The 144,179-nt window shown below is 42.0% G+C and overlaps 2 protein-coding genes and 1 pseudogene across 9 annotated transcripts; 1 reads left to right on the forward strand and 2 right to left on the reverse strand.

The window, feature by feature from the left end:
• Positions 1–12,535: 12,535 nt before the first annotated feature.
• Positions 12,536–14,468, reverse strand: LOC122705867 (annotated as a pseudogene).
• A 23,189-nt stretch (positions 14,469–37,657) lies between these two features.
• On the forward strand, positions 37,658–106,331 carry SIMC1 (SUMO interacting motifs containing 1). Of its 2 annotated transcripts, XM_043920044.1 has the most exons (11): positions 37,658–37,901; positions 40,912–40,950; positions 68,791–70,293; positions 73,255–73,487; positions 74,931–75,000; positions 79,333–79,487; positions 85,006–85,158; positions 87,214–87,342; positions 96,946–97,102; positions 97,243–97,327; positions 105,499–106,331. In XM_043920044.1, the coding sequence occupies exons 1-11, from the start codon at positions 37,773–37,775 to the stop codon at positions 105,741–105,743; spliced, it is 2,898 nt and encodes a 965-aa protein (XP_043775979.1). In that variant the 5' UTR covers positions 37,658–37,772; the 3' UTR covers positions 105,744–106,331. The 2 variants fall into 2 exon arrangements, with proteins under 2 accessions (XP_043775979.1, XP_043775980.1); XM_043920045.1 differs by lacking the exon at positions 40,912–40,950.
• Positions 106,332–106,420: 89 nt separating this feature from the next.
• KIAA1191 (KIAA1191 ortholog) lies at positions 106,421–119,886 on the reverse strand. Of its 7 annotated transcripts, none has more exons than XM_043920050.1 (9): positions 119,680–119,886; positions 118,513–118,623; positions 118,197–118,282; positions 115,074–115,252; positions 112,366–112,489; positions 110,264–110,388; positions 108,253–108,359; positions 107,925–108,067; positions 106,421–107,815 (listed from the first exon to the last, which is right to left on the reverse strand). In XM_043920050.1, exons 3-9 carry the CDS (start codon positions 118,222–118,224, stop codon positions 107,607–107,609), a joined length of 915 nt encoding a protein of 304 aa, XP_043775985.1. In that variant the 5' UTR covers positions 118,225–118,282; positions 118,513–118,623; positions 119,680–119,886; the 3' UTR covers positions 106,421–107,606. The 7 variants fall into 7 exon arrangements, with proteins under 7 accessions (XP_043775985.1, XP_043775983.1, XP_043775987.1 ...); XM_043920048.1 differs by having other exon boundaries at positions 112,366–112,492; XM_043920052.1 differs by having other exon boundaries at positions 112,366–112,492; positions 118,178–118,282.
• Positions 119,887–144,179: the final 24,293 nt, after the last annotated feature.

Consider the following 144,179-nt stretch of genomic DNA (forward strand, 5'->3'; position numbering starts at 1 on the left):
CATATATTTTTGTAGGCTACTCTATCATATTAACAACTCTTTAATCCTCCCTTTTCTTTACAATGTGATTAGCCCAGGGGACAATGAAAACCTCATAAAATAAGAGGTTTCAGTGAAGTGATAGTCACTCAGTCGTGTCCGACTCTTTGCAACCTGATGGACTGTAGCCACCCAGGCTCCGCTGTCCATGGAATTCTCCAGTCAAGAATACTGGAGTGGGTTGCCATTCCGTTCTCCAAGGGGTCTTCCCGATCCAGGAGTTGAACTTAGATCTCCTTCATTGCAGGTGGATTCTTTCCTGTCTGAGCCACCAGAGAGCCTCAAGAGGTTTATATAGCAGCTACACAGAAATAACAGTTGCTATTTATTGAATATCCACAATGTGCCAGGTCCTTTACATGTTTGCCAACTCAGCCATCACAAGTTGCACTATTAATTATGTACTTTTTAAAGATAAGAAAAATAATGATGGTGAAGCAATTTGGCCAAATTCTTCCAGAACCAGGATTTCAACCCAGGGCTATAAGACTGCCCTACTCACCAGGACACTCTGCCAACCAGTCCAAACCGATGTTATCCACCCTCCCTCCCTTTTCTTCCCAAGCCCATCTCACATTCCACCAACCCACCCTACATCCCAGGACCCTCCACCACCTCCAACCCACAGCACCCCATCTCCCACATCCTCTGCCCACACCCTCCATAGTGAAGACTTGCACGGTGACCACCCCCTCCCCACCCAATCCCTTCCAGAAACCTCAGCTAACAGAGCTGTACCCTGCCCTGCTCTTCCCTCACTGTCACACACGCAGTCCTCACTTCTGCTCCACTTGTTCACAGGCACACACATCCATCATGAGCCCCAACGGATGCCGCAGGAGGCAGATCTAACATTTCTCCTCTGGACCTCCCGCCAGGCCCAGGCTGTGATGGATAAGCCTCCTCCCTGCCCAGCACCTACTCCTGGAATGATGAGCTGGCTTGTGCAGCGCCGGCATTTAGAGCCGAGAAAGCTGACAGACTGATGGCCTCTCTCTGCCGGCCAGGTGGCCTGTGTTCTCGTTAGAAGCTGCTCCACCTCACAGGGCAGGGCTGTGTGAAGCACCCCCATGGGCCAGGTGCTGCGCTAGGCGCTTCACAAACCCTCTACCTCCTCTCCTTCTCCTGACAACCCCAGGAGAAGAGGACTGGTGGTCTCCGCTTCACGGATGAGGGGCGTGGCTCAGATCAATCCCTGCTGGAGCCGGGCTTCAAACCTCCTTCTGCTCAGGTGTGAAGTCGCCTGATTTGCAGAGCAGCAGTCGGGGAGGAAAGGAGGTGCTGTGTTACCTACACGCGGGACTTCTGAGGGTGCGCTGCAGCTCCACGGGTACACCCTCCACGCCTTCAGAGACAGGCTTACCTCTTACTTCCATCCGCGTGCTTTTCTCCTTCCAATGAAGGCAGACATCTCATGGTCCATTTTGAGCTTAGAACTCTTTGAGAGTAGAAAACAAACATTTTTGAACAGAAAAGATCTGATGGGCTACCCCATTTAGTCACTCTAAACTGAGCCCTCTCATGCACCACACCTCAAACAGCTCAGCTTATTGCTTGCACACATACGCGCATGCACATATACATACACACGCGCGCGCGTGCACACACACACACACACACACACACACACTCCCATGGAGACTCCAGAATTGGCCAGTCCCTGATTCCTCTTCTGTACTCCTTACTCCAGTCCTCTAATGCAGAGAATCCAACCTGCTTTTGGCCAGTCCTGCTCCTGGGAACTAACTGCTTCTGGCTTGTTGGATGTTCACTGCCTCAGGCCAGGATGCTCTTCTGCAGCCTCCTGTTCACCCACTCGAGGCTCCCTGCCAGGACCTCTGCTGCACACCCTTAATGCCACACAGGTTAGGGTGAGGGAAACAACCCACAAGGCACACACATACATCTCACAATTTAATATTTGGTGTGATAAGCAAGTTCATCCTTCCATAATGTAAAGCTACAAAGATACTCTGGGAATCGGCAAAAGATTAGGAACAAAAACAACAGAAAAAGATCAGGTCGCATGAGACCACTCTGTTCTGTGGATGACACTCTAATCGTAACTACTTCTCAACCCCATCTGCAATGCCAGTCAACACAACTGCACGGCATCAGCAGAGCCAGCCTCAGGTTTTCGAAGCCAACTCCAGTCTGGCCCCTTGCTGATGTCATCATCCTCCCAACTCACTGGTATTTAAAGGAGAAACTAACTGAAGGCTATGCCTGGATTGATCAATGAATAAATGGCCAGACGTGACTGGAAAAACTAGAGAACTAGCCAAACCATAGAATTCTGTGTCTGAGTCACTGGCAGAGCCCCAAGTTCGAAACCCTCTTTCTTAGATGGTCTCTAGGGCTGGACAGCAAGCCCGGGTGTAGCCAAGGAAAGAAGGTGATGGAGAATGACCCTGATAGTCAGACGAAGAGGCCACAGGCTGGGCCTTCTTCTTGGATGTGTGTTTTAATTTTCCCATTGCTACGGTTGCTCTTTTGGTTAAAAGTAATGAATCTCTTGTTTAAGTAGTAAGTGTGAAGTTTGCTACATTTGCTTTTCACACATCTAGAGGAGAAAATAAAAGAATCCAAACTGATAAGAAAGGCATGTTAATAGGATAGATAATACCTGGAACAAACCCTTTGCATTTGGTCACAATTCCAAGGGGATAGACCCAGAAATGGAGCCACAGGCAGCCATTCGCATGATGGATACTTGCGAATACTTCCAAGTCTATTCTCTCCAGCATTTCACAGAAACCTTGAGAACAAAGGCCCTCCAGGCATCTGAGAGCAATATCCCGCCAACACAAAGCGGTAGCAAGCTGGTTTGCAACGTTCTTCAGGGAAGGTGGGAGGAGGCCGTTCCCTGAAAGGCCCAAGTCAGTACTCTGAGACTGAACACCTGATTTCATCTCTTGCTAAACTCTGCCAACAGTCAACTTCTCAGAGGCATCTAATGTGTAAGTCTGTAAAATGAGATGGCAAGGCTTGTGGAGACAGAGTAGCCTGTTGCCACAGAAGGCATATAGACCTTTAGAAAAATCTGGATCTGAACACTGTCATTGAGTAACCTTGAGTTACTCACTCTCCCAGAAGCCATAAAATGATGGTAATAATCCAGTTTGAGAGAAATCTGTTGTGACAACTGGGCAGCAGCTTGTATAAAGTACTTACCAAAGTATCAGGCACAGAAGGCAAGCCTAATAAATGAAAATGATCTATTAACAACCAGTAAGCATTACATTTTGCTTACAATATTGCTAACAACTGTATTGAGTACTTTGCTTATAACATGTCATACTTGCTTTGTCTATCCTTCAAAAGATTTTTATGAAGATTAACTAATATATATTTTATATGTCAATGTGAACACAGAAAAAGTCCTGATATACACCAAAATGTGTCACATGTTTTGGTTTTGTCTTCTTTTTTTATGCCAAAGCACTTTTTAAAATTATATCCATATGTAATAGCCTCCTACATGAGCCATTTCTTTTGGAGGTAAGAGGAAACAAAAGTTTTGCTTTCTCTAAGGAATTGGTATGTGTGTTTTTCTTTTTAGTAATAAAATTGCTTACCCACCTCCTCACTTTGCCGAGGAAGTTCAGAACCAAATGTTTAGTTCAATCATTCAATTAAGCAAACTTACTAAGTCTCTTCCATTGTGTCCGACACTTTGCAACTATAGCCCACCAGGCTCCTCTGTCCATGGGATTTTCCCAGCAAGAATACTGGAGTATTAGAAAAGACCCTGATGCTGGGAAAGACTGAAGGCAGGAGGAGAAGGGGACAACAGAGGATGAGATGGTTAGATGGTATCACCAACTCAATGCACATGAGTTTGAGCAGGCTCCAGGAGATGGGACAGGGAAGCCTAGCATGCTGCAGTCCACGAGGTAGTAAAGAGTGGGACAGGACTAAGCTAATGAGCAGCAATACTGGAGTAGGTTGTCATGCCCTCCTCCAGGGGATCTTCCCAACTCAGCGATCAAGCCCGTGTCTCCTACATTACGGGTAGATTCTTTACCACCGTGCCATCTGGGAAGCACTTACTCTTTGCATATTTCTCTTTAATTTCTCTGCTTGCCCCAATTTTGACTTTCTATTCTAATTCATGTTTGTCTTTTCCTAATAGTGTATTTCTTATTTATATTTTACTACTTTCCTCAATGTTTGTCATAAGCCACCACAAATCCTTTATAGAGTGAGGCCAGGTATATATACAAATACTAATAACTGTACAATAACATAAGAATACTAATACTACATATACAAATACTAATAACATACATACAAATAACACACATACATACACATACTAATAACATACAGATAACTAATGATTTTTCAGGCTAGCTGTAGCCCATGCACTGCGTTGTTGTTGTGCAGTTGCTAAGTCACGTCTGACTCTTTGTGATCCCATGGACTGCATCACATCAGGCTTCCCTGTCCTTCACCATCTCCCAGAGTCTGCTCAAACTCATGTCCATTGGGTCAGTGATGCCTTCCAGCCGTCTGTCCTCCCCTCCTCCTCCTGCCCTCAACTTTTCCCAGCATCAGGGACTTTGCCAATGAGTTGGCTCTCCGCATCAGGTGGCCAAAGTATTGGAGCTTCAGCTTCAGCATCCGTCCTTCCAATGAATATTCAGGGTTGATTTCCTTTAGGATTAACTGGTTTGATCTCCTTGCTGTCCAAGGGACTCTCAAGTCTTCTCCTGTACCACAATTTGAAAGCATCAGTTCTTCAGCACCCAGACTTCTTTATGGTCCAACTCTCACATTCGTACATGACTAATAGACAAACCATAGCTTTGACCAAACGTACCTTCGTTGTGACAGTGACACCTCTGCTTTTTAAAATGCTGTCTAGGTTTATCATAGTTTTCCTTTCACGGAGTGAGCGTCTTTTAATATTGAGGCTGCAGTCACCGTCTGCAGTGATTTTGGAGCCCAAGAAAATAAAAGCTGTCACTCTTTTCACTTTTTCCCCATCTGTTTGCCATGAAGTGATGGGGCCGGATGCCATGATCTTCTTTTTTTGAATGTTGAGCTTTAAGCCAGCTTTTTCACTCTCCTCTTCCACCCTCACATTTCTTATATCTCACAGAGATCTTGGTTACAACATGAAAGACAAAATTATATCCTCTTTAAACTTTATTTCTGAGATTTTTTTTTAAAAATGCAAAACCACAAAACCTCTCTGAGAAACATAATTTTCAAACTCCTAGAATTTAGTCACTTTTATTAAATGCTCTATTCACAAAATGTATATAACATATAAATTTAGACTTTTATGTGCAAACCTTTGTTAATTTTAAAGTTAAAATTCAATTTTAAGAACTCCGCTTTGGTCCCCACCCTTCCCTACCCACGCCACTTAATTCTGATATATTCAAGCAGTAGCAAACCCAAGGAAGTTGCTCCTAAGGAAAGGCCAGAGGCACTAATTAAACCATTCTGCCAAAGACCTAGGACAGAATTTCAAAGAGGTCCTCAATGGGCTAATGTTGCAGCCAGCCAATCAGCCCCCAGTAACTCCAGACCACCATTCTCCAAAGAGAGGCCTCCCTCAGGCTGGGGAAACAGGAAGTCCTTAATTTTCTGCTGCTGAAAAAGATGCTCGGGAAGTTCAAACACTTACCATGCCTATGAGATTCAAGAGAACAAAACAAGCTAAGTATACAAAGTGTTAAGCAGGTAGAACAGGAAAAAGGAGTCCAGAATGGCAGTGGCTAAAAGACAAGGAAAGGAAAAGCCTGGGAAATTTAGAACAAAGGAAGGTCTGAGGACCGGAGTAAGGACCTCAGGTAGAACAAACGGAATTCCTGGCTAGTCCGATTTACATATGGCAGACCCTGGGGGAGGAAAAAAGCATATAAAAAGAGGAGCCAAAGGGCCTGGGTGTCTCTCTCCCTCACTCTCTCTCTCTCTCTCTTCTCTTTGCATCTTTTGGGTCAGCATGCCCTTAGCCTCGAGGATGTATTTTCCTTTATTTTCTAAATAAAACTAAGCTGTAACACTGACCGAGAGCTGTGACCCGCCGCGGAAGGATTTAACATCCGTCGCTTCAAATTTTTGTTGTGAGGAGACAGGACACTCCCCTGATAAAAAGAAGTTGTCTCTCTGCCAGGGCCTTTTCCCTACGCCAGGTTCTCCCACCAGGAATCATCAGGATATCCAAACGACTTCACAGTTCCTACTTTCTGATTGCTATCATATTTGCTATCTTTACCAGCAAAGAGCAATGACATCAGAAGACTGTGGAGTGCCAACCCGCAAGAAGTTCAGGGGGTCCCACTGTGCTTCCCCAGCTTATCTCCTTTAGAAACCAGTGAAGAGAAACCAACAATTCATTAAGTGTTTGTCTATATTAACTTATTTTCTGCTTACCAACCCTTTAGGATAGGTATTAATACAATCACAACCGCATTTTACGGAGAACACTGAGGTGCAGAGAGGTCACAGGCCAGTAGGTGGCAGAGCAGGGTCTCAATACAGGCCAGGTAGCTTATAAGCCTGTGCTGACTCTCCTGGCAAAACAGTAATAGCTGCTACTACTTGATGAGAATCCCTTATGAATCAGATGGATTATACTTTATTGAATGCCAATGACAACCCAGCAAGGCACGGGTTTGTTTGGTTTTTTAATCACAAAAAAGTAAAATTTGTTTTTTCCATGTCCTGTCCTATGAGGTTTTAGACATGCGTGCAGTATTGTAAGCACCACCAGACAGGAAAATAATTCCAACTTGAGAAAGAATTCCCTTTACCCTGTGTGTTCGAATTCCCAACCTAACTCCTGGCAGTCACTGCTCTGATCTCTGTCTCTACATTTTTTTTCCAGACTGTCCTATAAATGGAATATTCTATAACCTTTTGAGACAGGGCTGTTTCAGTTACAATAACACATCTGAACTGCATTCCTGTTGTTGTGTGCATTAATAGTTCATTCCTCAGTTGCTCATTAGCACTCCGCAATTTGTTTATCTATTCACCTACAGACAGACTTTTGAGTGGTTTCCATTCTTTTATGAGTTATACTGCTATAAGCACATATGCATATGTATACAAATCTTTGTATAAACGTAAATTTTTTACTTCTCTGGGATAAAGCCTTAGAAATGGAATTGTTAAGTCATATGGTCAATATATGTTTACTTTGTTTAAGAAACTGCCAATCTGTTTACCAAAGTGGCCTACCAGGATTCTGGTTACTCTGCATGCTCATTAGCACTTGGTATTGTGTTCTGTTAATTTAGCCACTCTAATGGATATGCAATAATATTTCATTATGGTTTTAATTATTACTAATGATGTTTTCAGTTGCTTCTTTGCCATCCTTAGATCCAACCATATTCCTTATGGTGAAGTCTATTCAAATCTTTTGCCCGTTTTTTAAATGTTTGGGTAAATGTTGCTTAATTTTGAGAGTTTCTCCTGTATCTTAAATACAAGTGCTTTTTTCTTCTAATGTGCTCCAAAATGGAACTGGCTTTCTACTCTCTTAACAGAGTCCTTCGTAGAGCAAAAGTTGTTACCTTTGACTAGATTCAACAAAACAACTTTTTCTTTATGCATCATGCTTGTGGTGTCAGATCTAAGAAGTACTTGCCTAAGCCAATAGGAAAATTTTTTCTCTTTTGTTTTATTCTAAAAGCTTTATAGTTTTATGTTTTATACTTAGGTCTACCAACCAGTTGGAGTTTTGGCTGGGGCTGGGGAGGCGGTGGTTATGCAACATGAAGTAGAGATAAACATTTACTTTTTTGCATTTGGGTGTTCCAGCACTATTTGTTAAAAATTGCCATCTCACTTTTGCCAAAAATCAGTTGACACTCTTTATGAGGGTATATTTTCTATATTTTATATTGTGTATATATAATTATGAGGGTATATTTTCTATATTTTATATTGTGTATATATTTCATCTGTCTATATGTATATCCCTTCACCGATCTTATGCTGTCTTACTCACTATAGCTTTAGTGTGTCTTAAAACCAGGTAGTCCTTCAACTCCGTTCTTTTTCAAAATTGTTTTGGCTTACAAGTTCCTTTCCATACAGCATCAGAATACACTATATACAAAGACTCTGTGTTAGTCTGTTCAGGCTGCTGTAACAGAGTACCACAGACTGGTTGGTTTATAAATAAGAGAAATTTATTTCTTACGGTGGTGGAGGAAGGAAGTTCAAAATCAAGGTACCAGCAGATTTGGTGTCTGATGAGAGTCTGCTTCCTAGTTGATAGACAAACTGTCTTCTTGCTGTGCCTTCATACGGTAAATGGGGCAAGGTTTCTCTCCAGAGTCTCTTTTATAAGAACGGTAATCCCATTCTTGACAGCCCTGCCTCATGACCCATTCACCTTCCAAAGGCTCCACCTCCAAATGCCATCACTTTAGGGATCAGGTTTCAGCTTAGGAATTTCGGGGCAGGGGGGAGGAGAACAAAAACATTCAGTCTATCACAGAAGCCTTCTGGGATTTGGATGGGAATTGCATTAAATCTCTAATCTTTAATTGCATTAAATCTCTCTAATTTAGGGAGAATTAACAATACTGAGTCTTCCAATCCATGAATACAATATGTCTCTACATTTATTTAGGTCTTCTTTGATCTCTTCAATTTGTGCCTTGGTAAGGCATAAATATTAATGTCACTACATAAATAGGTTGGTTACTTAACTAAGGTCACACCTTGTAGTAGAGTTAGCATTCTGAAAGAAGTTCTATCTGCCTCCAGAGCCATGATTCTTTCCAATGAACCATACAATCTCACAAATAGACATTTTTTTAACCAAAATTGTACTTCTTTGGCTCATTTTAAAAATATACCATTTTCCCCCAAGATACTATTTCTTTAGCTTTTGATTTTCAATATTTTGATCATGGTTAAGATTAAAGTAGGAAAATACTAATAGTATGCTGTTAAGTAAAAAAAAAAATTCAAAATTGTATCTACTATATGATAAAATACATATATAGAAAGACTATATTAAAATATATTAGAATGTTTAATGATTCTGACTTATGAATCTATAGTTTATTATTAATCTTCTCTTTATATCTATCAGGCTTCCCTCATAGCTCAGTTGGTAAAGAATCCACCAGCAATGCAGGACACCCTGGATCGGAAAGATCTGCTGGAGAAGGGATAGGCTACCCACTCCGGTATTCTTGGCCTTCCCTTGTGACTCTGCTGGTAAAGAACCCTTCTGCAATGTGGAAGACCTGGGTTGGGAAGATGCCCTGGAGAAGGGAAGGGCTACCCACTGCAGTATTCTGGCCTGGAGAATTCTATGGACTGTATAGTCCATGGGGTCACAAACAGTCGAACACAACTGAGCGACTTTCACTTCACTTTTATATCTATCAGCATATCGAAATATTCTACAAAGAGCAAATATTACTTATGTTACCTAAAGCAACACATGAAGACACGCTTATTGCATAAAATTCACACAAGAGTAAGATATTATACTTACCTTTCATCCTCCATTCTACTTCATTCTCCTTATGTATTGTTTGATATATATTCTTCGAGAACTTTTCCTATATACTTAGTTTTAGTATTATTTGGTCTATATTTGAACACATCATATACACTGATTTGCTATTTGCTCTTCTCATTTAGCTGTATGTCTTGCAGACCTTACACTTCAATACATATAACTCTTCCTCATTCTTTTGGTGTACTCACAGGATGTACTATAACTTATTTACATATTACTGTTCTAATGAGAACTTAGACTGTCTCCTATTTATGGTATTCATCAAGGTTGAAATTGATATTCATTTATTCTACTTCTATGAGAATCTTATTTTTGTGTCTTCACCTAGGGAAAAAATAATATACAAAATGGTATTATGCTGAACTATTTAGAAAAAGTAATGCATCCATATTTGATATATTTCTGAAGGGTTGTATGTAAATTAAATTACATTTTACATGTAGTAGGTGAAGTAGATAATTAAAAGAAACTTGCACAAATATGGCATGACCTGGTGCTAAAAGCATACACTGAAATAGACTTTCTACAAGGTGGTTTCTGTAAAGTCAAAGTGTCAGCTGCTCAGTCATGTTTGCTCTTTGTTTGGTACTCTACAAAATGTGACTACCTCTCAGTCTAGGAGTTCAGTGATTTATCCAAAGGATGATAGCATAATGAAAAAAAACTTCATAAAGGATAATCATCACTGTATTCTTGATTGTATGCAAAGATGAACAGGTCAGAGAGCAGCAGGAATGCATCCTTGTGTCACATGAACACAGGGTTATATAATGAATCTAGGTGGCTGGACAGTGCTCACCACAATGGTACTCTTAACAGTAGCTAACATGTCACAAAAAGATTAAAGATCCTGTGTGCTGCAACTAAGACCCAGTGCAAAAAAATAAATATTTTTTATGGAAAAATTTTAATTTACTAAAATGTAAAATATTTTTACAAAGAATTTTCCTTGAGACTTGCCACTTTCTTTTCAAACCTTTTGCTCCCTTGTTACCTGGCAGTGATTGTCATGACATAAATAAACTTGTCTTAAGGAGGTAAATTCATTTATGCTAATAGTGATGAAGTAGCAATGTGCAGAGATTAAAAACATACGATATTCAAGAATTCCTGATGGCTGAAGATGAAAGATATGATTCTCACTATGGAAGTGGGGGTTTTAGTTACCTGTCTCTACTTATGCAGTGTCAATAAAATGATCTTCTAATATTGAAGCTAGCATTTGCCCATGATTGCTAAAACTGAGGGTCCTCACAGACCAATGAGGGTAGAAAGAGAATTTCCCATGTATAAGGAATAAGGGGAGGGCACAATTTCACCCAGGATGAAATAAAATTATCCAAAAAAGAAAGTACTGGCAAAGTAGCTTACCTGGAAAAAGCAATTGCACCAAACTAACTCATCCATACCCCCAATGCTGACCAAAGCACCTGCACTTCAGGAAACAAAGTACTTCTCCATGGGTCAAACCTGATATGGACACAGTTAGAAGGATGAGCACATAGGCTTGAGCTCTGGCTTGACAAGATAGACAGTGATAAGTGGACTGGAATTCTAAGAAGATAATAAGTGAACCTGAAGAAAACCAAAGTAAAACAATACCCAAAACTAATTCAAGAAAGCTTTCCTGAAATAAAAAAGCATTTCAAGCTACATACTGAAAGAATACATCGTATACCGGAAAATCTGAACCCAGAACAACCAATATTAAGGTATGTACTATAGATTACTGGAAAAAGTCTCTGGGCATCTAGGCAAAAAAGCTGGTGTTTCTTGAAGGAAAATAAGTTAAAAATCATCAGTCTTTTTGAAAGCCACACTTTATGCTACATATCTGTAACATAATAAGTAAAACAGATAAAAAAGGGGGAAAACATTTAAGATAAACAAAATAGAAAATTCAAGTGAAGGATTTTTATATCCAGCAAACCTAAATTTCAAGTGTAAAGGATGCAAATAAACTTTATTAGTAATAAGCAAGAAGTCAGAGAATACTATTTGCATGAGCACTTCCTAAGGAATATTATCTGGAGTTTAATTTGTGCTTCAATAAGAACAGTAATTAGAATACAGTGAACCATATCAAATATGTTTAAGGATGTAAAATCACAATAATATTTTTTTTAAAACTAACCACATTTTGAGGTAAAGGATAGAAAATTTCTTATTTTGAGAACTAGTAAACAAAGGAAAAAAATCAAACATTTATCCAACCATTTGAAAAGAAATGAATCACTAAGTAACCATATAAAGGTAAATATTTCTTTACAAAAACATTTCAATAAATAAATTAATAAGAAATAATAGAATTACAATAGCACTATTTTGCAACCACAAATTAATATCCTAGGCAATGAGCACCAACAGCTGCAAGCAACACACACAAAGAAAAAAGGGACAGTCAGACATTACAAGCCTCTGATGAAAGCATACAACATCTACAGTTTGCCAAGGGCATAAAACTAAATCTGATCAAGCCTCTAGATACAACAGCCAACGTGCAGGAAGTATATAAGAGAGAGGAGCATGCCCAGTTGTATCAAAAGTATGGAATCAGCAAATTTCAGACTTGGAAAATCTCTATGACTCATGGGAATATCATTTTCCATGGGTCATGGGTTTTCAAAGGATAACTTGTAAGGGAAATGAAGTGATAGAGAATCTGTTAATTAAAAGAAGCCAACTTAAAGGACTTCCCTGGCAGTTGAGTGGTTAAGACTCCACACTTACACTGCATGAAATGTGAGTTTGATCCCAGGTCAGGGAACTCAGATTCCACATGCCACACTGCACAAGCAAAAATTAAAAAAAAAAAAAAAATTAAAAGGAGTTGATTTTACTATCCTGGGGAAGAGTGCTCTCCTTCAAAGGTTCATTCTAGAGGATCCTGTTCAGTGGAAGGGAACTATCAGTTATGGATCACAATTTTGAGTCCTTCTACCTACAAATTCCCCTTTAGTCCTTACAACAAAAGGACTAAAATACTTTTTTTTTTTTTGAGGAAGCAGAGGCATTTATTCCTTCCTGCCTTCCCTGTGGGAAGCCGGGGTCCACCGGGCCAGCACCCCTGGGTGCTCAGTGTCTGCCAATATCTGCCTGCAGGTCTTGGCAGTAGCTCTGGGGTAGCCTGTAGTAGACTCGGGTCTTCTCCATGGCCCTGCTGCCAGCAGCACTGCCCACATAGACTCATAGTGGCCCTGGCCAGGGTTGTGTTCCACTGTGACCGTGGCCCGGCGGGAGGCTGCCAGCAGCTGGGCCACGATTCCAGCGGGACTCTGACCCAGAGGCCCAACCTGCAGCTGGAAGGACACGGGTTGCCAGAGGCCCTGGCACAGCTCCAGCATATCTGTGAGCAGCTGTTCCCTGTAGCCACTGCCCAGCACTTCCTCGGGCCAGCCTGGTGCCTCTGCCACATGGGGGAACACCTCGGCCACAGTTGCAAGCAGCTCCCTGCCAGTCACGCAGCCAGGGACCATGAAACTCCCATGGGAGACTGTGGCCCCAAGCCTCACAGGCCTAGACAGGTGGCCAAGGGCGCATAGGGTGGCCAGCGTGGCCAGGGATGGCTGCAGGGTGGTGGGCTCTGCTGTGTGCACATGGAGGCCCCAGTGTCCAGGGCGCATGGCCAGCTGCTGCAGGCAGGACTCAAGCATCAGGGCATGGCCATCTGGGGCGTGGACGATGGGCACGGGGTCCCCAGCTGCAGGCTCCTGAAGGCCCACATCCAGCAGGATCACGCCTTCACAGTCTATTGCTGTGCTTCACGCACTGTTGCTGTGCTTCCATTGCCCTGGATGTCAGGAACCAGCCACTGCACGCTCAGACCCTCGTCTCCAGGGTTTTGGAGAGCAGGGATCAGGCTGCCCCTGGTGTAGTACCTTTGCTTCTGTGAGGTATTCACGGCAAGCTGCTTGAATTGAGACAGGAGAGGCTCAAAGAAGTCATAGCAGACTTGGTGGGTGGCAGTGTTGTCCCGGATATAGAGGAGGTCATCCATTGTCGCGGGGTCTGAGGTGGACTGCCGCATTGTCAGGCTGTACCTGTCAGATTGGCCCAGCAGCCAGCTGAAGTGGGGCCAGTCGTCCCTGGCCATGACAAGTCACATGGAGAAGGTGACCTTCTGTGGCACTGCTCCCATCAGCTCCTGCATCTTCTCCACCTGCTCCCATCAGCTCCTGCATCTTCTCCACCATGGTCTGGGTGTATATCCCATTTGGGAACAAGGACAGGGAGATGGTAGTCCAGCCTGGAGACAGGGTTGTCTCAAGATACTTCTCCTGGACTAAGGCCAGGAACTGTGGGGCATTAACCACTATTGGTTAATGCCCTGGACTAAGGCCAGGAACTGTGGGGCATTAACCTCTATTGACCATGGTGGGACCCCTCAGGATGTCAGCATTGATCCACACAGGCCTTCGAACTTTCCCCTCCTCTGTCAGCCGCCGCAGGAGGCCCAGGGTGGAGTCCACAGCCTTGATGCTCTTGAAAACTAGTTTGTTGCCCTTCTTGGAAGAGGCCAGCACAGCCTCCAGCCACTGCTCTTGGGTGTTGTCACTGTAGATGGCTGGGGGTGTGCCATGACGGGGACCCCTGTCTCGCTGACTGTGCTGAGTCCTTCTATTGTGACGTCTGATTCCAGGACCATGACACTGCTGCTGAGGGCAGCCTGCATTTGCTCTTTACTATTGGCAGCGTGGTACGAGGTGACCAGCAGACCGTCCCTTTAGGTGATCTGACCCAAACTTAGAAGGCAGCCTAGCATGTCTGCATCAGAGCGGCAGATCCCATCCTGTTCATAGCCTGGTGGGACGGTGCACTTCTGCAGTGAGAAGCCCACAATCATTGCAGTGGCAAACACTAGAACCGTACTGACACCGCCAACAATGGCCCACTTCCAGCACCCCTTCTTGTTGGCCATGGCGACCCTCTGAGGGGAACACCCTTCATAGGGCAGAGTCTCCTGAGGCTCTGAGAGCTGGGATCCAGAGCAACTAAGATACATTTTAACCCCATTTCACAGATAGAGATATGGAAGATAAGAGAGACTAACCAAAGTGTAAAATCTCTTAAGTAAAAGAGCAAAAATGCATAACGAGGTTTGACCTGAAAACCATTTATCTTATCTTTTGCAACAATATAGGCTTCCCAGGTGGTTCAAGAGGTAAAGAATCTGCCTGCCAATGCAGGAGATGCAGGTTCCATCCCTGGGTCAAGAATATCCCCTGGAGTAGAAAATGGCAACCCACTCCAGTATACCTCCCTGGGAAATTCCGTGGACAGAGGAGACTGGTGGGCTGCAGGTTTGCCATGGGTTGGCAAACAAGTCAGACATGACTTAGCAACTAAACAGCAACAACAGTGCTAATAAAAAAAGAAGAGAAAACAATCACATTCGCAGTAATGTCAAGAAGATTAAATGCTTAGGACTAAATTTAACAAAAAAAGGCATAAGACCCATATACTGTATTTAAGTCAAATCATTATGTTGGACACCTTAAACTTATACAATGCTGTATATCACTTATATCTCAATGAACTGGAAGAAAAAACTATAAAATATTGCCAAGAGAAATTAAAGAAGATTAAAAGGAGAGACATTTCATACTCGTGGATTAGAAGACTCACTCTTCTTAAACGGCAATTCTTCCCCAAGTTGATCAACAGATTCAGTGCAAGCGAACCAAAATCCCAGCTGCCTTTTTTATAGAAATTGACAATCTGATCCTAAAACTCATATAAAAATTAAAAAGACCCAGAACAGAACTGCTTCAAACAATTTTGAAAAAAAACAAAGTTGGACTTACAGTTATCAATTTCAAAATAAATTCTAAACCTACAGAAATCAAGACAGTGTACTGGCATAAATATAGATATATTGGACTTCCCTGGTGGTTCAGTGGCTAACAATCTGCCTGTCAATGCAGGGGACATGGCTTTAATATCTGGTCCAGGAAGATTCCACATATTAAGCCCACAAGCCACAACTTCTGAAGTCCTCACCCTAGAGCCCCATGTTCCACAACAAGAAAAGCCACTGCAATGAGAAGCCCACACCCCACAACTAGAGAGTAGCCCCGCTCGCCACAGCTATAGAAAACTGGTGTGTAGCAAGAAAGACCTGGAACAGCCAAATAAAATTTTTTTACTGGATATATAAATCAATGGAATAGAATTGAGAGTCCAAAACTCTTAACATTTATAGTCAGTTGATTTTCAAAAAAGGTGCCAGAATAATTAATAATAACTAATAATTAATTAATAATAATTCTAATAAGAATATTAGTTTCAACAAATGCTGCTGGAACAATTGAATATTAACAAGCAAAAAAGATGAATTTAGATCCTCACTTCACACCATTTATTAAAAAATAGCTCAAAATGAATTAAAGATCTAAATGTAAGAGCTAAAACTTCTAAAATTTTTAGAAGAAACCAGGAGAAAACCCTCATGATCTTGGGTTAGTCAAAAAGTCCTTAGATATCACACAAAAGCAACAATCCATAAAAGAAAAATTTGATAAACTGCTTAAACTGGAATCCTTGTTCACTGTTGGTGGGGATGTAAAATGATATAGCCATTATGGAAAACACTGTAGCAGTTCCTCAAAAAATAAAAAATAGTGTACTGCATGACACAGCAATTCCACTCTGGGTATACATCCAGAAGAACTGAAAGTAGGGTCCCCAAAAGATATTTGTACACCACGTTCATAGCAGCACAAACTCAGGTGTCCATCAGTGAGTGAACGGATGAGAAAATGTAGTATATACATGCAATGAAATATTATTTCTGAAAGGAAGGACCCCAGGAGCTGCTGAGCTATGGTTCTGGCTCAATCTCCCACGAGACTACAGTAAAGATGTCAGGCAGGCTACGGTCCTCTGAAGAGTTTACAGGACGGGAGGATCCCCTTCCAACAGGGCCCATTCACAGCTGGATTCCACAGAGCAAACAACCCAAGACAGAGCGGTTGAAGCTATACTGTGACCCAGTCTTGGCAGTCATATACCATCATTTCTGGCATATTCTATTCATCAGCAGCAAGTCAGGAAATACAACCTACCCTTAAGGGTAGGGGAATAAGACTCTACATTTTGAAGGAGGAAGATTTGTACCCAGATTTTAAAACCACCGCAGAAGTCAGATTTACTGAGTGAGCACCATTTCTGTAGAGTATGGAGGGGTAATGCAGTAAATGGCAAAGCCTTCTGACCTAGAATAGTCAAAAGTTTAAGCAGTATAGAATAAATATACTGATTTTAAAAATCCAACTGATTTTAAAAGTGGAGAATTATTCAGAAGTGCTGAGGGCTGATATGATGTTGATAATGACATTAATCTACTGGAATGATAAGTAAATCTTTGGAAAATGGAAAGCAAATGGTATCAGATTGAAAGAGAACATTCAGTTCAATTCAGTCACTCAGTCGTGTCTGACTCTTTGTGACCCCATGGACTCCAGGCTTCTCTGTCCATCACCAATTCCTGGAGTTTGCGCAAACTCATGTCCATCGAGTCATTGATGCCACCCAACCATCTCATCCTCTGTCATCCCCTTCTCCTTTTGCCTCCAATCTCTCTCAGCAACAGGTCTTTTCTAATGAGTTGACTCTGCATCAGGTGGTCAAAGTATTGGAGTTTCAGCTTCAGCATCAGTTCTTCCAATGAATATGCAGGACTGATTTCCTTTAGGATGGACTGGTTGGATCTCCTTGCAATCCAACGGACTCTCAAGAGTCTTCTCCAACACCACAGATCAAAAGCATCAATTCTTTGGTGCTCAGCTTCCTTTATAGACCAACTCTCGCATCCATACATGACTATTGGGAAGAGAACATTATAACCTGAAATATTCAGAGGAAAAAACTGAAGCAAATGTGGACTGCAACTTGAAGGTTCTCCCACCTCAAAGATGGAGAATACAGGGCAATAGGAATGAGACTTGGCTGAGGCAACTACTAAAATAATCTTCCCCAGATTTTGTGAAGCAACTAGCAGTAGAGACCTCTGCTTCCTGGTAAGGGCAGTGAGTGCAAGTAACTGAGCCACGAAGCAGGGCACTGCAGTGCCTATGGTAGTAATGTGGTTGTCCCTGGTCCCAGAAGACTGGACGCTAATATAGACCATCCAGGCCGGCTTCCATAGTGTAGAGGTGATCGTATTTGCCTCACTAATACATCCAGCAGCAAATTCAAACTCTCCTGAAATTCCTGGCAACAAGATGAGATACACAGATCTAGCGCTCACCTGTGGACTAACAGGGAACTTCAAAAATCAAGATGAACACCCAGCCCAAGAATTTCAAAATATTTGAGAAAAATTCTAACATCAAAACTGATAAACACTACATCTCACAAAAAACAGACATTAACACTTAAGGAAACAGAACTAATAGAGCAAACAGAACAGGCCATGTCTCTTCTCTCCCCTAAGTGAAGGTAAAGAGACTGGCTCCGGACGTCCTACAGCTATACCTGAGCCTCGGCCAGGAACTTCACTAGCCAAGAATTTGCCTCTTTTTCACTCTGATTCTATTGTGACAATCTCCCTCATGGCAAAGGATGACTAAGGGTTTAGTCATCTAAATGGAAAAACAGTTACATACTGGATAAAAACACACAGCTTTAAATACCAAAATATTTTCCCAGCATACCAAACAAAGACTGTGTTATGTATGTTACAATGTTAATGTAACAAATGGTAGAAGTCAAAATGAAAAGCACTAAAAGGGACAAACAGTACTATTTCATATCAATACAAGAACGATTAACAAAGAACAAAGTAGCATTGAATTTTTATTTATCTCACATTAGACCTTGCAAAAATATGAAACAAAATCTAATAGAAACATTAGACTTCTCAGTTACGATGATAAATTTTCTCTTTCAATACCTAATGAAACAAGCAATAAATGGTACACACATACACACACACACACACACACACCCTTACACACACACTCCATCAACACTGGCCAAATAAGATTGGTGGCCAAGAAAATAACCAGAATTGTCTGCAGCAAATAGAGAAGTCCAACTTAGCTGAACTCCTACTTTCAACCTCATCTCTCAGCAGCCTTCCTGATGAATTAATAAGATCCTGAAAATTCTTGCCATCAAACCTGGAATGATCCAACCTGAGTAAGAATCCTTATCTTTTGCCCCTTTTGACTAAGAAGTAATACATACAGGTCCTAGGGTTATCAATGGGACTGACTCTAAAACAAAAGGGAAAATTTCAGAACTACCCACTAAACTGGGAAAATGTCCCAGAGAAGAAGAAATTCAAATGGACAATACACTTTGCAAAGATTGTTTAAAGACCACTGACCAAAGACCTTCAGGAACATGTGCTGCACTGTGGTTAGTTGCTCAGTCAAGTCCGACACTTTGAGACCCCATGGACTGTAACTCGCCAGGCTCCTCTGTCCATGGGGATTCTCCAGGCAAGAAAACTGGAGTGGGCTGCCACCATGCCCTCCTCCAGGGAATCTTCCCAACCCAGGGATCGAACCCAGGTCTCCCACATTGCAGGTGGATTTTTACCGTCATATCTGTAGTTAAAAAAAAAGAAAAGAAAAGGTTTCTTTACCTTGCTGCCACAAGGGAGAAAATTCTCCAGAGGAATTATAGGGCTCAACAAGAGGATTGGAAGGGGCTTCTCACAGAACTTGCACTTGTGCTGGGTTATTCCAGAAAAGTTAAAGAATTGGAGACCAGTTATGGATTGAAGGTTGTCAAGAAACTGGGGCAATTTAGTAGCTGGATAGGTTCATCATTTTTATCTAGTAAGTAGCATTAAAGCAAGGCTAAAGTTGTCCTTGGTAAAAGAGCAGCTGTCACTCAGGCTAGGCAGAGTGGGGGATGTTTTATTGTTTCTATGGTTGCAAAGTGGTCTTGTCTCTCTGGTTCCAGATATGTCAGAGTGGCCTTGTGTACAGCTTATCTAGATTCTAGAAAGTATTATGTAAGTTCCTTTGGGAACACCACGGCCTAGACGCTAGCTGCCAGTGAGGAAGCTTTACACTCTCTCGAGATGATAAACCTCACAAACAATAAAGTAAATGCAAATGACGGCAACTAACACCTTTTTTTCACACATCAGATTTTCAAAAATAGAAAAAGTAACACTCAGTTTTAAGGGAAATGTATGGAAATAAGTTTTCTCACTAGATATAGTATGACTTGTTAAATTTTTGAAAATTATTATTGTGGAGAATTTCAAACATAAAAAACAAGATCATGATATAATGAACTCCCATTATACCAGCTTCAACAACTATCAAGTCATGACCACTCTTATTTCATTCATCCTTTCATTCACTTCTCTCCCTCCCTCAATTTTCTGAAGTATTTCATCCATAAATATTTCATTTTGTAGCTATACCATTATCACATATAAAAAATAACAAAAATTCCTCAATTTAATGAAATATCTAGTCAGTGTTTGAATTTCCAATTACCTTACAAATGTCATACTTACTTTCATAGTTTGCGTGAATTGAGATCTAAATAAGGTCCACACACAGCTTTTTAAAGTAATATGGCCTTATATATTAAAAACAAAAAGTATACATTTCCTTTGATCTAATAGTTTCAGTTCTAACCATCTAAGGATGAAATTACAAGAATATCTATTGTGGCATTATTTATAATGACAAAAAACTTGAAAACAACTTTAATTTCCACCAATGGAAGAAGAGTAAATGAATGTATCCATGTGGAGTATAGATAACTATGTTGCTACTTTAAAAAATCAAGTTGAATCTACAGCTCCTACTCTGGCAGACTACCCTGATAAATTAGGTAAGAAAGGATATAACTAAGAAATGTATTGGTTTATGATTTTATGATCTCACTTTTGTAAAACCAAATGATAAACTCACAATCTTCCATATATTTTATATATTTATTTGTACATATCTGTATCTATATATATATAGATATATATTAGATGCTTACATGGTTATGGAGAAAACTGTGTGGGCTCATATACCTGGGTAAATGACATAGCTTACATGATGATTGTCAAGAGTGCATAGGCAAAAGAAAATAAGAATAAAATCAGATTAAAATATGGAAAACTATGGTACGTGTTAAATAAAATGTATGAATCAAAATTCTAGTAATAATAACATTACAAATAAGTATGTAAAACTGAATGTAGTGGTAACGAGGACAAAGGAAAACTTAATTGAAACCATAGATTTTCATCTTGGAGTTTTTGTCAAGTAAGTAACACTGGAAAAAAGAAAATCAGATTAATTGTTTTATATGTATGTATGTGTATATATCCTCATAATAATCAAATAAATCCATATTTGATCAATAATGAGAACAAACCAATTTTTGTCCACTTGATTTTGTCTGTCAATAATACAAATGCAGAAAACATCTGTTCAGATATTTATGTTGTATGAAAGGGTGTTAATAACTTCATTCTTTACTAACCCAAGGCAGCCCACCCAAGCAATCTCAGAATACTAGTTTAATGCAGTTAAAATTAAAAATCCCCATAACTCCTATAAAACTGAGGCTGGCACTGTGGTTATTAATACAATTTGGCCTAAATTGGTATTCTAATCCAGTTATTACTCAAATCAGAAATGTAAAGTTTCTTCACTCTATATTTTCTACCACACTTATCATTAATTAACATGTTAGGTACAAAGACAGGATTTAAGTAATTCATCCTCCACCAAATAGTCTCCTGCATTCTTCTAATCTAATGGGTTGCTTTGTGCAGAGTTTCTTTTGAACTCTGCTTCCCCAGGAGTCCACCAGTGCCATAGGTAACTGACTTAATTCTCCCACTACTTCTCTCTATTCAGTTTAAATTCATGAACTACCACAATGCTAAATGTGCCTTCAAACAGTATGTACCAACTCAGACAATTGTAAACAGAAATGTAAAGCCAACATAAAAACTGCATGGCCATAAAATGATTCAGAATGTACGTACAATTTTTTAAACATTATTATTCAATTTAAAATTACAAAGCTATTATAATAGCTATAAAAGCTATAGCTTTTTTCTTTTTTTCTCCATAGAATTTATAGACTCCTGGGAGGTCTGTAAATAGAGAACACAAATAGAGAAGGAGATTTGGGATTTTTCAGAAGCTCACTAATGAAAGCAATGTGATGATAACATCATCAATTAGACTAATAGTTCAGCTCTGATTGAGAGCTGATGAGCCTCACACTTATGAGAGACTATTTCATTCCTCTTCTTTTCTCCACCTGTACCTTTCCCCCATCAAACAATGGTGTTTTGAAAATTTTGACAAATATTTTGGCTGTAAATAAGGAATTTCATTTCTAAAAATCTAACTTAAAGGGATATTTGGTACAGATAAGTATGTCAGTATAAGAATGTTCAAAACTGCAGCATGATGTTGTAAATGCCATAAGTGTTCATTATTAGATAGTTGAATAAATTATAAAATTATGTAATGCTTTGCTTAATAAGCCTTAGGTATTCATACAAATTCTACTGGTAATTTTTTTTTAATTTATTTATTTTAATTGGAGGCTAATTACTTTACAATATTGTAGTGGTTTTTGCCATACATTGACATGAATCAGCCATGGGTGTACATGTGTTCCCCATCCTGAACCCCCTCCCACCTCCCTCCCCATCCCATCCCTCTGCGTCATCCCAGTGCACCAGCCCTGACCACCCTGTCTCATGCATTGAACCTGGACTGGCAATCTGTTTCACATATAATAATATACATGTTTCAATGCTATTCTCTCAAATCATCCCATCCTTACCTTCTCCCACAGAGTCCAAAAGACTATTCTATACATCTGTGTCTCTTTTGCTATCTCGCTTATAAGGTTATCATTACCATCTTTCTAAATTCCACAAGTATGCATTAGTATACTGTATTGGTATTTTTCTTTCTGACTTACTTCACTCTGTATAATAGGCTCCAGTTTCATCCACCTCATTAGAACTGATTCAAATGTATTCTTTTTAATGGCTGAATAATATTCCATTGTGTATATGTACCACAGCTTTCTTATCCATTCGTCTGCTGATGGACATCTAGGTTGCTTTCATGTCCTGGCTATTATAAACAGTGCTATGATGAACATTGGGGTGCACGTGTCTCTTTCAGGTCTGGTTTCCTTAGTGTGTATGCCCAGGAGTGGGATTGCTGGGTCATATAGCAGTTCTATTTCCAGTTTTTTAAGAAATCTCCACACTGTTCTCCATAGTGGCTGTACTAGTTTGCATTCCCAACAGTGTAAGAGGGTTCCCCTTTCTCCACACCCTCTCCAGCATTTATTATTTGTAGACTTTCGGATAGCAGCCATTCTCACTGGTGTGAGATGGTACCTCATTGTGGCTTTGACTTGCATTTCTCTGATAATGAGTGATGTTGAGCATCTTTTCATGTGTTTGTTAGCCATCTGTATGTCTTCTTTGGAGAAATGTCTGTTTAGTTCTTTGGCCCATTTTTTGATTGGGTCATTTATTTTTCTGGAATTGAGCTTCAGGAGTTGCTTGTATATTTTTGAGATTAATCCTTTGTCTGTTTCTTCATTTGCTATTATTTTCTCCCAATCTGAGGGCTGTCTTTTCACCTTGCTTATAGTTTGCTTTGTTGTGCAAAAGCTTTTTAGTTTCATTAGGTCCCATTTGTTTATTTTTGCTTTTATTTCCATTACTCTGGGAGGTGGGTCATAGAGGATCCTGCTGTGATTTATGTCGGAGAGTGTCTTGCCTATGTTTTCCTCTAGGAGTTTTATAGTTTCTGGTCTTATGTTTAGATCTTTAATCCATTTTGAGTTTATTTTTGTGTACGGTGTTAGAAAGTGTTCCATTCATTCTTTCACAAGTAGTTGACCAGTTTTCCCAGCACGACTTGTTAAAGTGATTGTCTTTTCTCCATTGTATATTCTTCCCTCCTTTGTCAAAGATAAGATGTCCATGGGTGCATGGATTTATCTCTGGGCTTTCTATTTTGTTCCATTGATCTCTATTTCTGTCTTTGTGCCAGTACCATACTGTCTTGATGACTGTAGCTTTGTAGTATAGCCTGAAGTCAGGCAGTTTGATTCCTCCAGGTCCATTCTTCTTTCTCAAGATTGCTTTGGCTATTCAAAGTTTTTTGTATTTCCATACAAATTGTGAAATTATTTGTTCTAGTTCTGTGAAAAAATACCATTGGTAGCTTGATAGGGATTGCATTGAATCTATAGATTGCTTTGGGTAGTATACTCATTTTCACTATATTGATTCTTCCAATCCAAGAACATGGTCTATTTCTCCATCTATTTGTGTCCTCTTTGATTTCTTTCATCAGCGTTTTATAGTTTTCTATATATAGGTCTTTTGTTTCTTTAGGTAGATATATTCCTCAGTATTTTATTCTTTTCATTGCAATGGTGAATGGAATTATTTCCTTAATTTCTCTTTCCGTTTTCTCATTGTTAGTGTATAGGAACGTAAGGGATTTCTGTGTGTTAATTTTATATCCTGCAACTTTAATATATTCATTGATTAGCTCTAGCAATTTTCTGGTGGATTCTTTAGGGTTTTCTATGTAGAGGATCATCTCATCTGCAAACAGTGAGAGTTTCACTTCTTCTTTTCCAATCTGGATTCCTTTTATTTCTTTTTCTGCTCTGATTGCTGTGGCTAAAACTTCCAAAACTATGTTGAATAGTAGTGGTGATAGTAGGCACCCTTGTCTTTTTCTGACTTTAGGGGAAATGCATTCAATTTTTCACCATTGAGGATAATGTTTGTTGTGGGTTTCTCATATATAGCTTTTATTATGTTGAGATATGTTCCTTCTATTCCTGCTTTCTGGAGGGTTTATATCATAAATGGATGTTGAATTTTGTCAAAGGCTTTTATCTTTCAATTTGTTAATGTGGTGTATTACATTGATTGATTTGTGGATATTAAAGAATCCTTGCATCCCTGGGATAAAGCCCACTTGGTCATGATGTATGATTTTTTTAATATGTTGTTGGATTCTGTTTGCTAGAATTTTGTTAAGGATTTTTGCACCTATGTTCATCAGTGATATTGGCCTGTAGTTTTTTTTTTTTTTTTTCCTGTGGCTTCGCTGTCTAGTTTTGTATTAGGGTGATGGTGGCCTCATAGAATGAGTTTGGAAGTTTACCTTCCTCTGCAATTTTCTGGAAGAGTTGGAGTAGGATAGATGTTAGCTCTTCTCTAAATTTTTGGTATTCAGCTGTGAATCCATCTGGTCCTGGGCTTTTGTTTGCTGGAAGATTTCTGATTACAGTTTCGATTTCCAGGCTTGTGATGGGTCTGTTAAGATTTTCTATTTCTTCTTGGTTCAGTTTTGGAAAGTTATACTTTTCTAAGAATTTGTCCATTTCTTTCAAGTTGTCCATTTTGTTGGCATACAGTTTCTGATAGTAGTCTCTTATGATCCTTTGTATTTCTGTGTTGTCTGTTGTGATTTCTTCATTTTCATTTCTAATTTTGTTGATTTGATTCTTCTCCCTTTGTTTCTTGATGAGTCTGGCTAATGGTCAATCAATTTTATTTATCTTCTCAAAGAACCAGCTTTTAACTTCGCTGATTTTTGCTATGGTCTCTTTTGTTTCTTTTGCATTTATTTCTGCCCTGATTTTTAAGATTTCTTTCCTTCTACTAACCCTGGGGTTCTTCATTTCCTTTTCTAGTTGCTTTAGGTGTAGAGTTAGGTTATTTATTTGACTTCTCTTGTTTCCTGAGGTAAGTCTGTATTGCTATGAACCTTCCCCTTAGCACTGCTTTTATAGTGTCCCATAGGTTTTGGGTTATTGTCTTTTCATTTTCATTCATTTCTATGCATATTTTGTTTCTTTTTTTATTTATTCTGTGATTTGTTGGTTATTCAGAAGCGTGTTGTTTAGCCTCCATATGTTGGAATTTTTAATAGTTTTTCTCCTGTAATTGACATCTAATCTTACTGCATTGTGGTCAGAAAAGATGCTTGGAATGATTTCAATTTTTTTGAATTTATCAAGGCTAGATTTATGGGCCAGGATGTAATCTATCCTGGAGAAGGTTCTGTGTGCACTTGAGAAAAAGGTGAAATTTATTGTTTTGGGGTGAAATGTCCTATAGTTATCAATTGGGTCTAACTGGTCCATTGTATCATTTAAAGCTTGTGTTTCCTTGTTAATTTTCTGTTTGGTTGATTTATCCATAGGTGTGAGTGTGGTATTAAAGTCTCCCACTATTATTGTGTTATTATTAATTTCCCCTTTTATACTTGTTAGCATTTGCCTTACATATTGCAGTACTCCTATGTTGGGTGCATGAATATTTATAATTGTTACATCTTCTTGGATTGATCCTTTGATCATTATGTACTGTCCATCTTTGTCTCTTTTCACAGCCTGTATTTCAAAGTCTATTTTATCTGATATGAGTATTGTGACTCCTGTTTTCTTTTGGTCTCCATTTGCATGAAATATCTTTTTCCAACCCTTCACTTTCAGTCTGTATGTGTCCCTTGTTTTGAGGTGGGTCTCTTGTAGACAGCATATATAGGGGTCTTGTTTTTGTATCCATTCAGCCAGTCTTTGTCTTTTGGTTGGGGCATTCAACCCTTTACATTTAAGGTAATTATTGATAGGTGTGGTCCCGTTGCCATTTACTTTGTTGTTGGGTTCGCGTTTATACAACCTTTCTGTGTTTTCTGTCTAGAGAAGATCCTTTAGCATTTGTTGAAGAGCTGGTTTGGTGGTGCTGAATTCTCTCAGCTTTTGCTTGTCTGTAAAGCTTTTGATTTATCCTTCATATTTGAATGAGATCCTTGCTGGATACAGTAATCTGGGTTTTAGGTTTTTTTCTTTTCATCACTTTAAGTAAGTCCTGCCATTCCCTTCTGGTCTGAAGAGTTTCTATTGATAGATCAGCTGTTATCCTTATGGGGACCCCTTTGTGTGTTATTTGTTGTTTCTCCCTTGCTGCTTTTAATATTTGTTCTTTGTGTTTGATCTTTGTTAATTTGATTAATATGTATCTTGGGGTATTTTGCCTTGGGTTTATCCTGTTTGGGACTCTCTGGGTTTCTTGGCCTTGGGTGGTTATTTCCTTCCCCATTTTAGGGAAGTTTTCAACTATTATCTCCTCAAGTATTTTCTCATGGCCTTTCTTTTTGTCTTCTTCTTCTGGGACTCTATGATTCAAATGTTGGGGCATTTAACATTGTCCCAGAGGTCTCTGAGGTTGCCCTCATTTCTTTCAATTCTTTTTTCTTTTCTCCTGCTTCATTTATTTTTACCATGCTATCCCTACCTCACTTATCCTATCTTCTGCCTCTGTTATTCTACTGTTGGTTCCCTCCAGAATGTTTTTGATCTCATTTATTGCATTATTCATTATTGATTGGCTCTTTTTAAATTTCTTCTAGGTCCTTGTTAAACATTTCTTGCATCTTCTGAATCCTTGTCTCCAGGCTATTTATCTGTAACTCCATTTTGTTTTCAAGATTTTGGATCATTTTTACTATCATTATTCTGAATTCTTTTTCAGGTAGACTCCCTATCTCCTCCTCTTTTGTTTGGTTTGGTGAGCATTTATCCTGTTTCTTTACCTGCTGAGTATTTCTCTGCCTTTTCATCTTGTTTACATTGCTGTGTTTGGGGTGGCCTTTCTGTATTCTGGCAGTTTGTGGTTCCTCTTTACTGCGGAGGTTCCTCCCTGTGAGTGGGGTTGGATGAGTGGCTTGTCAAGGTTTCCTGGTTAGGGAAGCTTGCGTCAGTGTTCTGGTGGGTGGAGCTGGATTTCTTCTCTCTGGAGTGCAATGAAGTGTCCAGTAGTGAGTTTTGAGAGAGATGTCTATGGATTTGGTGTGGTTTTGGGCAGCCCGTATATTGAAGCTCAGGGATATGTTCCTGCATTGCTGGAGAGTTTGCGTGGTCTATCTTGCTCTGGAACTTGTTGGCTATTGGGTGGTGCTTGGTTTCAGTGTACATATAGAGGCTTTTGCATGAGCTCTTGTCTATTAATATTCCCTGGAGTCAGGAGTTCTCTGGTGTTCTCAGGTTTTGGACTTAAGCCTCCTGCCTCTGGATTTCAGTCTGATCCTTACAGTAGCCTCAAGACTTCTCCATCCATACAGCACTGGTGATAAAACATCTAGGTTAATGGTGAAAAGATTCTCCACAGTGAGGGACACCCAGAGAGGCTCACAGAGCTACATGGAGAAGAGAAGAGGAAGGAGGGAGATAGAGGTGATCAGGAAGAGAAGAGGAGGACTCAAAAGGGGAGAGAATAATCTAGCCAGTAATCAATTCCCTATGTGCTCTTCACAGCCCAGAATAAACAAAGAGATTCACAGAGTTGCAAGAAGAGAAGGGGGAGGGAGGAGATAGAGGTGACCTGGGGGAGAAAAAGGAGAGTCAAAAGGGGGAGAGAGTAAATCAAGCCAGTAATCACACTCCTAAGTAAAGATGGGTACTGAAGATTGGATTCTTAAAGGTACAAAATTGATAACAAATACCAAAAAGCAAAGATTAAAAATCTAGAGTAGAGGTTAGACTCTTAAAAATACAATATTAAAAAAACAAAACAAAATCACAAAAATTATAAAAAATATACATGAAGTTTACTTTAAAAATAGGGTCCTTGTTTTTGCAAGGTAATAGTAGGTTGTAAAAATGAAAATTAAAGGAGTAATAGAGGACTTAAAATTTAAAAAAAAAATTTTTTTTAATTTAAAAAATGATAATAGTAAAAATCTATCTAGGAATTTCTCTGGAGCTGTTGCAGGCAGTGTGGGGTCAGTTCAGTTTCAGATAGTTCCCTGTTCCAGCTTATACTTCTCAAGATCTATAGGCCCCTTCCAATGTAGTTGGTGCTAACTACAGGGTTTTAATCTGTTGCACCTCTAACTTCCAAAGCGGTTCCCTCTGTTTATTTTGGCTTCTTCTGTTTGCAGGTCTCTTCAGTGTCTAATTTCCGCCCTGACACAGGGGGCAAAGGTGGTCACTTATTTAGGCTCGCTTGTTCAGTCATGCTGTGGGGAGGGAGGAACACTGCAGACAAATCTCACTGGCGTGTGTGGGGAGCGCTCACAGTGCCTGGGCCACACTGGGTTTGCCCCCGCTCACAGCGTGTGTGCTGTCCCAGTCTACACTGCTCAGGCTCCAGGTTGCTCTGCAGGGGAACTGTCTAAAGTGGGCCCTGGGTTGCATGCATTTCCCAGGTCTAAGCTGCTCAGGTTCAGGTTCCCGGGTACTCCACAAAGGCACAGACTCGGTTGGGCTTGCATTTTGTGCCCTTCTCAGGTCCGAGCTCAGGTGACCAGGTGCTTGGCCAGCACACACTCCCCGGTGGGTGGTGCATCTTATCACCTCCCCCATCCCAGCCGCTGGGTTTCCTGGGTGTGCAGCAGGTGCACCATCTCAGATGTGCCGTGTGTCTCTTCTGGGGAGCTGCCCTCTGGCTGCGACCCTCCCGGAGGATGTCAACCACCCAGAATCCCGGGAAGTCTTGGTTAGCAACTGGGAGCCTGCTCGCAGTTTGGTAGAGGATGCCTCTCTGGGGCTGAGATTGCCCCTTTCCAGCTCTGGCTGCCTCCCGCCTGCCTCCCTGCCTCTGGTGGGCAATGGGCCGGTCCACAGCCAGCTAGCTCTCCTCTGGTATTCGCTCAGTCCTTTGTTCTGTGAGCCAGCCGGCAGTGCCTTAGGTTAGAGATTTTTGCAGGAAAGTTTTCTCTCTCTCTCTCCTCTTTATTTATTTTTTTTCTTCTCTCTCTCTGGCTATCCCACAGTTTGGGTTGCTATCTCATGTTAGCTCCCTCAGATTGCCCTCAGGGCATTCAGGCTTGGTCCTTACCCTAAGCAATGCAGCCCCCGACTCCCTGTTCAGCCCCCGCTTGCTGGTGATGGATGCAAATGTCTGGGCTACTTCTCTGCTGGGAGTTGCCATTAGGCACATAATCTGTGGGTTTTATTTATTTATTTATTTTTCCTCCCAGTTATGTTGCCCTCTGAGATTCCAAAACTCCCCACAGACCTGCCGATGAGAGGGTTTCCTGGTATTTGGAAACTTCTCCTCTTTTAAGACTCCCTTCCCAGGACAGGTCTCTGTCCCTAACTCTTTTGTTTCTCTTTTTATCTTTTATATTTTGTCCTACCTCCTTTAGAAGACAATGGGCTGACTTTCTGAGTGCCTGATGTCCTCTGCCAGCATTCAGAAGTTGTTTTGTGGAATTTGCTCAGTGTTCAAATGTTCTTTTGATGAATTTGTGGGGGAGAAAGTGGTCTCCCCGTCCTATTCCTCCGCTATCTTCTACTGGTAACTATTGAAAAAGATGAACAACCCAGGAGAAAAACACAGTGAATAAACATTTCAAGGAAAAAACTACAAATGGCCAATGAACATTCTTAAAGTATCTCAACTTCATTCATAATATGGTAAATGCAAATCAGAACAAGATACTAATTTTAATGTATTTGATTGGCAACAACTAAAACTTTTGATAACCAATGCTTGTGGAATTTTAGGAAACAAGCCCTCAGACACTTTTGTTGGTTTTCTGGAAAATAATGTACAAGCTTTCTGGAAAATAATTTGGTAATTTCATTCAAAATGTAAGACACATATATCCTTTAACCCAGCCCTCACTGCTTAGGATTCTCTCTGTGGATATGCTGGCAAGACTTCTTAAGATGAATGTTGAAGAGAAGAAGCAATTCTGACTCCATGTTGTAATCGTTTCTTTGACTTGCTTTTTACTGCGAATGCAAAAAAGTCACATTCTTTGCCTCAACACCTCATCTCCGATTCACTGGCCTGTTGTGTGGCCAGCAAAACAAGCTTGGACTCGGTGACATAAGTACATAGGTATTCTTGTAATGTTATTTGTAACAGTAAAATCAAAACCCACAATAAACAAACAAGGAAAACTCTAGCAACAGTCAAAATTACCATGATAGGAAACTGATTAAATAAATTGTGGCACATTCCAACAAATGACTTTTTTAGCAGCCCAGAAATATATTTATTATATATTATATTATATTATGGGCTTCCCAGGTGGCACAAGTGCAAATATATACCCACCTGCAAATATAGGAGATGTAAGAGATGCAGGTTTGATCCCTGGGTCAGGAAGATCTGGAGAAAGGCATGGCAATCCACTCCAGTATTCTTGCCTGGAGAATTCCATGGACAGAGGAGCCTGGCAGGCTACAGTTCACAGGGTTGCAAAGAGTTGGACACAACTGAAGTGATGTAGCATGCATGCACATTATATTACACTATATTATATTTTATACCTTCCTGATAGGGAATTAACCTTATAATATATTAAACGATAAAAGCAAGGTAAGTAACTGTATACTATGATCTTTTGTGTTAAAAACAGAAAAAAAAAAGAGACAGAAATAAGAATATGTAAACAATTCTGTATATTTTGAAGGATTCACAAGAAACTAAGAAAGGCATTTTAGCCTTGGGTAAATGAACTAAGAAAGGGAGGGTGGCTCTCAACATTCACTTTTTATTGTATAACTTTTTGAAGGTGAAAGTGAAAGTCGCTCAGTAGTGTCCAACTCTTTGCGACCCCATGGACTATCTGGTCCATGGAATTCTCCAGGCCAGAATACTGGAGTGGGTAGCCTTTCCCTTCTGCAGGAGATCTTCCCAACCCAGGGATCAAACCCAGGTCTCCTGTGTTGCAGGTGGACTCTACCAGCTGAATCACAAGGGAAGCCACCCCTCAAAAGGGGGAACTTTTTGTAGCATGAATTTTCTAATCTCATAGATGTGTTTCTTTTAACTTAACTACTCCCTGTAGGCATTCAAGGTTGGGAGAATGTTTGCTTCTTTGTGCTTTTCTATAGAATAAGAGCAAATCCCATTCTATTTTTAAAAGTATTGTTGTAAGTCAAAAATGGGTTTGTATATATATTCACTGACACAGAAAACTATACAGATTTCTTTTTATAATTTAAAAAAGCAAATTGCAATACAATGTGCATAGTATGATCCTACTTATGTAAAATTATGTGTTGGCACCTGTGGGTAATTACACTAAGAAATGTCTGGAAAGGTTATCAAAGTGCATATACATTCTGTTTTGCAACCATTCTAAATTGTCTTAATTTTCTCAGAATGAGGATGCATCATCTTTGAACACAGAAGATAACAATTTTTTCATATAAACTCTGACATATACTTGATATTTCTGCAAACTAGAAGCTATAATAGAAATGGGAAAAGGAAAAGAAAATGATTTAAATAAAGTTATACACACTGAGAGACTGCCTCCAAAAGCAGCCCTGTGCAAAAGAGAGCAGTGACCTGAAACTGGGAGTCTATACCTGGAATCCAGCAAGGAGAACAGAGTGTTCCCTAGGGCAGGAGTGAAACCTGAGCTGGCCAGCTTTAGCATAAACAAAAGTGGGTCTGCAGGCACTAACCCTGCCACAACAAAAAAAAAGAAAACTGGAAAAAAAAAAAAACTTTTAGAGATGTATATCCATCAAAAAAAAAAAAGAACTCTCCATTAATAAGCCAGGTAGCCTTGCTGCTTAGAACACTTTCACTGCAAACCATGGATTCACATCTCCATACTAAAGCAGATATGTTTTTTGGATAAAGCTGAAAATACATGGCATTTTGATAAGTACATATGAATACAGATAAGTATTAAAAAAAAAAAAAAAACTCTAGAGAAGTAACCACAGAAGCACTGAACAGGTTTGACTAGAATCAGGATGAAGGAAGTGGTCAAAGAGGGCTCTAACCGTATCTATAATGTTTCGATTTTCTAGTAAACTGGAAGTATTCATATGTTGTGGTTAAAATACATAAAAAATTCATATTATAGCCTTTTTTAAATGCACAATTCAGTAGTACAGTAAAGTCACAGTATTACACAAACTTTACCACTTTCCATTTCTAGAACTTTTTCATCATCCCAAATAAAAACTCTGCACCCATTAAATAACTCCCCATTTCCCTTCCCCCTACCTCTGATGACCAAAATTTTTCTGTCTCTATGAATTTATCTATTAAAAGTAACTCATATTAGTAGAATCATAAAATATTTGTCCCTTTTGACAGGCTTATTATATTTAGCATAGGTTTGTCAACCTTCATCCACGGTATAGCATATGTCATATTTTCCACCCTTTTTAAGGCTGAGTAAAATTCCATTATGTGGATATACCACATTTTGTTTATCCATTTGTCTGTTGATGAACACTTGATTTCTACCTTTGGCTATTATGAATAATACTGTGAAGATTGGGGGGTAAGTATCTGTTTGAGTCTCTGCTTTCAATGCTTTTGGGAAAATATCTAGGAGTAGAATTGCTGGTACATATGGTAATTCTACCTTTTTGAGGAACTGCCAAACTGTTCTCCACAGCAGCTGCACCATTTTACATTCCCAGGATTGAGGGTTCCAATTTCTCCACGTTCTCGCCAAAACTTGTTTCCCACCGCCACTTCTTTTTTAAAATAATAAGCCACTGTAATGGGTGTGAAATGGTATCTCACTGTGGTTTTGATTTGCATTTTGACATATTATTTTTTCATGTACTATAAACTTTTAATTAAAAATTATTTCAGAAAAAGAAAGTAAGGGATCAGGATTTCTTTTCTTCATCATAGACAAGAGATACTTTCTTAATTGCTAAACTCTGTGGCAATGCTTGCTCCTTGGAATAAAAGCTATGACAACCCTAGACAACGTGTTAAAAAACAGAGACATTACTTTTCCAACAAAGATCTGTTTGGTCAAAGCTATGGTTTTTCCAGTAGTCATGTATGGGTGTGAGAGTTGGACCATAAAGAGGCTGAGCACCAAAGAACTGATGCTTTTGACCTGTGGTGTTGGAGAAGACTCTTAAGAGTCCTTTGGACTGCAAGGAGCTCAAATCAGTCAATCCTAAAGGAAATTAGTTCTAAATATTCATTGGAAGGACTGATGCTGAAGCTGAAGCTCCGATACTTTGGCCACCTGATGTGAAGCTCATTAGAAAAGACCTTGATGCTTGGAAAGATTGAAGGCAGCAGGAAAAGGGGACGACAGAGGATGAGATGGTCGGATGGTATCACCAATGCAATGCACATGAGTTTGAGCAAGCTCTGAGAGATGGTGAAGGACAGGGAAGCCTGGCATGCTGCTGTCCACAGGGTCCCAAAGATCTGGACTCAATTGAGTGACTGAACAACAATAAAACACTGTGGAGATTGAGGCCAGGGCTGTCTTGCTCACTGTTGCATTCCCAAGCCCTAACAAGGTGCCTGGCATTTACTGGGAACTCATTCACGAGGGTGTACACTTGAGGAGTAAATGGCTGCATTGTTCTCCCAATTTATGTATGATTGAGGGGAATAAGTCATGAAGAAGTGTCACCTTGAAAAATAGACACACAAATATTATTCAACCATAAAAAAGAAGAAAATCCTACCATTTGGGACCATATGGATAGACCTTGAGGGCACTATGCTAAGTGAAATAATTGTACAGAGGAAAATAAATACTCTATGATCTCACTTACATGTGGAATCTAAAAACACCAAACTTAAAGAAAATGAGAGTAGAATGGGGGCTGCTGGTGTCTGGGGGCTGGGGAAGATGTTGGTTAAAATTACAACCTTTCAATTATAAGATGAATAATTTCCAGGGATCTAATGCATAGCATGATGACTACAGATAACAATACTGTATAATATACTTGAAAGTTTATTTATTGTTCTCACCATAACAACAAAAACAAAATGTAAAAAATAATAAATGTGACATAAAAGATGTGCTGTGCTGTGTGTTAAAAAAAAAGTCCTTTGTCTCTGACTCTCTGTGACTCAATGGACCATAGACTGCCAGCCTCCTCTCTCCATGGGTTTCTTCAGGCAAGAATACATGCAGTGGGGCATGGAGTAGATTTGCCATGACCTCCTCCAGGGAATCTTCCTGACCCAGAGGTTGAACCCAAATCTCTTAGGTCTCCTGCACTGGCAAGTGGGTTCTTCATCACTAGTGCTACCTGGGAAAAGATGCATTAACTAACCTTATTGTGGCAAACACTTCTCAACATATACATACATAAAAACATCACACATTTAAAACTTACACAATACTATATGTCAACTATATCTCATTAAATCTGGAAAAAATAAGCCACCCAGAAGAAAAAGAAAAACACACATACATACTAATTTCTGAAAAAGACATCATCATAAATTTGGAAGTCTTGAGTAAACAGCATACTTCTAGAACGATCCAGGATGGCCAAGAAGACATAAGTGATGCTACTTATGGTTTTAAGAAAGGCAACTTCAGGGCCAGTATTCATCCATCTAGGTTGCCAGCTAAGGACAAGGAACTTTGCAAGTGTACTCACATTATATAACCAGGGATTCTGTATTTCTTGAGTTTCAGGCAGGATGGATGATGAGAAAGATACATACAATCAGAACACTGCTGTACCCCTAAAGTCTTATCACTATTTATATGCTTAAAAGTCAGCTACTAATATTAATCACTTTATCATATTTTCTGCAACAGAGGTAGATATTTGAATTTTTTCTAATTAGTTCATATATCCATGAATGAAAATCACTTATTGTAGATAGCAACCATCCATTTGCTTTTCCCTAGCTAAAGAAGATGCAAGCCATTCATCTTGTTCTCCAATCCCTTCCCACAAGTTTAAAGTGCAATAAACTACTCTCTCTACTCCCCAAGATGAGCCCTTGTCTCAAAGTCACTGAACTATTGCCTCGACAAGTCCCTGATAACCTTTGTGGTAGAGGAAGGGGGGAGAGAGCGAGTTGATGCTGACAGAAGGGCACCAAGATGGGAGTTGCCTGCATTCCTTTCCTCCTTGAGTTACACATGTAAATTCTCCATGCATGAGTCAACTGGAGAGCATAGAAGATGGCCAAGACTTCAGTCCCTTGCTATCACTCCCCAAGAAGCTCCTCTAGACAAGGATCTCCCAACAACAAAAGGCTGTATGTTAGACTACCCCTAGCAGGGATGGGGATGTCCGGGAGAAAGAGTTGAGACTGACCTCTCCTACCTTAGAGAGTGCACAGGGGAGGCCCTAGAAAGCAAGGATGTTCCCAGTCCAAGTAAGAGAGCTGGCATCTGGGCTCCTGACACATTGGGAGAACCAATGTGTTTGTTACTAAAGTAGCAAAAACCAGAAGAAAAAGAGCAGACAACTCTTCATAGACAGTCTTGCAGAGAACACTCTTTCTCCCTTCTCCTCATCCCTACTTAGCAGGACCAAGAGCTAAGGGGAGAAACCTAAAGATGCAAGTGAATGCAAGAATTATTTAGGGGGTAAAAGAGACAGGATTTGTTGAGAGCATAAAGCTCAGATTTCTGACTTGAGCAATTACTGGCTGGTGGTACCACCAGTCCCTGAAGGAGGGAACACAGAGAAGAAACAGGCTTTATTTTTGGAGAACAGGGTAGGGGGACAGGTATTTTTGAGTTCACTTTTGGACATACTCAACTTGAGATGCCTGTGAGCTTCAACAGACATTTGGATATATACATCAGGAACTTTGAAGACAGGGCTGGGCTGAAGATAAACATATGGGAGTAACCACCATGAAAATTATCATTAAAGCATGGAAATGGTCGAGATTGTGTAGGGAGAGTACGAGAAGGTCATGAGGAACACTATGATTTAAGGAGTAAGTTAGAGGACTTACTACTAAGTCAGCTAAGGAGAATCAAAGGAAGTGGTAACAGAGTTGCAAGTCACAGAAACCCAGAAAAGAAGTTAAACTAAATGTTTAATGGCATTTGGTGAAGATAAAAAATTTAATGAATCCCTTCACAAGGATGATTTCAAACATACCACCAGAACATCTGAAATCTGTTGGCCACTGACCTGTGGGTTTTTGATGCAGTGGTCCCCACAATAGCAGCATTAACATCACCTGGGATCTTGTTAAAAATGAATTTAGGCGGCCCCATCTCATACCTACTAAATCAGAAAATCTGGGGTGAGGTCCAGGAGTCTGTTTTAATAAGCCTCTTGTGCTGCTGCTAAGTCACTTCAGTTGTGTCTGACTCTGTGCAACCCCATAGACAGCAGCCCACCAGGCTCTGCTGTCCCTGGGATTCTCCAGGCAAGAACACTGGAGTGAGTTGCCATTGCCTTCTCCCAACAAGCCTCTTGGGTGATTCTAATCCTCACTAAGGTTTGAGAATCGCTGCTCTAGACGGTGCTTAGATAGCACCTGATAGCCATTCTTTTAGGAACCAATCCCCTTTCTGATAAACTCATTTTCCTTTGGATCTGTTAATAACATGTTGCCAAATTGCTAGAGCCTGAGCAGCAAGATTGGGTCAACACCCCACATTCATTGTAACACAATTCCTATCCTATACCGACTACTGACCACTTCTCCTTCCACTGGGTTATCTTTTTTGCTCTTCATCACATCTAACTATTCACAATGTCTGCTCCTTCACTGCTTCCCTGTGGGCATTTTTTCCGAATCTCTGATCCTGCTATCAACGGAACAAATCTCTAAATCTCAGTTTAAATTCCTGAGTGACACAGATTGTTGGTGAAACTCGCAAATTGGTACAACTTAGTATTCTGCCTCACTTATCGAAACAACAGCAACAGCGCCTTCGACTCAGTAAGTCCACTTCTGGGAAGTGATCCTACAGAGGGGCGTGCACGTATGCACAAAGAAGGGGGCCTTTCTCCGCCTACTCAACCAAAGGCCAGCTCACCCACCCTCAGTCAGCCCCCCCACCAAACCGCACCCCGCCAGTCCAAGCCTGGGTCCCATCCTCAAAGGGCCTCTCCGGGTGAGTCCGTTGAAGCCCTTACGGTGGTCAGAAAGGCCTGTTCACACCTCACTTCACACTGCAGTCAGTTGGAAGCAGCGGGGAAAGCCCTCACAGCCTCAGCTTCCCGCACGACCGGCCCCAACGCCAGCCCAAGCCTGCTGCGACTTGATCTGTCCCCTCTCTCCCTTTTCTCCTCGCGAAGGGAGGACCAGGGCCACTGCCAAGTACCGTGACGGCGGCCCTGACCCTGCCGCCTGCCGCCTGCCGCCCGCCGCCAGGGGGCGGGCCCCGGAGGGCAGGGGGCGGGGCCGGCGGGGCGGGAAGGGGCGGGGCCGGCGGGCCGATCGCTCTGGTCGCCGTCCGCCCCCAACGCAGCAGCAGGAACCGAAGTCGCTGCCGCCTGGGTCGCTGGTCGCCCGCGCGCTGTCTCGGCCGGTCCCGCAGCCATGGAGGACTTCATCGTGATCTCGGACGACAGCGACTCGGAGAGCTCCGGGGGAACCCGCTCGGGCCGGGCGCGGAGGCTCCGCCGGGCCCTGTCCCGGACCCCCGGCGCGCTGCCTCGCCGGACTGTGGTGAGTGAGCGAGCCGCCGCTCGCCGAGCCTCCTGCGGCCGGAGCCAGCCGCCGCTCGCACAGCCCTCGGCCCAGCCCGCTGCTTTCCGCGGCTCCGCCGCCCGCCTCCGGGCGCCTCACGGCTGCAGCCGCTTCCCGCCTTCCCGGTGTGTTCCGCCCCGAGGAGCGCGGCGGGCCCCGGGTCGAAACGCGGGGCCTCCGGGGCTCCGCGCTCAAGCCCGAGAGCGGCTGAGGCTGGAGAGTGGCCGCCGAGCACATGGACGAGGTCCTGGCGCGCCAGGTGCGGGGGCCGCTGGAGCCCACAGCCGGCGGCGGTCCTCAGGCCAGGCCGCGGGCTGCCCAGAACCTTGGGCGGGGGGCGGGGACACACGGGGTCCTCTGGGGAGACCCGGACTTCGAGGCGGGCGTGCGGGAGCGCGTAATTGTTTGGCCTGCGGTGTGTACAGATGTGTGCAGGAGGTAACAGGAGCCCAGGCGGGTAGGGAGGGAAGCTGGGGCCTGGGCCAGACGGTGGCCAAGCTCCAGGGCCTGGCAGTCGAGCGAGAGGGGCCGGGTTTTGGAGTTGTGCGGGAGGGCGGTTTATGGCGCTTCGCAAAAACATTTACCAAGCTCTAAAGGAATAGGGAGGGAAACATCCACGGTTTCTTTACCCCTCGGGCTGGTTAGTCTTTGTCCTTCTGCCTAAAGTGGTGAATAAAACATCTGTGGTCCCTGCCTTTCTAGAATCCTCCACAGATATTTATTGAGCCCCTACTACGGGCCAGGTATACTAAGAGCTGGGGATGCGATGAAGAACTCAACATCCCTGGCTTCTGTCATAGAAGGTGATAAAATCAACAAGTAGCTATAGAATACTCAAGGGATGGGAGGTGGGCGGGGCTTTCTCGGTATCAGGAGACTCTCAGCATCAGACCTCCAACAATTTTCCCAGCCTCCTAAAGCTACACCCCCAAAATAACAGAATTGTCACGCTAATGTTATTTGTAAACGCCTTTCTTCCTATGTAAATATTTCATCAAGACAAGTCCAGCTTCTGCTCCTCCAATCCCCTTCCCAGAGTTTTTAGCCCCTAATTCTCCACTGTGAGCCACTTCTGTCTCAGTTATAGTGTTAAATCTAGGAGGTCACTATAAGAATGAATGGCATGCAAAACCAATTAACTTATACTGCTGTGCTGCCATGGTTCAAGCAAGAGGAATTCTCTATGACTTTCAGTAAAGAATTTAGAAGAGATGGACAGACAAGAGATTTTCAAGGTAAAAGTGACTGGATGTCCCTAGTACAGTGTGGGGGACATACTAGATATATTTGTTGGATGAAAGAATGGTTGACGAAATGGGGGAGAGAGCATTTCAGACAGACGTTTGATGGTGTGAGTGAATGTAACAGAAGCAGGCTTGAGGTGGCAGAAATGCTGCATTCACTTTGGACCTCGGAGGACTTGAACTCTGGAGAACAGTCAGGATTGGAGAGATTTGGTAATCATCTAAATAGAAAGAAGCACTGAAGGCCTAATTATGTTTGAGATAATCAAGGGAAAGAATATAGAAAGAAAAAAGGTGGAAGAAAAAAGTACTGCAGAATAACCCTCAACTGCCTCTCCTAATTCTTCCTCTTCCCTCCTCCTCCTTCTGTCAGTCCCCCTTTAACTTTGTGCTTCCTACCAGCTTTGCTTTTTCCTCCCAAGGAGTGTCCACCTCCCATCATCCTGGGCCGGCTTCCTTCTTCAAGTGCCCAGATGTCATCCTTAGCCAAGTCTGTGGTATGTGCTATAACCGTTCTTGCACATACATAGGAGTGTTCACAAACTTCCCCTCCTCCTCTGTGACCACTCAATCAAACATTTTGAGTTGGAGCCATTTAGAACTGAAGAGACGTGAAAGGCACGTTCCAGAGTAGCACCCAATGTAAATCTCGCTTCTCCAGATATTTCCTCCAGCTTTCTCAGAACTCCTGGCTGGTTCTCCTTTTATCCTTCTTTCAAGTTTATAAGGGTGGTAGGATAACCACACAAAATATCAGAGGCATTAAGAGACTCTCAAGGTTATAAAGCCTAAAGCACCTTTGTCCAGCTTTTCCTCAAGGCCCTGAGGTCAGATAAACCTCTGTTTAAATCCCAACTCTACTTCCCAATCTGCCCAACAGCTCTGGGAGCTTTGGCAAGTTCTGTTGTCTCTTTCAGCTTCTGCATTTGAGAACATTAATACCTACCAGGCAGGACCCTTAGAAGGTTTTTAATGAAACAATGCAAGGACAATGCCCAGCATAAATTGATAGCTTTTGCTACACTTTATGCTGTTTTCTCAATCTTGGCAAGCAATGAAATAAAAGAAACAAGTTTTGTGATTTTTTTTTTCTTTTTTGCAAATATTGACTGAGGGGAAACAACTTGCTTGAATTCAGGAAATCAGGAAATCATTGGAGGTGAATGCTGAAGTTGATGTTTCTGAACTTCTGGCTCTTAACCTGGGCTTTAGACTTCAGTAAATTGATGAAATATGTCTGTGTTTTTTATATTTATTGCTTCCCCCTATCCCCTCCCCCCCCCACACACACTTATAAAAGCAGAACATGTTCAGCTAATTTTGGTTGGCCTAATTACAAAGATTGAGAAATGTATACAAAAGAAAATTTAAATTGCCCTTAATCTCACCTTGCAAAGATAACCAATGCTAACATTTTGAAGTATGCCTGCCTAAACTGTTCTTTGTGAGTGCCAGTGTGTGCTCATATATACCCATGTGTCTCCCACTGTGTTTTTGCAAATATGAAATCTTGCTGTACTTCTTTTTTTTTTGTTTGCCTTTTTGTCTTAATATACTTTTCTATATCAACAAATATACATTTTCACCAATATTTATAATGTATTTCATTGTACAGATTTATAATTACATGTACCTTTTCCTATAAATGAGTATTATGCTGCCATTTCTAAACTTTCTCTGTTATAAGACAAGTCAGAAATTTCCTAATAAGTAATCTTTGTACCTTTGTTCATTTGTTTGTTTAGGATAAGTTCCTCTTAGAAGTGAGATTGCTGAGTCTAAAGGTATGCCCTCTTTGGGGACTTTTGATATATATTGTCAAATTTCCTGCAGAAATTGTACACCAATTATATTCTCACCATACCTCTTTCTCTACTATCAACTCACCCCTAGATATCGTCAACTTACTGAATATGTAAATAATTATGGAACACTTATTATATGCCAGACACTGTTGTTGGCATACAGTTGCTAAGATTACAGCTAAAAATACAAAATCAAGTCCCTGTTTTTGTGGAGATTTCATTTTAGTCAGAGGGAGACAAAGAGTAAACAATCACATAGGTGTCTAACACAGAGTGTTAGAAAGAAGAGTAAGGCATTTTTGGTTTTTCAGTATTTGCTGGTTTGATAGCTAGATTCTGTGAGCTGTCATGGTTTTAATTTTTTCCTTTGGTTGTAGGTAGTGATTCGTTCTCTCATTAAATACTTGTTGAGCACATGCTCTGCCCATGGGTACCAAAGGTGGACAAGGTGACAATGAACCTATGTTCTAGTGGGGAAATAGCAATAAACTAAAAAATAAGTGAACAATATAATAGAGAACAATTTGGGTGGGTTTGGGAACGTTAGATGGTATCTTCAAAGAAGGCCTCTCTGAAGAGTTGATATTTGATCTGAGACCAAAATGACAGATTTGTTATGAGAAGATCTTGGGGAATAAAGTAACAGCAAAGGGTGTAGCAAAAGCAAAGATTGGAAGTAAGAAGGAGCATGACTAATTGAAGGAATCAAAAGGCCTGTGGGGCTAGAATGTAGGTGACAGAGTTGGAAGCGATGAGAAGTAGGTGGACTAGACTATATAAGGCCTGTAGCCCACGGTAAGGAATTTGGATTTTATTCTTATGTAATAAGAAATCTTTGAAGGCTCTTAAGCAGGGGAATAACATGATCTAATTTACATTTTTTAAAAGTGACTTTAGCTACTGTGAGGAGAAAAGACTGTAAAGTAAGGTGACCATATAATTTATCATCCAGATGGGGATCCTTTTGCAAATGAAAGAGGTTGCTAACTGGACAGAGTGTCAAACAACAGGCAAAAACTGAAACTGTCCCATACAAACCAGTTTCACCTTACTGTAAGGGGACAAAAGTGAAATCAAAGAGATTTGTCTTGGAGGTTGCAGCAGTAGTCCAGACCAGAGATCATCATAGCTTTGCAGGTGGTGCGACTGGATAACTGGAGGGATATGGAAGGTGCCAATGAAGTAAAATCAGCTGGTCATAAAACAGCAGGACCCTGTGGTCATTGCCTTGTACGTCCTCTGCCTGCCTTTTGTCTGTGGAAAAACTTTAGCTACATAGTAAGTTTAATCAGAGAAGGGAGAACATGCAGAAACAAAGGAAAGCAGTCAAGGAGACCAATAATAATTTAGTCCGTAAACAAATTCAAGGACCTTTCCTTCCTTCTCAGGCATTATAGATAATATTCTGAGCCAAATCCTGTGAGCTGTCTTCTGGTTACTGAAACCCCCACCAGGTAGAAGTTAACCACATAATGACCAGACTGTAACCATGACTTAAGCTGCCACAATTCCAAGAACTGGCTTCAAGGGAGTGAGAACAAACCAACCCTGGAACTGAAGACTAAGTGTACTTAAAACAATCAAGGTGATGCCGATCAGACCACTGATGACCGATTTCAAGATAACTGTCAGAGCTGACTGTACAGTTTCTGCATGTAGCCCCTTCCCTCAGCCTATAAAAGCTCTTGTCCACTGATTTTCAGGGGGCGGAGTTGGCCTTTGGACAGGTGTCCACCCTCTATACCCCCCATACCCTAGCTGTTGGCATCCAAAATAAAGCAAACTTTCCTTTCCAACAATCTTGCTTCTTTATTGACTTTTTGAATGAAAAGCAGCCAGACCCCACTTTTCGTTACAGTCCTGCTCCTTGGTTGTGGTTAATGAGGGAAAGGGGGGAATCCTGAATGATGCCTTGGTTTGTCCCTAGCAACTGGATGCAAGTTGGTGTCGGTCATTGACATGGGGATGTCTTAGGGAGGAACAGGGTTAGAGGAAAGATTCATGAGTTCTTGAATGTAGTGTGCTATATATGTGTGAGTGTGTGTGTATATAGTTTATGTGAGTTAATTGCCTGTTCTTGTCCTGTTGGACTTTTTGTGGATTTTTTGTGTTTTTGTTTTTACTAACTTGTCAGTTTTACTTGGACTTCTCAGGCGGCGCTAGTGGTAAAGAGACAAAAGAGACGTGGGTTCAATCCCTGGGTTGGGAAGATCGCTGGAGAAGGAAATGGCAACCCACTCCCATATTGTCTGGAGAATCCCATGGACAGAGGAGCCTGGCAGGCTGTAATTGGTAGAGTCAGACACAACTGAAGCGACTTAGCCCAGTTTTACTTACATAATAAAGACTTTCTATAGGTTGGATTGGGTCCTCCAAAAAGATGTGTTGAAGCCCCCGCTGCCACTACAGAATGTGACTTTATTTGAAAATCAAGTCATTGCAGATGTAATCAGTGAAGATGAGATTACAGAAAGTAGGGTAGGCCCTTAGTCTGATATAAGTAGTATCTTTATAAGATGTGAAGACAGAGGAAGAATACTGTGAGACTTTGGGAGTTATTCAACTGCAAATCAATGAACACTAGAAGGTAAGAGAAGGGCATAGAACAGTTTCTCCCTAGAGCATTTAAGAGAACATGGTCCTGCAGACACCTTAATTTTGAACTTCTGAGCATCCAGAACTGTGAAAAACAACAAAAAGACCAGGAACAAGTCAAGGACATCCTCTGTCACCAATGCTTTTCAGCATTGTACTGGAGGTCCTAGCTGATGTTATTAGGCAAGAAAAAGTATACAGATTAGGAAAGAAGAAATAAAATTTTTACTCACAGATGTCATAATTGCCTATGTAGAAAAAATCCAAAAGAATTAGCAACCAAAAAAAAAAAATACTATTAAGTAATAATAGCAACGATGTAAGATGCAAGATCACTTTACAAAAGTCATCACTGTCCCGTATACCAGCAGTAAACAAGGGGAATTTGAAATTTAAAACATACTACCATTTACATCAAAACTGTGAAAATTAAATACTTAAATATAAATCTCATAAAACATCTATGAGAGAAATCTATGTGAGGAGAACTATAAAACTGTTAAAATATATCAAAGAGGAAATAAATGGAGATATATTCCATGTTCTAGAAAAACATCTGCTTTATTGAATACACCAAAGCCTTTGACTGTGTGGATCACAACAAACTGTGGAAAATTCTTCAAGAGATAGGAATACCAGACCACCTGACCTGCCTCCTGAGAAATATGTATGCAGGTCAAGAAGCAACAGTTAGAACCGGACATGGAACAATGGACTAGTTCCAGATTGGGAAAGGAGTATGTCAAGGCTGTATGTTGTCACCCTGCTTATTTAACTTACATGCAGAGTACATCATGCGAAATGCCAGGGTGGATGAAACACAAGCTGGAATCAAGATTGCTGGGAGAAATATCGATAACCTCAGATATGCAGCTGATACCACCCTTATGCAGAAAGCAAAGAGGAACTGAAGAGCCTCTTGATGAAGGTGAAAGAGGAGAGTGATGCTTAAAACTCAACATTCAAAAAACTGAGATCATGGCATCCAGTCCCATCACTTCATAGCAGATAGATGGGGAAACAATGGAAACAGTGACAGACTTTATTTTCTTGGGCTCCAAAATCACTGCAGATGGTGACTACAGATATGAAATTAAAATACACTTGTTCCTTGGAAGAAAAGCTATGATCAACCTAGACAGCATATTAAAAAGCAGAGACATTACTTTGCCCACAAAGGTCTATCTTGTCAAAGCTATGGTTTTTCCAGTAGTCATATATGGATGTGAGTGTTGGATCACAAAGAAAGCTGAGCACTGAAGAATTGATGCTTTTGACCTGTGGTGTTGGAGAAGACTCTTGAAAGTCCCTTGCACTACAAGGAGATCAAACCAGTCAATCCTAAAGAAATCAGTCCTGAATATTCATTGGAAGGACTGATGCTGAAGCTGAAACTCCAATACTTTGGCCACCTGATGAGAAGAACTGACTCACTGGAAAAGACTGATGCTGGGAAAGATTGAAAGCAGGAGGAGAAGGAGACAGCAGAGGGTGAGATGGTTGGATGCATCACCAACTTGATGGCCATGAGTTTGAGCAAGCTCCAGGAGTTGGTGATGGACAAGGAAGCCTAGCGTGCTGCGGTCCATGGGGTTGCAGAGAGTCAGACACGACTAAGTGACTAAACTGAACTGAATCCATGTTCATGGAAAGGAAAACAGTATTGTTAAGATGTCAGTTCTTATGAACCTTATCTATAGATTAAATGCAATCCCGATCAGAATCCCAGCAAGTTATTTTGTAGATATCAGTAAACTGATTCAAGTTTATATGGAGAGGCAATTTGTTGTTGTTCAGTCACTTAGTCATGTCTGACTGTTTGAGACCCAGTGGCCTGCAGCACATCAGCCTTCCCTGTCCTTCATTATCTCCTTGAATTTACTCAAACTCATGTCCATTGAGTTGGTAATGCTCTCCAACCATCTCACCCTCTGCTGCCTTCTGCCCTCAACCATTCTCAGCATCAGAGTCTTTTCCAGTAAGTTGGCTCTCCACATCAGATGGACAAAGTGTTGGAGCTTCAGTTTCAGCATCAGTCCTTCCAATGAATATTCAAGGTTGATTTCCTTTAGGATTGACTGATTTGATCTCCTTGCTGTCCAAGGGACTCTCAAGAGTCTTCTCCAGCACCACAATTTGAAAGCATCAGTTCTTCAGCACTCAGCCTTCTTTATGGCCCAACTTTTACATCTATACATGACTACTGGAAAAACCCCATAGCTTTGCTTATATGGACCGTTTTCAGCAAAGTGATGCCTATGCTTTTTAATATGTTGTCTAGGTTTGTCATAGCTTTCCTTCCAGGGAGCAAGCACCTTAATTTCATGGTTGCATGATTTTGGAGCCCAAGAAAATAAAATCTGCCACATGTTTCCACTTTTTCCCCTTCTGTTTGCCATGAAGTGATGGGACCAGATACCACGATCTTAGTTTTTTGAGAGTTGAGTTTTAAGCCAGCTTTTTCACTCTGTTCTCTTCAGCCTCATCAAGAGGCTCTTTAGTTCTTCACTTTCTGCCATTAGAGTGGTATCATCTGCATATTTGAGGTTGAAAAGGTAATCTTTTTATTTATTTATTTTAAAGGATAATTGCTTTACAGAAATTTTGTTTTTTTCTGTCAAACATCAGCATGAATCAGCCATAGGTATACATATGTCTCTTCCCTCATGAACCTCCCTCCCATGTCCCTCCCCATTCCACCCCTGTAAGTTGATACAGAGCCCCTGTTTGAGTTCCCTGAGACATAACACAAATTCCCATTGGCTATCTATTTTACATATGGTAATATAAGTGTCCATGTTACTCTTGCCATACGTTTAATCCTCTCCTCCCCTCTCCCTGTGTCCATAAGTTAGTTCTCTATGTCTGTTTCTCCATTGCTGCGTTGCAAATAAATTCATTGGTACCATCTTTCTAGATTCCATAAATATGCTTTGGTATACAGTATTTATCTTTCTCTTTCTGACTTACTTCACTCTGTAAAATAGGCTCTAGGTTCATCCACCTCATTAGACCTGACTCAAATGTGTTCCTTTTTATGGCTGAGTAATAACCATTATGTATATGTACCACAACTTCTTTATCCATTCATCTGTTGATAGACATCTAGGTTGCTTCCTTTTTCTAGCTATTGTAAATAGTGCTGTAGTAAACATTGTCTCCCAGTAATCTTGATTACAGTTGTGATTGATTCAGCCCAGCATTTCACATGATGTAATCTTCGTATAGGTTAAATAAGTAGCATGACAATATACAGCCTTGATGTGGTCCTTTCCCAATTTTGAACCAGTCCATTGTTCCATATCCAGTTCTAACCGTTGCTTCTTGATCCACAGACAGGTTTCTCAGGAGACAGGTAAGGTGGTCTGGTATTCCCTTTCTCTTTAAGAAGATGCAATAACCAACTGAATATTGGAGAAGAGCAGAGTCAGAAGACTGCCACTTTTGGCTTCAAAATTTACTACAAACCACAGTAATCAAAACAGTATGAAATTGGTGAAAGCATAGACAGATAGATCAGTGGAACACCATAGAAAGCCCAGAGATAGACCCAAATTACTCTAGTCAACTGATCTTTGACAATGCAGCTAAAGTAGTAGAAGGGGGCAGAGAGTCCTTTCAACAGTGGTGCTGGAGCAGTGGGACAGTCACAGGCAAAGATGTGAATCTAGACACAGACCTTACAGCTTTCATAAAAATCAGCTCAAAACCTGCACCATAGACCTGAACCTAGGATGCAAAACTGTGAAATTCCTAGAAGACAGGAGAAAACCTAGATGACTTTGGATTTGGTGATGATGTTTTAGATATAACATCAAGAACATAATCCATGGAAGAAATAATTGCTAAACTAAACTTCACTACCACTAAAAACTTCTCTGAAAAACAAGAGAATGAGAAGATAAGCCACAGACTGGAAGAAAATATTTATGAAAGACACATATGATAAAGGACTGTTACTGAAAACATGCAAATAACTCCTAAAATCAACAATAAGAAAACAAGCAACCTGATTAAAAAATGGGCAAAAGACATAAACGGACACATCATAAAGAAGGCATACAGATGGCAAATGTTCAACATCATACATACGCCATTCAGTTCAATTCAGTCACTCAGTCGTGTCCGACTCTTTGTGACTCCATGAATCGCAGCACGCCAGGCCTCCCTGTCCATCACCAACTCCCGGAGTTTACTCAAACCCATGTCCATTGAGTCAGTGATGCCATCCAGCCATCTCATCCTCTGTCGTCCCCTTCTCCTCCTGCCCCCAATCCCTCCCAGCATCAGGGTCTTTTCCAATGAGTCAACTCTTTGCATGAGGTGGCCAAAGTATTGGAGTTTCAGCTTCAGCATCAGTCCTTCCAATGAATATTCAGGACTGATTTCCTTTAGGACTGACTGGTTGGATCTCCTTGCAGTCCAAGGGGCTCTCAAGAGTCTTCTCCAATACCACAGTTCAAAAGCATCAATTCTTCAGTGCTCAGCTTTCTTCACAGTCCAACTCTCACATCCATACATGACTACTGGAAAAACCATAGCCTTGACTAGACAGACCTTTGTTGACAAAGTAATGTCTCTTCTTTTTAATATGCTGTCTAGGTTGGTCATAACTTTCCTTCCAAGGAGTAAGTGTCTTTTAATTTCATGGCTGCAATCACCATCTGCAGTGATTTTGGAGCCCAAAAAAAATAAAGTCTGTCACTGTTTCCACTGTTTTCCCATCTGTGATGGGACCAGATGCCATGATCTTAGTTTTCTGAATGTTGAGCTTTAAGCCAACTTTTTCACTCTCCTCTTTCACTTTCATCAAGAGGCTTTTTAGTTCCTCTTCACTCTTTGCCATAAGGGTGGTGTCATCTGCATATCCGAGGTTATTGATATTTCTCCTGGAAATCTTGATTCCAGCTTGTGCTTCTTCCAGCCCAGCGTTTCTCATGATGTACTCTGCATATAAGTTAAATAAGCAGGGTGACAATATACAGCCTTGACCTACTTCTTTTCCTATTTGGAACCAGTTTGTTGTTCCATGTCCAGTTCTAACTGTTGCTTCCTGACCTGCATACAGGTTTCTCAAGAGGCAGGTCAGGTGGTCTGGTATGCCCATCTCTTTCAGAATTTTCCACAGTTTGTTGTGATCCACAGTCAAAGGCTTTGATATAGTCAATAAAGCAGAAATAGATGTTTTTCTGGAACTCTCTTGCTTTTTCGATGATCCAGCGGATGTTGGCAATTTGATCTCTGGTTCCTCTGCCTTTTCTAAAACCAGCTTGAACATCTGGAAGTTCACAGTTCACGTATTGCTTAAGCCTGGCTTGGAGAATTTTGAGCATTGCTTTACTAGTGTGTGAGATGAGTGCAACTGTGCAGTAGTTTGAGCATTCTTTGGCATTGTCTTTCTTAGGGATTGGAATGAAAACTGACCTTTTCCAGTCCTGTGGCCACTGCTGAGTTTTCCAAATTTGCTGGCATATTGAGTGCAGCACTTTCACAGCATCATCTTTCAGGATGTGAAATAGCTCAACTGGAATTCCATCACCTCCACTAGCTCTGTTCGTAGTGATGCTTTCTAAGGCCCACCTGACTTTACATTCCAGGATGTCTGGCTCTAGGTGAGTGATCACACCATCGTGATTATCTGGGTCATGAAGATCTTTTTTTTACAGTTCTTCTATGTATTCTTGCCACCTCTTCTTAATATCTTCTGCTTCTGTTGGGTCCATACCATTTGTGTCCTTTATTGAACCCATCTTTGCATGAAATGTTCCCTTGGTATCTCTAATTTTCTCGAAGAGATCTCTAGTCTTTCCCATTCTGTTGTTTTCCTCTATTTCTTTGCATTGATGGCTGAGGAAGGCTTTCTTATCTCTCCTTCCTATTCTTTGGAACTCTGCATTCAAATGGGTATATCTTTCCTTTTCTCCTTTGCTTTTCACTTCTCTTCTTTTCACAGCTATTTGTAAAGCGTCCTCAGGCAACCATTTTACCTTTTTGCATTTCTTTTTCATGGGGATGGTCTTGATCCCTATCTCCTGTGCAGTGTCACGGACCTCCGTGCATAGTTCATCAGGCACTATATGCCATTAGGGAATTGCTAATTAAAACAACAGTGAAGTATTATTACATTTGGATTTTAGAATAGACAAAATTCAAAACACAACAGCAAATGCTGGTAAGGATGTGGAATAATGGAATTCTCATTAATTACTGGTGGGAAAGCAAAATGGTACAGCAAATTTGGAAAACAGTTTGGCAGTTTTTTACAAAACTAATGTATTCTTATAGTACAAACCAACAGTTTTGCTCCCTGGTATTTACCCAAATGAATCGAAACAAATCCACACACAAAAAAACTGAATATAGATGTTTATATATCAGCTTCATGCATAATTGCCAAAACTTGGAAGGCCACTAAAATAAGTAAGTAAAGTCCTCCAGTAAGTAAATGGATAAGTAAACTGTTACCTCCAGACACTGGAATATTATTCAGCGCTAAAAAGAAATGATCTATCAAGCCATGAAAATACTTGGAGGAAACTTAAATGGCTCTTTTCACTTAGTAATATGCCGTCTTGGAGAAGGCAATGGCAACCCACTCCAGTACTCTTGCCTGGAAAATCCCATCAACAGAGGAGCCTGGTAGGCTGCAGTCCATGGGGTCGCACAGAGTCGGACACGACTGAATCGACTTAGCAGCAGCAGCAGCAGAAATATGCAGTCTGAAAAGACTATACTGTGTGATTGCAACAATATGACATTCTGGAAAAGTAAAAACTATGGGACAGTGAAAAGATATTGGTTTTCAGGAGTTAGTGGAGAGAAAGTAGTGAATAAGCGGAGCACAGGATTTTCAGGCAGTGAAACTGTTCTGTGTGATACTCAATAGTAGATACATGTTGTTATGTATTTGTCAAAACCCATAAAATGCAAGAGTAAACCCTGATATAAACTGTAGGCTTAGGGTATTGATAATGTGCCAGGTTGGGTTTATCAGTTATAACTAATATACCACTGTGATGCTGGATACTGATAGTGGGGAAGTTGTACATATGTGGGGATTGGACTATATGGTAACATTCCATACTTTCTGTTCAGTTTTGCCATGAACCAAAAACTGCTCTAAAAAGTAAAGTTTATCAATTTAAAAAATGTACCAGTCCAAAAAATTCAAATACTGGAGAATGGTATGCAGTGAAAGTTAGGGTAGTATTGGTCCCCAGCTCATTATTTTCCAGAGTTTTTTTCTAGGTTTTCTCTCATTTCTCTTGTTTTAAGTTATTTATTTAAATTTTTTGCTTTGTTGATGCATAATTGACGAAACTAAGATATTTTAAGTATATATCATGGTGATTTAACTAGCAAAGTTTAATTAATTAATTAACAAGGTTTTTACCTTTTAATCAAAGTTTCACACATTATAAATGAACTTTAGTGTCATGTTCCCCTTTCCAAAAATCCTTCACTTATTGACATATACCGTTATATTAGTTTCAGGTGTACATCATAATGCTTCAGTATTTATACACACTGCAAAATGACATCCATAATAAGTCCGTCTACATCATTTATCATACATCAATATATTATAAAACATTATTGATAGGAAGTTTATACCTCTTGACCCCCTTAACCAACTTTGCTTACCCTCCCAACCCTCCCAGCAACCTCCATTATATTCTTTGTGTGAATTTCATATGGTGTGTTTTTGTTTTTAGATCCCACGTGTAAGTGAAATCATATGGTATTTTTCTTTCTCTGACTTATTTTACTTAGCATGATACCCTCAAGTTCCATCCATGTTGTCACAAATGGCAAAATTTCATACTTTTCGTACTTTTTTACGGCTGAGTAGTATCCTGGGGTGTGTGTGTGTGTGTGTGTGTGCGTGTGTGTGTGCGTGTGTGTGTATGTGCGTGTGTGTGTGTGTGTTAGTTGCTCGGTCATGTCCAACTCTTTGTGACCCCATGGACTGTAGCCCACCAGCCTCCTCTGTTCGTGGAATTCTCCAGGTGAGAATACTGGAGTGGGTAGCCATTCTCTTCTCCAGGGGATCTTCCCAACCCAGGGATCGAACCCAGGTGTCCTGCATCACGGGCAGATTGTTTACAGTCTGAGACACTAGGTTAGCCCCACATGTATGCGCATATATATACATATATGCACTACGTGTTTATTCAGTCATTAGCAGACACTTATGTTGTTTTCATTTCTTGGCTATTGTAACTAATGCTTCAGTGAATGTGGGGGTGCATATATGTTTTCAAATCAATGTTTTCATTTTCTTCAGATAAATAACCAGAAGTAGAATTGCTGGATGGATCACACGTTGGTTCTGTTTTTAATTTGGGGGGAAACTTCTATACTGTTTTCCATAGCACTGTGCTAAACATTACACTAACAGTGCACAAGGGTGTCCTTTTCTAGAACATCCTTACCAACCCTTGTTATCGCCTGTCTTTTTAGTAAGAGCCACTGTTACTGGAATAAATGGATATTTCATTGTGGTTTTGATTTTCATTTCCCTGATGATTAGTGATATTGAGCATCTTTTCATGTGTCTGCTGGCCATCTGTAAATGTCTATTTAGGTCCTCTGTCCATTCCATAATCAGATTTTTGGCTTTTTGTTACTGAGTTGTATGAGTTCTTTATATATTTTGGATATTAATCTTTTATCAGATACATGATTTGCAAATAGTTTCTCTCACTTAGGAGGTTGTCTTTTCATTATGTTGATGGTGTTCTTTGCTGTACAGAAGCTTTAGTTTGATGTAGTCCCATTTGTTTGTTTTTGCTTTTGTTGGCTTTGCTTTTGGAATCAGATACAGAATAATCACCAAAACTAATGTCATGGAGCTTCCTGCCTCTATTTTCTTCTAGGAGCTCAGTGGTTTCACATCTTATATTCAAGCCTCTAGTCCGTTTTGAGTTAATTTTTGTGTGTGGTGTAAGATGGCAGTCTAGTTTCATTCTTTGGCATGTGGCTTTCCAGTTTTCCTCGCACCATTTACTAAAGAGTGTCCATTGTATAATCTTTCCTCTTTTGTCATAAATTAATTGACCATGTAAGCATGGGATTTGTTTCTGGGCTATTTTTCTTAAAATTGATCCACATGTCTGCTTTTATGCCAAAATCATATTGAGTTTGAAATCAGTGAATGCAGTGTCTTCAGCTTTGTTCATCTTTCTCAAGAATGTTTTGGCTATTTAGGATCTTTTGTGGTTCCATATAAATTTTAAAATTGTTTGTTCTATTTCTGTGAAATGTGCCATTGGGATTTTGATGGGGATTACATTGAATCTGTAGATTGCTTTGGGTAATATGGACATTTTAACAATATTCATTCATCCAAACCATGAGCATAAAACATCTTTCCATTAATTTGTGTTTTCAGTGTCTTTCATCAGTGTCTTATAGTTTTTGATATACAGGTCTTTTACCTCCTTGGTTAAATTTACTCATAGGTATTTTATTCTTTTTGATACTATTGTACATGGGATTGTTTTCCCAACTTCTTTTTTAACAGTTTGTTGTTAGTATGTAGAAATACAGCAGATTTTTTTATATTTAGTTTGTACTCTGCAACTTTTCTGAATTCATTTATTAGTTCTTATAGTTGTTGTTTTTTTTTTTGATGTGGTTATTAGCATTTTATATATTGTCCACAAATAGTGAAAATTATACTTCTTCCTTTCCAGTTTGAATGCCGTTTATTTCTGCATCTTTCCTTATTGCTTTGGCTAGGACTTCCAATACCATGTTGAATAAAAGTGACAAGAGTGGACATCCTTGTCTTATTCCTGATATTAGAGGAAAAGCTTTCAACTTTCACCACTGAATATGATGTTAACAGTGGGTGTGTCATATATGGCCTTTATTTTGTTGAGGTATGTTTCCATCTCTACCCACTTTATTGAGAGTCTTTGGCATAAATGAATGTTGAATTTTGTCAAATGCTTTTTCTGCAATTGTTGCTATAATCTTGATTTTTATCCTTCATTTTGTTCATGTATATCTTGTTAATTGATTTTTGGGTGGTGAACCATGCTTGCATTCCTAGAATAAATTGTTGGGTTTGGTTTGTTATTATTTTGTTGAAGAATTCTGTATCTATGGTCATCAGTGATATTGGCCTGTACTTTTCTTTTCTTTTGATATTCTTGTCTGGTTGGTATCAAGGCCATGTTGGCCTTGTAAAATGAATTTGGAAGCATTCCTTCCTCTTCAGTTTTTTGGGAGAGTTGGAGAAGGATAGGTATTAAATCTTATTTAAATATTTGGTAGAATTCACCAATGAAACCATGGTCTTGGACTTTTATTGGGGGATGGCAGTTTTTGATTACTGATTCCATCTCATTATTAGTAATCTGTCTATTCAGATTTTCTATTTTTTCATGATTCAGTCTTGGAGGATTATGTTTCTAGGAATTTATCCATTTCTTCTAGGTTGTCCAATTTGTTGACATATAATTACTCTTAGTATTTTTTATGATCCTGTGTATTTCTGTGGTATCAGTTGTAACTTCTCTTTCATTTCTGAGTTTATTCATTTGAGCCCTTCCTACTTTTTTTCTTGGTGAGTCTAGCTAAAGATCTGTCTATTTTCTTTTCAAGAACCAGCTCTTAGTTTCATTGATCTTTTCTGTTGTCTTTTTAGTCTTTCAATTCTTTCTACTCTGATCTTTATTATATCCTTCCTTCTACTAACTCTAGGCTTCACTTCTTTTTCTAGTTCCTTTAGTTGTAAAGTTAAATTATTTCTTTGAGATTTGTCTTGTTTCTTGAAGTAGGCCTGTAGGTCAAGTTGCCTCTTAAAACTTATTTTGCTGCATCCTATAGATTTTGGTAAGTTGTATTTCCATTTTCATTTGTCTCAAGGTATTCTTTTTTAACTTCTCTTTTTCTGAAATTTATTCGGATTTGTTTTATTAAATAGGATCTATCCTGGAGAGTGTTGCATGTGCACATAAGAAGAATGTATAATATCTTGCTTTTGGCCGGAATGCTCTATATATATCTATTAAATTAACCAGGCCTAGTGTGTCTTTTAAGGCCAGTGTTTCCTTATTGTTCTTCTGTCTGAATGATCTGTCCATTAATGTAAATGGGGTATTAAAGTGTATCACATTTTTTATTGCTGTCAGTTTCTCCCATTACATTTATTAATATTTGCTTTATATATTTAGGTGCTCCTATGTTGAGTACATAAATATTTACAAATGTTATATCCTCTGGTTGGATTGACCCCTTTATCATTATGTAATGCCTTTCTTTGTCTTTTACTACAGTCTTTATTTTAATGTTTATTTTGTCTGATATAAGTATAGTTACCCCATCTTTCTTTTGGTTTCCATTTGCATGGAACATCTTTTCTATCCCTTAACTTTTAGTCAGAGTGTGTCCTAACATCTGAAGTAAATCTAACAGGGAGCATATGTTTATTTTTTTAATGTCTTGTTTTTTTAATCCACCCAGCCACTCTGTGTCTTTTGAGTGGAGAATTTAGCCTGCTTATATTTAAAGCTATATTTTAATATATATTTAAAGCTGTGTATTTAGCCTGCTTATATATAATTATTGACAGGTGTGTGGTTACTGATAGATGTGTACTTACTGCCATTTTTTTCATTGTTTTCTGGCAGTTTTCTGGTTTGTTTCTGTTCTGTCTTCTGGTCTCCTACCTTGTGGTCTGATGAGTTCCTTTAGTGTTATGCATACATTCCTTTCACATTATCTTTTATGTACATGTTAGAGAGTTTTGCTTTGTGGTTACCATGAAGCTCGCATATAGGTTCTGGTTCAAGACGGCACAGTAGAAGAATGTGTGCTCATGTCCTCCTGTGAGAACACCAGAATTGCAACTAGCTTTTGAACAATCATCGACAAGAGAACACTGGAACCCACCAAAAAAAGATATCCCACATCCAAAGACAAGCCACAGCAAGACAGCGGGAGGGGTGCAACCATGATAAAAATAAAATCTGACAAAGGAACTGGGAATCCCTGGGGAATCTGGCCTTGAAGGCCAATGGGATTTGATTATAGGACTTCCACAGGACTGGGGAAAACAGAAACTCCAGTCTTAGAGAGTAGAAACAAAATTTTGTGTGCACCAAGCCCCAGAGGAAAGGAGCAGTGACCCCACAGGTTACTGAACCAAAACTGCTTGCTAGTGTTGGAGGGTCTCCTCTGGAGGCGTGGGTTGGCAGGGGCTCACCACAGGGACAGGCACACGGGCAGCATCAGGCAACGAAGGTCCCACTTGGTGTAAACCCTCTTGGAGTTGACCATAGACCCTACCATACAGCCCCTAGACCCCAGGGCAGGGTTGCCTCAGGCCAAACAGCTACCAGGGATGGAGTGCAACCCCATCTACCAGCAAATAATTGGACTAAAGCTTTACTGAGCAAGACCCTGCCCACCAGAGCAAGACCCAGTTTTTCCCACTGCCAGTCCCTCCCACCAGGAAGCTTACACAAACCTGTTAGCTTCATTCATCAGAGGGCAGACAGAAGAAGCAAGAAGAAGCACAATCCCACAGCAGCTAAAACAAAAACCATATTACAGAAAGGTAATCATGATGAAAAAGCAGAAAGTTATGTCACAGATGAAGGGACAATGTAAAACCACAGAAAAACAACTAAATGAAGTGGAGATAGGCAATGTTCCAGAAAAAGAATTCCGAATAATGTTAGTGAAGCTGATTCAGGATCTCAGAAAAGAATGAAGGGAAAGATTGAGATGAAAGAAATATTTACAAAAGACGTATAAGAACAAACAGATGAATAATACACTAGAAGGAATCAACAGCCGAATAACTGAGGCAGAAGAACGGGATAAATGACCTGGAGGACTGAATGCTGGAAATCACTGCTGTAGAACAGAATAAGAGAAAAGAATGAAAAGAAATGAAAACAGCCCAGGAGAACTCGGGGCCAACAGTAAACCCACCAACATTCACAATATAGGGGTCCCAGAAGGAGAAGAGAGAAACAGACCAGAAGAAATGTTTGAAGAGATAATAGCTGAAAACTTCCCCAACATGGGAAAGGAAATAGTCAACCATGTCCAGGCAGCACAGGGAGTCCCAAGCAGGATGAACCCAAGGAGGAACACACCAGGATACATAGTAATCAAACTGACAGAAGTTAAAGACAAAGATAAAATATTAAAAGCAACAAGGGAAAAATGACAACATACAAGGGAATTCCCATCATGCTATCAGCTGATTTCTCAACAGAAACTCTACAAGCCAGAAGGGAATGGCACCATATATTTAAGTGATGAAAGGGAAGAACCTACAACCAAGAATACTCTACCCAGCAAGACTCTGATTCAGATTTGATGGATAAATCCAGAGCTTTCCAGACAAGCAAAAGTTGAGAGAGTTCAGCACTGTCAAACTAGCTTTACAACAAATGCTAAAAAGGAGCTTCTCTAGGCAGGAAACACAAGAGAAGGAAAACACCTACAGAATATAAGCCCAAAACAATTAAAAGAATGGTAATAATATTATTCAGTTCAGTCACTCAGTCATGTCCAACTCTTTGCAGCCCCATGGACTGCAGCACGCCAGGCTTCCCTGTCCTTACCAACTCCTGGAGTTTGCCCAAACTAAAGTTGATGATGCCATCCAACCATCTCATCCTCTGTCATCCCCTTCTCCTCCTGCCTTCAGTCTTTCCCAGCATCAAGGTCATTTCCAATGAATCAGTTCTTTGCATCAGGTGCCAAAATATTGGAGTTTCAGCTTTAGCATCAGTCCTTCCAATGAATATGCAGGACTGATTTCCTTTAGGATGCACTGGTTTGATCTCCTTGCAGTCCAAGGGACTTTCAAGAGCCTTCTCCAACACCACAGTTCAAAAGCATCAATTCTTCAGTGCTCAGCTTTCTTTATAGTCCAACTTTCACATCCATACATGACTACTAGAAAAACCAGAGCTTTGACTAGACAGATCTTTGTTGGTAAAATAATGTCTCTTCTTTTTAATATACTGTCTAGGTTGGTCATAGCTTTTCGTCCAAGGAGTAAACATCTTTTAATTTTATGGCTGCAGTCACCATCTGCAGTGATTTTGGAGCCCAAAAAAAAACAGTCTGTCACTGTTTCCATTGTTTCCTCATCAATTTGCCATGAAGTGATGGGACCAGATGCCATGATCTTAGTTTTTTGAATGTTGAGTTTTAAGCCTTTTTTTTCACCCTCCTCTTTCACTTTCATCAAGAGTCTCTTTAATTCTTTGCCTTCTGCCATAAGGGTGGTGTTATCTGCATATCTGAGGTTATTGATATTTCTCCCAGCAATCTTGATTCTAGCTTGTGATTCATCCAGCCTGGCATTTCGCATGATGTACTCTGCATATAAGTTATAAGCAGGGTGACAGTATATAGCCTTGACGTACTCCTTTCCCAATTTGGAACCAGTCTGTTGTTCCATATCCAGTTCTAACTGTTGCTTCTTGACCTGCATACAGATTTCTCAGGAGACAGGTCAGGTGGTCTGGTATTCCCATCTCTTTCAGAATTTTCCACAGTTTGTTTTGATCCATACAGTCAAAGGCTTTGGTGTAGCCAATAATGCAAAAGTAGATGTTTTTCTGCAACTCTCTTGCTTTCTCGATGATCCAACGGACGTTGGCAATTTGATCTCTGGTTCCTCTGCCTTTTCTAAATCCAGCTTGAACATCTGGAAGTTCATGGTTCACATAGTGTTGAAGCCTGGCTTGGAGAATTTTGAGCATTACTCTGCTGGCATGTGAGATGAGTGCAATTGTGCAGTAGTTTGAGCATTCTTTGGCATTGTTTTTCTTTGGGATTGGAATGAAAACTGACCTTTTCCAGTCCTGTGGCCACTCTTGAGTTTTCCAAATTTGCTGGCATATTGAGTGTAGCACTTTCACAGCATCATCTTTTAGGATTTGAAATAGCCCAACTGGAATCGAAATAGCTCAAGTGGAATTCCATCACCTCCACTAGCTTTGTTTGTAGTGATGCTGCCTAAGGGCCTACTTGACCTCACCTTCCAGGATGTCTCGCTCTAGGTGAGTGATCACACCACTGTGGTTATCTTGGTCGTGAAGATCTTTTTGATATAGTTCTTCTGTATATTCTTGCCACCTCTTCTTAATATCTTCTGCTTCTGTTAGGTCCCTACCATTTCTGTGGTTTGTTGTGCCCATCTTTGCATGAAATGTTCCCTTGGTATCTTGAATTTTCCTGAAGAGATCTCTAGTCTTTCCCATTCTATTGTTTTCCTCTATTTCTTTCTATTGATCACTGAGCAAGGCTTTCTAATAAGATCATACAGACTGATAGTTACCTAAAACGTAAATGGATTAAATGCACCAGCCAAAAGGCATAGACTGGCTAGACAGATGAAAACATGTGCATGTATACACTTCCGCTTACCACATCACTCTGCTTGATCCCCCAAATTGTATGTAATTATTTTATATTGTTAAGTGAATCATATTCTTATTATGGCTTGCAATTATAATTATCTTTTTTTTTCTGGCTATTCATTGTGAAAACTGATAAATATCTTTCACTATGGTGACTATGTAACTATTACTCACTTAATACCATTTAATTGTGATTTGTCAACAGAGAAATAATAGAATTCTATATCACCAAAACTATGATTTAATAGAAAAACCTGTAATCACTTTTTAAAATCCAAATGCATATCAGAATTATCTTGAAATTTTTTGAAAAATACAAATGCTCATGTATTGCTTTTTTTTATCTCCAGAGCTCCAGATAGGTTTCTAATAAGCAGTCATGTTTAAAAACAACCGGACTGTATGACGATCTTTTACTTTTATCTAGTTTGTTTCACTTTTTCTATTTAATATTCAGTGCTCTCATTTCATTTAGTTTGTTTTCCAATTTCTCCATCTCTTTTTTTTTCTGGTGTTCTTTCTTATGCCTTTATCAGGTTTACTAGAAAAGCTTTTGTATGCATATATATAAATAATATGTGTAATATATGTTTTTTAGAAAACTTATCAATCTTTGCCTAAAAATTTCTGAAACTTTGATTCCAATTGTTTGACTTAGTATGAGTACAGTGCTAGATTTCTAATTAAAAAAACATATGCAAAAAAAAAAAAACATATGCAACAAGCAACAAAGGTTTACTATATAGCACAGGGAACTATAGTCAATATCTTCTATAACCTATAATGGAAAATAATTTCAAACATAATGTTTGTATGTGTGTGTGTGTATGACTGAATCACCTTGCTGTGCCGCTGAAGCGTAAGTCAATTATACTTCAACAAAATACGTGCATTAACAAAAGAAGCCAGATATAAAAGACCACATAATTGTGATTCCATTTATATGAAATATTAGAGTGGGCAAATTCATAGAGACAGGAAAAGGGTATATAGGTCAGATAGATGGAGATTGATGTAATAGCTATGTTACTAATAGTGCTTAGTTAGAATAGGCTTCATGGATCTGTAGCCCCATTTGGGCTCCCTAAAACTATAATTAAACTTAATGCTTCTTTGTCCCCTTCCTACCTGACAAGTTTCAAGTTAAAAGCCTGCGTGGTAACCTTACCCATGGAAAAAGCAGATAGGATCTTTAGGGAAGAGGGCTTAAAACAAAGAAAGGGGACTCTGTTCAGCCCTTGGTTCTAGTTTCACCAAATAATGAAGCCATTCCATTTGCCTTGTTGGAAAAGAGTGATAGGTAGAGAGAAACCTGAAGTATCTGTATTATTTTCAGTGTTGGTGAATGGAAGGTCCATATGTGAGGTATGGAAGATGAGCTTTCCCCCTCAAAATTATTTTTTTTAGATTCAGTTGATGTTTCTTGAGCACTTTGACATTTTTCAAAAGATGCTGTGCCAGTCATTATGGCATTATACTCAGTCCTAGTGGGAAAGATAAGCAGCTAATATTGGAATATTATAAAAAGACCTGGACCTAGGAACTTCTGCCTTCAGCAATATGACTGACTGACTTTAAAGGGATCTCTGCTAAAACAACAACTAGATTCTGAAAGAAACTAATTTTTCCTGCTTGCTGGATTGGCAGAAATTAACAGAAATCTCCAAGGAGAAAAGTAAAACCAAAATCATGAGATAACCTGGAGTGGTGAAGAGCAAATCCCATTATCGGCACCATAATTGGGAAGTAACTTGGACTAGCCCCTTGAAGGTGTAAATGGATGAGACTTCTCATTTACACAGATCCAGAAACCCAAAAGTAGTTTGCTTTCTGGGTTTTAGTTTTTACAGCTAGAAAATATGAATGATATTCACCTGACAGGGTCCTTGTGAGACATCTGGGTCAGAAAATAAGGTTATTGGGGTGGACAAGGACTTTATGGGCTTATTGCTGTTTTTCATTCTACAGATGCAGACTGTTAGAGGGCCTTGTTATTGTTTAGTTGCTATGTCATGGCCAGCTCTTCTGTGACCCCATGGACTACAGTCTTCCAGGCTCCTCTGTCCCTGGGCTTTCTCAGGCAAGAATACTGGAGTGAGTTGACATTTCCTTCTGCAGGGAATCTTTCCAGCTCAGGGACTGAATCCGAGTCCCCTGCATTGGCAGGTGGATTTTTTACCACTAAGCCACCAGGGGAGCCCATTGGAGAGTCTTAGTCATCTGTGTTTCCATCTGCTGACATAATTATTAAAACTAGAAAGATAATTTGTTATCTCTGAAAACTTAGAGTAATATGTGATGAAAGAGTTAAGAGGACTGTCAGAGGACAAGGAGATGAAAGGATAAGCAAACAATTGTCATTAGATTACATTTATTCATTTATCTAATGAGTTAATAAACACTATGAGCTGAATCTAAAATACTATGTCAGGGTACAGGATACGAGAATAAGTTACTGTCTAATGAGGGGAAGGATATGGAAGTGCTCTGTGACATGCACTGAAGGATATTAGTATGTACAGAGTGCTTTGGAGTCATCAAAAAGGGAAGCAGTAAGCTCTCCAAGGTTGAGCAATGCAGTTGAACTGTGCTTCCAATCTGTGAAACTCCTTGACGTGCCAAAATACTCCCGGAGGGTCCAGTTAAAAATCAGGCAGACTCTAGTGAGAAATCTACTGAAAGAGAGCTGCACAGGGCAATACCTATGAATTTGCTGCTCTTTTAACAGACTGCATTCCCTAATCACTTGCCACTTAAGTGACAGAAAGCTGAAATTTTTATGGTTTTGAAATGTCAGGGGATAGAGGTAAAGGATAGCAGAGCATCAAAGAATTAGGACTGCAATCCCTAATCTCTAAAAGCAAGAAAATCACGGGAAGGGCAAACCCCAAAATTAAAGTAAAATCTCTGCCCAAATCCTTGGCCAATAGTGAAATCTAGGTAGGCACAAGAGAGAACCACCCTGTCCCCCACCCCCAAAAGGCCAGGTTACAAGGGTAGTAGCTAGAAAGCATAAGAACAAAGATACCAGCACATACGTTGTATGAAGGAGACAAAGCTTGCAGTTTGAGTAACAGATCAACTAGAGCAACAACTATGAAAAGACAATTTTTGGAAGAAAACAATCAAATCATTACATGTATCTATAAAACTCAATTTTCAACCAAAAATTGCTAGACATGCAAAAAAACAGGTGTGACTCATTCTCAGGGCGAGAAAAAAAAAAGGAGGCAGTCAATGGAATCTGACTGGAGTGAGCTTAAGTGTTGGATTTAACAAAAACTTCAAAATAATTACTATAAATATGTTTATTTGATTAAAGAAAATATGACATCAATGAGTGAATAAATAGAAAATCTCAACAGAGAAATGAAAGCTATAAAAAGCAGAAATTCAGTTTATAAAAACAAAATTTGGGTATAGAAGAGGCATCCACAGGGAAGAGAGTGTGAAGATACACAGGGAGAAGATGGCCATGTGATAGGAGTGATGCATCTACAAGCCACAGAGTGCCGAGGATTGCTTAATGAACAGAAGCTAGGTGAGCCAAGGAAGGAATCTCACCTACAGCCGTTAGAGAGAGCATGACCCTGCTGACACCTTGATTTTGGACGTTAGAGCTGTGAGGCAATAAAATTCTGTTGTTTTAAGAAAAGAAAAGTTCAGGAGTTTAAAAATGCAGTAACTAAAATTTTAAAGTAACTGTATGGGCTCAGTGGAAAGAAAGCGGGCGATGGCGGTGGGGAGGGACGGAGCCCTGGAGTGGGCTGCCATGCCCTCCTGTCCCACAACGGGAGAAGCCCCTGCAGTGAGACCCCCGTGCATCTCAGCTGGAGAGTAGCCCGCACTCGCTGCGTCCAGAGGAAAGCCTGCCTGGCAGCGGGGAACCAACACAGCCAACAAGAAGTAAAATCATTAAAAATAAGGACAAAATAGTGACATTTTCACATGGAGTGAGAGAATTTATCATTAGCACTCCTGTGCTACAAGATATTTTAGCTGAAGGGAAATGACACCAAATGGAATGTTGGATCTACACAAATGAAGAGAACTAGGAATTGTAAATATGTGTACAAAAAGAAAGTATTTGCTTCCATTAATTTCCTTAAAAATAAATAACTGAAAGTAAATACTTATGCTATATATATATAAGTATAATATATATGACAACAAAAATAAAGAGTGGGGCACAAGGCAAGAGAAATATAAGATTTCTACATTTTTATCTTAAGTGTTTTAATATTTTTCCTAAGTACACTGGAATAAATTGAATCTGTATACTGTAGCCACGTGAAAAGTGTAAAAGTGTTAGTCGCTCAGTTGTGTCCAACTCTTTGGGACCCCATGGACTATAGCCCTCCAGGCTTCGGTGTTCATGGAATTTTCCAGGGAAGAACACCGGAGTGGGTAGCCGTTCCCTTCTCCAGGGAGTCTTCCCAAGCCACAGATTGAACCCAGGTCTCCTGTATTGCAGACTGATTCTTTACTATCTGAGCCACCAGGAAAGCCCCTGTAACCACATGCGTGCTAGGTCGCTTCAGTCATGTCCAACTCTTTGTGACCCTCTGGACTGTAGCACACCAGGCTCCTCTGTCCATGAGATTCTCTAGGCGAGAATACTGGAGTGGGTTGCCATGCCCTTCTCCAGGGGATCTTCCAACCCAGGGATTGAATCCATGTCTTTTACGTCTCCTGCATTGGCAGGTGGGTTCTTTACTTCTGGAGCCCCCTGGAAAGCCCAAATAAAGAGCTGAAGAGAGTAGTTAGACTGTAGCCCACCATGCTCCTCTGTCCATGGAATTCTCCAGGCAAGAATGAACACTGGATTGAGCTGCCATTCCCTTCTCCAAGGGATTTTCCTGACCCAGGGATCAAACCCAGGTCTCCTGCATGGAAGGCAGATTCTTTATCAACGGGGCCACTAGGGAAGCCCTTGAGTAACCATTAAAAATATAATAAAAAAATACAGCTAGAACCCCAACAGAGGAATTAAAATGGAATTCCAAAAAATATATGATTAACTCAAAGGAGAGTGGGAAAGGAAGAATAGAGGAAGAGTGAACAGATAGGACAAATAAGAAATAAATATATGGATGCAAATATAAAAGAAAATATATCAACAGTTAAGTGTAAATGAACCAAAAACTAATCAAAAGGCAGAGATGGTCAGATTGGACAAAAAAGCAATAACAACTATGAGCTATTTATATGTGGCGCACTTTAAATACAAAGGCACAAATATGTGGAGAATAGAAAGATAGAAATACACTAGGCAAACAATATGCGTAAGAAAGTGTCTCTATTATTTACCAGAAAAAATAGACGTCAGTACAAGGAAGATTGCTAGACACTTGAGAGGATAAATATTGTTTTAATAATGATGACTAGGTTAATACATTAAGAAGGTAAAATAAGTTTAAGTACATTATTACACTTAATAAACAGAATTTCAAAATACATGAAGCAAAAACTAACCGAACACAAGGGGAAAATGGTCAAAGCCACAATCTTAGTTGGACACTTTAATACACTCAGTAATTAATAGCACAACTGCATCCCTTCAAAGGTGAAGGAAGTCAGAGATCCAAAAGCTACTGTCAACAACCATGACCTAATTGACATTTCTAGCCAACAACTGCAGAATGCACATTTCCCCCCCCAAATATACAAGGAACATTCAGCAAGTAGGCCATGTGTTAGGGCATAAAACAAGCCTCAATGTAGTTCAAAAGATTGAAATCTTACAGGGTTTTGTTTTCTGACCATAGTGAAGGTAAGCTTGAACTGCATGATAATAAAATGACTTTGTATTAAAAATTGTGGGATGAAGCTACAGCAGTACTTCCAGGAAAATTTTTAGCTTTAAATGCTATTGTTAGAAAAGAAAGATTTCAAAAATCAAGTTATCTAAGCTTCCACATTAAGCAGGTAGAAAAAGAACTTCCCTGGTGGTGCAGTGGATGAGAATCTATCTGCCGGCGCAGGGGACACAGGCTCCGTCTTGTCCAGGGGGATTCCGCACGCTGTGGAGCAGTGAAGCCCACGCATCACAGAGTCCGTGCTCCGCAGGCAGAGAGGTCCCCACAGTGAGGACCCACGCCCCGCAGTGAAGAGGGGCCCCCGGCGCAGCAGTGAAGACCAGCGCAACCAAAGATAGATGTAAGACGAATGAGGTTAGAAAAAGGCACATTCAAACCCACAGTAAATAGAATGAAGGAAATGATAATGATAAGCATAGAAACAAAGGAAATAGATGAGAAACCCGGTCCTTTGTAAATATCAGTATAATTAATAAACTTCTAGCTAGGCTGATCGGGGGGAAAATGCAAAGGATATAAGTTACCAATATTGAGCATAAAAAAGAAAATTGGGGATAAATCTATACCAAGTTTAGAATTTAAAAGATATTAAACACTATTTTGATTGACTTTATGCTAATAAATTTGACTATTTAGATGAAACAGACCAGTTTCACAAGTCACAAGATTAACACGAGATGTAGAAAATGTTAATAGCCTTATGTCTTCCAAATTTTAACTACAAGCAAATTTGAGGCCCAGATAGCTTCACTTCTATAAACACTGAAGAAAGATGTGGTACCAATCCAACACAACCTGAATAGAGGGGATGAGAATAGCTTCCAAGTCACTTCAAGAAGCCAATTTAATTTTGATAGCAAAACCAGTAAAAGAAGTTATAAGAATAGGAAACTACAAACTAAGGGGAAGGGGACAACAGAGGACGAGATGGTTGGATGGCATCACCGACTTGATGGACATGAGTTTGAGTAAACTCTGGGAGTTGGTGATAGACAGGGAGGCCTGTCGTGCTGTGATTCACGGGGTCACAAAGAGTCAGACACGACTGAGCGACTGAACTGAACTGAATATCCCTCAAGGATATGTAAAAATTCTTAACAAAATATTGATATGTTAAACCAAACAATGTCAAAAAAGAGTAATACATTATGACCAAGTGGGGTTTTCCCCAGGACTGATTTAACATTAGAAGATCAATGAGTATAACTTTTGACATTAATAGTACAAGGGAAAATCATAAAATATCAGGTACAGAAAAATCATATGACTAATGACCATTCCCAATTAAAACTCTCAGAAAACAAAATAAACTTTCTCAACATGATATGGGGCATCTATGAAAACAACACAGCTAACATGGTACTTAATGATTAAAGTCTAGTACGTTTGCTTTCAAAACTTTTATTGAGAATTGTACTGAATGCCTTAGCCACTGCAATGGTGACGAAAAGGAAATAAAGGGCAGATTGAAAAGGAAGAAGTAAAACTCTTTTATTTACGACATGATTTCTTATATGGAAAACCTTAAGGAATCTACAAAAAAAAGTTACTTGAACTAGTAGGTAAGTATTAGTCAAAGGTACTTAGCCAGGTCAAAGGACACAGAGATAATACACATACATAAATCAATAGTATTTCTTTATACTAGCAATGACTAATTGTAAAATGAAAAAAATTTCCATTTTCAATATCATTTAAAAGCATCAAATTCTTTGGAATTAAAAGAAAAGTTTTGGGGACTTCCCTGGTGGTCTAGTGGCTAAGACTCCTTGCTCCCAATATAGGAGGCCTGGCTTCGATCCCTGGTCAGGGAACTAGATCCTACATACTGCAGCTAAGACATGGTGCAACCAAATAAATAAATAATTTTTTTTAAAGTGTTTCTTCAAGAGGGTGATGTATGTATAATTATGGCTGATTTGCATTGCTGTATGGTAGAAACCAACACAACATTGCAAAGCAATCTTCCCCCGATGAAAAATAAATAAAAAAAAAAGAAGTATCCTTTTTCTTTAAAAAAAAAAAGGTTTGTACAGATGCAGTGGGGATATAAGGAAGGAAACAAATAATTTAACTTGAGACCAGAAGTGGTCTAGAAGAATTTTCAGACACAGTGATATCTGTGCTGAGTCTTGAAAGACAAGAAACATTCAAACAATCAAACCGATGATAGTCATTCCAGGCAAAAGAAAGAACCATAAGCAAACATAAAGATAGAAGTACTGAGAAAGCATGGCATATTTAAGGATCTGAAGTATTTCTGTGTGATTTGCTCAAATGAGGAGGAAGAGTAATCAGGAAGACCCTAAATTATGAAGGACTCTAGTTCAGCTGGTAAAGAATCCACCTGCAATGCAGGAGACCCCAGTTTGATTCCTGTTGTCGGGAAGATCCCCTGGAGAAGGGATAGGCTGCCCACTCCAGTACTCATGGGCTTCCTTGGTGGCTCAGATAGTAAAGAAACAGCCTGCAATGCGGGAGACCTGGGTTTGAACCCTGGGTTGGGAAGATCCCATGGAGAAGGGAATGGCTTCCCACGCCAGTATTCTTGCCTGGAGAATTCCATGGACAGAGGAGCCTGGCAGGCTATATAGTCCATGCGGTCACAAAGAGTGGGACACGACTGAGGGACTTCAGCTTTTTCAAGAGTCTTACTAAGGCCTTTGTCCTTTATCCTGTACCTCATATGGTGGGTTTTTTTCTTTTTTCATTTATTTTTATTAGTTGGAGGCTAATTACCCCACAATATTGTAGTGGGTTTTGTCATACACTGATGGGTTTTAAGTGAGAGAGACATGATAATATTGTGTTTTAGGAATTGGCCATGGCAGAGGAGTTTAATTCGGACCCTTATAGCTATTTATGTTGAGTTCAGCTAGCAGTAGAGAGGCAGTGATACTCTATGGCTGCTTCTTAGGAATGAGGCATTCGGTTTCACCAAGCAATCCCTGTTCCAGGAGGAGATGCATGCCAACTTCTCGCTTGACTCACCCAGAATCCTGTGTTCAGCTTTGGTGCTGTTGACAGTGGTAACCATCACATTTGCTAAAAGAAATAGTGTGGAAACTGTGGTAGCAGCAATAGCATTGGTAGCCCAGCAGTTGCTACCTAATATACCAGAGGCAGTGGTACCCAACCAAGTGAAGAGATACCTGGAAGATAGAGCAATATTATTCCTGGCTCCTGACACAGAGGTTGTTTAAGTGCCTCCGACTGGCATCATTAGGCTTCGTGAACTGCTTAATCTTTTTGCCAAGGAGTGGTAGTGAAGATAGAAGATATTTTTGTAATTAATGTATGCTTAAACTTATACTGTTAGGTTTATAACCCTTATTGTATTATCCTCCATATCTGACTATAAGCTGATTATACATTGAATGAGGTTGTACATCTTAGGGCCTAACAGGAAAAGAAAGAAACAGGCCTGGGTTTGAGTGTCTTTCTCTGCTTCATGGCTAAATAATTCATAACCCTCTGAACTCTTAGTGTCCCAATCTGTATAATGGAGATGATAATGCCTTCCTGATGATAAAATGCCTTCCTGATAGGGTAACTGTGAAAATTAAAGATGTATGGAAGTACTCACCATGTTCTTAGCACAAAGTAGATTCTCTTGTACTAGCTTCCCTTCTTTCACTTCTATTGTAGGTTATCCTGTGTATTTGTTTTTCCAAAGGTTGCTTTTCACTTTGCCTTAAGGTTGAAATCCTCCCTACTCCTCCCCTGTCCACCATGGACCATAAACCATTTCCCTCTGTGCCCTCTGTTATGTGCTATGGCCTTTGGATAATATAAGAAGGTATGGAAGTTGGCAGCTTTGACAACAGTGAAATTTTGACCAAAGGAAATAAACCAATACTTACGTTATACAAGATACGCAAATTGTCAGTGAAATGAAAAGGTAAAATAGGTTTAGCCTTAAAAGCTAAGTTTTAAGTCCTCTTAGATAAAGCTGAGAACCCTGCCGCTTAACCTCTTATCTTCTCACAATCCTTCAACAGGACGTCATTGACTTAACTAGAGAAACCAGACCAAGGGCAAAGGATCGCAGTGGACTCTGTGTGATTGACCTGACAGGATCTGAAGAAGAAAATAGACCTATTGCTACTCTTGACTTGACTCTAGAACCTGTTGCTCCTTCCCAGAAAGAGCCAGCCAGTCTTCAAGCATGTGCCAGCCTCTCCAGCAAAGAGATAACAGAAGGGTGGATGGACAGAAGCTCTAGGCCTGCAGCACGGAGAATCATCAACAGTGATCCTGTGGATTTGGACCTTTTGGAAGAAACTGCATTCGAAGGTCCCCAGCTGCCCATGTCTACCAGTGGGGACTCTTTTTACCCAGTAGAGCCAAACTGTAGCTCAACCATATTCAAAGGTGACCTCAGCTTCTTGGCAAACCTACAACCCTCTTCAAATATTCACTCCCTCCCCCAAACCAGGAACAGTAGTAGCAGCAGCAATCAAAGGATAGCCCTGCCATGCCCACAGCAAGATGTGCCATACCCACCACAAGCCTTGCCATGCCCACTGCCAGCCTCACCGTGTCCACCTCGAGCCTCCTCATGCCCACCGCGAGCCTTGTCATGCCCATCACAAACCATGCAGGGCCAGCTGCAAACTTTCCCTCGCCTGCCTCAAGAAGAGCCATGTCCTCCTCAAGACATGCCCTGCCCTCAGAACGTGCCAGGCCCCCAGCAGGATATGCCAGGTCCACCTCATGATTCATCATGGCATCCTCAGCGCTCAGCAAGCCCACCTCAACACTCACTGGGCCTACCTCAAGATGTACCAGGTCCACCTCAGAATACATCATGTCTGGAAGATGTGGCCCATCTGCAGGACATGCCACAGTCCCTGGGAGACATGCCACAGACACCACAAGATACGCCGCAGTCATCAGGAGACATGCCGCAGTCACCAAGAGACATGCCCCCGTCCCTGGTCAGCATGCTACAGCCTCCAGCAGATACGTCGCAGTCACCCGTCAACACACCACCATCACCAGGACATGCGCCAGCGTCACCAGGAGATGCACCACCGTCACTAGCAAGTGTACTACATTCATCTAGAGACGTCGCACGCTTATCTGGAAACGTGCTGCATTCACCTGGGGACATGTCATGCTTGTTGGAAGACATGCCACCCACAGTTGGACCTCATTTACCAAAAATCAGGCCTGCCTCTCCCCAGAACCACATACAGAACCATGACGCCCCTATGGATGTCTCGGCTCCATCCTCTCCAAGCTCCTCTCCCAGCCCACAGTCCCCAGAGTTTGAGACTTCCTTAGAGAAAGTTCCTTGGATCTCTGCCACAGAAAATCCAGCCAGAAAAGAGAGATCACTGTCAGAGCCTGTCAACCCCGGGTGTGCCCTGATGCAGGCACAGATACCGCAAGGCGGGTTGTACAACAGACCGTGCCTACATAGACTGAAGTACTTCTTACGCCCTCCGGTGCATCACCTCTTCTTCCAGACACTAATACCAGATAAAGACACAAGAGAGGTGAGCTAACATGCCTTCCCTTGGGGATCAAGTGTCCTTTGTATAGGCCTTGTATATGCTCAAGGGGGTCCACACATGACAGAACAGGATCTGTTGAGTTTCACATTTTTATCTTTCTCCCGTTTGTGGGACCATCCCATGTAGAATCAGGTCCGGGTTCAAACTCAGCCTCACACTTAGAAACCAGCACTGGAGACATCACTTTGTTGTAGTTCAGTCGCTAAGTCATGTCTGAACTTTGTGACCCTACGGACTACAGCGCCAGGCTCCTCTGTCCTCCACTATCTCCCGAAGTTTGTTCAGATTCATATCCATTGAGTAGGTGATGCTGTCTAACCATCTCATCCTCTGGTGCCCCTTCTCCTTCTGCCTTCAATCTTTCCCAGCATCAGGGTCTTTTCCAATGAGTCAGCTCTTTGCATCAGGTGGCCAAAGTATTGGGAGTTTCAGCTTCAGCATCAGTCCTTCTAATGAATATTCAGGACTGATTTCCTTTAGGATTGACTGGTTTGATCTCCTTGCAGTCCAAGGGACTTTCAAGAATCTTCTCCAACACCACAGTTCAAAAGCATCAATTCTTTAGTGCTCAGCTTTCTTTGTGATCCAACTCTCACATCCATACATGACCACTGGAAAAACCATAGCTTTGACTAGACAGACCTTTGTGGGCAAAGTAATGTCTCTGCTTTTTAATATGCTGTCTAGGTTGGTCATAACTTTTCTTCCAAGGAGCAGGCGTCTTTTAATTCCATGGCTGCAGTCACCATCTGCAGTGATTTTGGATCCCAAGAATATTAAGTCTGTCACTGTTTCCATTCTTTCCCAGTCTATCTGCCATGAAGTGATGGGACCAAATGCCATGATCGTAGTTTTTTGAGTTTTGGGTCTTAAGCCAGTCATTAGAAAGTTTAGTTGCTCAGTCATGTCCAACTCTTTGCTACCCCATGGACAGTAGCCTGCCAGGCTCCTCTGTCCATGGGATTTTCCAGGCAAGAGTACTGGAGTGGGTTGCCATTCCCTTCTCCAGAGGATCTCTCCGACCCAGGGATCGAACTCGGGTCTCCACATTGTAGGCAGATGCTTTACCATCTGAGCCACCAGGTAAGTCAAGCCAGTCATTAGGGAACTGCAAAAAAAAAAAAAAAAAAATCACATCTGCTAGGATGGCTCTAATAATATTTTTATTGAAATATAGTTGGTTTACAATATCATGTTAGTTTCAAGTGTATAGCAAAGTGAGTCCATTATTTTTTCAGATTATATTCCATTATAGGTTTTCACAAGATATTGAATATAATCCCCTATATAGGGGTTTCTATGTGGAACCCCTAAAAGCTGGTTTCTAAGCTGTTTGGTAGATTCGCCCAGTGCCTTCTTAGCCAGGCTGTGTGCTGCCACTTGCCAGCAATCAGCCTGAATTCCTGAGTCTCTTTTTCTTTAGCTCTGAAATGGGCCATAGCACCTGTATCATGTCATTGTTTGGCTTAAAGGTAAACACACAGAAGCATGAAGCAACCTTTCCGCGTTTATAGAAATGCTCTATAAATAGTCATTCCCCTTAAGGATAAGGGCTTTAGAACAATTTATAAACTTTATCTAAAATTTGTAGAGGTCCCCATTTGTAGGCAAGTAATGAATAATACAGTTTCAAGATCATAAAGTGCATCACACATAAAATAGTCACCAAAGCAAGATTTTCGTTCTTCTCTTGCTCTTAATTCTTATTGCGTGCTATTTACAGTGTTGGTGCCTCAGCAGTGAGGTCAGAGGAGTTACACTCAGGTGGCTTGAGACATAAGAAAGCTAGCTGGATGTCCTTCCTCCAAAACGCTAACTGCCCTGTGCCTAGAAGGGCAGCTCTAGCCATCACTGTTTTACTGTCACACGTAAGCGGTCACAATTTTGTCTAGTTGGTGTTTCAAAATTAATGCTTATTCTCAGGTTTTGAATAATGCTTGCTTCCTTAGTATAAAACATCTAAAGATATACAGTATTAAAAAATACTTACCCACATGATGCTATCAGTTGGCATTTATTAATATTAATAGTTGGGTATATTTCCTTCCTTTTGGCCTTTCTGTAGGCACTTTAAATTTTTTAATAATTGAGGATTTTAACAAAAATATAGTTATTATTTTTGTCTTTGTTGTTTATAGAGAGTATGAATGTAGAGGGTAGCACCATATGAAACCAACTTCTGTTGCATGACAAGGGCTTTCTCTCTAAATCTGTTTCCTTATGTATGAAATAGGAATAATAATAGTGTGTATTTCTTAGAGTTGTAAGAATTAAGTGAGAATAAGTTAGATGTTAAAAAGATTGTTATTATAATTATTGTTATTCTATTCCTATATCAGTGTTTTTAGCATTTGCTTTTCTTCTGATTATTTGTCTATTACAGAAAAATTGAAAAATACAAAGGTACATACAGAGGAAAAAGCATCCATCATTTCACCACCTAGACAATGGAAAGTTTTTTCACACATTCTCAGTCTTTATATATGTACTGTTTGGGGGTAGGGGCAGAGGGTGAAGCAGCTTAATATTTACTGTTGACTCAAAAAAAAATCAACAAAATGAAATTCTTCTAATAGTAAAACATATTTAAAACATCTTTCTTCATCTTTTTGTTTCAGTATCTGATATAGTATCATAACTGCCCTTGAATATCTTACCACCCCCACTTCAAAATCAACTTAGGTTAGCTCTTGATTCCTGTACTTTGCTTTCTATGCTATATTTTAACACAGATGAAGTCATGTTTACGTGTAGAACTTTGAATTCTTATTTAACTTAATATAAGCATTTCCCATATCATTAGAAGTTTTTTAGATAAGGCTTTCCGATCTCAGTTTTTCTAATTATGAATATTTCAAATGCTGTCTTCAACTTATTCTAGAACCTCTTGTGTTTTTGTCTATAGAAACCTATCCTAATTTATTAATTTTTTTATTTCTACAGAACAAGGGTCAAAAATTAGAACCTATCCCTCATCGAAGATTAAGGATGGTAGCAAACACCATTGAAGAAAACTTCCCCTTGGGGACTGTGCAGTTTCTGATGGACTTTGTATCACCCCAGCACTACCCGCCCCGAGAAATTGTGGCTCACATCATCCAGAAAATCCTGCTCAGTGGCTCTGAGACTGTGGATGTTCTGAAGGAGGCCTACATGCTTCTCATGAAAATTCAACAGTATGGACCTTGGCTGTTGGCAAATCTTTTAGGGAACCTGGACTCAGGGCACAATTTTCTCTTGCCTAAGATTTATTCAACTAAAACATTAGAGAGGGTGACAGTATATTAATATTATTTGGATTGCAAGTGACAGGAAACTCGATTCAAACTGGCTTTAACAAATGATAAAAGAGAATTTAATGACACATGTTATTAAAAACCTAGAAACCTAGCAGTAAGATGTGACTTAATTCAGCTCCAATATGGTTACCAGTATCCATTTTTCAGCTTTACTTTGCTTCTCTTTCTAGGCTTCATATGGTGGCTTTCTCAGACACTCTTAATACAAGAGAGCATCCACTTCTTTTATAATCACACGAGAGTTCTGAAATTGAGTCTTACAGGTTTTAATTGGCATAACATAAGACATGAGTCTATCTTTGAGCCAGTCATGTGAACTGTGGGACAGAATATCATGATTAGCTCAAGATGCTTCTTGGGCTTCATCCCAGGGTCCTGTTGGGTGAAAGCCACTGGGCTAAGAGTAATAAAGAGCTGATTTCTTCAAGGCAAAGTTGGAGTGCTAATGCCTCCCAAAAGAGAAGTAGATACTAGGTAGCCAGAAAAAAAAAATGAAGTTCCACTTCCCCCAGATGACATGGGTGGGCAAGAGCACTGAGGATAGGAAGAGGCCTCTCGCTTCTGTCGTCTTCTGTCACTTCTGTCATCTTCTATCGCTTCTGTTGTCTTCTATCGCTTCTGTTGTCTTCTATCGCGTCTGTTCTCTTCTATCACTTCTATCGCTTCTGTCGTCTCCTATCGCTTCTGCTGTCTTCTATTGTCTGTGGTCTTCTATCGCATCTGTCGTCTTCTGTTGTCTTCTATCGCGTCTGTTGTCTCCTATCGCTTCTGCTGTCTTCTATCGTCTGTTGTCTTCTATCGCGTCTGTCGTCTTCTGTTGTCTTCTATCGCGTCTGTTGTCTTCTATCACTTCTATCGCGTCTGTTGTCTTCTATCGCTTCTGCTGTCTTCTATCGTCTGTTGTCTTCTATCGCGTCTGTCGTCTTCTGTTGTCTTCTATCATGTCTGTTGTCTTCTATCACTTTTATCGCTTCTGTTGTTTTCTATTGCTTCTGTTGTTTTCTATCGTCTGCTGTCTTCTATCGTGTCTGTCGTCTTCTGTTGTCTTCTATCGCGTCTGTTGTCTTCTGTTGTCTTCTATCGCGTCTGTTGTCTTCTATCACTTCTATCGCGTCTGTTGTCTTCTATCGCTTCTGCTGTCTTCTATCGTCTGCTGTCTTCTATCGCGTCTGTCGTCTTCTGTTGTCTTCTATCGCTTCTGTCGTCTCCTATCGCTTCTGTCATCGTCTGTCGTCTTCTATCACTTCTACTGTCCTCCAGATCCCATCCTTCCTTCCACTAAAATCTCCAGAATCCTAACTGCTGTCACTTGACTTTCAGGCTACATCCAGCTAATGCCAAGACAGTGGAGTGGGACTGGAAGCTGCTCGCTTATGTCATGGAGGAAGAGGTAACAACAATTTGCATGCAGAAATCTTTTGCACAGGTAGTTTTAACTAGAAGCAAAAGTGAAAGTAAATCTGGTAGTACGGTCTTTGCCATTATTCCTTCCTTTTACCTTTTACTCCCCTGATCCAGACCAAAATATTTCTATTGAAATGGAATGTGCTGCCTTCCAATTCAAGATTGAATATACTCACTTATCCCTCCCCTTCTTAAGATTTCACTTAAAATAACAGTAAATGAATAGAAGAAGTTATGAACCTATGGCACTGAAAATAAGGGGAAAGACAAAAGATTTGAATGAAGACTGGAAAAGCTAAAGGAAATACAAAAGTGATGACTGATGAAGCCAGGCAACAAAAGCTACAGGCTAGAACACAGGCTTGCCAAGGAGGAAGGAAGTCTGCCCTTTAGAACAGAGAATTTTTGAACTTCTTATATTGGGCTTCCCTGGTGGCTCAGAGGATAAAACATCTGCCTGCAGTGCGGGAGACCCAGGTTCGATCCCTGGGTCAGGAAGATCCCCTGGAGAAGGAAATGGCACCCCACTCCAGTATTCTTGCCTGGAGAATCCCATGGACAGAGGAGCCTGGTGGGCTGCAGTCCATGGGATCACAAAGAGTCAGACACGACTTCACTTTCACTTTCTTTCAGGGTAGAGTTGGTGCTGCAGAAAAAAGTCTACATTCTGACCTTTAGGGATCCCTGAGCTTAATTTGCCAGCTTTCTGTCTACTTACCCAAAAGAACATGGATGGAACAAATTATTATCAATTTAGAATTCTGTAGTCAGCCAAGCTATTGATCAAGTGTGAGGGTGGAATAAAGACATTTCCAGACATGTACAAGCTTGAAAAAATATTCATACACCCCATTTCTTAGGTTACTTGAAGATATGCATACAAAGGATAGAGGAGAAATCAAAAAAGGAAGAGGCACAGGATCCAAAGGACACTGGACCTAATCCAGAAGAATAAGAAAGCGAAGTCCTGAGATTACCACAAATAGTAGACCTAAAGAGTCACTCCAGATTGGAGCAAAAAAAACACAGGGCTTTAAGAAAGGATGATGTGGGAAACACCACCAAGATGGTAGACGAGGACACTCCAGGCCCTTGTTCCCCAATGGAGACACCAACTTAACAACAATATACGGACCGGAATACCTTTGTGGAAACTCCAGAAACCAGTTGAGAAGTTGCAGTGCGCAGGCCAGAGCACAGCCAAGAAGGGGCTCCACTGAAAGGAGTAGGACAGTTTTTGGTGTTTCTGTGTGTCCATGTGCCTCCCTACCCAGCCCAGCACAGTGCGACTGGGAGGAAGCCTCCCATACCCTTGGGACGCAAACCGAGGAGAGAACGTCAAGTCCCGTGTTCTGACTTGTCATGGGGATAGTTTTTGTCTCACCTGACTCAGAACACTATTGAAAACCCTGGCTTGGTTTTCTGGCTGAAAAGAAAGGTGAGCACTGCAGCATTTTAGAGCTTCAGAGAGTATGCATTTCCATAAACAGGTACTGGGGGAACAAGAGACTGTGGGCTCTTGAGAAGAAACAAGGGCAAGCTGCTTGGGGAGTTAAGACAGATAAAAGCACACACACAGCTCAGAGAAAACACATCTCCAGAAAAGTTCTGAGAGCGCTAAGGATCTTTAGCCAGACTGATTGTTAAGGGCCCTGCCCTGCATGAACTCGATGCATAAGGACTGGGAAAGTTGGTTTTTTTTCCAAATGTTTAAATCTCAAAAGAGCATTACAGGGCACACAAAGAAACAGGGAAGTGTGGCCCAATCAAAAGAATGAAATAAAGTTCCAGAAAGTGACCCTAAAGAAATGCAAATCTCCGATGCTCAAGGAGAGCAGAACACAAACAAAATGAAGCAGGAAAATGATGCATGGACAAAATGCAAATATTAAATTTTTAAACTGTAGATAATCAAACATATTCTGGACCTGAAAAGTATAATAACTGAATTGAAAAATTCACTAGAGGAGTTCAACAACAGTCTTGATCAGGCAGGAGGAAAAAATATCAGTGAACATGAAGAAAGGTCTTTGAAATCATTGAGACAGAGGAGCAAAAAGAAAACAGTGAAGAAAATTGAGGAGCACCTGAGGAACTATGGGGCGTCATTAAACGGGCCACATATACATTACAGGAGTTCCAGAGAAGGAAAAGAGAAGGGGGCAGAGAGCTTAACGACCAAAAAACTTCCCAAATCTGAGGAAAGAAATAGACTTACAAATTCAAGAAGGTTAACACCAACAAGGATAAACCAAAGAGATTCACACCAAGAAACGTTATAATCAAACTGTCAAAAGTCAGACTTAAAAGCAGCAAGGAAAAAGTGAATTATCACATACGAGTGAGTTTGTGTAAGTCTCTCAGCAAATTCTCAGTGAAGCCATGTAGGTCAGAAGGTGATGGGATGATGTATTCAAAGTTCTAAAAGAAAAAAGCTGTCAACCAAGAATAGCATATCTGGCAAAACTTGCCTTCAAGACATGAGTGAGCATCTGGAGAGAAGTGACACATCAATACAAGATCCTCAGTAAGATTTCTCATCGGAAATGAGGCTAGTAGGCAGTGGGGTGATACACTCCTGTATCCAACAAAACTGTCCCTCAGAAATGAGGGTGAGGTAAAGATACTCCCAGATAAACAAACGCTGAGGGAATTCATTCCCACTAGTCCTGCCCAGCAGGAAACACTGAAAGAAGTCCTGCAGGGTAAAATGAAACACTAAACAGTAACTTGAAGACATATGAAGAAATAGATGTCAGTAAAGATAAATACATGGGCAATTATAAAAACTATTGTGACAGTGATTTGTAACTCCACATTGGTTTTCTATAATGTATTAATTGACTGATACATATTTAAATTATTAATCTAAAAGCTAGTGTTATTTAACTTTGTAACTCCACATTGTGTTTTCTACATAATTTGAAAGATTGAAAAGAACCAGAAAGAATTATTGGACCTCCCTGGTGGTCCAGTGGTTAAGAATCTGCCTGCCAATGAAGGGGATGCGGGTTCCATCCCTGGGCTGGGAAGACTCCACATGCCATGGGGCAGATGAGCCCCTGTGTCACAACTGCTGAGCCCACGCTCTAGAGCCTGCAAGCCATAGCTACTGAAGCCCGTGTGCCCTGGAGCCCCTGCTCTGCAACAGAAGAAGTCGTCACCACAACAGAAGCCCATGCGTCAAAACTAGAGAGTAGCCCCCACTTGCAGCAACTGGAGAAAGCCTGAGCACAGCAGTGAAGACCCAGGGCAGCCAAAACTAAATAAATAAACCAAAAATTTTTTAAAGAATTATTAGTTTATTTTTGGTCCCACAATGTAGTTCTGTGACTTTAACTAAAACAGGTGGGAACACAGCCATAAAGACCGGAGCTTTTGTGTGTTATTGAAGTGAACCTAGTATAAATTCAAAGTATTATAATTTTAGAATGTTAAATGTAATCCCCATGGTAACCACAAGGACACTAGCTATAGAATGTACAGAGAAGGCAGTTAGAGAAGAATGTAAGCATTAAGCATTTCATTACCCAAAAAATCAACTAAAGACAAAAGATAGTGATGCAGGAAATGAGGGACCAAAAAGCTGTAAGGCCTTTAGAAAACAAATAGAACAAGGCCAGAATTAAGTCTCTCTTCATCAGTAAAAGGAAACCAACAAATTGTGCATGCCTGCCTGGCTTTGGTAAGGTTATGTGAAGGTTATGGTTATGTAGGTATGGTTATGTAGGTAAGGTTATGGAAGGTAAGGTTATGTCCTCATGTGAATCATGAGGACACTGAGACTCAGAGCAGTAAGTTAAATAAGGAATGGGGCTGAGTTTCAAAGAAATACATGAGGTCTCTGCATCACCAAAGCCCATGCTCTTTACCTGCATTAGCTGGGCTTCAGCAATTAGGATCATTTCACCTGTAACAAAAAACCCATCTCAGCGTTGCTTAAACAATAGACTGTACATCAGCTCATGTTGCTAGAAGTTTAGCAGTGGGATAAAGATCATGGTGGTTTGATCTAGCAGCTTAGCAGTCATTTTTCTGTCTGTCTCTCCAGATATACACAGCTTGGGGGCTATCCTGAGCCCGGGGTTCATCACTGAGGTTCAGTGAGAGAAAGAGACTGACTTTTCAAGCTCTAGGATTGCCCCGCTTGCCCTCTTTTGTAATAGCCTAGGCTGCTGCTCTCTCCCACAAGCCTCTCTTTTAGACACAGACACACTTGCTGACTCATGCATGCTCCCCTGACTTAGTGTTTGTGGGGGCCCAATGGTGTGTCATCCAGGACAGAGGAAATTCTTGCTTCTCGCTTTTTCTCCCCCAGGGACAAAACCTGCCCGGGCGAGTCTTCTTTCTGCGTTACGTCGTACAGACCCTGGAAGATGATTTCCAGCAGATCCTGAGGAGGCAGCGACAGCACCTGCAGCAAGCCATTGCAAGCACCGTGCTGTCCTGCGACAAGCAGCCCCACAATGTCAGGTAAGCAGCGTCTGCAGCCTGGGGCAACAGGCCGTCCAGTCCCGAGAGCGCAGCGGGCGGCTGAGACTGTCCAGTGACTAGATAATGTAACAGGGGTGGTTATCATTACTATGAAAGTGAAAGTGTGAGCCGCTCAATCCTGTCTGACTCTTTGCAACCCCATGGACTCTAGCCCACCAGGCTCCTCTGTCCATGGAATTCTCCAGGTAGGAATACTGGAGTGGGTAGCCATTCCCTTCTCCAGGGGATCTTCCCGACCCAGGGATCAAACCCAGGTCTCCTGCATCGCAGGCAGATATAGACAGTCCTAGGAAAAAAAGTCTGTGTACCAACTGTGTGTCAGATGCCATAACTTGTGTGGTTTTTCCTCCTGAGACCATCAGACTTCCTTTAATCTATTTCAGTATTGTTCAGACAGCCTCATGAGATACCGGGAAAACATGAACTTGTGTAAAACTTCACAACTGCTACAAGCCTAAATTTATTTCCACCCCCCTGAGTAACTCAGGATAAGCTTCATTTGTCACTGCTACTTTCTGAGAAGTCTTTTATGATAATAGGTTACATGGAACAAGATACAATCAGGTAGCAAACGTGGTTTTTTTTTTTTTCTGTAAAATCAGGGCTAAAGCTTCTGGAAGCTTCAGAGTGGGAAACTACCATATCCTTATAAAAGTGGGGGGAAATGTGGCTTCTAGGGTAGGGATCTCAGACTAGAATTTTCATCCTGGAACTACCCCCTTCTTTTGCTTCTTTTAGAAATGGTTCTCTTCAGCATTCCTTCTTTCAAAACATCACTGAGATTTTTTCAGTCATATATACATTATCATATATTCTTGCATATTTGTTAAGAATAGTTTTCACAGGCCAATATGGGATATTGACTATTATAATTCCTTTAATTAAAAAGGAAGGACATTTCATTATGTTTTTGAGTATCAATCAGCTGGGAAAATTGAGGGCAGAAGGAAGAGGGCATCAAAGCAGGAGATGGCTGGATGGCTTCACCGATGCAATGGACATGAACTTGGGGGCAAATTTTGGGAGATGATGAGGGCTAGGGACGCCTGGTGTGCTGCAGCCCATGGGGTCTCAAAGAGTCAGACACGACTGGGCAGCTGAGCAATAACGACAATGGCTTTTTCTCCCTTAGTTTGCATGCTTCTATCCATTTCCGTGGATGTGGCATTTTATGTAAAGTTTAAATGTTAATTATAGGGGGTAGAAAATCAGTAAGTAGAGAAACTACAGAGAGCACAGGATAGTGTAATTGGGTGTAAAATTGAAAAACAACAATTTAAATAGTGACAGCAGCTCTCCTGACCATTTTGCTTTGTGAGCTTAGGCATTGAATTGGGAGATGGGAGACATGAACCCAACTCAATCCGTTAACAAGTTGCTGACTTTCATTTCCACCTTTCAGGGTGTAAGCCTCTCAGTATACCCAACAGTATGCTCTTGAGTTTAAGCATGGGAATTTATGACCTCTAAATGCAAATAAAATACACTATTTTGTGCTTAGTGAAAAAAGTCAATTCCAGCTGGAGGGAAAACAAGCTGTATTTGATTCAATAAAAAACTAAAACTAAATTGAAGTCGCTCAGTCACGTCCGACTCTTTGTGACCCTGTGGACTGTAGCCTACCAGGCTCCTCCGTCCATGGGATTCCCAGGCAAGAGTACTGGAGTGGGTTGACATTTCCTTCTCCAGGGAATCTTCTCGACCCAGGGATCAAACCTGGGTCTCGTGCATTGCAGGCAGACACTTTACCGTCTGAGCCACCAGGGAAGCCCTTTGATTCGATAAGAGATGGCTATTAGACTGAGGTTGTGGTCCATGGATATGTGCATATATTTATCAAAACATCAAATGATATAACTGTGCTATGACCTTTAGTTGTCAGAGAAGAAGCTATTCCTGGGTTGTAATCCTTAGCTTCGCGCAAATAAAATTTCTGTTTTCTGTCTTAAAATTAAAAAAAAACTCGTTAAACAAAAACCAGTGTGTAATTTATTTTATGTAAGTTATACCTCAAAGATAAGCTTTCAAAAGAGAGTGGTGGTAAGTCAGTCTCCATGTGACCCCTTAAGGGATTTTCTTTTCTTTTTAACTGTGCTTACAAAGAGTAATCTGGTTCTACACAATTTAAGAAATATAGTTGTCCCCAGATGACCTCACCCACAATTTTTCCCACAGGGGTAACTGCTTTCAACTCTTTCATTTAAGAGAGTCCTTGGATTTAACTTCTTCATGGCTGAATAACTTGCTTGTGTTGCTAATTATTGATGTTTCACTGTTCAGTTCAGTTCAGTTCAGTCACTCAGTCGTGTCCGACTCTTTGCGACCCCGTGGACTGTAGCACGCCAGGTCTCCCTGTCTACCACCAATTCCCAGAGTTTACTCAAACTCATGTCCATCAAGTCAGTGATGCCATCCAACCGTCTCATCCTCTGTCATCCCCTTCTCTTCCCACCTTCAGTCTTTCCCAGCATCAGGATCTTTTCAAATGAGTTATTTCTTTGCATGAGGTGGCCAAAGTACTGGAGTTTCAGCTTCAACATCAGTCCTTCCAGTGAACACTCAGGACTGATCTCCTTTAGGATGGACTGGTTGGATCTCCTTGCAGTCCACTGTTAGCTATAATCTATTGACTCCCCACCTGAAAGATGAGGAGTTAGCTCTTTTTCCTCTCTCCCTCCTCTCACACACACACACACTTCCCAGCCCCCATACCACAATATAGCTATATCAGAATTCTGTTTAGATCAGTATGTGATGTTCTGATCACTATAACTGTGTGCTACTCAGAGTTGAGCCCAGTACTAAACTATGATTACTTTTCCTTCCACTCATAACTTTTTCTTTTCTGTAGAGTTAATAATTGCCTCATTTTTAGTTTCCTCCTATTCTTTTGCATATCAGAAGTCAGCCCCAAATTATCTGCCATTTGATTTAAATATCCTGTCAAGATGTTTGTTCACACTTACGAGGTTCTTCTTCTTGAAGGTCTGTTGTGGAGTACTTTGACCTCCTTTAACCTGGATTGGCTGTCCTCTTTGCCAAGTCTCTATCATAAATGTGAAATTCTCTTCACCTGTTCCCAGTGTTGGATATGTTTCATATCTTTTCTTTTTTGGTTTGCTCCCTTGTTTTGATGGATCAGTCTCCAGTAGCTTCTTAGAAAGGTATGTGGGAAGTAAAATTTTTGAGCTTTTATATGTCTGAAAATATCTTTATCTTCCACACATTGATTCATGTGAGTATAGATATTTAGGTTACAAACAACTTTTCTACAGAATATTAAAGGAAATTTTCCAAATTTTCCATTGTCTTCTAGCTTCTTGCTGTTAAGAAGCCATAGGCTACTCTGATTACTGATTCTTTGTATGTGCCTTGATTTTTTTCTCTGGATGTTTGCAGACTCTTCTTTTTGCCCAGTATACTTGTTTTAGGTCTATATTCATCTGTGATGCTGGGCATTCAGTGGGCCATTTCATATCCTTCATTTCTGGAAAATAGAGTTTTCATTGCTGTTACCATATTTTTAATTTCCAAGAGCTCTTTTAATTTTTCTTTAAGTGTTCCTTTTTAAAATTAATAAATAGGAATCTGTTCTTGTCTTTTTCTTTCATGGATCTGTGTCTTTTCATGTCTTTGATGTTACTAATGATAGCTTTTGTTTTTGTTATTTTTCTGTATAATGTCTGTTTATCCAAGTTGCTTTTTTGAGGCGAGAGGAGGGTTGGTTTGGGGTTTTTTCCTTTATCTCTTATGTTAGAATATGTCCATAGACGTCTGGAAAAATCTGGTGCTCTATTCATGTTTAAGGGCAACTCAAAAGCTGATGGAAGCTCTGAGTACAGGTGGGGACTTGTCATTTCTGAGTTTTCCTGCAGGTGGAACCGGCTTCTCATTTCTTAGAAAATACCTTGTCAGTGACTTTAGATCTTTCCTCTTGGGCTGGATGGGTTTTCCAGAAAAGACTTCAGATCTCCTCCATGAAGGATAGAGACCAGGATGCCAGGTTTTTGAAAGCAGGTGTGGGAAGATGGCAAGGATCTCTGCACTGAGCATGCGCAGTTTCACTTAATGCCCCTGCTTTTGCTTTGATGCCTTTTGTTTCCCAGCTGTGCCTGATATCCTAGTCCAGAGACCCTATTTATCTCTCCACAGAGTTAACCTGTAGTCTTCAGGGTTGGAAAAGATCTAGGACTCTAAAAGTTTCTTAAACAGATTATAAACCATTATATTTATTTTTTAATTTACCCTCTTTTATCCTAACTTCATGGAAACCTTGTACTGCCTTTTAAATAGGATTGAATAGGATTACTCTTCTCTGCTGGTGGCTTAGTATTCAGCTTCCTCAATTCTGCCAAGTCAGTTCAAATGTATCCCTTTGCCAAAGGTATAGAGTTAGTTTAAACATCATCTAAATATGACATTTGCCTTATTTACTTAGCTAATTGGTTACTCTGAATTTTGTAATCAGCATCTCTTACCCCACCCCTTAAATCAAAGGATAGGACCTTGACAATTACCTACATCTAACCATCTATCCCAGGGATGGGGGAGCCTGGTGGGCTGCCGTCTATGGGGTTGCACAGGGTCGGACACCACTGAAGTGACTTAGCAGCAGCAGCAACCATCTATCCATCCTCTTATCACCCACTTTTGCACCTTTTTGCATCCAAAGTAATTGGCATCCCAAATATTCATCATTTCCCTTTCTTTTTTATGTAGTTTATTGCATCTGTATGTGTTCCTGTGAAGTATATATTTTTATTCTAGTTCCTTTTAGCTGTATATAAGAGAGTATCATGCTGTATATAATCAATTGGTACTTTTATTTCACTTAATATTATAGTGTACTAAAATTTGTCCATATTGTTACCTATCCACTGTAGCTTATTCATTTCCACTACTATATAATATTCTGTTTTGTGAAATACTCATTTTCCTTCCAACTTCCAGATTTTTACTGTTATTATCTGCCTTCCTTTTCTTCCCTTCTTTGTGGATTTTTAAAAAATTATTTACTATTAGTTAAATTTTAGAAGGCAACAAAAGTAGATGTGGACTGTATCAGAAGCTTTTATCTTACTAATGCTGAGAGCCTACACCCTGTACAAGGTATGACTGCACTGAACATACTATAAACTTTGGTTATTAGCCTAATAATAGAAAGCCAACGAGGTTGTCTAGTCCAACTTTCTGCCTTGTCAAGGAATGTTCCTGGTCAGGAAGCCACAGATAGTACTCTTTAACCTTGGAGATACCTTTCAATAATTCTAACTTAAAGAAAAATGTTGACATTTTACTTACCTTGTGTAACCTTCCTGCAATTAAATGTAGGGTTTCCATTAGACTTGTAAAATATTCAAAATAGCCTAAGTGCCCCTCTCTGTTGCCTTTAGGGAAATCTAGGTGTCTAGGAGTCCATGTTAAAGTTGCAGTTCTGAGCACCGTAACAGTAAGACAGAAGTTTAAACTTTCTTTTTTATCTTTTTCTCCATTGCAGGGATGTTATCAAGTGGTTGATCAGAGCAGTAACTGAAGACAGATTAATCCAGCCCCCAAATGAGAATCAGACTTCTCCAGGAAAAGGAATCTTGAAGACCAGCAGTAGCCACCCTTCCTCCCAACCTAACCTGACAAAGAACGCCAATCAGCTGTAAGGAGCAGGCAGAAGCTATCTTCCCTGGAGCTCTGGGGTTTACCGTGTCGGAGACTAGCACCACTCTCTATGAGCAGTTTCCCCAAAATTAACAGCTCTTATGAAATAGGCTGATTCTTACTAAAAACTACCTTAGTTTGACTAAAGGCTAAGTTCCTAATTCCAGAGGTAAAAAAAAGCAGATGCTTTTCCCCTAGATGAGTAGGACTTCACTAAGTGAATTCACCAGCTGAAGTGAAACAAAAGCTGAACAACAGTGTGCCCCCTTCCTAGATTCCACGAGACGATACAGGATCACAGCCACTCACCGCTTCATCTGTCCACTGACAGATGAGGAGTCATGGGTAGTGGATATTCTAGCAGCCTCCAATCCTCAGGGGCCTGGGTCTGTCTCCTCCAGCCCTGGAAGAATAGCCGTTGAACCTGCAGGCTCCAGCAGGCTGTAGCAGCAATGGCTCAGACCAGATCAGGTCCCATTCTCTCAGACTGCACTGGAAAGAAATTCCTGGCATTTCTTTTACAGAACTGAAAGTGGTCTTGGCATTTTTGGGGAAATGCCAGGATTTTGTGGGCTGGAGCTGCCCTTGTACAAGTAACCTGCTATTCTATGTCAATTATGTTTAAAAAGCCAGTTACGCTTGATATTTCAAATACAACGTTTGTGCCTAAATTCACAGAGCTATAATTTAGTTGCACTGACCGGATTCTTATATAAATACTATGGATTTTAACTAATCTAGGAGACAGTCATATATCTAAAGGGAGAATGTTTTGGAACAATGAACCATTTGCTTGGGCAGAGTGGGGAACGTCCTAAAGTAGGAAAACAAGATTATGTCAGAACCCCAGTATATAGACCAAGAGAGAGGCAGACACTGCTCCCTAAGAGAAAGCTAATATAATAATAGTAATTATAAGTAGATATTAGAAAAATAAAATTAGAGCCCTCAAAAATCAATTTATCATGATCTTAACAACAGTAGGCACTGCTGTTTACCATTAACTAGTGCCTATATGCCAGGTCTCTTACTCAGCACAGCTTTCTGAAATAGGTGGCGTTATTTCCCCTTTTTTGAGATGAGAGAGTCTTGACTCAGAGCAGTTTAGTAATTTGTCAAATATTGAATAGCTTGTCATTGCAGAGCCAGAATCTGATCTGACTCTGGTCTACCTATTGTGTCCCTGGCTGCAGATTTTCTGCAAACAGAGCCCTTCTTTGCCTCACAAATAACAGTGCACATTAGAAAGTAATTAGCCTCCAACTAATAAAAATAATTGGGAAAAAAAATAAATGAGACATTGGAAAGAAAAGCCTAGCTTCAGGCGAGGCTCACCTTCTGAGGGGTTGCTCAGATTCCTTCTTTCAGCCTGGATCTCTCCCACAGTTAGGTCTGATGGGAGAGAGGGTCACTTTTCACCAGTTGAAATTCTGACACTGAACTTAGGGAAAGATTGTTGTAAAGGAACCAGTAACGGGAGAAAACTACGTATTAAATTTGTATTTTCTCCTATCAGAGAAATTCAGATAATTGTTAGTCATTCTGGACCTGTTTCTTCATCCGTAGAATATAGAGGCTTTAGGTTAGATATCCTTAAAGTTCTCTAGATCCTTAAGATTATATGTTCCTAGGGACTTCCTTGGCAGTCCAGTTGTTGGGATGCTATGCTTCCCAATGCAGGGGCAGATTGAGGAAGGTTCTAGGTTTGATCCCTGGTCAGGAAACTAAGATCCCACTTGCCTCATGGCATGGCCAAAATTTTTTAAAAAATAAATAGATAAGCAACTATATTTTTAAAAAGATTGTATGTTTCTATTTTTTAATTTAAAAGCAGCTTGCTTTTGCAGCGCAACCCCAGGTTCTGAGAGGTTGATAGTATGATCTGGCAAAAGGGATTCAGGTAGGTGAAATTGCTAATAAAAGCATGCTGATGCTTGAGTAGTTCTCCCTGACCTAGTGTGTGCTTTACGAGAGCCTTTAGTACACCGGCGGGTACCTCATCCCAGCCAGCAGGGACCCTCCCGCTCATTTGTGTTCTGTGTTCTGGACTCAGGATTGTATGCCAGCTCCAGAGGATGCTGTCTATTGCTGTCGAGGTGGACAGGACCCCCACGTGCAGCTCCAATAAAATTGCCGAAATGATGTTTGGGTTTGTGCTGGACATTCCTGAGAGGAGTCAGAGGTGAGTCTTAGTTTTGTTTTGTTTTTTGATCTGGGAACATAATTTCAAAAGAAAATTCCAAACAGTAGTTAAATTAGGGAGAAAAAAGGTAGAGAAATAGTTCCTGTCTCTTTAAGCTTTTGAAAGAAATAGTTTCTCAACCAATTATTATTTGCAACTAAAGCATAATTTCTTAGGAAGAGGCAGGGTACCTTAAATGCAGCCTAAATTTCCCACTTTATCCATTTGTCTAATAACTTTATTTATCCCTCGAGTTTTCAGCTGTTAAGCACTACCATCTTCTCTGACCCTCAGCCATAGAGCCTGGTATAAATGTTTACTAAAGTCTTGCTGGGTGAAATAGGCCTGTCCGTCTGAGGGGAAGAAGAGTTGATCCAAGAATGAACACAGTTGTACCTGTAAAATGAGCCCAGTTATTAGGAATAAGGAATTCACTTTCTCTAAACATTAATGAGTGAAGCATTGCATTAGGAAGAGACAAAGAAATGAGAGTTGGCTAGGACCAGTGATTCCTCCTTTGAACCAGTAATTTTAGAACCCAAAGGAGGGAAAATAAGCTATCTTGACTGTAATTTCGTGAACAGTTGCTGGGACAGGACTCACCAGGGGAGAGCCGCCGTAGGCTGGCGACCCTTGAGGGAGTCTCTGTCAGCTCCTGTCTGCCTCCCACCCCACCCCTAAGCTCCCAGCTGGTGACCAAGACTACTCTTGTACATTTCTGGTTCCTCTGTTAGAAGAAAATGTCATTCCAAATAGAATTGTAGTAAAGATTTAGTTAAACTATCCTGCTGAGATTAAGACAAACATTTATTGGATCCATACAATGCACCAATCATTGTTACATTAATTATCCCATGTTTTTGTAAAGCTTTATAATGGTGTTCCCATTTAACAAATGAGAAAAATACTCTAAATAGTTAAATAACTAGCCAAAGTTTACATCGCTAATCAGATTTAGAATCCAGATTTAAACCTAGGACTTCCTAATTCCAAGGTCAGTTCAAAGAAGGCAGTACGTTACAGTGGTCAGCCAGAAGGAAGCATTCATAAATATCATGCTTGCTCTATCACTTCGTTAGTATTTCATTTGGATCCAGCTTCCATACTGTTTATTTATTTATGCCCAGATTTTAGTGAGAGATGGGAAATCTAAGGAGTAGGTAACTGTAAATAAATTTAAACTAAACATAGACAAAAATAGCTTAAATGAAACCTGGTCCTAATTTAAAACTTTTCAGGAAGGGAAAATTTGCAACCACCCCAAATTATACTAGAAGATACTTTATATGGCCTTACCTTTTAATCTTTTAAAGTTTATGTATAGTTTACATTCTGTTAAATGATATAAACTAATTTACATAGGTATCATTCCAAAGTTTTGACAAAAGTGTAACTTATGTAACCTATTATTTTCCAGTGACTCACTGATAGTGGTAGAAACCCTGAAGCCTTGCTGAATTCAGTTATTTTAGTAGGAATTTTTCTGTGATTTCCTTAGAGTTTTCTACCTACACAATATATTGTCTGCAAATAAAAAATTTAATCTCTTCCTTTCCAATCTGTATACCTTGTCCTTCTTTATCTTACCCTATTCCAAGGGCTGATACCTCTAATAGAATGTTGGAGAAGTGACAAGAACAGATATCCTTGCCTTATTCCTGATCTTAGAGGAAAAATATTCAGTCTTTGACCATTAAGTATAATATTAGCTGTGGATGTTTCATAGGTGCCCATTGTCAGATTGAGGAGGCCTCCTTCTTTGTCTAAGATATTCCGTGTTTTATGAAGAATAGGTATTTGAATATATAAAATGTATTTTGTTCATCTATTGAAATAATCATAGTTTTTCTTCCCTCATTCCATTGATATGATGAATTACATTGATTGATTTCTTCATATTATAACCAACCTTGCATTCCTGGAATAAAAAACCCTACTTGATTGTGATATATTATTTTTTTCTATTGACAGATTCAACTTGCTAATATTTTGTTAAGGGCTTTTTCATCTATGTTTACTAGAGATAGTAATTTTATTTTTGTATAATGTCCAACTTCACTTATAAAGAAATGTATATAAAAAATAAATGTAAATTAAAACTACACTGAGATACTATTTCCAACCTATACAAATAATAAAAATTTTAAAGTACTATAAAACACTCTGTTAGTGAAGGTTTGAGAAAGCAGGTAGGTGCCCATACATTCCTGGTGGTAATGCAAAATGATACAAGCGTTATGGTCGGTGGGAGGCAGGGGTATGTGTGGTGGAATTTTACAATATCTAACAAAGCTAAATGTACATTACCTCTTGACCCAGAAAAATCATGTGTAGAAGTTTATCCTAAAGATACACATTTAACAATATGAAAATACATATGCAAAAGGATATTCACAACAGCATGTTTATAATTGCAAAATACTAGAAACAACCCAAATTCCCATACATAGGACAGTGGTTGAAAGTCTCTGGTACATCTACACAATGAAGATGTAGCTATAAAAAAGTAAATATTAAAATTAGGAGCAAAATTTTAATGAACTGTTTCCCAAAATATATTGTTAAGTAAACAAAGCAAAATACATAGAGTATGCATAATAAATATACATATAAGAATGAGAAATTTTTAAATATACATGATTATAATTGTAAAAAAAGAAACAAAGTTAAGATAAATGCAGACCCAATCAAATTGCTTACATATCGGGATAGATGGGCTGGAAAGGAGCTAGGGTGCCAGGCTGGAGTGATAATGACCTTAATAGTGGTATTGGTAGTATAGTCCTCCCTGAGTACACTTCTTTGTATAGTTATAACTTTTAGACTTTTAGAACCATGTTAATGTTTTATATACTAAAAAAAAAAATCAGTAAGGAAGTTGGAGGATAGCCTAACAAACAATACAAACAGACAGAAATTAACCTGTGTTTTAAATGAATTATTATTCAATTAAATGGGGCTGAGGGGAGAGAGTTGGGGGGAGGAAAAACCCAAGCAACTTTTTTTTCTTTACTTTTTATTTTTAAATAAAGATTCACAGGAAGTTGCAAAAACTAGTACGAGCGGTCCTCTATACCCTTCACTTTCTTTCCCTTAGTGATTACATCTTGCATAACTGTAACAATATGACAAAGAAGAAATTGACATTGGTATAATCTATAGCACATATTCAGATTTCACCCATTTCATCCAGATTGCACTCATCATATGTAGTTCTAAGCAGTTTTATCACATGTGTAGCTTCATATAATCACCAAGACAATCAACATATGCAGAACTGTTCCATCACCACAAAGATCCCTTGTACTACCCTTTTACGATAACTATTCATCTTCCCCAGCGCATCCAAGTAAGTTAAAATGCAGTATTTGACCAGCCCAGGATGGATGCATGAGACAAGTGCTCGGGCCTGGTGCACTGGGAAGACCCAAAGGAATCGGGTGGAGAGGGAGGTGGGAGGGGGGATCGGGATGGGGAATACGTGTAACTCCATGGCTGATTCATGTCAATGTATGACAAAACCCACTTCAATATTGTAAAGTAATTAGCCTCCAACTAATAAAATAAATGAAAAAAAAAAAAAGTAGAGCCCCCCCACCCCCCCCCCAAAAAAAAACGCAGTATTTGGAGTAAATACCCTCAGGCTAAAGACAAACAAATGAAGTGTAAATAAATATTAAACTCTAGTTAGTAAATTTCTTATTCACAGGAAGTGTTAACAATTCAAACACTGTCTTATGTGTATTCTAGGATTTAACACTTAAATGTAGTGTGGACAGTGAGAGCCAAGTTTCCCACTGTCAGAGGAGAGGGTTGCACGTATGAAAAGGGGGGAGGATAGAAGGAACGCTGTGGTGCTGGGTTGGATTTGGAGGCGTCAGGATGAGCTTGTGGTTTCTAATAAATAGGTAGAGACAGGAATAAATATAGATGTGTGAGCATTCATACATGTATTATGTGTGTGTATGTGTGGATTCGTACATTTCTTGCCTACCTCTACCCACCAAGAGAGCATAGGAACAGCTACACCCTAGGAGCAGTGCGCAGACCTTTGTTCCTAAATACTAGTTTACACTGAAAGGAACCAGAGTTTGTTAAGGAATGCCTGATTCCAGAGCTGAGATAATGTGTGAAATGAGCCTAGAACATCTTGATCCAAAAAGTGAGGAAATGTTCAAAGAATGTTCAGAACATGACAGAAGAAGCTTAAAGAGCTTCCACTGACTAAATCTGAGATAATTTGAGTGTCAAAATAAATATTGACAGTAAAAGACTATAAACTGTTGTGTAGAATAATAACCCATGATTCTAATACTGATAGGAAGGAAGAGAAGGGACTCTCTTCCTTATAGTAGAAAGCCAACTAATAAATATAAGAAGAAATGATGAATTCAGGGGGAAAATACCATTTGGCATCCATCATAATAAGAATTAATTCAGGTATGACCAGATACTAAAATGATGAAATTTTGTGGAGTACCAAAATATTTGCATAGTCTGAAAGTATATTCTCACAAGATATTAATTATGAAGTGAAAAATTACTATGGAGTCAAGTAATCAAAATTAACACCAGCAGTGGGGCAAACTGACATCATATGCTCCTTGATAGGATGCACAAAACATTTTCATAGTCCTCTTGCCGAAAAATGCATAACCTCCATCAAATCATGGATAAATATCAGAGAAATTCCCAATGAGAAATGTTCTACAAAAAAAACTGAACTGCACTTTTCCAAAATGTCAATGTCATAAAAGACAAAGCAAGAATGCGGAACTGTTCCAGACCAAAGGACACTGAAAAAAACAGGCAACTGTATGTGGTGCATAACCTGCGATTTTCTTTTGCTATTAACAGCAACATTAGGACAATGAAAAGAATCTGATTAAAGTCTACAGTTAATATAATACTGTTGCATTAAGACTAATTTTCTGATTTTTTTTTTTTTTTGGTCATTGTACTTGGTTACTTTAGAAAATGTTCTTGTTTTTGACCTTTTATAACCCTACCCACTCCCCTCCCACCCCACCCCTGGCAACTACTTATCCATTTTCCATTTTTATAATTAGATCATTTCAAAATATTATATAAGTGGAATCATACAGTAGGTAACCTTTTGGGATTGGCTTTTTCACTTAGCATAGATCTCTTGGGATTCATTCAGGTTGTGGTATCTTTTTATTGCTGAATAGTATTCCATAGAATGGGTATACCTTTGGTATTTTTTTTAAAACCATTTTACCCATTGAAGAATATCTGTGTTGCTTCCAATTTGGGGCTATTATGAATAAAGCTTTTATAAATATTCATGTACAAATTTTTGAATAAACATAAATCTTCATTTCTCTGGAATAAATGCCAAAGACTGCTATTTTTGCATTATATGTTGGTTGTTAGTTGCTCAGCTGTGTCTGACTCTTCGTGATCCAGTGTACTATAGCCCACCAGGCTCCTCTGTCCATGGGATTCTCCCAGCAAGAATACTGGAGTAGGTTGCCATTCCCTTCTCCAGGGGATATTCCTGACTCAGGGATCAAACCTGAGTCTCCCACATTGCAGGCAGATTCTTTACCATCCACACTTGTGTGTGTGTGTGTGTTTGAGAGAGACCTTCATCCTGTTCCTGGCACAGAGCTCTTTTGGAGTTTTTTAAGTGATGAGAGTAATAAAGTTATCTTTTGTCCCATTAATGAGGTATCTCAGAAAACCACTTGGGGACCTGAAGGATGGGGGCCAGTTGCCAGGGGAACCATGTGATTAGAGAGCAGAACTTTCCGTTCCAGCTCTCCACTGCCCTCCCTCCTCCCGCTCCATCCCCTCCTCCCTGGAAGGGACAGGGGCTGGAGGTTGAGTTCAGTTACCAATGGTCACTGATTTAATCAGCCATGCCTGTCTAATGCAGCTTCCTTGAAAACCCCAAAGGACTAGGTCCAGGGAGCTTCCAGGTTGGTAAATAGGTGGAGATTCTCTGTAGAGTGGTGTACCCAGAGAGCATGGAAGTGCCTCACCCTTTCCCCGTACCTTACACATCTCTTTCATTTGGCTGTTCTTGAGTTACACCTTTTATAATAAACTGGTAATCTAGTAAGCAAAGGGTTTATCTGAGTTCTGTAAGCCGCTGTAGCAGATTAATCAAAGCTCAGTGGGGGTCCCGGGAACCTTCCATCTGTAGCTGTGTTGTTCAGAAGCGCACAGCTTGACAACCTGGACTTTGGGTCGGCATCTAAAGAGGGAATGTGAGGGCAGCCGTGTAGACTGAGCCCTTACCCCGCGGATCTGACGCTGCGGTGAATGGTGTCAAAACTGCGTTAATCGCTTAGTGTCGTTGGAAAAAACACACATCAGATCCACAGTTACCATGTTTGGTGTTCTTTCTTTCTTTCTTGACTGTCCAAGTTCCATTTGGTATTATTTCTCTTCCATGTAAAGAACTTAACTTCTTTTAATATTTTTTATACTGCAAGTCTACTTGTAATGCATTCTTTGAGCTTTTGTTTATCTGAATTTGTTGTCTCACCTTCATATATGAATAGTGTTTTTACTTGATATAAATTCTAGACTGATAGGTATTTTTACTTATTTTAAAGATGTTCCGCTTTCTTCTGGCTTGCTCATGAGAAGTCATTAGAGCTTCTCACTGTTGTTCCCTTCTACGTCGTGTGCCCCTTTTCCCTCTGGCCGCTGCTTTTTTTTCCGTCTACTTGGTTATGGTAACTAGTTGTAGTCTCCATTATGTTTACCCTGCTTGGGGCTTATTGAGATTCTTGAATCTGTGAGTTGATATTTTTGATCAAATTTTGAAATATCTTGGGCATTTAAAAAAACTTTTTTGGCCTGAATTCTCATCATCTTCTGGGATTTCGACTACATATATGCTAGGCTGTGTCTCACTGTTCCACAGAATATTACGACTCTGGTGTTTTCTACTATTGTTTTTTTGTTTGTTTTATTTTGTTTGACTTGTCTTTTTTTCTCTCTCTGTTTCACTTTGGATAGTCTTCATGCTCCTTGATCTTTTCTTTTCTTTTTTGTGCTGCCTAATTTGTTGTGAAGCCTATCTGATAGATTTTTTTTTTTCATTTAGATATTATATCTTTCAGAACAAGAACTTCCATTTGGTTCATCCTTAGAGTGTCCATTTCTCTTTGCTGAGTCCCCATCTAGTCACTCATATATCTTGGTTACTTGGTTGGTTGGTTAATCTTGAGCATATTTTTAACAGCTGTTCTAAAGTCCTTGTCTATTAATTCCAACATTTGTGTCATCAGACTGTTTCTATGGGCATTTTGATCCTGGTTATGGATTCATTTTCCTGTTTTTTCCCTCGTCTAATAACTTTTCATTGTATGCGTAACATTATGAATGGTCCGTTGTTGAGTCTGAAATTTGCTGACTTCCTTTAAAGAATATTGACTTTCATTCTGACAGACAGTGATTTCTTAGCAGATTAGCTTTCTCCTTTTGAAGCTTGTTTCTAGGACTTGTAAGGGTGTTCTAAAGCAGCCTTTCTTAAGAGACTAATGTTCTATAGCTTAGTCTTCTGGGGTTGCACCCGAATGGCCAACATGTTCAATGAGATTTCTCCTCTAGTTCATTGAAACCTCGTCTCTCTCAACACTGGGCACTTTCCTGAATCCCCGTTCATCTCACAGCCCTCACTAACTGTTCTATCCCAGGCTATCTCCCTGTCCATGTGCCGAGGGGGACCATTACAGATAATCCAGCCACCTCAGCTCCCCGGACCTCCAGTCTCTGCTCTGCCCAGCAGATCCACTGCTTTCTGTTTAGGACCCATACTTTCCTTGGCCTTAGTTAGAAAGTGCCCCCAGCAGGAAATCTGGTGTAAACATGGAGTTTACCACCTTTGTTTCCCTTTCTCTCAAGAACAATAGTCATTTATAGTAGTTTATCCAATGCCTGAAAATAGTTATTTCATATATTTTGTTCAGGTTTATAATTGTTGATAAAAGAGTAAATCTAACACCAGATATACTTGTTAAGGCTGGACCTGGAAGTTTAGCCTTCCTCTCTATCTTGTTTTTAAAATTTGAATTTGAATTGCTATAGATAATTGTACTTCCATTTCCTACTGTGTCCAACACATTAAAATTACTTTCTTGACCTTTGTATATTTCTGGGTTTGCCATCTTGGATTATAAAACCCAGGACAAATGCAGGCTCTGGAGTCAAAATTGGAAGAGAAAATACAGTTTGAAATTAAAAGTTATTGAATAGAACAACTGTCTGTGAAAGTCATACACTAAATGCAGAGTAGAAATTAGACTTTAAAAGAAATTGGAGAATATCTTATGAATGTAATAATTTGTCCTTTGTATTAAAGAAAATTTGACAGAGAAGGTATAGAATGGTACTAAAAAATAAAGAGATCAAATGGGTTTTCATAAATATTTTAGATTTTTTTTAAGCTTTAGAATGGTAAGAAGCAAAGGTTTTGAAAGTATTTATTCTGCTTTTTTAATTTCGCTTTTACACTAATAACACGTGTCTGGTGGAACAGCAAAAGGAAAAGGAAGGAGAAAATAAAAACGAAGAGGTACTTTGTTATTTATCATTGTTATAAGCGGCAGTGTTACCAAGAGCCCCCTATTTTTCTAAATGTTGCCCCACTGCAAAGGGGCAGCTGTAGAAGAAAGAACCCTGATACCTGGGGCAGGTTCTGTTGCTGCCATCTCCTTATCTGCTCACTGTCTAATCCTCAGAAACTGCTCTGATGCGCAGACCTGGCAAGAACCACCAACCACACCTTCAGGCAACAGTCTTTAGGCAGTCCAGAGATGCACCCTGTGCCTCTGAGATCCATCGCGTTCTGGGGGGGAGCCGACACTGCGTTTAGAACAGTGAGTGGGACTCACCTTCCCGAAGCTCAGCCCTTGTTTTACAGCTCTCTTCTCAAGCCTCTGAGTGAGCTCCAGCCCACCCTCGCTGGCCACGTCCCTCAGGGACTCCTCAGAAATGGAAGAAGGCCGCGGTGCCCCAGATGTGTGTCTTTTCTCCTCGGTTGTCACCGTGTGTTTCCTGGCGTTGCAGTGGACCTTCTTTACTCCCCTCGGCCGCTGTCACCCACGCCGCCTCCCCCGTCAGGCTGCTTCCAGCCCCTGACCACGTGCGCAGCACGGGAGCACCGCCGCACCGTACGCCCGCCCTGCACTTCAGCTTCCTGTTGCACACTTCCTCCCCTTGTTCAACCATCAGCTTTTCGAGAACAATACCCTCTTTTATTTCTCTTAATAATATTCTTCATTTGTGCCAATTATGGCACTTTATGGCCATTCAGAAACATTTAATCTCATGATTAATTCTCTTGGTTAGAGTATGCTGTAATTCTTCTTCAAGTGTCCTAAACTAGTCTTTCGCTTTCAGACATCAAGGAGTTCCCACCCTCCCGCCCCCGGTCTGGCAGGTGTCAATTCATGAAGGAATCCGTTTGTGCCCTGTCCACAGGCTTTGTGATTTTGCAGGCCTTCCCTGTGTTCCTTCTTAGCGTTCTCTGGTTTAGGCAAAGTTTAGAGCATTCAGGGAGAACTGTGGTATATGTTCCTTGAAACAATAGTTGCGATGGTGCACTATCTCTTCTCCATGCAGAGAGATGTTCTTTACTACCATGGAAAGCCACCTTCTACGCTGCAAAGTGCTGGAAATCATATTTCTCCACAGCTGTGAGACGCCCACCCGCCTCCCCTTGTCTCTGGCCCAGGCCCTCTATTTCCTGAACAATTCCACATCACTGCTCAAGTGTCAGGTACGTTTTCCCTACTGCAGTTCCAGGCCTAGACCACCTTTTCCTTAATCCTGGAGCTTTTTATAAAAGTTACTTAAAAACTGTATACACCTCTTACTGAGGAAAGAATTTATTACCAACTGCTTTTACTATCTCTACAGTCGGATAAAACCCAGTGGCAGAAATGGGATGAGCTGGTCGAGCACCTGCAGTTTCTGTTGTCCAGTTACCAGCATGTTTTAAGAGGTAAGGAGCAGCTGGGCACAAACCAGGTGGTGTGGGAGTCTGGCAGTGGACATTATTATGAATTAAAGTCACATAAGGGACTCTATTAACTTCAGTAAATCCTTGTTCCTTGGTGTCACTGCAAGAAATGAGAAGGGACATAGCTGGAATCGCTGCTCTGAAACAGAGGAATTCACTTAGTGTTTTTGCTACGGCAGATGCTACAGTGCTCCTCACAGTCCTTCGGGTTGCGTGGGTAAATGAAAGTCGTCCTAACATGAGCAAGATTCACTGATGTCCTGACAGCCCTGGCAGCTTTCCCTGGCCCATCACTGCAGAATCTTTGCTGGGTCTACTGCTCACTGACTTGGATGTTGTAAACATCTGTCAGTATGATACAAATACACAGAAAATCAGTGGCAAGGTAAAAATGTACATCTTGCAAACGATGTAAGACTGTGAAAGTGGCTCTGCCCCAGTCACAGGCAAAGCCAGTAATCCACTGAGAATCTGGGAGAGTTAGACTGATTAGTTAACTAACACTCAGGGGCAAATATAGACAAGGATAGTGGTGGAATAGGTGCTTTAAATAAGAGTGATTTGATCAGCCAAGGATTAATGAGGCCCCTAGGAAAACTAATGTAATTATAAATTACATAAGGAAAGATAGTAAGTTTACAAGGGAGAAAACTGACAGTCCTCTTGTGATACCCTGAGCACACCTCATCACTTAGGTAATGTTCTTGCCAAAAATGCATGACCTGAATCTAATCAGAAGGAAGCATCAGACAAACCCAGATTGAAGGGCCTTTTACAAACTAACTGGCCTGTACTTTCAAAAGTCCCAATATCTTAAAAAACAAAGGAAGGAAAAAAAAACAAAGGAAGACTGAAGAACTATTCCAGATTAAAATCAAACTAAAACACATGAATATTATATGCAAAACATGATCCTGGATGGGATCCTGAAAAAGAAGCTTCTTTATGGTCCAACTTTTATATCCATACATGACTACTGGAAAAACCATAGCTTTGACTATACAGACCTTTTTTGGCAAAGTGATGTCTCTGCTTTTTACTATGCTGTCTGGGTTTGTCATAGCTTTTATTACAAGGAGCATGCTTCCTTTGACTTCCTGGCTACAGTCACCAACCACAGTGATTTTGGAGCCCATGAAAATAAAATCTGCCACTGTTTCTGCTTTTTCCCCATCTATTTGCCATGAAATGATGGGACTGGAAGCCATGATCTTAGTTTTTTGAGCGTTGAGTTTTAAGCCAGCTTTTTCATTCTCCTCTTTCAATCCTCATCAAGAAGCTCTTTAGTTCCTCTTCACTTTCTGCCATTATATTGATATCATCTGCATATCTGAGGTTGTTGATATTTCTGCTGGAAGTCTTGATTCCAGCTTGTGTTTCATTCAGCCCGGCATTTCTCATGATGTACTCTGCATAGAAGTTAAATAAGCAGGGTGACAATATACAGCTTTGACCTACTCCTTTTCCTATTTGGAACCAGTCTGTTGTTCCATGTCCAGTTCTAACTGTTGCTTCCTGACCTGCATACAGATTTCTCAGGAGGCAGGGAAGGTGATCTGGTATTCCTATCTCTTTCAGAATTTCCCACAGTTTGCTATGATTCACACAGTCAAAGGCTTTAGCATAGTCAATGAATCAGAAATAGATGTTTTTCTGTAATTCCCTTGCTTTTTCTATGATCCAACAGATGTCGGCAATTTGATCTCTGGTTCCTCTGCCTTTTCCAAATCCAGCTTGTATATCTGGAAGTTCTCAGTTTACATACCGTTGAAGCCTAGCTTGAAGGATTTTGAGCATTACCTTGCTAGCATGTGAAGTGAGCTCAATTGTAAGATAGTTTGAACATTCATCGGCATTGCCTTTCTTTGGGATTGGGTAGGATGAAAAGTGACCTTTTCCGGTCCTGTGGCCACTGCTGAGTTTTCCAAATTTGCTGACATATTGAGTGCAGCATCATCTTTCAGGATTTAAGATCGCTCAGCTGGAATTCCATCACCTCTACTAGCTTTGTTCATAGTAATGCTTCCTAAGGCCCACTTGAATTCACACTGCAGGATACCTGGCTCTAAGTGAGTGACCACACCATCATGGTTATCTGAGTCATTAACACCTTTTTTGTACAGTTCTTCTGTGTATTCTTGCCACCTCTTTTTAATCTCTTCTGCTTCTTTTAGGTCCTTGCTATTTCTGTCCTTAATATATATATATATGTATATATATATTGCATATATGTGTGTGTGTGTGTATATATACACACACCTATATACACACATACATGATCTACCTGCCGTGATCATATTGAGGTTGATTTTAGCTCAGTAATGCTCTTGGGAAGATAAGATGGTCCGTACACCCTCTTGTGCCTGGAATTGAGGAAGGTATTACAGAAACATTAAAAAAAACTAAAAGCACCGAATTTAATGTAGAAGGTCTGGGTTTGAATCCCAGTTCCATCACCTAGTCACCTACTCTGCATTGGGCAGCTAATTTTATATCTCTAGACCTCAGTTTCTTCCTTCTATAGAATGGGGATGGTAATACATAACTTGCCAAGACTAATTGCTAATAGGCATGAAATAAAGCAGAAGGTGCTCAGTCAGCGTCAGCTGGCTCTCAGGCTGCCTGTTGCCTGGCCAGGAGGATGCTACAAGGGTCCTCTCTGTTTCAGACACTCGTAACTAAAACATAACAGGGCACTGTCGGGGCCACGACGTGTGGCTCTGTGGTCTGTGCTGTTTTTAACATGCTCAAAGAAAGGTGCGTGTCCTTCTAAGAACAAAGCCCCAAGGCAAATTCCATGTTTCCTCAGCCTCACTGAAGTTTATGTAATTGTTTCTTTTGGAGATCTAGCAGAAAGTTTAATATTAAAGCAGCTTGGTTTGGTTTAAAGTTCACCTTTAATACTTGTTGTTCATTTCTGTTTTGTTTCCAAGGGAATATACCTGGGTCATGGGCAATAGTAATTTAAGGTGGACATGGGATCTACTTTTATTACAGAATATTCTCTTCTGCCTTGAATAAGGGAGAGGAAGCTCTCAGACCAGTGTATACTAACCAGGAATAAATGGGATATTCAATCCTATTTTATCCTTACCATCCTTTTCAGCTTCTTTGGAAAAGAGTTAAGAAGGAGAAGAAATATTTAGAACCAGCAGTTTGAAAATAGTGTCCTGCAAAGAACAGAATTGAATGGTTCCCTGAAATAGTCAGTGTCTTTATCAGGAGGCATTTTACTGCAACTGCTCCTTAGTCATCTCTGCCCTGTTCAAGTGGGCGGAGGACGTCATTGAGTGCGTTTTGAGGTCAGCCAGAGTTGTCCAATGGGCTTCCCAGGTGGCGCAGCAGATAAAGAATCCCCCTGCAATTCAGGAGGCACAGGTTCGATCCCTGGATGGAGAAGATCCCCTGGAGGAGGGCATGGCAACCCACTGCAGTACTCTTGCCTGGGGAATCCCATGGACAGAGGAGCCTGGCGGGCTGCAGTCCATGGGGTCGCAAAGAGCCAGACACGACTAGCGACTGAGCACGCACAGAGAGTTGTCCAACTCCAGGGGCGGGGGAGGAAAGAAAGGCTGGGGAGTCCACGTTTGCCCTTTGTTTAGAACTTCTAAGGAGGAAGAGAGGAAGGGGGCATAGATAAATTCACATACACTGGCTTATCTAACCCAGTAAGCTTGTGAGATGAGTGCCAACCCCCTTTCACATATGGGCAAACAAAAGCTGAGAGGAAAGCACATGCAGAGCCAGGATTCAAACTGAGGTCTGTTGCCAAAGTCTGTGTACGGTGGAAACACACTGGAGGAGATTAATATTCTGTGAATTCCCGGATGAGATTAGATGAGGTTCTAAGGAATTTCTGATGCCCACTTCCTAAACTCTCTATACATGGTTAAATTACTCTCATACTGACCCTTGACCTTGGGGAGCAATGTATCTTGAACCCCCCACATTTTTTAAATGTTCCCGTAGAGGGCACAGCAGCCCCAGAGAGGTGGATGCTGGGCTGTCACCTGAGCTGAGGGAAGCGAGCCCCCACACACCAGTTTACAGCCGTGAAACTCAAGTCCGAGCCTCAGCAAAATTACAAGTTGCCATATGCTGTGAGTTCTCCTGATGCATGTGAGTAATTAGAATATACTTTAAAGCTATGAATCTAGGAATTTAAACATATGGCATTTAAATGAACAAAATGCTTTTCCTGAATTTCACTCTGGGCCACTGAGGATGATGCAGAAGTCAGACACCTGTCCATTCCAAGGAGAGTCTCACACCAGCCTTCCTGCAAGGGGTCTCACCCACAGAGGGGGGAAGATCAGACTCAGGCACCATCAGTTCATTCGTACATTCCTCCAGACAACAAATATTTACCCAGTGCCTCCTCTGTGCCTGGCTCATTGGGAAAACTTCAGTGTCTAAGACCAGCGTGGCCCCTGCCCTCCTAGAGCTTAACTGTCTGGTGAAGTGATTGGCTGGAAACAAACCATCACACTAGTAACATAATTGCAATGAAAATAAATGCTGTGATGGGAAAAAGTAGGACTTACATTGTTTATGGAGGAACTCAGGAAGGCCTCCCTAAAGGAGGAATACTCAGACTAAGATGTGAAGTACTGGTATTAGCCAGGCAAATAGGGAGGGCAAAGTTTCCCAGAAAGAAGAAACAGCATGTCCAGGGACCTCGAGGCCAGAAGCTACTTAATGAGTCCAAGGAACACAGAACAGACCAGTAGGACTAGGATTCAGTGAGCATGGGGAGAGCAGCAGGAAACAAGACCTAGACTCCTAGACCGCAGTGGGCGCGAAGGGCCCCCCAGTTAGCGCGCTCATTCACCTTGGCTCCACAGTGAAGGGAGCCCAGCAAAACGCCTGTGTGTGGCAGACAGCTTGGCGGAGGACGCGAGAGGTCGGGGAGGGTGACGGTGACGAGGGTGTGGGTGATGCCGTGGGGTCCCAGTGGTGGAGCAGAAGCACTCTGAAGGGTGTTGGGGCTGAAGATGACACCCAGGGTTCCGCCAGCACTGACAGGGCGGTGCGTGGAAGAGCCGCAGAGAAGGGCTCCACCGGACCGTTAGATGGGAGGTCCTCGTGACGATGACCCTGACAAATGATCATCGCTAGCCCTAGTATTGATCCAGGACCAGTAACAGCACTACCAGCCCCAGTATCTTGAGGCAGGCCTTGTCCCACATAAGCCCTGTGCATAAACTGCCTCACACAACAATCCCAAGAGCCTCTGCAGTGAGAACTCGTCCCTACTGAAGCATAAAGTCCAAGGCCCCGCCGGCTGGGCCGGGATGGTTCACGTCCACTGGCCAGGACTTCCGCCCCTTGGGCGGTGGCTCGGTGGGCACTGCTGACCTTCGCTTCTCTGAATTTCCTGCGTTGATTCTGAGTTCCTCTTGCTCCCAAGTCTCCCATCCCTCTCTCTGCAGTCAATCCTTTCTGTTATTTCGCAGTCATTCTCCTGTTTTTCAGAGTAGCACATGCTTTAAGAAAACCAGATTCTACTAAGAGGAGTCTGTCCCCTGTGGCCATGCTTCCCAGGAGCAGACTGAAGTATTGCACATGTCACTGCTTCAAACCCTTCACAGCCCTCCTTTTGCTTGTGGAGAAGACAAACTCCACATTGGTCTGTGAGCCAGGCTGCCTGCCAGTCTCTTCTAGTCCTGTTTTCCTTCTTACTTCCCAGATCTGACCTCTAGTTTTCCAATCAAGCTTTTCCTGTATCATGGCATTTGCACTTTTTCTCGCTACATGGACTGCTTTTCCCCTAGACTGCTTTTCCGCGAGACTTTGGCATGCTTACCTCCTTCTCATCCTTTGGGACTCAACTAAGATACCCTCCCCAACTAGAATGCACCGCTTCCCTTGTATCCTCAATGTTCCTGTTTATCACAGCACCCAGTTTATTTGTTTGGTTGCACTCACCAAAGCCACAACTGTTTCTGTTGACTGGTTCACTGTCAGGCTTCGTGCGGCAGGAATGTCAGTCCGTGAGGGCTGGGCCCAGGTCTCTGATCCCACTGTCTCCCGGAGCCTGGCCCTGTCCCAGAGGCAGGGTGGGCGCTCACTGTGAACGCTGGTTAAATGTGGAAGGGCCCCTACGATGCATCTCAGTGCAGCTGTGCCTCCTGTTCCCAGACTTTCTGGATATTCTACAATCTGTTTATTACACTTTTTTTTTTCCAGTTAATTCTGTTTCCCAAATTTCTAGACCCTGTAGATCAGTCCTTCTAGGAACCCTGTTAATGAGGGTGTCATTCCCCCCTTTTATAAATGAGATGGAGAAAATGACGCTGCGTGGTCTCTGGTGCAGTGGGACTCAAGAGGCCTGCAGGGCCCTCCCGCTGCGTTTGCCTCACGTGACCCTGTGTGCCGCAGCCCCACACGCTGCCAGAGCCCTGCTGGGACTGAGCCGTGGCTTTGTGATGCATACTTTTAGGAGTTTTTGCTTTTCCTGGCATTTTAGTTTTGGACCTACAGAAAGGTTTACAGAGCAGTATGATGTACACTCATATAACCTTTGCCTTGATTCAGAAGCTGTTAATGTTTTGCCATATTTGGCTTATCTATTGACCCATCCACATACTTCTTTTGCTGAACCAGTTAAGAGTAAGTTGCGCTATCATAATCCTTCATGCTTAAATACTTCAGCTTAAGAATATTCTCCTACATACCATTATTCATTATGCCACTGATTTTATCCTTGATAGAATGTTATCTAATATGTGCCAGTAATATCCTTGACGGGTGTTTAGTTTTGCTTTGGGTCGGGATTCAGGCAAACATCACACATTGTACTTGGTTGTTATGTGCTTCGGCCTCCTGTCATGTAACGCAGCTGCCAGCCTTTATTTGTCTCTCGTGATGGGACATTTTTGAAGAGTCCAGGTCAGTTATTTCATAGAACACTGCACAATTAGGGTTGTCTAGTTATTCTCGCATGATCAGCAAGAACACAGAAGAGATGAGGGTGTTCACCCCTTCAAAAGGCAGTAACATCAGTTTGGTCTCATTGATGTTAAGTTGGACCATTTGGTCAAGGCGTGTCTATGAGATTTCTCTATTGTTCTCTTCCCAGATGGTAAAACTTTGAGACTCAGTATCCTGTTCAGCCTTTCATTTGCTGAACTACTTAACTGATTTAGTAGATTGAAAAATGGTCCCTTTCTAGTCATGTATTCCTTCTACATTTGACTGGCCTTCTGGTAAAAATGACCTTTCCCTTCTCCCTGCACTCATTCTTATTTACTATGGATTTGGGACATTTTAAAATTCAGTGTGTTATAGTCCCATTTTGGGGGCCATTATTTACCATCATATTGTTCAAAATGTGGCCAACAAGACCTCTTACATGTCCCCATTAGTTTCTAAGCATTCCCTTACTTTCTTGTAAAAAGAGTTCCAGGTTCACCTTGTAACTTCCTTGCCATGATCCTAAAATCAGCCTTTTTGCCAAGAGCTCTGGTATCGTTTAGTGGGGAGGGGGAAATAGTATTTAGAAACCAAGATCTAGGTGCTAAGTACGCTGATTGCTACTGGGACAGCCGTCAGTTATTGCTTCTAGGCCCTTTCTGACAAGAGCTAGTAAATTATGTGATTAAAAAAAAAATACAAGTTCATACTGATACCTGTTTCCACTTTCATAGAATTCTTCCTCTTCCTGTTCCTTAACTCAATCTTTTCTCCCACACTGAGAACGCTTACTTTATTCTCAACAACACGAGTAATATTTATCCATTTGGTCTATCCTGCAATACATACAAAATGGATTCTTTTAAATAGAATTACAATGAACCAAAATCACAACAAACTTACCATGTAAATTTTAATATTTCTTTGCAATTCTTTTCCAAGAATAGTTTTGATTATATCCATTTGAAATAGTTTCATTATTTAATATAGGTTCATTGTCTAAATCAACAAAGGAAAAAGAACTAAAAGCGAGGCTTTTTTTTTTTTTAAATACTAAAACCTGAGGTCCAGAGAGAACCAGAACAAAGGACCTTTCAGAAATGGGCCTTTGACTTGTAGCCTAGTCACTCATCAACAAATCTTTGCCTAGACCCTACCTACCAAAATTCCACCTTCCCCAGTCATAGAGGAATACAAAGTCGTCCAGAATAGTGCCATTGACTTTTCCTCTCTTGCAGAGCACTTGCGGAGCTCAGTGATTGACCGGAAAGACTTAATAATCAAAAGAATCAAGCCCAAGCCCCAGCAGGGGGACGACATCTCGGTGGTGGACGTGGAGAAGCAGATCGAGGCCTTCCGCAGCCGCCTGGTCCACATGCTGGGGGAGCCGCTCGTCCCGCAGCTGCAGGACAAGGTGCACCTCCTCAAGCTCCTGCTCTTCTTTGCCGCAGACCTGAACCCCGACTCGGAGGCCTCCCCGTAGGCCCGGAGCAGCCCAAGGCCGCCCGAGGCCCTCAACACCAAGAATACCTCCTGAACTCCACCTCCAGCTGCTTGGAGGTCCCAGAAGCATAGAAAGTAGTTTAAAATCTAACAGGACCAAACCTACCTTATTTATCTGTAGGCTGTGAGAACTTTCTAACTCTTTAGTAAACATCTTTTTTTTAACAACCCTGTCCTAGCCTCTTCTCAGATATGACTTAAATACATACGGTGTATATATTTTTTAATAAATTATTTATGTATACCTTTTTTGAAACAGGTAGTACTGTATGCACTATATGTTTAACATTTCCATTCAGGATGTGAAAAAAAGAATCCTTGTGCTGAACAAATTCTAGACGTCAATGTTACGTCATTCAAGGTACTGAGAACCTGTTTCGAAAGATGTTTGTCTCCCTAATGGAAAACAAACATCCCATATTGGACCTGTGATATTGCCTATGAATTTGTGGCCAGTCTATTAAGACCTAATGTAATGAAGGGGGATAGAAACAAAAAAGTATTGAGTGTGCTGCAAAAAAATTGATGTTAAAAGGATACAATAAAAAGGCAATGGTGTTTCAAAATATCTTTCAAAATATCAAGTTTATCATGCTTAGGTTTCATGACTGAGTAGGCAGAATGGAATAACTTAATGAAAAAAAACTTCCATCTACATTTGAGAAAGTAGTAAGGATTTTTATTGTCAAAACAAGTAAGAGATACAAGCGTAACAGAAGACACAAATAAATTAATTCTGATCATTTGAGACTCCAGGGTGCCTCTGGGGGAAGGTCAGCTCGGCTCCTTGAGTAGACACAATAACGTCCAAAGCAAAAGACAGCAGGAATGGGAGACAGCGTTCAAGACAGTGGTTGTACATGTACACGGTGAAGAGAAATGAAAAAGTGGCTTCCCCAGTTCCTTTCCTCAGTGAGGTACATGTTTACAAAGGTATGAGGCTCATTTGAGGGGAAAATGATTGCATACAGAAATTTTTTAATTCTTCTACCTCCCAGGAAAAAAATTTTCAAGCCCTAGCCTGAACAAGAAAATCAAAATAGAGTGACACTAGTTTCATATGAACCTCAAGACTATATCCAAACCCCAGTTGCCACCTCTTTTGTTAAAGTTTAACATCCATTTATCTATAGCAAGCCAGTAGACTGAATTTTCTCCTTAGGAAGTTTTCAACCAAATGGAAGTTAAATTAATCTCACTGTAAAGTGCAACAAAGGATATGTTAAGACTAGTGTTTGTTCTGTGACATGCAGAAGAGAAGCACCCCTCCCGCAGCACGGGCCCCAGAGGTCCCAGAGGAAGGGCTGGCTGCGGGACTCAGGGGCCCGTGAGGTCCCCCAGAACTCGAGGAGGCTGCTGCCAGCACAAACGGGGGGTCCCTGCCGGGCTGGCTCCTAGCTGCACCCACATCTCCAGCAGGTCTAGGGTTCCCTAACAGCAGACCGGAGCACCCAGCGCCAGCACGGCCGCGAGGGCCGAAGCCGCCTGCACTAGTCCGCGGACGTCCCTACGCCGTGTTCTGTCCATGCACACCTGGACAGTGCTGAAGGAATCCTGAAGCCTTGGTTCTGGAACATCGAAGACAGTCACCTAGTAAGCGGTGGCCCAAGTTCTAGGGAGGTCCCCATACATCACTGCTCAAGTTTAGTCTAAAGCTAGAGCAATACAAAAATGGCTTTTCCACACAAGGACAAGCTTTGCACTAATGTTTCGCAAAAACCAATTATGTCTCCACCTAGCCTCAGTTTGATTTTCACAAAGACAAAACTTTTCCTATGTCAGAGCCACGGTAAAGGGAGCTGGGCTCGACACCCTCGATGCAGCGTCCCCGGGACAGAAAGCTCTAGAAGCCAGTGGGTGTGAGAACATTCAGGTCGCGGGGCTTGAGGCTGTGGGCCCGTGGCAGCTGTCTCGTCCCTTCCATCACTGGGATGTCCATCTTGGGCGGCTTGGACGCTGCTGGCTCCTCCCCGCTTCGGGCAGCTTGTGCACGCATCACTTCCATTGGAGAAGGCTTCTGAGCTCCTCGGTAGGCCTGGATGGCAAAGCCTCCTGCAGAGGCAAACCACAGGGCAGGCGATCTCAAGGTCTGCCAGCAGCCCCCAGCACACGTGGTCAAACGCCCACCTCGCTGCCTTCCTTAGTGAAGAGGGTGCCTTACCTGACTCAGACTTCTGGAGCGGTCTTGGTCCAAAGAGGCTCCATTTATCGGTCGAGCTTCTGTCTTTATCCCCGCTTCCAGAATCCATGGTGCTAAGACTGGGGCCAGGTAAGGCTGTGGAAGGACCAGAAGTGAACCAGCCTCTGGAAGAGAAAGGATAAGACGCCAGGTAACGCATCCTTTTGCTACAACTCTAGAAGTGGTCCCTGCTGAGGCCAGGGGCCACCAGCTCCCCCTCCTGGCTCGGACGCCACGGGCTGAGCTCCCGGTGTGGAGGGGACACTAGCCCTTCTTAGCCCCGGCTGCTGGGGTCCGGGGAGGGGCTCACCTGGTCTTCTGCTTAGGAGAGGCCTGGGGACTGCTGCTCGGGGTGGACTGCGTGGAGGCTGGCTGCCTCTCCTCTCTTGCTGTCTCTCCACTCTGGAGCTTTAGTTTCTGCTCACATGGGTTAAGGAGAGAGACTTTGTAAAAATCAGAGCAAATACAAAACAGCTAAGTTAGGGTGTAAACAACCTGGTTCACACTAACTTCAGGAAAAGGAAACGTTAACAGATGCAATCATCTGGATGACAGGACAGATATCCTTCAGGCTCTGCCATGCTAGATAAAAGTCCATCTTTTAAAAATACATCTCAAGCATCTCTGTACTAACTTCACACCAGAGCTTCTGACTTCCGCACATTTACAGCCAGTAAGTGGAGGAGCCAGCAGCCCCACAGCGGGGCCCCCCTCAGCTCCCCTCCCTGCTCTCCTACGCCCAGCCTCAGCACGCCACTCTCCAGCTCAACGCTCCCTGTGCAACCTCGCCCTCCCGCACCCAGTCACCCCGGTGCTCTGGGTGCAGTAAACGGGTGCCTAACAACAGACCAGCAGTTTCCCGGGGGAGACAAGCCCCTGGGGCAAGGCTTCCACGTCTCCAAGCCCCCTGGCCAGTACGCCAACGCCCAGGCTAGGCTTCAAGTGCCCATGTGTGAATCCTCTCCATCCTCAGCACATGAGGCCATGTGAGCCGGCATCTCAGCCATCCTCATGTTCTACTCCTATGGCCAAGATGCAGATGATGTGCCAGACTCAGTTCCACGATGTGCAACTGAATTCAGACTGACACTTGCCCTGGAGAGTTCTCAGTGTCAGAGGCTGACAGCGCTCCTCTCCAGAAGCATCTGTCTTGTCAGAGCTGCAGCTGGACACCAAGCCAACCCTGACTCCTGGACAGCACGGTTTTAAGTGGAGTGTGCAAAAGTCATCTGGATGCTCATTACAAAATGCAACCATTGTCTACATCATCTTCCATCTCTGCCACAGGCCACTAACTCTACATCATTCCTCCTTCTATATATTGTGTATCATGCCTCCGAGTAAGCCCCTGCAGGAGCCAGATTCTCAGAAGATCTTGGAATATGAGAAAGAATCCACAGGGAATAGGGTATCCAGAGATTTGAGTTCAGATACTGTGGATGTTTAAATACATAACCCCAGACCCCTGTTTCTTCATTTACAAAACACGGGTAATAGTGTCTATGTCAGAGGATTAAGAAGATGAAGTGAATATGAGTACTTGATAAATCTTAAAAGCAGCATTAATTATAAAGTGATAGTCCCTGAAAGAAAATCATTTTATTTATACAATTATTTGGTCATTATTAACCTTACTGAAGGGGCTTCCCAGTGATAAAGAATCTGCCCGCCAATGCAGGAGACGTGGGTTCAATCCCTGGCTCTGGAGAAGAAAATGACAACCCAGTCAACAGTATTCTTGGGAAATACTGGGAAATTCTCCTGGGAAATCCCATGGACAGAGGAGCCTGGTGGGCTACAGTCCATGGGGTCATAAAGAGTCAGACATGACTTAGTGACTAAACAAAAGCCTTACTGACAATTCATTTGTTCCAGTTTTAAAAATGAAAGAGCAAAAACATCCCAATTCTACACTTTTTTAATTTTTAAAAATTAAATTAGAACCTGAGACTCCTCCCCAGCCTCTTCTGAGGTTGCCCAACTCTTTCTCACCCTCGGTCGCTCACTAGTACCCAGAACGACCCACGTTGGCTCTGTTCATCATGTGTTCACACGGATGAGCCCAGAATCTCATCTGACCCTCCAACCCAAGTTTTATAGACAGATAAGCAGAAACGATGAGGTTAAGAGCCCTGGACCTTTCAGCTAAAGTGCGACCACTTTCCAGGGGTACTACACCACTCTAAATTCCTCATTCAAGTCTCTCCGCACCACTCTCCTCAACCCCCAACTAGCTGAGCTGGTAACTTGTGAACCTCAGCCAGGCTCAGCCATTAATGATGAGGGTTTGGTGTGTGTTCCGTCCTAGGAAACAAGCTTACGTGGAGTGCTTCTGCCACTCGAAGGTACTTGGTCTCCTCAGTGGTGAGGCCCTTGTGAGGGGTGTAGCCAGCATCTCGCAGCCCTGCCTGTTGCTCAAAACGCTGAATGCTCTCCTGGGTCTGTTCTGGGGACAGAGGAGATATAGTCACGGCCACCCCCTCTCCCATCGCGACCTGGGGGAGATCAGCAGATATCCACTGTTCTCCCCAGTGCAAGAGCTCATACTGGCCGTCTGAGAGGGGATCCCCCCAGACAGGCGTCGTAGCAGCAACTCTGAATCTCCCACAAAGCCTCTCTGAGCAGAAGGAAGCCTCCCTGACACCAGCTAAAGAGCAGGTTACTCCTAAAGAGACAGCCGGATGACCTCCAGGAGACACTCCTTACCGTCCTCTCATCTGTACCCCAGGACATTTCCTGTGTATTAATATTTAGAAATGCAACACGGAAAAGGCAGCTGACATGCAGAAACAGGGCAAGCTCTCCAATACAAAGCTTTCTCGGACAGACTCACCACCCTCCCTAAGACCTTTGCCCAGAGAGAAACCAGGCCACATTTAGGCCAGATGGCACCAGGGTAGCAATTAGAGCCAAACCAGAGAGAACGTGCCTTGAACTAGCCAAGGTCTACTGATGCAGTGGTTCCCACGTCTGTGTGTGCAACCGCCCCCACAGTGCCGGGCACAGCATCTGATGACCTCATCACCAATGTCAGCGGTACCTTGGACGACAGTGGAATTTTTGCTTAATCTGTACAATCTACATAATACACCCCTCATGGATGAGAATGTGGCAGCTGTGGACCAAAAATCCAGATGCCACAGGTCCTTTATGACTTAGTTCTTCCCCTTCGAAGGGACTAGTTTATTTCCATCAGAAATAGAAGCAAAGGAAAACATACACACACACTAATGTATAAAGATGTTTTCCAGTCTTGCCAGGCAGTCACCTCATAATTTTAAAAGCAGGAAAGGACTTCTTAATGAATACAATACACTAATTTAAATGCAGCTTGTTTAAAAAAAAATTTAAGACTATAGCAACATCAAAAGTTCATGGCAGTATTAACTGGAAAAAATAAAATGGTTTATTATACCTGCAATTATATAAAAATATGCTTACAGGTGGACATAACTAAGCCAAATATAAGTATCTGAGTTATAATAATATATATGATGATGTTTTATGCTGTTGGAAAGCTGTGTTTTCAATAAAGAAGTTCTACTGCACAGAACAACAATGACTAAGCTTCTTAACACTGCCAGGACACATTCTCAGGGTTGCAAAATACAAGCAGTAGCTGCTGATTCAAACGGTGCATTTCTGTGTGAATAAGAAAAAAGTCCAGGTAAGAGTTTGGACTTTTGGTTCCTGAGTGAGTTCTTCAGGAATTGCCCAAGGCTAACTGACGCCCTCCCAGAGCACATAAACAAGGGCTTCTGACTTCCACGGTGCCCTGCCCTGGCAGAGGCGGCTGCTGACAAGCAGAACTCTGTATACTTCCCACAGCAGCTAGAAGGACCCTCCAGAACCACTGAGTTTAGATGACTTGTTAGGATTTTTTTAATTCAGGCTATCTTGTTTCTAGTCTTATCAGGACCATAAATCACAAAGTCTTAAGACTAAAGACTGGGGCCTCAAGGTCCAGGAAAAAGGAACAACTCTGAGCCATTTCATTTTAAAAAGTTACGTGCAGGGCAGGTGGGCGATGCCTCAGTGGGTCTCCTTCTCTAGCCAGGCCTGAGACAGCAGCAGCAGCCGCCGCCCCGGGCCACCAAGCACTGTGCTGTCCAATCCTGCCGCCTACTGCCGGCCAGACCCCCCACCTCGTGGAGGGGGAAGAGCCGCCACAGCTGAGACAACTTGCCCGAGGCCACGCTGACGCACAGGGGAAACAAGGCTGGAGCGAAGAGCGCGGGAGATGCCCCTGAATGAGGGGCGACGCTGAGCGCTGGATAAACCTCCCGCCTAAGGGGAGCTTCAGCACTGGCACCGCCTGAGCAGCCAGGCTGGCCCGGCGGTGCTGGTGAGGACAGGCTGCGGCGGGCGGCTGCAGGAACCCCGATCTCCCCGTTGACTCTCTTCCCAGGGCGCAGAGGCTTACTTGTGATCAAAGAGCTCATGATGACGTGGGTAGCTTTGGCCTTCACCACAGGGGCCTTCTCACTGTCGCTGGCCGATGGCGGGGCCGGGGCTCGCGCGGAGACGCCGGGCTCTCCCTCCTCCACCTGCTCAAGAGGGGGAGGGGGGCGCGTGAGCCGCACACGCGGTCAGCCTCAGCCCCTCCTTCGGGCGGTCAGATCCATGAGGACATAGGGGAAAGGGGCTATCGTCCCCACCCGGTTAGATACACGGGATGCACAGCGACAACACGTGACGTGAGGCAAAGAGCCTGTATTTATGTATTTATAGATGCGGGAGAGCCAGAATTTGCAGCTCTGGGCTTTACTGTCGTCCCAGACTGTGTCCAATACACTGTATTACCATGGCCCTAAGGATGCAGAAGAAACACCTGTTACTAACACCTGTTGAATGTGTTCCAAGCACCATGCCTACTTTGGCTTAATTAATCACTGCATTTACTAAGTAGTTCTGAAACTTTGCCAAGGACCAGAAGCCACTGGAGGGCTTGTTAAACAGACTGTTGGGCCCCACCCAGAGGGGATTCAGTAGGTCTGGGTTGTGGCTCAAGAATTTTATTTCCAACAAATCCCCAAGGGATGCCGATGCTGCAGGTGCCTGAGGCCACCCTTTCTGGACCACGGCTCTAAAGGCCCAATACCGGTTTGTTAAGACAAACTGGAAAGTCTACACAGCCCGGCATCTTTAACGTGAGGGCTGGAGCGCGCTGCCCTCCTTCATCTCAGCACTGGACCCGGTGGGCAGGGCTGACTGGAAGCAAAGAAGTGGGTTTCCTCTTTGTTCTCTGCTCCTCCAAAGGAACTGAGAAGAAAGATGGTCAGAAAGGAGGGGAGTAGAAGGAAGCACTGAAATGTTGTATCCCTGTTACAAAACAGGATTTAAACTTCTCAGCTACGATCTAACAACTCAAGTAAAACCTAAACCTCTGCTTCCTCACTTGGAGGACAGCTGAGGGTGGGGATGCGGATGCCTAGGGTGTGGAGAGTTAGGACCAGTGGAAGCATGCACGCAGTCGGGCTGGGCTCCCGGTGGACAGCGGCTGTTCCAAACGTCAGCTGTCCCAGCTGGGGCGCAGTCAAAGACTGGACGCACATTCTTTGCCTCGTGAAGCAAGTAGGAGCCTTCACAGATGAAGAGGGTGGTGGGCCACCTTCCAAGCCCTAAGCTCCATCAGGAGCCGCCCTGATTTTCTGCTCCAGTCCCGTGAGTCTGCTGCTTTGGCGTCACAGGCAGGCTGCCAGGGCCCTTTTCTCCTGAAACTGCCAGCATGTTTTACACAGAGCGTCTCCACCTCAACAACTGACTGGGTCAGATTTTGCTGGATGACTAATGTAGGGAATGTGCCCTGGAGCTGCAGGGGGCTCCTTCATGGCGACAGCAACAGGCACCCCATCCTGAGAGCCTGACGGGGCGGGCGGGGCACCCTCAAAGAAAGGAAGACTCAGATCCGGCTCTGCCGAGAGAGGGGGGCTGGGAGCCGCAGTCGCAGCATCGGCTCCACAGCAAAGACGGGACGAGCCTCCCCGCTGTCTCTTCTCTAACCCCCACAGCAGCGCCGTGGCAACTCTCATCTCTCAGTGTTTACTGAGACGCTGGCTCGGGGCTGAGGCCAGGCTCGCGGCGGGGGCACAGGCTGTTAGGGGCTCACCCCCGGGGCTGCTTCCGCGGGGGCTTCACCTGCCCTCAGGACCCGAGCGGTCACGGACTCCTCGGTGCAGCGCGACTGTAGGCGCGGGTGAGGATCCACCTGAACTGGGCAGGCCTCGCTAATTCAGGCAGTGGGGCCGCCTTTCTGGCATCTTGGTTGTTGGGAAGTTAGAGGTGAGAGTCAGGAAGCAGAGGCCCCAGTAACACACCTGCAGCCAGCATGTAAGAACCATGAGCCCAGCTGCACAAAGGGCTCTGAGCGCAGATCGGCGCGGGGAGGGGCATGTGCCTGCAGCAGAGGGCCGACGGAGACGGGAGGACAGCAGGAGGAGCGCAGCGCGTGTTCAAGAAAGAGCCAATTTTTAATCGCTCAATGAGCAGCCTTTTGCCACGCCCTCCACTAGATCCTGCAGATGGCGTACAAATCAGACACGGCCCTGCCCCCTGGATGCTAGCAGCGGGCGACAGTGACACAGCAGGGGACGGGGACCCAAAGTACACTGGGGACCTGAAACGGAGGGGTGACAGTTTAACTGGGAGGACAGAGGAAGATCACAGAAGGGACTGAGCTAAGACTTAAAGGATGCCGCCTGTCAGGTGGATGGAACAGGACAGGGTGGGGACTGGGACTGCTCCAGGCAATCGGAGCAGTGACAAGCAAAGACTCAGGGGCATCAAATACCCTATTAAGTACAAGAAATCTTAGGGAAGTGGCAAGGTTGGATCACGCGTGTGGGGGGTGTGCTGTTCAGAGGACCGGGATCATGCAAAGCCAGACTAAGACTAAGGAGCTTGGACTTAATACTGTGGCGATGGCAGGGCAGGTAATGGGAGAAGACACGGCCATTCTAGTTTTGAATGATACAGGAAAAGAGGCCCACCAACCCCACAGAGAACATTACCGTGTACAGAGAGGAGTGGCTGCCCCTTTCGCTGGGTGCCGGGAGCCACCGACAGCTCTAGGAGCAGAGGAAGGGGAAGGAAGGGGTTGGGCCTGCCAGGGCACTCAGCAGGGTCAGATACCTTGGCAAGGTGCTGATACTTGCGCTCTGGAATCACTGGCTTCCAGGGGATGCTGCCCATGTCCGATGGAGGAGGAGTCATGGGCGTAGGGTCCTCGAGGGCATCATCATAGCTGAATGCCCGGCGGTACATCCCGATGGGCAGGGACATCTTGCCTAGAGGCCCACTAGGCTCAAGAGCTAAGAACAGAGACACCAGTCAGGATGGGTTCAGCAGCTGAACATACTGGTAGCTTTAAATTAACTCGTTTGTAGGCAGGAAGGCTCTGAAACACCTCTTCTGGGACAAAGCAATAGCAGCTGGTTCTGGAAGAGATAACCTGGGCAAGAGAAGGACACCAGACAAAGCCCTTCCTCTCGGCCTGCCGCTGTGGATTCTCCACTTCACCCACACAGCGGCCCTAACCCATCTTTATGGACTAGGAAACAAACAACTTAATTTACCTGAGCCAGGTCACATAACTTCAAAGTGCACTAAGGAATCAAAACCCAAACCCACCTGATTTCAGAGCTCATATTCTTGAGGCCACAGAAGCTGCCCCGTGGCAATCCCAAGCACCTCAACTCAGGTGAAACTGAGGATATGAAATCTGAGGAATCCCCTGGCAGTCCAGTGGTTAGGACTCGGCGCTTTCACTGCTGAGGCCCCGGGTTCAATTCAGGGTCAGGGAACTAAGATTCCACAAGCCTCATGGCCCACCCCTGCCCCTAAAAAATCATTAAGTTTTGTTCCCATGTTATATTATGGATGAGTAAATGAAGGCTTAGAGGTGGCAAATCCTGTCTTTCCTACCTCACCTCAGAAAACAAGAGCAATATGATATGCTGGACTCACTGGATGTCCAGCAGCATCCAAAACAGTTTCAAATATTCTTTATGACTCAAAAGAGCAGAGGCAATTTCCATCCAGAAACTACTGACACTCGTTCTCACAAAGCACTGCCGGCTGACCCTGCTATTCCTGTCCACTGGAACGCCCCACCGTGACTGCCCACCTCAGGAGTTCAGCTCTGCCAGACCAGGGAGCAAAGTTCACTGCTTGCGGATCCTTTCAAACCAGGACTAATGCCTGAGCCTGCCTTCAAGCTGACATTCTCCTTTTGCTATAATTACACAATCACTCTCTCCAAGATGTCAACCAGTGTGGCAGTTAAGTCCCAAACCAGCAAAGACATTCTACGTAAACAGAGCGGGACCAGCAGTTACCCTTATTATTATGATTTACAACAATTACCAACAAATCCACAGAAAGAAAGTAGTTGCCTGCAGCTGGGTGGAGAGAGGAGCCACAGCAGGGATTAAGGCATGACTACTAAAGGGACAAGGCTTCCTTTTGGGAGGAAGATATTCTGGAATTAAGACAGTGGTGATGGTTGCACAACTTTGTCACTACACTAAAAATCGCTACTGACCTGTTCACTTTAAAATGGCTGAATTGTATGGTACGTGGATTATCTCAATCAAAACAAACACATAAGCAAATAACAATTACCAAGTACCCTTCCTTGTCAAGCACTTACACCCCTCATCTTTTCTAATCCTCATTAAGCAGATATTCTTCCCCTTTTCCAGCTTGGGAAACTGAGGCACGGATCTTAAACTAAACAACACCCCACTAGCAAGTGTGAGGTGAAATCAGCCAGCACTCACACCCTCCGTGTAACCCTCCACGCTCCCCACCCTACAAGCAGTAACCTGGTGCAGCAACCCGGGGGCCCAGAGGCCCACAGAGAGTTTACAGTCATCACAACCACAATGAAAGACAAACGGAAGCACAAGCTGATGGAAGTCTGAGACTCAAGATGGATCTGTATCGAAAGACAGAGGGGAGACTCCTATCCCTCCACTTAATTTGGGAGCAATTTCACGAACATCTTAAAGACATCCCAATAGCCTTCCTAAAAATAATAAAGTCAGGTAGTATTTATGAGGAAATATATTCCCTAGTGGTTCAGCTGGAAAATAATCCGTCTGCAAGGCGGGAGACCTGGGTTGGATCCCTGTGTTGGGAATATCCTCTGGAATAGGGAACGGCTACCCGCCCCAGTATTCTGGCCTGGAGAATTCCATGCACTGTCGCAGAGTTGGACACGACTGAGCTACTTTCACACATATTCCCATAAATAGAAAACAAAAATGTTTCTGGGCAGTAAGTGACTATTCAGTATTAACTTTTGACTCTCATTTATTTTATGTTTGATCTTCACAGTAACCCTGAGAGGCACTACCACCTATACTGAGAATCAAAAATTGACTCAGGGATTTCCCGGGTGGTTCAGTGGTGAAGAACCCATCATCCAGTGTGGGGGACACGGGTTCGATCCCCAGCCAGGAACTAAGGTCCCACACGTGACGGGGCAACTAAGCCTGTGCGCCATAACTAGAGAGCCCGGGCCGCAACTGCTGAGCCAGCGTGCTCTGGAGCCCGTGCATGGCACAAGGCAGGCCTGCAGGGGCCGCAATGGGAGAAAGAAGCCCGCACACCACAAAGACCCCGTGCGGCCAGAATGATGAGAAACATATTTTTAAATTTTTTTTTTTAAAGTTGAGTGATTCAGATTTTAAAAATCACTAACCCTTCCCACTAAAACAGTCCAAAGAAGGATCAATGACTTCACTAACCCAGAAATTACCACCCTGTAAAGAACCCAGGACTCACTAAATGTTGCAGTGAGTATTCTCATAACTAAGTTCAAGTTGCCTTGAAATCAGTCTTTTTTGCTTTGACTTTCATTCCTCCCAACCTCCTACCTCCTCCTCACAAAAAAAAGCGGTGAGTTTAGTCATTTTGGTACAAGAACTACTCTGAATTTTGATTTGATACATAGGAAAGTGACAAATTTGTCATACCCTTAAGTGCAATAAGGGTGCTCTTTCAAGTTAGATTTTGGGTTCACACCCTGGGTGGGTTAATAAGATAATAAGGTAAGATTTAATGTGATAATAAGATAATAGTAATCATTTAATAGAATTATATTAATAAGATAATAGATTGGCATCATTTAAATATTAAGTCTAAATAGCAGAGAGTAACTATTAACATATGGTTCAGAAAAAGTGGTTTCTGTCTAGTTTAAAACCTTAAAGGGTAAAACATAACTTTACCAAAAAGAACTAAGTTTACCAGGCACTTCTGGTTGTCTTGAAGCCATTGAGAGACTGGGATCCAGGTGTTTTTCCTACACAGATTTTGAGCCGAGTCCCCGCCACCTAATAAAAATAACAAAGGGTATTTTCTCACAGCGAACACCAAAGACTAGCTCCAACGCTGTTCTTTCAACGGGCACAGTTTCATGGCTTCACCACGTGAAAGAGCCAACGAGTGAAAAACATGCCAAGGGAGGAGACAAGGAAAATGTCAGAGGACTCAGCGTGCCGTCACTGATCTTAACACCCACGACAGGACACAGACACTCGGCACAGTGAAAAGGTCCCCTTACCAGAGAGAGGATGTGACGATTAGGCCGACATACAGGTATCAGTGAGGAACATTGTCCAGCTGCTGCAAATTAGCAAAACTGCTCAGGAAGAGTCCATCCATTCCAGAGGTTCTGAGAACAACAAACAACCAGCGTTGGCACAGCCCTGCAGAGTCTGCCATACATCTCCCTGTATTTCATGTTTTTGCCAGAACAACCTAGAAAGAGATACTATACTCATTACAGTTTTCAGTTAAGTTAGGGCTCAGGGTCAAAATAACCTGACCCGCAGCAAGGGGCTAGGCTTGTTGATCAAGTCAAAAAATTCATTCCTTGTTGCTAGTACTGATACTCAGACAACCCTTATCTTGTGTTTTAACCCTTGCGGCAATCCTGCAAAGTAGGCATTGTTTACTCCCACTTTAGAAGAAAGAAACTAAAAAGGAGAAGTGACTTGTCCAAGGTCACAGATAAGCGGCCCATCTGTAAGGCAGATTTCAGCCCCATTTTACCGAGGAGTTCAAACAAAGCTCTGAGGAAGCCGTTATTTGCTTTTCAACTTGCTATACTGCCCCCTTCTATCCTGATGAAGCTCAGAGGGCAAACTCGTAGTAAAGAGCATCGCAGAAGCCAAAGTTCGTCAACCCCGGAGTCCAGGGAGCGTTCCGACAAGGACACCTCCCCTTTCGCTTCCCGGGGCCGGCCCTTCCCCCTCCCCCGCAGAGCTCTGACTTCTCCTTTACTAGAGAAGACAACGCCACTAGGACGTGAACGGCCTGCGCTGACTCAACCGCCTCTTCCACCCAGCGAGGCTAAGAAAGATTACGGAAATTAGGGGCAGGGGCTGGCTAAAGATGAAGGTTCCCCGGGGCAAGGCAAGTAGGAGGCTGGGGAGCTGAAGGCGAGGATGGGTGGTCCAGGACTAGGCCGGCCTAATAGAGGCGAAGCCCGGTGCCGCACCGGGCTGCGGGGCCGTCATCCCTGAGAAACGCCGCGGTGGGAGGACCCCGAGAAGGCGGAGCGAAAGCTGCACGGTGCGGACAGCCAAGCTCTGAACCTGAGTAAGCCAGCCTGAGTGAGGGCACCACGAGGCCCCAGGTCCGGGCCTGGCCGGGGATGGGGGGCCAGGGCCCTCCTAAACAGCGGAGCCCGAGCCCCCGGAGGGCCAGGCCCGGCTCCTCTAGTTACCTTTCCGTCCGCCGCCGCGGAGCTGCCTGCGGCCCGAGCTCCGGGACTAAAGAGGCTCCAAAGACCCACGTCTCTCGAAAGGTTGTTGTGCAGTCCGGATCCAAGCCATGGTGTGAGCGGCGCTGTGCCTGAAGCGACACAGAACGTCCCAGACGCCAACCTGGGAGGGAGAACAGGATACCAGCGGCCGGCAGCCTCCCTGATAAACTCTGCCGAGGCTGCGTCACTTCACGCGAGACCTGGCAGGATGAAGGCGGGGCTCAGAGCATACTGGGAGTTGTAGTCCACGATCCGGCAAGTCCCAGGACATTACGGGCACTGAGGGTCTTGGGGCCAGAGTTTCGTGTGTCGAACCCGCCAGCTCCCAGAAGAAAAGCGCCCCTTGACCAGCATTCTGTGCCTGGGCCTGTGACAGGCTGAGGGCAGATTGATATAGCACGGTAAACTGAGACTTTCAAACCTTTTTCATCTAGGGAAGATGAGGTTCAGAGAGATGTGAAGGCACTTTGACTAAGGAGAGGTGAAGTGAGCAGGGACCCTCTTCCAGGAACTGCTGGGTTCATATTAGTAGCAGGGTTCACACTTGTAAGCAGGACCAAAACGGAAGCAAGCAGCACCTGCCTCCTCTAGATGGTGGTGGTGGTGTTCAGTCGCTAAGTTGTGTCCAACTCTTTGGGACAGCATAGACTACAGCCAGTGAAGATCCTGTCTTTTGCTATTTGCTCAAATTCATGTCCATTGAGCTGGTGATGTTATCTAATCATCTCACCCTCTGCAACCCCTCTTTTTGCCTTCAGTCACTGCCAGCATCAGGGTCTATTCCAACGAGTTACGTCTTCCATCAGGTAGCCAAAGTATTGGAGCTTCAGCATCAGTCCTTCCAGTAAATATTCAGGGTCGATTTCCTCTAGGATTGACTAGTTTGATCCTGCAGTCCAAGAGACTCTCAAGAGTCTTCTCCAGCACCACAGTTCGAAAGGACCAGTTCTTCCTTGCTCAGCCTTCTTTATGGCCCAACTCTCTCATCCACACATGACTACTGGAAAAATGATAACTTTGACTCTTTTGATCTTTGTCGGCAAAGTGATGTCTCTGCTTTTTAAAAATACTGTATGGTTTCCATACAGTACCAATAAAGAAGGTTCAGCATCGTAAGTGTTCACCAGCCTTTTCTTCTATGAAACGCCTATTTACTGTTTGGTTTATTTTTCTCTTACGGTGTTTATGTTTTACTTACTGATGTATATATACTTTAGATACTTATCTTTTAGATCATAAATAACTTATCCTACCGTGTGATATCTCTCTCGTTATTTTTAGGGTATCTTGCAAAGGGCATTAACTCTTAATTTTAATGTAGTCAAATATATCAACCTTTTTCTTTATGGTCTTCTTAATTTATGCCTCTGATGTGCTAGCAATAATTGAATTTGTGATATTCTGTGCCCTTCTGATACTTGCATTCATTCCTATGGGTATATTATTTCTCCTGATTGAAAGGGACAGATAAAGGGACAAAGTAGGTGATTAAACTGTTAACCTCACTAGAGGACCGTAAGTAAAGAAAGTGTGGAAGACCCCTGTAAGTGAACGATCACTGAATAAAGCAGGCTTGCTTAGCAACACCACCGTCCAACAGCAGCATGAGACATGCCCCCAAGAATGAAACAGGGGCGGCAGGAGGCCCATCCTGCCCAGGGAGCTCGGGAAGTTAACGACCCCTAGGACGTGCCCTCTGGATACATAAAAACAGTCAGTGTTGGAAAGAGGACATTTCCAAATGAAAGGCCCTCACTGCACTGAGGCCTGAAATAACTGTTCCATGGTGCCATGACAGTCCTGGCTTGACCAAGTAGGGACAAGAAGACCCCCTGCCCGGCCTGGCGGAGGAGCTGATGAGACAGCTGAGAACGAGGAAGAAGGCGGTCTTTCCCTCCTCCTCACTTTTCCTTTCCGGGCCTGGCACCCTCTTGCCTGCCCACAGCCCTTCCAAGCATCCTGTTCTAATGAATCACTTCTGATCCATCACTTTGCCTCTCACTGAACTCTTCCTGCACTGACACAAAGGACCAGCGTTCCCGGGAGCCCCTGAGCGCCACCTAGAGGTTACAGAGCGACACGTGCCCGCTAAGTCCCTTCAGTCACGTCCAGCTCTCTGTAGCCCTGTAGGCTGCAGCCCACCAGGCTCCTCTGTCCACAGGGTTCTCCAGGCGAGAACACTGGACTGGGCTGCCACGCCCTCCTCCAGGGGATCTTCCTGACCCAGGGACTGAACCCATGTCTCTTATGACTCCTGCACTGGCAGGCAGGTTCTTTACCACTAGTGCCACCAGGGAAGCCCTTCATAATTATATACCTTTCTTCATTTTAATTATCTTTCATACCACAGCTAATACTCCAGTGCAAGGACTTCTGAAGGGTGATTTTAAAAATTGATCCCTTATTGGGGATTACAATTTATTTCTTGAAATTGCTAACTTCCAGACACATGGGGTGATATTGTACTTTAGAAAATACATTTTTAGTATACGTGCTACTGAAGCAAGCACAGAAAATACATTTTTAAATCATAAAAAAGAGGCAACCTTTAATTACTTTGTCAAGGAGAACTCATGCATTTTATAATCCCACAGATCAAATATAATAAATCTTGATCTTACTTGCAATTTAAGGAAAAATATTCATTCATCTTTGAGATTCGCACTTTCTGCTGCCTTGTTTCAGGATTAAAGTTGGCTACCTGTGGTCCGGGATTTTGAAATGCCAAGCATCTTAACTGCCCCTATCTATGGCCATGAAACAAATAAAATGAATTAGTATGAAGAACCTGATAGTTTTATCTGTTTTACATTGCATCAAGACGAAGTTTCTGTAACTTTTACCGTAACAGCATGACAGTTCAGCTCTTTTACCTAGAGAAATAAACAGTTCAATCTAATTAAGTTTCAAAAGATGATGTAAAATTTTTCAAATGAGGTCATTCTTTCTGAATAAACAAATACTTAGTGTAAAACTACATGTAATAAAAGACAAAACACAATCAAGGTGGAACAGAAAAATTTCCTTTAAACCTGCAAAACACCCCTTGGCTTTTCTAATCTTCTGAAAGTCTAACTTTGCATTTTATAGTAAATAAGGACAAGGGAATTAAAGCCATTCCCCCATAGGCAATGTCTCAAAACACAGTGAGAACACATTACACACAGCCCTCCCTTCCCACGCTCTAGTACAGGGGCCCCTACATCTGGGATGTAAAGCCTGATGATCTGCAGCGGAGCTGATATAATAATAACTGAAATAAAGTGCACAGTAAAGGTAATGAGCTCGAATCACCCTGTAACCATCCCCTCCCCTCGCCCCGCTCCCCCTCCTCCCCTGCCCCAGGAAAAATTGTCCCCAGTGCCAGAAAGGTTGGGACCACTGCTCTAGAGCATGTGTCCAAACTCACTGCCCTGGGAGTCAGAATATGGCCACCGGAAGGATCCCCTCTCAGTCAAAGCCAGACTGCAAGAAGAAAAATCTTGCTCCAATGACTTTCTAGGATGTTAGTGGAAAATTTCAAATATCTGTTTGGGAGTATTTATAATTCAAAGTTGGGGCTTCTCTGGTAGCTCAGCAGGAAAAGAATCTGCCTGCAATGCAGGCAACATGGGTTCGATCCCCAGGTGGGGAAGATCCCCTGGAGAAGGGAATGGTAACCCACTGCCGTATTCTTGCCTGGGAAGTCCCATGGACAGAGGAGCCTGGCGGGCTGCAGTCCATGGGGTCGCTAAGAATCAGACACGACTCACCAACTAAACAACAACAACAAATTGGAAAGACAAGTAATAAAGATACTTCAGTCAATCCTGATAACTAATTTGACCATGCAGCACACATATCAGGAGGGAAAGCAATGCTCTTTCAAAGGTTGTTAGAAGAAAGTAATCCGAGTTGCCCCAAAACACTCAGGCTAACACATATATGAAATATGACATTTCTAAACCAAAGGGAATCTTTCAATGTATTAATTTCAGTGAAACAAATTACCAACAGAAACTTGGGTTTTCTCTGCAGTTTTTTTAGCTTAAAAATAGTTTAGTAGTCCAAAACAATATAGGTATGTTTGTTTAAAATTTCATTTTGGTTGGTGTGTATGGCTCTGTTTTACAGACAACCTTAGGAAACAATTCTGTATTTAGGTATCGGTGTGCAATAGACACAGCTCAGCATCATCTACTATTCTCCGCAGCTCAGTGAGGGACTAGATGTCTCTGCCCAAACCCTGGCTCCGCCACTCTTCCTGGGGCGCCTTGAGCGAGTTCTTACTGCTTCTAAGACTCAGTTTCTCCTTTTGCAAAACGATGGAATCTTGTCTTTGTAAGGTAACTTAAGGGAGTTAGAGAAGGTGAGGTTCAGAAAAAGAACCAGACCAGCAATTTACAGGAACAGGTCACTTTTAACGAGGCAAGGGGCAGCAGTCAGATCAGTGGGCTGCTGCGCTAAGTCAGGAAGAGAGCAGGTATATATAAAAAACATACATGTGCGGAGAGACATCGTTTTGAAGGGTCTGCTTTTCCTCATGATTATTTTGATTAGTTAGCTTTCAGCAACCGCGGTAAGGAATTCCTGAGACTGGGATCTGCTGGGAGCTGAACATACTCAATCTTAATGTCCATTCCTTTCTTCGGGGGAGAAAGTTCTTTATTCTGTATAGAATGGTGGGGAGGACCTGGAGGGGAGTTTCAGCCCCAGGCTATTTTGAGCCACGTAGCTTAGGTGTGTTAACACGGGCCAAGTTTTAGAACCAGGATAGCATGTCATAGGGAAAATACACAAAGATTTGTTAAATGAAAATACTTGACCATATTCTCAACAAGTATACTACTCCAAGGGTAGGACTTCATTGCACAGGACACTGGGAACCGAGAGGCACAGAGGAGACAGGTGAGTTGAGACCAGCCTGGTGGTGAGCAGGGTGAAGATGAGGGAGCAGAGATCTTCCCTATGGAATGCTGACGGGGCCACCTTCCCACCCAAATCCAGGGCAGCTCAGAGATCCCCACACAGAGCTCCCCAAATACCACGGAACCATGGTATCCACCTGCCATACCAGCTGCTTCTGTCTGACCTGACAGTTCTTCTCAGGAGAACTTTGACCTGCAGGTCTCTCTTGCGTGGAATTGTTATTTTCTGATTGTTCACTCACTTCTGATCACTAAGAAAAAGTAAATGAAAAACGTAAACACGTTAACATCATATATTCCAAGTAACTTAACCCTGTGACTTTCCTGCTCTCTCCCTACATCTTACTCTCTTTCAAAGCCAGACTTACTGGAAAAACCATTGCTTTCCTGGAAATTTTTCTTTCTGTCCTTTTTTTTTTTTTCTTTTTTAACCACTCTTTAATCCTTCATCTGACTTCCTCAGAATGCTTTACTGACGTCTTCTTGGGCTGGTGTTCAATGAGCAAAGTACCTGTGACAGTTCTTAGCACTGCAGACCTCTCTGGAGCAGGTAGCCCTGGGGCCATCCACTCCTGCTCAAGAGGACTAGAAACTCTTAGACCTGGGTTCTTCCCCACTTACGCTTACTTCCTTGAAAAGCAGTAAGACGTGTTAATGTCATATACACATCCTCAGTAACTTTGCAAACATCTCTGCTCTCATGGTTTCATTATCACATCTTCCAAAATCATTGCCCAGGTTGCCTCCAAAAGCCCCAACTTCCTCACTCAAGTTTTGTGACAAATTTCTAACACAACTTGTGCTAAATGGAAGCAATCAGTTTTCCATACAACTCAGCTGCTTACATGCCTGTAATTTACTTTGAAATACTTCAATATACATACAAGACGTCTCTGTAGGCACGTGTGTGTGTGTGTGCACGCGCTCTTCTTAGGTGAAGCTAACACGCGGTGCCAATGATAAACGCACACTCTGAGCTTCTCTGCAGTGTTCTGCCAGAAAGGACCACGCTCCAGAGACGGTACCGCCGCCCTGCTGGCTGCCGCCTCTCTCATCAACCACCCATGCTGGGAGCCGGGCGCTGTTTTCAACACAGGACCTGAGGGTTACGCTCAGTTATGACCAGTCCATCCGCACCCCCGCTCTGCCTGCCAACCGGAAGCTCCAACCCCACCGCCGCCTCTGCACGCTCCCCTGTCTGGGGCCTCTAGAGTGGGCTGCCCGCTCTTCTGCGCCCTCTCCAGGTCCCCAAGCAGGTCAGAAGTCACGCTGACTTTTCTTTCGTCGCATCCCTAACACTGATTCTTCCTTTCCACTCTCTATTAGGTAGAAACCACCCTAAGACAGCAGTGTGTTGTGCGTGTTAGTCCTCAGTCGTGTCCAACTCTCTGTGACCCCATGGGCTGTAGCTCACCAGGTTCCCCTGTCCAGGAAATTCTCCAGGCAAGAATACTGGAGTGAGTAGCCATTTCCTTCTCCAGGGGATCTTCCCGAGCCAGGGATCGAACCTGGGTCTCTGGCGCTGCAGACAGACGCGTTACTGTCTGAGCCGCCAGGGAAGCCCTAAGACAGCAGCAGTAATAGTAACAGCAGCAGCAAGACTCACCCTTACCAAGATGCACTTACCCTTCACCTCAGTCTGACCGAACTTCTGCATTTCCTGACTCTATGCCTTGACCTCCCTTTTCTCAGATCCTTTACTTTAAAAATGTGTCATTGTGAATTCTTTCTCTGCTCCACTGAGATGTAAATCTCCCAGCCTCCAGCCAGTTTTATCGACCCCAGAAGGTCTTTCTCAAGGATATGAACCATCCCTTTGAAATGCTGCTGCTACTGCTGCTAAGTCGCTTCAGTCGTGTCTGACTCTGTGCAACCCCCCTAGACGGTAGCCCACCAGGCTCCACCGTCCCTGGGATTCTCCAGGCAAGAATGCTGGAGTGGGTTGCCATTTCCCTCTCCGATGCATGAAACTGAAAAGTGAAAGTGAAGTCACTCAGTCGCGTCCAACTCTTTACGACCCCATGGACTGCAGCCTACCAGGCTCCCCGTCCATGGGATCTTCCAGGCAAGGGTACTGGAGTGGGTTGCCATTGCCTTCTCTACTTTGAAATGCAATCAGCCAGAAAGACCAGGCTACCATTTATCAGTCTCTGAGAGAAGGTACCTGAACCATGAACTTCCAGATGTTCAAGCTGGATTTAGAAAAGGCAGAGGAACCAGAGATCAAATTACCAACATACGTTAGATCACTGAAAAAGCAACAGAGTTCCAGAAAAACATCTATTTCTGTTTTACTGACTACGCCAAAGCCTTTGACTGTGTGGATCACAACAAACTGTGGAAAATTCTGAAAGAGATGGGAATACCAGGCCACCTGACCTGCCTCCTGAGAAATCTGTATGCAAGTCAGGAAGCAACAGTTAGAACTGGACATGAAACAACAGACTGGTTCCAAACAGGAAAAGGAGTATGTCAAGGCTGTATATTGTCACCCTGCTTATTTAACTTATATGCAGAGTACATCATGCAAAATGCCAGGCTGGATGAAGCACAAGCTGGAATCAAGATTGCAGGGAGAAATATCAATAACCTTAGATATGCAGATGACACCACCCTTATGGCAGAAAGTGAAGAAGAACTAGAGAGCCTCTTGATGAAAGTGAAAGAGGAGAGTGAAAAAGTTGGCTTAAAGCTCAACATTCAGAAAACTAAGATCATGGCATCTGGTCCAATCACTGTGTTAGGGGAAGCACAATGATTGAAACCATCCACCCTGGCCAGGCACCACAGTAAACATCTGCATAAGTTGTTTTACGACAGGAGGTCCCAGTAAGGAACACGGAACTAATAAGCCACCACCAATGGGAAGAGTTTGGGAAAGGTCAAAATGAGACACATCTCTGACGACCTCCCAGAATCCTTCTCTCTGGCATCCATCTTGGCTGAACAAGGCATGCACCACCAGGAAGGACCCTGAGTCAGAATGATTGGCTAAAGACAACCCAGAAACTAATCCCATCACCATAAAACCCAAGACTGCAAGCCATGTGACAGAGCTGTTCTCCTGGGTTCCCTCACCCTCCTGCTCTCCGCCCAGGTGCCCTTTCCCAATAAAATCTCTTGCTTTGTCAGCACGTATCTCCTTGGACAATTCATTTCCAAGTGTCAGACAAGAGCCCAGTTTCAGGCCCTGGAAGAGGTCCTCCTTCCTGCAACAGCTTCATGGTAAATAGATGGGGAAACAATGGAAATGGTGAGAGACTTTATTTATTTGAGTTCCAAAATCACTGCAGATGATGACTGCTGCCATGAAATTAAAAGACACTTGCTCCTTGGAAGGAAAGCTATGATCAACCTAGACAGCATATTAAAAGCAGAGACATTACCTTGCCCACAAAGGTCCATCTACGCAAAGCTATGGTTTTTCCAGTAGTCACATATGGATGTGAGAGTTGGACTATAAAGAAAGTTGAATGCCAAAGAATTGATGCTTTTGAACTGCGGTGTTGGAAAAGACTCTTGAGAGTCCCTTGGACTGCAAGGAGATCAAACCAGTCAATCCTAAAGGAAATCAGTCCTGCATATTTATCGGAAGGACTGATGCTGAAGCTGAAACTCCAATACTTTGGCCACCTGATGCGAAGAACTGACTCACTAGAAAAGACCCTGATGCTGGGAAAGATTGAAGGTGGGAGGAGAAGGGGATGACAGCAGATGAGTTGGTTGGATGGCATCACCAACTCAGACATGAGTTTGAGTAAGCTCTGGGAGTTGGTGAGGGACAGAGAAGCCTGGTGTGCTGCAGTCCGTGGAGTCACAAAGAGTTGGACACGAGTGAGCAACTGAACTGAACTGAAGTGAGAAAAGGTAGAAGCCTAACTCGCTCATTGGTGGATTGATGAGAGCCAGTTAGTAAACAGAAGTGGCCTAATCACAGAGAAGAATCTTTGCAAGTTTTGGAATTACTCAATGTGCTCAACACATCCCATGGATCTCTCCCCTAAAATCCTCTAATATTTCACTCCCACCTTTATTTCAGTGGAGTTGAGTTCAGCCTGAGTTCTGGCTTTCCTTCTCTATGATAGCATGGTGTAAAATCTACTTGGCCTGTTTCACTTGGTTGGGTGCGGTTTTTGCTTTGACACTATCCCATGCAATTTCACATTTCATCAGCCAGACATTCCCGGGGAGCATTTCTCCAGCCATCTGGAGATAAAATCACATGGAACTATTTTAAAATGATTAATTCCTTGTCAGATGCCAGCCCTACTGGGGTGACCACTTGCGGAGGAAAATCATGATGATCTGCAATAATTAATAAGCTCTCCAGGTGAATCTTACCTAGGCAATTACTGGTGATGTAAGGATAGGTATAATTTTCTTCACTCAGTTTTGCCACCTCATCCTAAAGTGACTGCCCACAATTTCTCCCTACCTTAAATTTATCTAGAACATTGTGGTTGTGTTGATACTTAAATCAGAAATGTCTTTATCTGATTCCTATGAAGACTTCAGTGACTCCCCTCTGCCAATAACATCCCACATCCCTGGCGTATCAGTGAAGATCCATTGAAATGGTCTCTAGTGACCTGTCTAGGCTCACCTCTCCACATTCCTTCCCTTGGGCCAAAGCTACTGAGCTACCCACTCCTGTTACCACCCCTCCCATCGCTTACCTAACTCAGTGAGTGAGTGAAAGTCCCTCAGTTGTGTCCAATTCTTTGCGACCCCATGGATAGTCCATGGAATTCTAGAGGCCAGCATACTGAAGTTGGTAGCCCTTTCCTTCTCCAGGGGATCTTCCCAACCCAGGTATGAACCCAGGTCTCAGGCATGCAGGCGGATTCTTTACCAGCTGAGTCACCAGGGAAGCCCTACCTAACTCAAGTCTTCCCCTTGGAACTCTGGCTTATCTCTTTACTCCAAGAAGCCTCTGCATCACTCTCATCCTCAAAAGAGTCCTTTCTCTCTTGGGCTGTTTGAAGCTTCCTCAAAAAAACTGCCCCAGGGGGTCCTAAACCTTCGAGCTTTTTCATGTAACAAATTTTCTTCCATATGGGAATAGGCATGACTTTATGATCATCTTTGCAAGCAAGAACATCTTCTGAAAGAGCATCCATTTAACTGCATTGGGAGAAACAAATATTTTATGCAAATCCTGACCCAAGATGCTTTTGTTTAAGTCCTTTATGAAATGTAGGTCTCCATAAACAAATTAGGGGGGCAATTTACTCCTTCGTACTCTGAATAAAGCAAATAGAAATTTTAACTGAATTTTGCCAGGTCCTAAAATTGTAACTGAATTTTATTAGGAGCCCAAAATAAGTGACAATCATAAGTAATTTTAAATTAACTTCAGGTTACAGAAACTTCTTTCACAGGACACTGCTGTGACTGGTATTGGTTTTTTTTTTTTTGTATTTTTTTTTTTAAATTCTCAAGGTCACTAACATAATTGGGTAAAACTGCACTAAGGAAATTTCAAACCAGTTTTAGCAAATGTTGTGCTGACTTCATATCATAATTACTGATACTGTATGCTGCTAAAACTATTTCAGATGAAATTCTTACAGAACTTAAATAATCTAACTCTTTTAGAACCAAGTCAGTGGTTGATTTGGTAAATAGAAGTATTCATAGAAAACGACTTTTCTCTGGTTAAAAATACAAAATTGGAAGACACTTAATTTTGTATATCTTCAGTATAGATGTGACATTAGGATGCCCACAACCTAATTTCTATTTTATATACAGTTTGTCATATAATTTATACTCTCATCTGGTGATCTGAACATTTTGAACTTCTTTTCCTCTTTATTTTGAAATTGAACTGGTATAGTCTCAAATCTTATGAAAGTTCTGCATTCATCAAACATTCAGTTATATTCTCCTATTTATAAGCAAAGGACCAGGCTTTCTATTAAGTATGCAGCTTTATTTTAAGTCAGATTGTTTTACTGTAGAGCTTTATTAACCTTTTTCACTTGGTTCAAACAGCTAGGAAAAGGTCACTAGCACCAAAGAACAAAATGCAGTAAGGTCTTTTAATAGATCTAATCTTCCCTTAAACATTGTCTTCTTAAATTTATCCTAAAGATAATAGAGAGACTATTTGTAAAAATAAATAAATAAATAAATAAATAAAGAAGAAGAAGAAGGAATTATCTTCTTTATGCCTTCTACTTTCACAACTAGTTTCACTTTTGGCAAAACTTAACAATGGCCTTATAAAGAGCTACGCATTTCTATTCTGCTGCCCTAAACTGGAAAGACTTCTTAAAGAATTAAGATAGGAATGTGTTGTCCTGTAATAGACGCTTTAACACTTCCGACCATATTTAAGGCGTCTGAGGTGGCTCAGTGGTAAAGCATCCTCCTACGGATGCAGGAGACACGAAGACCCGGGTTCGACCCCGGGGCCGGGAAGGTCCCCTGTAGGAGGAAACGGCAGCCCACTCCAGTACTCCTGCCTGGGAAATCCCATGGACAGAGGAGCCCGGCAGGCTACAGCCTGCTGGAGAGGCTTCAGGAGAGCCGTACACGGCTGAGCACGCACGCACTGTATCTAATTCCAGGAAAACCTCGGAAGGTTGCTATTATTGTCCAAACTTTCAGACTAGAATTTAAGTCTCAACCAGGTAAGTAACCTGCTCGAGATTCTTCAGCTATTCCCCAAGAAGTAAACAGTGTGATCCCAAAGCCTGTGTTGTTTTTAGTACGTATCAATGCCATCTTCAAACCCTTTGCCTTATTCTCCACTATCTACCAAATGTAAAACAGTTAGTTTTTAGCTGGATGGTAGAAATCACTAGGATCCAGAGAAATGTCTTATTCCAGGACACACACCTATTTAATAAGTCTAAACCTCCCTACAACAATATTAACAAGGGGACAAAATTCAAATCAAAATCTTCAGCCAGACCTTTTAAAATATAAGAAATTAAATATCACAGTTGTTCTCAAATTTTTTGGTCCTTAACTTAGGAGGATAATTGATTTTCTAATTACTACACTAATGAATGTGACATTTTAATAACCTAAAATGAAAAATTAATAGGTGATTAATGCTGTGAATATAAATAAAGGCAAACCCTTACTGTACAAAGCAATATAAGTAGAGCCTACAAGAATGGAAGCCATGGGAAACAGTCATGTCTGAATCTAAATTCAATTAAAATAACTTGGCTTGCAGCAACAGAACCCAACTCAATACAACTTGAAGGAAAACAGGGAATCATATTAGAATTCCTCAAGTTGGCACCAACTAGGTCAAGATACTCACATTCCCCCCAATTTAAAAGCTAACACATAAATCTATACTATCCTATCCCCTCCTTTCTTTCACTAGGACACACAGAATATTTGTTTACCTATGAGATTTTTATAAGAATATACTTACCTGACAAATATAGAATACCAGTGAATTTATGTTTAAGAAACTTTTCTTTCTCCTCACAGGCTCTAATCCCATAAATCATTAAGAGACTGGTAATAGGTAAGAGACTTTCTTTAATGAATACAGTAGTACTTTTAAATTTTAAGACAAGAGAACCTGAAGATTCTGAAGGCATAAGTTCGTAAAACATAAAAGGGACAAAGCGTATGTAAGTCATCAGTTAATACAACAGAGTGACATATTTAATTTATGTGAATTTAAACAGGATTCACTTATATGACTTCAACTATACACTTTGTAAACAGAGATAGAATACTAACTAAATAATTGTTGTTTAGTCACTCAGTCATGCCCAACTCTTTGCGACCCCATAGACTATAGCCCACAAAGTTTCTCAGTCCATGGGATCCTCCAGGCAAGAATACTGGAGTGGGTTGCCATTTCCTTCTCCAAACTAAATAATTAGGTCCACCATTCCCTGAGCGAGTTAAGTCCTGCAGTCAGTGTGAGTGTGAGATGGAAAATGTGTCTGTTTCCTCAATGTGCACTGAGGTCTCGTGTGCACTAAGGTGATTCCAGGGCTAAAAGACAGACATGCACTCCAAGTCTAAATGTTCAACTACAGAAGCAGCAAACAGCTCCAACAAACTTCTGAAGAAAAATAATACAACTGAAATTGGCTTATTAAGAAATGCTATGTTAGGATCCAACTTGGTATTTTCCTAAGGAATTGCCTCTCCCTCCCTGAAACAGTCTCTATGAGATCATCACCTTCTGCATTGACCTTGACCTGTGAAGTCGCTCAGCTGTGTCGACTCTTTGCGACCCCATGTCTATGTAGCCTACCAGGCTCCTCTGTCCATGGGATTTTCCAGGCAAGAGTACTAGAGTGGGTTGCCATTTCCTTCTCCAGGGGATCTTCCCAACCCAGGGATCAAAGCCGGGTCTCCCACACTACAGGCAGACGCTTTACCATCTGAGCCACCAGGGAAGCCCATTGACTTTAAAGACCCTAAAACCCATCTCTCCATAAGATTCTTTACAGGTAAAAGAAAAAAAAGAAACCGTCCATCAGTCTTTCTAACAATGTGCAAGAAGTTTATGGGAGGAGCTGGCAGAAATGAGGATTAGGGACAACTATGTGGGTTAATAAAGGCAGTCTTTGAATGTAAAGACTTGGATCAACCCGAATTATGAATCACTTAATGTAATTTTCTGTGACTACCATATACCTTCTTGAAATAATGACCTACAGTACCAGAGTTTCTCAATATGAGGAACAGAATAACAGTATTATTAATGTATAATCACTGAGCCACATGTTTCATTAAATTCAATGAATATGTATAATCTAACTTCCAAGTTTGTCAACTGATTCCTTTTAACATATACCAAATGAGGTGCTTTTTTGGCAAAATAAAAATAGTGATTGAGCACATAGAAAAATAAACTTCAATGTCCTCAAAATGTATAAGAAAGTGAGATTTATTTTTTAAAGAGAGCAAAAAAAAAAAAAAAAAAGAACATTCTTAAGATCTTCAAAAGCATTTTATTAATAAAGTGGTTTGGAGTGAAGGGGGACAAGGAAACATTTATCACCCCCCATTCACTGATACATGACATATGCACCCTTAAAATAAGGTGGACCCTAAAATATGTGAGCAGAACAACAAATGGAGAATACAGCTATAAAACAAAGTTCCAAACACATCTTCATCATCTTAATCCAACAACAACCCTGGGCAGATAAACATTAAATGTAAGTCACAGTATTTGCTTCCAACAGTAGGTTAACTCCTCCCTCTATACCAAAAGTAACCCACACATATGTGGGCATTAAAGAGAACATTAAAGAGATACATTCATTTTTATCCTCTCAATGGGAGAAAAAATTTAAGGCCCATGTTATAAAATGAGAAACCAAGTGTCCAAGAAACTTAAATTTAAATGGAAAGTGGGTGTTAATTTTTCTATATATAGAAATGCCAGCAGCACCCTAAACACACTGTAACAACAACAACCAAAATCCTCACACATTTCTATATGCCGGGGTTTACACCTGCGATTGTCCTTTATGTTAACATACTAAGACCTAAGTATCATAATGGGGAAATGCGGTGGTACCCAAAAGTCAATCTATCAGATAACTTAAAGTTTTAAAAGCAATCTTTCTGAAATGTATGGTACCCATTCTAGACTTCTGTAAACAAAGTATATTGGATTACACTAGTTTCTGGTAATGAATTGGGTATTTCTTGTGTCTGATTTTCATAATTCTTCTATAACCCAATAAAGAAATTAACTTAAGTTTGGTGACCAAGGAGTGAATTACCAACTATCAATACCTTCAAGATAACCACACCCTTGAAATAAAAGTGGAAGAGAAAGATTATATACTGGTTGATAGCAAAACCACAAAATTATTATTAAGAGGAAGAATGAAATCATGATACCAGAATTTTCCCAAAGCAAGTTCCACAAAACCTTTGTCACAAAACAGATAAAAAGTTCCATGGTCAAATACGTATGGAAAATTCTGCACACAATATTCACCCTTAAATATTTATTATTAACACTACCATAAAATATACTCTGAAAAGTTCCATAATTTTTTTAAAAAAAGTATTTTGAATGAAGACAGAATTTCCCAAACTTTTGATCATGGACTATCATCAAATTTTCTAGAGACCCAGTGTTCTGCAGTATTGTTGCAGAACAACACCTTGCAAAAAGTTCTTCAAGCAGAAACCTAGAGTTGCAGTGGAATCATAAGAACAAATTATAAGCTATAGAAATACAAACATACAAGCCTTTAGGTGAAGTTTTTGAAGAATTTGGGTGAGCAATCGTGGAAATCTTCCTATATCTCTTTCATTTATCAGGGACACTGCTTTTTCATGCTAAAGAAATTCACAAAACTAAGTTTTAAAATGAGTTTTCCCCAAGTGGTACTGTCATTGCTGTAAGTTCAGTTGATTGTAAGTTTTCATTTCAACAACTGACTGCTATAAAGGTAAGTCTGAGTGAAATTAAGAAAAACAGATGATGGCCAGCAAAGAAGACAGGACTTTTCCAAAAGATATCCCTAGAAGTACTTCTGTTGAAAATGTCTAAAAAAAAAAAAACAAAAGAAAATGTCTATTTGGCAAATTTTCTCTTTCTTCTGGGCCACGCAACTGTATTTAGGAAAGCCTGCACTCTGTGGGGAACCGGTTCAATTTAGGAGTGGGTGTTTATGTATCCCCTTAAGTTAAAACACAACTCTGAAAAGAGTGAGAGGAGGGAAGCGGCAATTACACCAAAAAAAGAAAAAAAGACCGCTACATAGGAGATAATGGAATAAAAGCAAACGCTAACATACAATATCATTTGGGGTCCCTAAGTACACAGTTGTTTTAAACCCTGCTTAAAGGCACCCAAAACCAGTGCTCTGGAACAACCCAGAGTTGGGAGGGAGGTGGGAGGTGTGTTCAGGGTGCGAGGGCCACACGCATACCTGTGGCCCATTCATTCTGATGTGTAGCACCATCACAATAATGTAATTACTCTACAATTAAAAATAAATAAAACCCTGCTTAACTGTAATCAGCTTCAAATCATGTGATAAGAACAATTCTATTGCACCACGTTGGCTATGGTTCACTGATGTAGTTTGTCACCCAGGACACTGGTGTGAGGAAAGGAATTAGCTCTCAGAGCTCAATCAAATAAGGAAAAACTTCCAAATGACAAGTCTCCTCTTCAAAAAGACCGCTCTCCAGTCTAGACACAATGAAGTCATTATCCAGCCTGTTATACTTTCGCACTTTTCTGCATCCACACATCACCTACACTATTACTTATCTTTCAACAAATGGAGTCATTTTTACTTAATTTTATTTTATACTATAAGTTTGTATCACCACCATCGACAGCCGACCTTACCTATCACGAACAGAAATTAACTACATATATAAATGAACAAAAGGAAACAAAGTGAAAACAAAAGCAATGTTACCAAATTCTGGTCAGATGCTGTTACCAGCCCCAAACTCCTGACCTGGGGCCTATTCTACCTGGATTGAAAAGGTGTATTTATTAACGCGTGTTGGGTATTAAAGCCCATCCAAGGACCAACGGGAGTCTCTCTCATACTCAGTCTGAAGGGACTGAAGTGGAAACGGGTCACCTTTTCCCGTGATTGCAGTACTACCCCAGGATGGCTTGGGAACCTGTGCTACGGCCTCGGGGAACAGCGACAGTGACCAGACCTCAGCCTCCAGGCTCACTGGAAGCCCGCGCGAGTGGGAGCCCGCGTGCAGGGGCGGCGCCCGCGCTCCCGCGCTCGCCGAGGCCCGCGCTGCGCCTGCGCCGCCGGCGCCCCGCCTCCGCCGGGCGACAGCGGGGCTCACTCTGGCCGGCCCTGCTCGCGCCTCCCGGGGACGGGGGCCCAGCGCACAGCCGGGGCGACCTGGGGCTCCCCCGCAGGATCCGCGCTGCGGAGGCCGCCAGCCGCACGGCTCCCGGGCACCAACGGCGGCGGCCAGCAAGCCGAAAGGCCAGCCTAGCCGCGGCCGCGCCCGTCCGCTCGGGCGGCCCCCGAGGGGCGAGGGGGCGGCCCCGGCTGTCCTGCCCCATCGCTCAGCCATTCCGACTTAAGACTGTACACGAATTAATTTACTTACATGTATTTATTTACCTATTATATATGTGTGTGTGTGTGTATATATACACACATACACGTGATTTATTTACCTATTTTATATGTGAACGTCCAGATGTTCCTGCTGGTTATAGAAAAGGCAGAGGAACCAGAGATCAAATTGCCAACATCCGCTGGATCATCGAAAAAGCAAGAGAGTTCCAGAAAAACATCTATGTCTGCTTTATTGACTATGCCAAAGACTTTGACTTGTGTGGATCACTGTGGAAAATTCTGAAAGAGATGGGAATAACAGACCACCTGACCTGCCTCTTGTGAAACCTGTATGCAGGTCAGGAAGCAACAGTTAGAACTGAACATGGAACAGACTGGTTCCAAATAGGAAAAGGAGTACGTCAAGGCTGTATATTGCCACCCTGATTATTTAATTTATATGCAGAATACATCAAGCAAAATGCCGGGCTGGATGAAGCACAAGCTGGAATCAAGATTGCTGGGAGAAATATCGATAACCTCAGATATGCAGATGACACCATCCTTATGGCAGAAAGTGAAGAGGAACTAAAAAGCCTCTTGATGAAAGTGAAAGAGGAGAGTGAAAAAGTTGGCTTAAAGCTCAACATTCAGAAAACTAAGATCATGGCATCTGGTCCCATCATTTCATGGCAAATAGATGGAGAAACAGTGGAAACAGTGGCTGACTTTATTTTGGGGGGCTCCAAAATCACTGCAGATGGTGACTGCAGTCATGAAATTAAAAGACACTGACTCCTTGGAAGGAAAGTTATGACCAACCTAGATAGCATATTAAAAAGCAGAGACATGACTTTGCCAACAAAAGTCCATCTAGTTACAGCTATGGTTTTTCCAGTGGTCATGTATGGATGTGAGAGTTGGACTATAAAGAAAGTTGAGCGCCAAAGAACTGTTGCTTTTGAACTGTGGTGTTGGAGAAGACTCTTGAGAGTCCCTTGGACTGAAAGGAGATCCAACCAGTCCATCCTAAAGGAAATTAGTCCTGAATATTCATCAGAAGGACTGATGTTGAAACTGAAACTCCAATACTTTGGCCACCTGATGCGAAGAGCTGCCTCACTGGAAAAGACCCTGATGCTGGGAAAGATTGAAGGCGGGAGGAGAAGGGGACGACAGAGGATGAGATAGTTGCATGGTATCACCGACATGATGGACATGAGTTTGAGTAAGCTCCGGGAGTTGGTGAAGGGCAGGGAGGCCTGGCATGCTGCAGTCCATGGGGTTGCAAAGATTTGGACACGACTGAGCAACTGAACTGAACTGATTTTATATGTATACATTCCATATGTATATATACACATACGGGGTGAGGATATTTTTATGTATTATGTAGATAGTGTGTGTATAAACAAATATTTAGGAGTGTGTATGTATACACATAAATTTTTTTTTTTTAAGAAAAGTTTTAAGCACTGTCCGCTCAGCTGGGCAGGCCATGGGTCACTTTCCTCAAGGAGCCCAGGACAGCTCCAGCCTGTGTCCTGCTGCATCTGCCCTTCCTGTGTTTGCATCCCTGGAGCTCTGCAGTGCCTGCAGAGCCTGTGCTGTTGGTACTTTATTCATTCAGTAGTGTTCGCTGAGCACCTACTGTGTGGCAGGCACTATGCTAGACACTTAGGATGGAAAAGACCCAAATTCCTGACCGTGGGGTTTGTCAGCAGTTAGTTCGGTTCATTCACGCAGTCCTGTCTGACTCTACAACCCCAGGGACTGCAGCACGCCAGGCCTCCCTGTCCATCACCAACTCCCAGAGCTTGCTCAGACTCATGACCCCTGAGTCGGTGATGCCATCCAACCATCTCATCCTCTGTTGTCCTCTTCTCCTCCTGCCTTTAATCTTTCCCAGCATCAGTGTCTTTTCCAATGAGTCGGCTTTTCACATCAGGTGGCCAAAAGTATTGGAGCTTCAGCTTCAGCATCAGTTCTTCCAACAAATATTCAGGGTAGATTTCCTTTGACTAGACAGACCGTTGTAGGCAAAGTAATCTCTGTGCTTTTCAATAAGCTGTCTATGTTGGTCATAGCTTTTCTTCCAAGGAGCAAGCATCTTTTAATTTCATGGCTGCAGTCACCATCTGCAGTGATTTTGGAGCCCCCCAAAATAAAGTCTGTCACTGTTTCCATTGTTTCCTTATCTATTTGCCACTATACTGCATATTAGCTGAGATGAACTCCTGCGGAGACTGTAATTAATATAAATGCCTATATGTGGAATCTAGAAAAATGGTACAGATGAACCTATTTGCAAAGCAGAAATAGAAACACAGAGGTAGAGGACAGATGTACAGACACCAAGGGGGGAAAGCGGGTGAGGGCTGGGACGAACTGGGAGATTGAGATAGACATTATTCTACACTATTGTGTAGGAAAATAGAAGACAAATGAGAACCTAGTGTATAGCACAGGGAACACTACCCAGTGCTCTGTGTTGGCAAAGGGGATACACGTGTGTGTGTGTGTGACACGTGTGACACGTGTGTGTGTGTACACATGTCTGATTCCCTTTGCTGTATAGCAGAAAGTAATACAACATTGTAAAACAACTAAACTTCAATAAAAATAAAAAATTTTTAATAAAAGGACAGGAGAGCAGAAAGACAACACGAGTTCAGGAATACCTTAGTCTCCCTTAGAGAAAAACATCTAGTGCATTAAGAGGATTCAGAGCTGGGAAGAGTGATAAGACGTGGAGGTTTGATCAGGTAAACTTCCTGGGGCAGGTGGCATGAAGAAGCCTTAAATTATCAGTTTGGTATGTACATTCAATCTGATAAGAAATGGGGAGTCATTAAATGTTTTGAAGCAAAGAAAGTTTTTTGTTGAGATGTGTGTGTGCTTGTTGAAGATTACTGTCAGCAGAATGATTATTGGATGGGGAAGAGGTAAGCAGTAAAGCCAGATAGGGAACTACTGCAATAACCCATGGAAAGCAATAAAGTTCTCTGCAGTAAAATGGTGCTGGAGAATGAAAAGATAGTGGATGAATTAGAGTTACGTTTCAGCTGCAGAATCTTCAGGAGCTGAAAAAAGATTGAATTTTATTTTTGTACCTAGTTATGTTTTACTTAAATTATTTTAATTAGTTGGCATTCCAAGAGTAGCTCTGAAACATTCTAACTGAAAGGAGAAGCCAGATTGCAAATTAAAAGTGAATAATCTAAAACTCCTAGAGGAAAACACAGACAAAACACTCTCTGACATAAATCACAGCAGGATCCTCTATGACCCACCTCCCAGAGTAATGGAAATAAAAGCAAAAATAAACAAATGGGACCTAATGAAACTTAAAAGCTTTTGCACAATGAAGAAAACTATAAGCAAGGTGAAAAGACAGCCTTCAGAATGGGAGAAAATAATAGCAAATGAAACAAGTGACACAGAATTAATCTCAAAAATATACAAGTAGGTCATGCAGCTCAATACCGGAAAAATAAATGACGCAATCCAAAAATGGGCCAAAGAACTAAACAGACATTTCTCCAAGAAGACATACAGATGGCTAACAAACACATGAAAAGATGCTCAACATCACTCATTATCAGAGAAATGCAAATCAAAACCACAATGAGATACTGTCCCATGCCCCTCAGAATGGCTGCTATCAAAAAGTCTACAAACAATAAATGCTGGAGAGGGTGGGTGGGAATGCAAACTAGTACAGCCGCTATGGAGAACAGTGTGGAGATTCCTTAAAAAACTGGAAATAGAACTGCCATACGACCCAGCAATCCCACTGCTGGGCATACACACTGAGGAAACCAGAATTGAAAGAGACATGTGTACCCCAGTGTTCATCACAGCACTGTTTACAATAGCTAGGACATGGAAGCAACCTAGATGTCCACCAGCAGACGAATGGATAAGAAAGTTGTGGTACATATACACAATGGAATATCACTCAGCCATTAAAAAGAATGCATTTGAATCAGTTCTAATGAGGTGGATGAAACTGGAGCCTATTATACAGAGTGAAGTAGGTCAGAAAGAAAAACACCAATACAATGTATTAAAGCATATATATGGAATTTAGAAAGATGGGGAAATGACCCTATATGTGAGACAGCAAAAGAGACACAGATGTAAAGAACAGTCTTTTGGATTCTGTGGGAGAAGGCAAGGGTGGGATGATTTGAGAGAATAGCATTGAAACATGTATATTATCATATATGAAACAGATCACCAGTCCAGGTTGGATGCATGAGACAGGGTGCTCAGGGCTGGTGCACTGGGATGAGCCTGAGGGATGGGATGGGGAGGGAGGTGGGAGGGGGGTCCAGGATGGGGGACACATGTACACCCATGGCTGATTCACGTGAATGTGTGGCAAAAACAACCACAATAGTGTAAAGTAATTAGCCTCCAATTAAAATAAATTAATCAATTTTTAAAAATTGAATAATCCCCACATGGGCTTCCCTGGCAGCTCAGATGGTAAAGAATCTGCCTGCAATGCCAGAGACCTGGGTTTGATCCCTGGGTTGGAAAGATTCCCCTGGAGAAGGGCACGGCAACCCACTCCAGTATTCTTGCCTGGAGAATCCCATGGACAGAGGAGCCTGGTGGGCTATAGTCCACGGGGTTGCAAAGAGTCGGACACGACTGAGCAACTAACACCACCAATCCCACATGGATAATTGAGTCAATGGTACAGTGTGTTGAACACATACAAATACATTTGGTTCCACAACACTCCACACATTTCTCAATTTATGCAGTATCTGAAAAAAAAAAAGTGCATGTGAATCTACGTAAATTATAGGTCTCTGACACAAACACAGATTACCTCACCTAACACCATTTTAATAGAGTCCCAATTCTCTCAATTTTTTAATCATTTCCCCTATGTCTTGATTCATTGCCTGAAGTCGAGCCGCTAACCAGCTAAAACTATTTTGAATCTCTAGGAGGAGGAGAGGTTAATCTCCTCCTCAGTTCCCTTCAGAACCATAGTAGGGATTTTGAGCCAAAGAGCATCAGGGTGGCTTGAGCCCTAAGCCTGTGTAACCTGAAACAGAGCACTTTACTGCACCGCATTTCCTATTCCTGATCTGCAAAACAGAGGTGAGAAAAACGTCGGCTCCCCTGGGCTGTGGTGAGAATTAAACAGCCTGACTTGTATGTGCGAGAATCACTCTAGTTTCCCTTATAAAACGAAGCACAGACTTCCAAGGTTTTCAGTTCAGTTCAGTCGCTCAGTTGTGTCTGAATCTTTGCGACCCCATGAACCGCAGCACACCAGGCCTCCCTGTCCATCACCAACTCCCAGAGTTTACTCAAACTCATGTCCATCAAGTCGGCGATGCCATCCAGCCATCTCATCCTCTGTCATCACCTTCTCCTCCTGTCCCCAATCCCTCCCATCATCAGGGTCTTTTCCAATGAGTCAACTCTGCCCAAATCCTGCCACCTCACCTCAGAGGTCTCCTTTCCGATCCCTGCCCTGCCAAGTCTGGCAGCAAGTTGCAGGGGCTTTAAGATCACAGGGATAATTCAGCATTCCCAGGGGTCACGTTACTGAGAAAGTCAGCAACAGGCTGAGGCCTGAGGCTCAGTGGGGTGAGCATTTCTTCTCTGGAGGTATATAACTTGAAGACAGTTTTACTCTTAGAGCAGAGTCTCAACCCAAGAGCTGCTCGGCCTTGAGTGCTTCATCTCTTAGTCAATGCAACATTTTCTATTCGTGTGTGCTCAGCTGTTTTACCAAAATGTATCAGAGCACAGGTTGGACTGAGATTGGTTACAGCCCTGCCATGTGTCCTGAGAACTCAGCATGACCTCTGTCCCAGTAGCCCCTCCATTTGGGGGCTAATAACTCCCTGTTATTTACAGAAGATTTTTAAAGGCTTTCTCTATATTGTGTGCTTAGATTAATAAATTGACCAGACGGCATAGTTACTATCCTCTAGGAACAGTCAGAGTAGCATTACCAAAGACAAAGCAGTGCTTCTAACCAGCCAAACAGCCGGAGAGGCGCTAACCTGCCTCCTTAGAGCCACACATAACAACACGGGCTTGTCTGATTCTTCACCCAGCTTCCTCATTGTTCTAATCATATAGGACAATCCAATCAAATCTAATCTGCCCATTCTCAGTTCTATATCTAGAATTGAGTAGTTTCTCCTTTGCAATCTGAAAAAGCATGGGATTTCATTAATATTGAAGTATCAGTATTGGTACATTAATTGTAACATTAATTGGCTCACTAATTATAACAAATATGTTGTATTAACCTAAGATGTTAATAACTGGGAAAATTGGGTGTGGGGTACTCTCTGTACGGTATCTGCAATTTTCCTGTTTTCTAAAACTGTTCTAGAAGAGGTTTATTTTTTTTTTTAACCAATTAACTATTTGCAACTTTTTGAATTATAAAGGAAATACTGCTGTTAAAATGACAGGTATAACACTTAGAAATATCATCAACTCCTTGGGCTTTCTCAGATCAGCATCTCTTGATCATGGGGGTGGGGCAGGGGAATGCCTTGCTGTGTAGTCCATTTCCTCCCCACAAAGGAGGGTGATATTCCCCCAGCTGCTGAGAAGGTTGTCAGGCTTCTCCACGGATCTCCTCACCTAAAGAGCTCGAGGCCACTTCCAATTCTCAGGGCGGCCTAGCTCCAATCTCTGTAATGTAAATGCTCCTGTTGTTCTTGTTCAGTCACTCAGTCATGTCTGACTCTTTGCGACCCCATGGACAGCAGCACACCAGGCTTCCCTGTCCTTTACCATCTCCCAGAGCTTGCTCAAACTCATGTCCATCGAGTCAGTGATGCCATCCAACCATCTTGTCCCCCTTTCCTCCTGCTTTCAATCTTTCCCAGCATCAGGGTCTTTTCTAACGTGTCAGCTCTTTGCATCAGGTGGCAAAGTATTGAAGCTTCAGGTTTAGCATCAGTCCTTCCAATGAATATTCAGGAATAATTTCCTTTAGGATTGTCTGCTTTGATCTCCTTGCTGTCCAAGGAACTCTCAAGAGTCTTCTCTAGCACCACAGTTCAAAAGCATCAATTCTTCAGTGCTCAGCCTTCTGTATGGTCCATACATGACTACTGGAAAAACCATAGCTTTGACTAAATGGACCTTTGTTGGCAAAGTAATGTTTTTACTTTGCTGCTTTTTAGTATGCTAAGTTGGTCATAGCTTTTCTCCCAGGGAGCAAGCATCTTTTAATTTCATGGCTACAGTCACCATCTGCGGTGATTTTAGAGCCCAAGGAAAAAAAAAAGTCTGTCACTGTTTCCGTTGTTTTCCCATCTATTTGCTATGAAATGATGAAACCTGATGTTGTGATCTAAGTTTTCTGAATGTTGAGTTTTAAGCCAACTTTTTCACTCTCCACTTTCGCCTTCATCAAGAGGTTATTTAATTCCTCCCTTTCTGCCATAAGGGTGGTATCATCTGCATATCTGAGGTTATTGATATTTCTCTCAGCCATTTTGATTCCAGCTTGTTCTTCATCAAGCCCAGCATTTCACATGAT

The sequence above is a fragment of the Cervus elaphus genome, chromosome 12 (assembly GCF_910594005.1).
Source record: "Cervus elaphus chromosome 12, mCerEla1.1, whole genome shotgun sequence".
Classification (NCBI taxonomy): domain Eukaryota; kingdom Metazoa; phylum Chordata; class Mammalia; order Artiodactyla; family Cervidae; genus Cervus; species Cervus elaphus.

Bases quoted from the DNA above. Each gene is read 5' to 3' on its own strand.
- SIMC1 (XM_043920044.1), top strand. From the start codon at position 37,773: ATGGAGGACTTCATCGTGATCTCGGACGACAGCGACTCGGAGAGCTCC. The intron at 37,902-40,911 runs GTGAGTGAGCGA...TTGTTTGTTTAG, and splicing joins CGCTGCCTCGCCGGACTGTG to GATAAGTTCCTCTTAGAAGT. The intron at 97,103-97,242 runs GTACGTTTTCCC...CTATCTCTACAG, and splicing joins CATCACTGCTCAAGTGTCAG to TCGGATAAAACCCAGTGGCA.
- KIAA1191 (XM_043920048.1), bottom strand. From the start codon at position 118,224: ATGGCTTCAAGACAACCAGAAGTGCCTG. The intron at 110,389-112,365 runs GTAAGCCTCTGC...CTCTGTCCCCAG, and splicing joins CATGAGCTCTTTGATCACAA to AACAGACCCAGGAGAGCATT. The intron at 108,360-110,263 runs GTAAGCTTGTTT...CCATGTGAGCAG, and splicing joins GAGTGGCAGAAGCACTCCAC to AAACTAAAGCTCCAGAGTGG.